Genomic DNA, 144,179 nt, shown 5'->3' with positions numbered 1-144,179 from the left:
TTCCTGATGATGACCGGAAATCCATTTTTGGCCGAACAAAATGAATATGAAATAGTAAGTCATCTACAATAGTCAGAATCTCTGTATGCTGTCCACGTGCCTTGCTAGGTTACCTATGAAAAGTGGTGTTTATTTTCATTTTAAAATGAAGGGGACCACGTCCTTTGTTCGGACAGATGAAAAGGTTCTAAATGTACCTTGAGGATGACAAAGGAAACAATATGATGTTTAGTGGTGTAAAGAATTTTGTATATTAGCTATTATGCTAATAATAATATTATTATTATTGCGTATCTTGATTTCATGTTGTGCTTTATCTACAGCTACAGTGCATTTCTGAAGTTCTGGGTCAGCCGGCAGACCATCTTCTTAATGATGGCCAGACGACAGAACTTTATTTCAAAAGGTTTAAGTTCGACAGCTGGAGGCTCAAGGTACCACAATAAACCTTCTGTGACTGTGAAGTTTTTTCACCTTTCCCAGACTCTCCTCTAATTAGGACGACATGCTTACATTTCTCAACATTTAAAAGTTAATCAGGTAGATTTATTGAGAGAAACATACACAAAAATACATTAAACCTTCTTTTATTTAGAGACCTCTGGAGTTTTGGGGAAAGCCACCGACTACATACTACATGGGCCACAAATTCCGAACTCTAGATGATCTGAAACCAGTAAGTGTTACGTATCATTGTCACTATGATTGATTGTCTTTTTATGAATCATGAGGATGACTTGACTGATGGTGGATTTGACCATTGTTTCCTAAACTAGCAATTAGTGAGTAAGAAGATAAGATCTGACAATGCTGAGCTAGATCAGTGGTTCGATCTCCTGAAGGCCATGTTGAAAGTGGATGCGAATGAGAGGATCACTCCCGGTGAAGTCCTCTTTCATCCCTTCATTGTCGACGTTCCACACAGTTCTTGGTAAGTTGTGTGTGTGTATGTGTGGTAAGATGTCCCTTTGTTACTGCTTTGTGCATGTTGTCATAGAACAGTGGGCAGTAACAATTCATCATTTAAACTGACTTGTATTCTTTGCTTAATTGTGGTGGTATGTCTTATTTCTTGGACATCAATCTAACACTGAGAATTTGTCTTTTGGTAGCAATGAACCTGCACCTGCAGCTGTTACATTCTGTCCAGTGTTAGAAGCCTGGTTCAAAAAGGACATCGCATCGCAGAAGACAGACGAAAGCGAAAATGAAAGCATCGCTTCAACATCCACACAGCCACCATCCAGGCTGATGAATGTTTGTCCTGCAGCACCAGGGAACAACCTGCAGATGGACAGCGATGTGGAGAGTGGTCCCAGGTGAGTTTGTTGCTTCTGGTCATAAAACCCATCCCTAAGGTAGAAGGGAACTATTTATTTTAGAAGTCAAAAACAGGAATATTACCCTGACTGTGTGTGTGTGTGTGTGTTTAGTTTGCAGGCTCTTGTCAAAAAGACATCAGGGCATTCAACCTTGCTTTCTGTAAGTGAGGACTCTGACTGTGAGCCTCCTGCCACTACTCCAATGGATGAGGACACTGCGGACATCCAACCAGACCTCCTCAGTCTATCTTCCGCACTCCCACCATCATGTGTGATCATGGTTCGGCCTGCCACAGCCGAGAACACGCTGCGGCTGGACGATGAGGAGAGTCCAGTTAGGTGAGATGACCTCCTCTGCTTATGACACTAATTTCTCAAACAGGAGAGAAAATGTTGTTGTTGTTGGGAGGGAGCAGATTGAGAGTGTGTTTACCTCTGTGCAAAGTTTACATGATTCTTATAAGATGTCACGATGTTAACAAGAACAATATTCTAAATGTGTGTGTGTATTTAGTTTGCAGGCTGAGCTATCTTCAGTGACAGTCGCCGGAAGGGTGACAATGGATTGGACATCTGAGGACTCCTCCACATTGGGTTAGAATCTGTCACCTCCTCTCATGTCTGAATTGTTGTTTATTTGTAGATCAGTTGATATATAACATTTAATGTCCTTTACATTTTTTAGACGACATTGGCATCGAGATGAAGACAACATCGCCGAAGAAGAAGAAGAACGCCTTCCGACGCATCTTCTCTTGGATGAAGAAGACCTTCTGCTCCTGCTTGACCAGTGTTGTCGACAAATAAGAGGATCACTCCCAGTGAAGTCCTCCCTCATCCATTCATCTGCTCCACCTGGACCTGTGTCGACATGGATAAGGATGACTAAAAATGAAGCTCTGTGAAGGTTTTTTAGCATGATTTTTGAGCCCCTTAGGAGTTGTGCTATAAAAACCCTTACAGGTCAACACTCATCGGGCAGCACGGTGGCTCAGTGGTTAGCACTGTAGCCTCACAGCAGAAAGTCCTGGCTTTGAACCTTGGCCCTCTGTCTGTGTGGAGTTTGTATGTTCTCCCCGTGTCTGCGTGGGTTTCCTCCAGGTGCTCTGGTTTCCTCCCACACTCCAAAGACATGCAACTCAGGTTAATGTGACATTCTATATTGTCACCCAGTGAAGTCTTCACTCATCCATTCATCTGCTCCACCTGGACCCATGTCGACAAGGATAAGGATGACTAAAAATTAAGATCTGTGAAGGTTTTTTTAGCATGATTTCTGAGCCTCTCAGGACTTGTGCTATAAAAACCCTCACAGATTGACATTAATCAGGCAGCACGGTGGCTCAGTGGTTAGCACTGTAGCCTCACAGCAGAAAGTCCTGGCTTTGAACCTTGGCCCTCTGTTTGTGTGGAGTTTGTATGTTCTCTCCGTGTCTGTGTGGGTTTCCTCCAGGTGCTCTGGTTTCCTCCCACACTCCAAAGACATGCAGCTTAGGTTAATTGGACATTCTAAATTGTCACCCAGTGAAGTCTTCACTCATCCACTCATTGTCAACGTTCTCCACAGTTCCCAGTAAGTTGTGTGTGTGTGTGTGTGTGTGTGTGTGTGTGTGTGTGGGTAAGATGTCCTTTTGTTATCAGTTTGTACACATGTTGTCAGACAACAGTGGGCCAGTTAGTGACAATTTATGATTTTATCATGACTGACTTGCATACTTTGCTTACTGTGGTGGTAAGCAGATTTGAGAGTGTGTTTACCTCTATGTGATGTTTACATGATTCTTTTAAGACGTCACAATGTTAACAGGAACAATATTCTAAATGTGTGTATGTATTTACTTTGCAGGCTGCGCTGAGCAAGACGCTAGAGTCTTCAGTGACAGATCCTGGAATGGATACAACGGATTGGACATCTGAGGACTCCTCCACTTTGGGTAAGAATCTGTCACCTCCTCTTGTGTCTGAATTGTTTCTCATTTGAAGGACAGTTGATATATAACATTTAATGTCCTTTGATCTTCAGATGACATCGGCACCGAGATGAAGACAATGACTGCTACAACGAAGAAGAGCGGCTTCTGACGCATCTTCCCTTGGATGAAGAAGACCTTCTGCTCCAGCTGGACCGGTGCTGACGAGGATGAGGATAGCTAAAAGTGAAGCTCTGTGAAGGTTTTTTTAGCATAATTTCTGAGCCTCTCAGGAGTGGTGCTATAAAAACCCTCACAGTTCGACACTCATCGGGCAGCACGGTGGCTCAGTGGTTAGCACTGTAGCCTCACAGCAGAAGGTCCTGGCTTTGAACCTTGGCCCTCTGTCTGTGTGGAGTTTGTATGTTCTCTCCGTGTCTGCGTGGGTTTCCTCCAGGTGTTCTGGTTTCCTCCCACACTCCAAAGACATGCAGCTTAGGTTAATTGGACATTCTAAATTGCCACCAATCTGGTTCAAGGAAAAAATTTATTAACAATAAACATTGAAACTATGAAATTGAATTTTAGAAAACTGATTATTGACTTTTATTAAGTAATACCAACAATAATTTGTATTTCTATATCCTCAGTGTTGGTCTCAGGTTCAGCATGTAAAGCTGAACCAATCAATAACTTGGTATTAATGATGCATCAGATGACTGTGTAACATGAAATGTGTCACTCCTAAAGACAAACCCACAGAGAATTATCACCCTCTCAGGGCTTTCAACAACCTCACCTAAAGCAGCAACAGGCAGCTGTTTTTGTATCCGTACACTGGTACGATTTGTCATTCTGAAGTACGCAAAAAGCTGCTGATGCCTTGTGAGTCTGACCAGTTTTGTCCAAGGCATGTATGAGGTATATGACCAAAAGTTATTAATGCTCCCGACCACCAGTGGACATCAACAGCTAGCACTCCTACCTTTAAGCAACACTTGTCTTTGTGAGTAGACAGCAGAGATGCTCCCGAGTCATTTCTTGTAAGTCTGAGTCAAGTCTCAACTCGGTTATAATGAGCATTCTATCATCTGGTGCATATGTGGTATGCTTAGATCAACTCATAGCTATATCTTAGGAATTCTAGGCATATATATATATCTGTTATACGTATAAGGGACAGAGCTTCTGGGTCTGTGAAGTAAAGCAAACGCCGAAGTGTCTTAAACCTGCATTCTATGTAATGGCCAGCAGGGGGCAGCTTATTGGCCGCAACCGACAGCATGCAGTCTTATGTAGAAATGACCCGACTTCTCACTTGATTTATTACCATGCTAAACGGTATCCTAATGAGTTTACCATTGTCAGTGAGTCTGTCGAGTACAACGCACCAAACTCAGACTAAACTGTCAAACTAGGCAGTGCTGATTAAATATTAATTTTATATAGTTAGTGTGTTGCCTATTTCTCACTCAAATATTTCCACAAACATATTTTAGTGTACTGTTTAGCTGTAACATGGGGGAGCCATTATTGTTTCCTGCTACGGACTATTGTACTACTACTGTTACTGAGCAACCAAAGAGCGCAGCTCAACTCGCAGTACCTCACCTCCGAAAAACTGGCGATGACCCAACTTGAGGCTTCAAAACGGCACTCAGCAATGATCATTTGTTTGGTATATGATTAAAGTAATCAGGCTAGTACAATTCAAAATGAAAACAAAATACACGAAAATGGTTATAAACTATATAATCATTATTAAGGGTAACAGGAAAACATTGCTGGGCATGCTTAAATAATTTTTCAATAACAGTACAAGTGTATTGTATAATTACATTAGTTTCCACCTAATGACATCTTATATTCTACTGTAAATTAACACATCTTTCTAGCCTCTAAAAATCAGGGTAACAGTGATTAACCTCAATAAAGCTGTGACGTGGTCAACAATAAACATGTAGCCTTCCTGTAGCCAAATGATAATGATGGTCTTTCTATTTGGGTGCAACTAAGATTGTCAGCCCACAACTTCCTAAATATGTTTTTATGATGTTTTCTGAAGCCTAGAAGGTATGAAAATAACACAAAAGATTTCTGAATATTTATATCTCTGACCCCCACCACGGTCATATAGACCACAGTCAGTGTTCAAAGTTACAAAGTAAAGTTGACAGCGACACTGCCTCAGCTGAGTGCTTGCGCAATAGTCACGGGCTCTCATTCCACACTGAGGCTGGTACTAGCAATAGCATGCAGAGAGCAGTCAGTCATCATGGCAAGCGCGGCGGAGCAATCACAAGAATTTGAGTGTCGAGCGCCGTAACAATGCTCAAGGTAAGATTTTAGCAAGAAAAGCTAGCAAACAAGATGGTCTTTGGTTGAGTTAGGGCCCGGCAGGCAAGCCTCAGTGATTGTTTTTTTGACTGACGTTACAGTTACAGTAGGTTATAAAGTTCACAGTAACCATTTATCTGTTTAAACAACTAACCTAAACGTCAACAACAGCAGGTCTGACATCAGTGTGGTACGTTAAATTAAGCATTGACGCCGAGTTCCATTAGCATCACCAGAGCTGCCAACTCTCACGCTTTCGCCGTGCGACGCACGGTTTTGCCTGTTTTCACACGCACTCACGCCACACATCCAATTTCTCACGCAAAAAAATCCGATCTTGGGCCGTTTCGGTCCCCTGCAGTTTGTACCGTCCAAAAACAATGTTACGCTATAGTAAACAGAGACTCGTCAAGCACTAGGACCAAGCGGAAAACAGCCGCTCAAGCTGAAGCCTGTTTCCCTTAGTTTAGACCCGCCCACAAGCTCCTCGATTGGCTCTGCCGTTTCTTGTGTGATTGGCCGTCCCCGCTGTCACTCCATCTTTCTTGCACACCGTTCTGCTGGAGTTGCCCCCCCACAAGTAATTTCCCCACTGGGATTATTAAAGTATTTCTGATTCTGATTCTGAATATCAGAGGTTTCATTTACATTAACGTTTGAATCAGTGTCAATGTATGTGTGCGTGTGTGTGTCCAGAATGTTTTTTCTATATTTACATTTACATGCTTTACAACCAGTCAAACCAAAAAGGGAACAGTAAACGTAAAAGCAGCAATAGAAAACTAGAAGAAGTATTATTGTGTAATGGGGCGCCCGCCAGTTAGCTCAGTTGGTAGAGTTGGCGACCCATATACGGAGTTGCTGCAGCGGCGCGGGTTCCAATCCGACCTGCTGCTCTTTGCTGCGTGTCATCCCCTTTCTCTCCACCCACCATCACTGTCTCCCTACAGCTGTATCTATAAATAAAGTTATCAAAAGGCCAAAAAAGTAACTTCTTAATGAACAATGAAATGTCGTTCAATTGAGTACTCACTCTTTTAAACTTTAAATCTTGTTTTTTAACCTTGTGGTATACTGCATGCTCAAAATATCAGCTCATTGCATTGTGTATTTACTCACAGTTTAATACCATTCTAATCAAAATATCAATCAACCTACAGATACCTAGGTCCAATCTTAAACACTGGTCTATGAATAAGGCTTTATTGTGATACAGGCAGTCATTTAGGCACAACAATAGTTTTCTGGTTGAATGTTCAGCTCAAGTCTAGAAGGCCCTACAAGTCATGATGCCGAACATGATTCAGAATAAGTTCAGGTATTGCACATCTTTAGCAGACCACCCAAAAATCCACTAGAATGCAGGAAATCTACTTAATCCCAAATTTCCTGGGGGTGGACCTTCAGCTATGTCTGCTTCTGAGATTGTAACCAATATTGTCCATCTCCAGTAGGCTGCCCCTATCAGCAGCTTTGGGCCTCCCCACAAACCACCAGAATGCAGGGTACAACATGAGTACAACATCACATGAATTCCAATTCTCTGATATCTGAGCCACCAACTTGTGTGGCTGTGTGCGCGGCATAATTTTGGTCACCCCCGACAAAATCTCACTCCAAGGTTTTTTGAAAAGTTGGCAGGTATGCATCACCGAAGTGACAATAACCACGGCAAAGCACACTCCCGAGTGTAATAATGCAATTATACAACAAGAACCAATAAAAATACAATACATAATCAAAATGTATCCATAATGTGGAGCAATACGCTCTCAAAATATAAAATATTTTTGCTAGTGTTCTCTCTGTTTCAATGGAAATACATGAGGTCTGACGTTAACTAGTCCTGGGGGGTATTCCAGAAAGCGGGTTATGTGGAAAACTCAAAGTAAGTTAACCCTGAGATGAGGGAAACTCCATGTTATCTGTTCCAGAAATAGAGGTAACTGAAACTCTGAGTCAGTCACCATGGTAACTGACTCTGTGAACATAACCTGCTCGCTGGCAGGTTTTCTAGAAGAAACTCTGAGTTTCTACTAGGACTGGGCGATATATCGATGTAAAAAATATATCGATATAGAATTAGACCATATCGCATATATTGATATAGTTCAAATCTGCGCTGTGTTCCTTGCTCCAAGCAAGCTGCTGACCCAGAGCTCTCTGCAAGGTTCAATAACCTAACGTAATGTTTGTGTTCATATCCATAATTTAGACTGTAACGTTGTCAGACTGTTAGGTAAGCTAACTGCAGAGTAATTCACTGATGTTACAGGTAACTTAACGTGCTAACGTTAGCTAACGTAACATTGGCTAACATTACGTTACGCTTGTTAAGCTCGGCATGATTCATGTTAGCAAAACACAACGTTAATATTGAGTGTGGTTTTAGTCGGGATGGGTTGCTTGGTCTGTTTACAGGCAGCAAATCTCTATCATACCATTAACGTTATGTTACTAACGTTACAGACACTTGTTGCTAAGTCAACCTAATGTACAGCTCAGTAATAGCGTTGTTATAACGTAATTGTACTTGCTTGTGTAATAACAGTAGCAGTTTTGGTGAGTGGTAACAGCCTTCTGCCTGCCTTCTGAAAATTTTAATTTAAAAGTTATAATGCAGCCTAACTTCTGGTCACAACTGTGTGTGTAGGTGTGTCGTGAGAGAGAGAAAGAGACAGAGAGAGAGAGAGAGAGACTGAACATTTGCTTTCACTTTGCGGAAAAAATATTGGGATATATATCGTATATCGATATTCAGCCTAAATATATCGGGATATGACTTTTGGTCCATATCGCCCAGCCCTAGTTTCTACCTGTCTCTTCCTACCTGAAGCAAGCTGCCAGACATGGGCTGTCGGTTTCTTCGCAATCTGATAGATATCGAGGCAGAAATAATTAGCAATAAATTATGCACAGCTAAGATTAACTGATATGATATGGAGTACCTACTGACATCAGTGTGTAATAAGCCTGGAGGCCATGGCTCACAAGCTGCAGTCAACAAAGACCCTTGTAAACTTGTATACGTTTCATAGATATATTAAAACTACTATTAATTCAGCATGATCTTGATCATGATAGAAATTAATTGCATCATGCCATCTTGCTGTTCTGCATTAAAATTTTAAGCAAAAAAATATCCATTGATCAAAGGAATTGTAGGGCTGTATGTTTATCTCACCATTTATTTTTGTATGTTTATGTATAACTACACTTTATCCTATTTTATTTTTTCATTCTGTTTCTTCTTTTTAACATATTCAAAATAAAGTTCAGTTCAGTTCAATTTATCTTCTGCTTTTTTCCCCATATTTCTTCCAGCAGAGGTTTTGAGGCTGTTCAGTCCTTACCCTGCACGAGGTGTACAATGGAAGTCAACCTCACCAGTCATCATGACCCAAAAATTAAAAAGACCACATACACTCATGTTTTCTTCTGCCTGGCTAAAAGAAAGGACAGTGATGTCCCAACCCCAGCAGCAAAAAGAGCACTTGAAAGGGCAGGTTTAGGGGAAAGGAAAATCACATTCCCAGGTAGGTCTACAAGTATATATTTCATAATGTCAAGTGTAAGGGACCGAGCCGGCAAGCATGACGAACACAGGTGGTTTTTCAGAAAAAAGGGGTTTTATTTACCAAAAAAATGCAAAAGAAAAATGTTTTACAAAAGATATAAAGGTTTGGGCACATAAAAGAGGTCAACCTAACAGAATGTAACTCAAGAAATACAAACTCAATATAAAGTGAGTTAACTGAACAAACAAACTAACAGAGTAACTGCCCAACAAAAGACAAAACAGACCCACTGAACTGGACACAACAGGAAATATATATAGTGGCTGATCAGACCATCTAAACAAAAAGGGGGATAACATACAAACACCAAACACAACTAACTAAATTACAAACAATACAAAACACGGCAATTAGATTGTCAGTATTCAACTACTAACCAAACGAAATGAATCAATAAACTAATACAAATTAAAGCAATAATAAACTATTTAAACTCCCCAAATCCCCCCATGATGTGGCAGGCACTTGGTTTGGCCCAATTGGCCACTGCCTCCATAAAATGGCTGCAGCAGCAGCAACCTCTGCACTGGTAACTCAAAGAAATATAAATTAGAAAAAGCCATTTAACTAAAGAACAAAATATTGACTGTACAAAAGTTAACTAAATGTGGGTGCTACAATTAGTACTGTGAAAATGCTAAATAAAATGTGTGTATGTTGTATAAAACAAAACCCATGTGTATTGCCTTCTGTCTGTAATGTGCCATGTGCCTGAAACAAAGTAAACTAAATTAGGACAAAATGAACTAAATGTACAAAGAAATTAAAGTGTAAGTGCCAGAGGGTTACTGACATTTAGACCAGTAGTGTGGCCACAGGTGTGGCGATCACAGTCAGTAAGACCAATTTTACCTTTTACGTTTTAGAAAAATGTCACCTGGGGTAAATCTCCCCCTGCTACCCTGATTTGCATTTGTATAGCTCACAGCATTTTCATTTACATGTTAAGGCCTCCCCTAGAATTAGGGGGAAGGGGGTCATGGGGGGGACAACTGCCAAGCAAGGCCCACGTCAATTTCCGACAATTCATGGCAGTTTTTCGTATTGCCTGCAAATTGCCACGTGCAGCCGTAAACCTGAAGTTCCATGACAATCTACAGTGCCGCTTACTGAAGAAAATCCCACTCTTCATGCAGTGATTATCAGAACCAAATATTTTCTTGAAATGCGATTAAAAAAACTCAGGATAATGCTACTGTCTCACCAGAAATCAGCTTTTATTTGTATCTTTTGTTTTTTTTTGACTCTCAGAGAACACTTGCAGAACTCTTCTGTTCAATGGGACAGACGATCACAAGGTCCCATCCACTTCCAGAGCCCTGATAGATGGAGACCTTTTCCGAGTAGCTGGACGTGCCATAGGACATTCTTTTATTCATGGAGGTCCTCGATTCACTGGACTGAGGAGTCTGCTGCACTTGAGCTTTCTGACTGCCCTGATACAGATGTTGTTGATGTGATGTCTATAGTAAGTGTCACTTGAAGTTTTATTTTGTCATGACACTACTTTTTTAAAATATTTCTAGGCTATCATGCAAATATGTTTACTTTGTATTTAACATAAAAAGCATAGAACATAAAAGTGATATACCATTGCCTTACTTTATTAATTGCAGCTTGATAGTCAGAGGGAACTGACCCCACAGGAACGATCCGATGTGAACAACTTGGCCTTCAGCTGGAATCTTCCTCCCATCAATAATAACAACAGGAGGTAGCTGGCAGAGAAAATCCTACATCTCCGCACTTTTATTGGGTAAAAAACATTAAAAGTAGTCCAACCAAAAATAATTATGCTAAGTATATTGTACAACAAACAGATTCCTTAGTGTAATGTTGTCTTATAATTTTTTCACCAACTGTATCTAAATCATACTTAACAAACTCTTTGATCATTTATTTTTGTAGGTCATTGAACTGAGAAGAACATAAATGAAGCAGCTCGTAGGGGGCTGAAAGACAGCGGTGTTGTCACCATAATTAAAGAGCGTCCGGCCCTAGCCCAGGTCCTTTTTCCCAAGATCGGCAGAACAAGTGATGGACTCACAGGTAATTAGCTTCTCATGAAACTGCAGACTGTTTACATAAATGTCATTATGGTTATTATTGTCATTGTAATTATTAAACTGGAATAAGGCTTTAAGTGTAACATCTTGGAGTTCTATCATTCAGATAACAAGTCTCCATTTTTATATACAATTAAGGTTGCCTTTTCTACCTGTACTTTTCTAAATGTGATAGTTCTTTGCAAAGTAGCTCTACTCTGTTAATATACCCTTTTAATTGATAGTCTTTGAAAATGTTTTTACTTCTTAGACCATCTTGAAAAGGATCATCTGGCCAATGCCAGATAATGAGGATGAGGATGACCACAGCAGCGTGGAGGAGACATGCCTGGTCACAGGCTTTTTGAGAGACTACATTGAAAAAGGTCAGATTATAAATGTTATATCAGAAACAGAAACATCGGATTCAGAACAATGTTCATATCCTAGAGCTGTTGCTAATTATATTTGTAAACTGTTTTATTTTACGGTAGAAAGTCCAAGTTTTTAAATCACTTTTCAGTGAAGCAGTGACTAATGATGCTCGGGTAAACTTCAAAAAGGTATAATGTAGCTTGTTCTTGGGTTTTAAAATACTTATGACTGTCTTTGTAGGGTCTTCTCAGGAACTACAACTCCTCCTGAAGTTCTGGACAGGTTGGAGTATATACCTCCCAGCACCTTTATGTTGAAGTATCTCCGGAAATTATTCTGCCAGTCACCTCAACCTGCCTCACAACGCTGAAACTCCCACTGAAGTGCCAAAGTTACCAGGCATTCAAAGAAAACCTGGAAGCATCTGTGAGATCTACAGAGTTCGGGTTTGGGATGATCTGATTAGAGTGAGCTGAGAAACTGTGTCTTTTAAAGCAGAGGTAGGCAATAGGAGAAACCGCATTCCCACATTTCCACGCCTGGTTTGTAGTTTTTGTCAATTTTGGTGATGCTTATCTTTATTTTTCAACAGTCTGTAAAAAGATAGTTCTGCTCTCATGTTGAATATTTGTATAGTCAATTGCACAACAGCTCTTTACAATTTTACATGTGGTTTTTGTGTACTGTATGGCATGTGCGCCCACAATGGCACACAAGGTCATTAACATGGGCACGCAGGGCAATTCAATAAATATTTTTTAATATACTTTTTGGGATGGCAAAACATTTTTAATATAAAATATAATGTAATGGTGAATTAAACAAACAATTCGATTCAAAATAATCTGAGATAATTAACTCGGCTCAAAATACACCATTGTTTTTGACAGCAAGAGACACAAAAGACCAGTCTATTACCAGTCTATGCATTGACTTTGTGTGTAATATAGACACCTTTTCATTCAAACTTTTGCGAAATTTCAGGACTTCTATTTTTACTAAATGTTATGCCTTTTTAATTTGCGAAGAAATCACCACTTTCTTCTCAGATTTTTATGATTTTACTTTTGAGAGTTTTGGACTTTTTGTTAAATTTTAAAACCTGACACAAGACATCCAAAAGGTTGCTGACCCCTGGTTTAAAGTTTCAATGGTATTTGTTTGAAATTCATTTCAAATCCCCAGCTACAAGAACCAGCATGTAACACAAGTTGTGTGCTGAAGTCTTGGGTTGGTTACAAAAAGCAATTTATCCACCAAAAAAGGCCAAGCTAAAAAAAAACCAACATATTGTTTTAAATGTACATTATGTGATATTTCCACTGCTTAACTTTGCCATCAGACAGAGCTGTCTTTTGGCACTATATTTTCTCTACTGCTAATAGGGAAGTTAAGCTGTTCAGAATATATTGTGCCAAAAGATAGAGCTTTCAGTTTATGGCCCACGTTACATGCTGGTTCTTGTGGCTGCTTCAGAAAACCTGGAGTGCTCAGAAGTACCTCCATAAGGAACTATCCCCTTAAACCAGTTCCCCTTTTAAATGTTGACTTAATAATGCCATACAGTTAAGGAGTGTAATATTGTATTGACAAATGTTTTAAGGTTGTGGAATAAAGACAACTTTAAAAAAGAAAAAAAAAATGTTGTTCTTCCTGCTTCTTACCCAAAAGTTGAATATCCCTAACTTATTTTAAGTAGTGTGTATGAATGCACCTCTTGGTCCTGCAGCCTCAGTGCTATTTATCCAGTCCTGGATAGGAGAAGGGGAGGGGGAACCAAAAAGTAAATTTTCAGCCCTGCCATCTTCATTGCTTAAGGAAATTGGAAATTGCTGTATAAAGTTAACTTAAAGTTCTCAGACATCATGCATGATTTCAGGCATAGGGTATTTATACAATACTTCATTTAATATATTGTACTCCTTTCCTCCTGGACAACTTTTCAGGCTCACAAACCTTTTCTTACTTTAACCCATTAATTTGATTACTTTCCCACTGTCCAAAATAATGAAGGAGGAAGTGGCCAGAGGAAACTTGCGTTGATCCCGCCTGAGTCTGAAGGCTACACTGCAAAACTGCTTAAGAAGAAACACGATTTTCATTGTTCCACTTCAGGATGAAATAGACACTACGCCACTTCCTTTTGATGGCCCTGAGTTCAGAAAAATTTCAAAATCGCAATGCAAGACCTGTGGAGAAATTTTACTGTTACAAGTTTTGGCTCTTTTAGCAAGTCTACAACTGAAGATGTATGTTTTTCTTAACATGACACTTAGTTCTTGAAAGCTTTTTCATTTTCAGCGAATGCATATCAAAACAGCAATTGCTTTACAACTAGAGTGATGTCATTGATAATGTTAACCTGATCCACGTAACAGGAAAACGATGAGAATGCTGATGAAAAACAAGGTCAGGATGTATCGTTTGTATCAAGGTTCATCTTTTTTCTCTCTTTTAGTTCATTTTAGCATTTGTTATGTGCAGTTAGGGCTGGGCGATATGGACCAAAAGTCATATCCCGATATATTTAGGCTGAATATTGATATATATCGCAATATTTTTTCTGCAAAGTGAGAGCAAATGTTCAGTCTCTCTTTCTCTCTCACACACACACACACACATACACAGACACACCTACACACACAGTTGTGACCAGAAGTTAGGCGGCATTATAACTTTTAAATTAATATTTTCAGAAGGCAGGCAGAAGGCTGTTACCACTCACCAAAACTGCTACTGTTATTACACAAGCAAGTACAATTACGTTATAACAACGCTATTACTGAGCTGTACATTAGGTTGACTCAGCAACAAGTGTCTGTAACGTTAGTAACATAACGTTAATGGTATGATAGAGATTTGCTGCCTGTAAACTACAGTGGCCCAGAGGTGTCAGGCTGAAAAAAAAAAAAAAAAAACCAAAAAAAAAACAAAAAAAAAAAAAAAAAAACAAAACAAAAAAAAAAACTTACAACGGAGGGGAGCCACAACACAAAAAAAAAAACCACAAAGGAAGTGAGCCAACGGTAACAGATTTTTTATTTTTTAAAACTTTATTTGTGAACGGTAACTACGGAGCCCCTAAAGGGACATGGGCGAAAAAAATCATGAGATAGCCAACACTCATTTATCCTCCTTTTGAGAAAATAACAAAAAATTCGCCTTTTGACACATTACCTTGTTAGTTTAATACTTATTGGCTAAAAATGTGTGTCAAAATAAGTAATAAGTAATTAGTTACATTTTCCTGTGTGACCTATCAACACATGGCCAATTTTAATATTCAAATGAGCCATGTGTTGATTCCCACAACACCTCCACCAGGCTGTCAATCAAGCTCTCAGCTACAGAGAAGTGTTAGCTAAGGTTGGTTGTACAAATATGGACTTTTATTGTTGAATTTCTACAAATTGGTACCGTAAAAATGCTTGATATTAAGTATGTTTTTTATTCATCATGATCGCATGAAACACTTAATGTAACATATTTTATTTTAAATGTAGGTTCGAATTATAGCTTACTGTTCTTAATACCTTTATTGTGAAATCCAGAAGTGAATACACTGTTAACAATTACCATAATGCTGAGAATAGATTACATTTAATAATTATTATATTCTATAATTTGTAGAAATTCAACAATAAAAGTCCATATTTGTACAACCAACAACTGACGTTAGCTTACCTTCTCTGTAGCTGAGAGCTTGATTGACAGCGAATCAACACATGGCTCATTCGAATATTTGATATTTTATCAAAGATTAGCCATAAATTGGTAGGTCACACACGAAAATGTAACCAATGAAATTACTTATTTTGACACACATTTTTAGCCAATAAGTATTAAACTAACAAGGTAATGTGTCAAAAGGCAGATTTTTTGTTATTTTCTCAAAAGGAGGACAAATGAGTGTTGGCTTAAGGCTGCGCCTGTAGAAACAGAACAAGCAACCCATCCCGACTAAAACCACACTCAATATTAACGTTGTGTTTTGCTAACATGAATCATGCCGAGCTTAACAAGCTAACGTTAGCCAACGTTACGTTAGCTAACGTTAGCACGTTAAGTTACCTGTAACATCAGTGAATTACTCTGCAGTTAGCTTACCTAACAGTCTGACAACGTTACAGTCTAAATTATGGATATGAACACAAACATTACGTTAGGTTATTGAAAGAGGAGGGGTGGTGGCGGGGGCGCGGGGAGCAGTGCAGAGAGCGCCAGGTCAGCAGCTTGCTTGGAGCAAGGACCACAGCACAAATTTGAACTATATCGAAATATGCGATATGGTTTAATTCCATATCACATTTAAAAATATATGTGATATGGATATCGCCCAGCCCTATGTGCAGTCTGTTTTTTTTCACAAATAACCCAGAATCTTTACATTTCTTATAATTAATAGGTGATCCTGCAATCAGAGAGGGAGTGAACCGCTTCTTGTGCTCCAGAATCATTGAGAAGCTGAAAGATGGTTTTAAGTTGAACTTTGGTAGTCTCTTCAATTACCTTTCCATATATTGTAGAGTGTTTTAGCTGCAATATTCTTAATGCCATAATTTCTCCAATCAATACGTGCTAAAAGGCCTTGTGAAACGGAAGTTAGAGCCAATGATGTGACTTATTTCTCAGTGAAAAAGAATTTTGGGGACTAACAGCCCTAAATTGGATTTGATTCAAATCCTCTGCATTTGATTGGGCTGTTTAAAAGTGGGTGGGGTTTAGTGTTTAGTAACAAAAAGCTGTTTGCTGCTGACTTCAGTCTGAGTCACATTTGATTGGATTAACTTTTGTAAGCACCTGTGTTCAAGCTGTCATCAGACATTTGATACTGTTTTACAGGAAAGACAGGGATTTTATGGGATTTTGAAGTAAAAATATTCTGATACTGTTTATTTGAAATGTCATATGAAGAGCCAACTGAACAATTAACACAGGAACACTAAATTAAAACTGGGAACATTTATTTTTCACTTAATGAGACATTTAAGATGTATTTAGGATTATACCTACTGTACATACCTATTGATGTCTCTTGTTCTATACAACCACAGAATCACTAAAAATTTGAGTATATGATAATTGGTCAAGGAATTTCTTCTGTTTGCACAGGAAATTCTGGTGACACAAAGCTGTTTGATGGAGAGCCAGACCATCTTGTACCTTCGTGCTCTGCATTCCTTGTTGAGAGTGACCTGTTTCTAATGGCAGGCTGCATGATTGGTCATTGTTTTTTGCATGGAGGTCCTGCACTGACAGGCCTAAGCCCTGCGATTGTTCACATCCTGTGTGGGGGCACAGTTGAAACCGCCATCATAGAAATCAATGACTGTCCAGTCATTGATCTGTGGGAGAAAATGATACTGGTGTGTATTTGCCAAACTGCACGATTTTTTTTTCAAACTGTCTTCTTAAATTTTTTTTTTTTACGTGAATTACACCTTTCTAGAAAAGCCATCCACTGCACCAAAAATGACAGTGTTGTACCTGGTTAGACAAAAGACACTATAATACTACAACCTGCAACATATGTAAGTGAAATCCATTTAATTTATATGGCATCAAATCAAAACAGAAGTGATGTCATGACAGTTTTCATACACAGCTGGTCAAGACAATACTCTTTAACTCTTAGTAACAAGTAGAATTATACAGACTGTATTAGCTTGTGATTGTGAGTTAGCAATACACGGCACAGGAAGACCTTGTTTGATGAGATGTAACAGAGAATCCGGAGAAATATTAAATCTTGGACGTCCAGTTGCTCCATGACGAACCTGCACAAATACTATGGGATCCTGATTTTCTCTTTCTCCAACAACCAACTTGTGCAGCTCTCTGAGTGCATCTACAATGGCTTTTGGGATGAGAACCTGGTCAGAGGCAATACTAAAAAGAACAGCCTCCTGAGAACACACAAATTCAAGGTAATCCAGGTTAAGTGGCAGCTGACTGACAATATGCTGGAGCCGTGTGTGGGGCCTCTCTAACATTGTTTGTGCAAGCAGTTCCTAGAGAGAGGGGATTAGAGGAAAAATGTACGAGAGGTCAAAAATACTGGTATACTTGAACATGACCAGTAAAATGACCAAAAATTGCTATTACACTTTGCTTTATTCTTAGCCCCTTATTTCCAAATTTAATTTACAGTTATATAACATTTTTTTTTGTGTGTGTTTTTGCATTCAAGCAGATGCTAAATTAAGTGGAGATTGTTAATTTGAATATAGCACATACAATAGATATAAATTTAGCTATGATGCAAATTAGCGACATTAGGCATAATTGGGCATAATATTAAGTAAACAAATTTCCAGTCTCAGGTATGTAGATTATTTTATTGATGCTGCTAATGCTGCAACAAGGCTTTGACATTGAATAACAACATAGTTTAACAACATAGCACAGGTGAACATTGCACTTTGAACATTTTAATACATTCTGGCCCTTACAATAATTTAATAATAATTAATAATTTTGGACATAATTCAATGTTGCACACTTACTCTGCACATACAGTTGTACATAGTCTATATTTCTATTTCTGCATAGTTATATTTTATATTATATTTTTACATAGTGCTGTTACTTATTATTTATCTAGTTTATACCTTTTATACTGCTACTTGTACTCGACATTCATTGTGGACAGCAAATAAAGAATTTGATTGTACAGGGAAACATGTTTTCCTTACTGTGCACATGACAATAAACACTTTGAATCTTACAATAATTATAGAAGTTAATTAGGAGCTAAATTTATCAAACCATTTGAAATATATGCACAGGAAAAAGAATTTCTACTAAATTCAATATTCATTAGCAGCCATTAGCTACATTAGCTATAATGCCTAATGTAGCAAAAATGCGACAAACCTAAATTTGCAAATAACTTCCACAATTTTTGTCACATGTAGTCTATTCCAATATATCAGCAGTAGAAGCAACCAATACGCTGGTATGTATTTTTATTTTAGCACAACTTACCTCAAATTTGGAAAATTTTCTGAATTTAACTGCCAAAAATTCATGTGCTCTGCCGAGCCGACACTTCCTGTTTCATCAACCGGATGTAGTTCACATTCGACCACTAGATGGCGACAAAGTGATTCCAATACAATCCTTGGTATGTGTGGGATATGCATCAACAGGCATTAGTGGGATACATATGCCACCTTGGCTACATCAAGACCAGAAGCGGTTTGAGGCGAATTTGCGACAATAGTCTACAAGGGGTTATCTTCATGACCATTAGTGATAGAGACCTCAAATATTGGCACATGACTAATACAAGATTGTGCTTAAAGAAAAAGTAATGATTGATATCATATGGATGCAGAAAATGAGTTTATAGTACCCTCAACATCAGGAGTTTAGCTATTTACCCAAATCTAGGGCCTTGTAGAAAATCAATAGGCATGCTGTACAAACTTTGGTTCAGTTATACTAAGAACATGTTTGTCTTCCATCCTGCAAAGTTTGGTGAGGCTAGGAATAACATTTTTCAAGATATTAATGCCCAAACATGGTTCCCTGATAAAGTGCTATAAAAATGACATAATCTCAAGGACTGAAAAAAATATTAAACATAGGATTTGAACAGAAATATTTTTACAGGCCTTGGTTTTGGGCCATAATATAGAAAAACTCTTCATCTGAGACGTTGCTGCAACCACTTTCCTGGATTCTGACTGATTTGACATGGAATGAACCCTCTATATGTCTATGAGACACTGGCAGAAGACCAGGGTTGATTTTGAGGTCCTACTCTACAAGCTCAGATCTCTTAACATCTGAAGTAAGGTGCTGCAGATGTTTTATCAGTCTGTGGTGGCAAGTTTATTATTTATTATTTTATGCTGCAGTCTGCTTCATAACACCCTGGTGGACAAAAGAAACAACGGTGGTGGACGGCTCCTCTCTCTTCGTTGCAGGACAGAAAGATATAGAAGATCTTTCTTACCCACAGCCATCTAAATGTATAACTCTTTGATAAATAGATGAGCTCAATGACTAATTGAACTTCCCTTTGGGGTGAATAAAATTCGCCTTATCCTTATTCTATGCAAAAGCCTTTTAGGTGGTTGGTGACAATGTGTATGTGCCTTGTTGAAAAATAAGTTCATCAGCTCTCCTCACAGTTTAATGCATCATTTGTGTATTCTTGTGGAGTATTCGGCCATATACATCTTAAACTCAAACCACATGAAATTATAAATAACAGGTGATTGTCATTAAATGACAACTGTGGCCAATGAGCTGTGGGAAAAAATGTTATTCGAATACTATGAATTTGCGGTTTGTAATTAACTAGCTAAACTACATGACCCAAAGTAGTTAACTACTGAAAAAGCTACAGAGATTTGAAATGCATTGCAGTTTAACAACCACCAACTACTACAAACTCTAGATAAAGTGGTAATTGAACTATATGCATCATAAACAAATAAAACGGCCAGACATATTTTTTACCAGTCCAAAAATAATAAATTGCTTTTTATATTGTTATCATCATCATCTCATAACTTCGCCACTTCACATCAACTTGGAAAGGTAATAAAAAAAAACATAAACTTAAGCAGTCTTTCTTCAAATGATTCACAATAATTCCCCATTATTTTTGATGTTAGTGTTTTTTCACCACACCACACGGCATGTAAAAGCTTTGATATACCATAGTTTACCTGTTGGAGGTAAAGTGATCGAGGTGCACAAAGCCGGTTTGTTTGCATACAACACCCCACTGTGGCTGTTTCTGCTTACACTTTAACCTCCTAAAATATTTATAACTGATCCATGAACATATTAGCTCTAAATATCTCCACATCTTTTCACGTGAATTAGCCCGAGCAGCACCGCTAAAAAAATTTGCGCTAATGACATTTCACCTCCTATAAACTCTTCACAATAAAAGCCTCCCGTTACTTTGTTATTTCAGTGACTGAACACGACTCCTCAGATGGTGCTCAAACAAATGTGTGTGGCCTGAGGTCGTCTTCACTTCAAAATTTCGTCTGAAGACCAAGACTTATCAAGTGTAACGTTATATGTGGCCATAGTTTAATTTAGTTAAGTTAGAAACAGAATGAAAAGTTAAGTTAGTCTAATCGGTGTAAGCTAGGTTAGCTCCTGCGGTACCATAAGCTACATACAGTGGGTACGGAAAGTATTCAGACCCCTTTAAAATTTTCACTCTTTGTTTCATTGCACCCATTTTCTAAAATCAAAAAAGTTCATTTTATTTCTCATTAATGCACGCAGCACCCCATCTTGACAGAAAAAAACAGAAATGTAGACATTTTTGCAAATTTATTAAAAAAGAAAAACTGAAATATCACATGGTCATTAGTATTCAGACCCTTTGCTGTGACACTCATATTTAACTCACATGCTGTCCATTTCTTCTGATCTTCCTTGAGATGGTTCTGCTCCTTCATTGGAGTCTAGCTGTGTTTAATTAAACTGATTGGACTTGATTAGGAAAGGCACACACCTGTCTATATAAGACCTTACAGCTCACAGTGCATGTCAGAGCAAATGAGAATCATGAGGTCGAAGGAACTGCCCATGAGCTCAGAGACAGAATTGTGGCAAGGCACAGATCTGGCCAAGGTTACAAAAGAATTTCTGCAGCACTCAAGGTTCCTAAGAGCACAGTGGCCTCCATAATCCTTAAAGGGAAGAAGTTTGGGACGACCAGAACTCTTCCTAGACCTGGCCGTCCAGCCAAACTGAGCAATCGTGGGAGAAGAGCCTTGGTGAGAGAGGTAAAGAAGAACCCAAAGATCACTGTGGCTGAGCTCCAGAGATGCAGTAGGGACATGGGAGAAAGTTCCACAAAGTCAACTATCACTGCAGCCCTCCACCAGTCTGGGCTTTATGGCAGAGTGGCCCGACGGAAGCCTCTCCTCAGTGCAAGACATATGAAAGCCTGCATAGAGTTTGCCAAAAAACACATGAAGGACTCCCAGACTATGAGAAATAAGATTCTCTGGTCTGATGAGACCAAGATTGAACTTTTTGGCGTTAATTCTAAGCGGTATGTGTGGAGAAAACCAGGCACTGCTCATCACCTGCCCAATACAATCCCAACAGTGAAACATGGTGGTGGCAGCATCAGGCTATGGGGATGTTTTTCAGCTGCAGGGACAGGACAACTGGTTTGCAATTGAAGGAAAGATGAATGCGGCCAAGTACAGAGATATCCTGGAAGAAAACCTCTTCCAGAGTGCTCAGGACCTCAGACTGGGCCGAAGGTTCACCTTCCAACAAGACAATAACCCTAAGCACACAGCTAAAATAACAAAGGAGTGGCTTCGAAGAACTCTGTGACCATTCTTGACTGGCCCAGCCAGAGCCCTGACCTAAACCTAATTGAGCATCTCTGGAGAGATCTGAAAATGGCTGTCCACCAACGTTCACCATCCAACCTGACAGAACTGGAGAGGATCTGCAAGGAAGAATGGCAGAGGATCCCCAAATCCAGGTGTGAAAAACTTGTTGCATCATTCCCAAGAAGACTCATGGCTGTAGTAGCTCAAAAGGGTGCTTCTACTCAATACTGAGCAAAGGGTCTGAATACTAAGTTACTAAGTTTTTCTTTTTTAATAAATTTGCAAAAAATTCTACATTTCTGTTTTTTTCTGTCAAGATGGGGTGCTGAGTGTACATTAATGAGAAATAAAATGAACTTTTTAGATTTTAGCAAATGGCTGCAATGAAACAAAGAGTGAAAAATGTAAAGGGGTCTGAATACTTTCCGTACCCACTGTATATATCATCCTACCCACGACAGACATTTCTGGAGTTTAGTTAACATTAGATTTTTCACCAGCAATGACCGCAAACTCACCTGTTGGCTGCTCATCGTGTTAAATTTGACACTCCCACACTAGCGTTTCTCTTCTCTTCTCTTTCCGTGTCCGTGTGATACCATGTCAAAGGCGGCGGCAAGTCAGTAGCTCCTGTTGGCGGTCTTAAATAAAGATTGGGGTGGGGGGGGTCGTTCTGGCGGGCTTAAATTGACTCAACAGCGCCACCTGCTATTGTGCGGTGCAAATTACAGGACATTTGTTAGAAAGTTTACCGGCATTTGTGTGTAGATCAGCAAGGCAGAAACTTAGTGCCAAAAGTCACGTGACAGTTTTTCGTACTTGTAGAATTGTTTTTTGTTCTTGAAGGATTTTAGTTTGTACTTGGAGGATATTTTTTTGTCATTGAAGAAATACGTTTCTTTGTATTTGAAAACCACACTGAGTTTGTTTGTGAATCGTTGGGCGTGAGTAAAACACGTTTTGTGTGTGTGTGAGGTTGAATGCTGATCTTTCAGATAATATTATTTGACTAGTTGTAATTGTTGTTTAATTAATTAATAATGTATTAATTAATTGTGTTATCATTTCACAAACTATTAATGCTTTAAATACAACATTCCTAATTTTGCACATGAATACATCATACCTCTGGACAGAAAGGGCAGTGTGTCCCATCTGTTGTATCAGGTCCAAGATGGCGCAGTGTAGACATCTGGTATCTGAAGTGTCTGTATTCCTCAAAGGACTCATTGATGAGTATTCCATAAAGGTCTTGGCACTATAAGGCAAATGATCATAATCACAATAGGACAGTTATTAAAAGGTGTTTTTCAAATTGGAACCTTGCATGTAGGTGATCGTGAAAGAGGAATATATTGACAGAAGCTACTAATAAACAAACCTTGGAGGGACCTGAGGAACACTGAATTGCAGCACATATACCCTTCAGTGATGCACCACATTCCAGCTGTAAGCGGCAGATCATGTCCATCAGCTTCAGGGAAATGGCACTTTGAGGTTGCTTCACTGTGGCTGGCCAAAGGCCATAACGTACAAGTGTCGCAACTTCCATCTCACAATGGCAGAACTGCATCCAAACATCATGAGTCCTTCCTATGATTCATGACAGAATAGCTGTTAAATGCTGTTGTTTTTAACAACATTCCTTTTTGTGCAGGGTGGATATGACTGTTTCTGATGTACTGTATTATTTACCTTGCTGATCAAACAGTTTTATTTGACGTGCATATGACATGTCACATTGATGGCCATCCTTCCTTGTCCAATGCCACCTAAAGCCTACAGGAACAGTCTGTTGAAATTCACCTTCCTTTAATATAAAGATCACAATACAAACTTTTTAGTGCACAGTACATTATGAAACAAGAATAAGTATCCGCTTCACACAGAGTGAAGACATTAAAGTTCATTTTGGCATCATTATGATAAGGTAAGCATTATATACACACTATATTCTGTACTACTCTAGGACTATTTTTTTGAGAAAACTGAAAATACACTGTGGGAGGGACAAAAATGCCTTTTGTTTAGACATTTGCAAAATGGAGTAAAGTATTTAATAGCACAAACCTCCCACTTTTCAAGCATATGCACTGCAGCAGAGGCTTCATGAACAGTCTGGACACAGACAGCACAGAAGAATGTTTCACTGCCACAGTCACTGCATCGCCAGATTTCAACATCCTCACTGTTGAGGGAAACTTGACAGACTGTGCAGGCTGCAGTGTCAGGAGGACAGAAGAGCTCTGCACTCACACCGAGAAGTGTCTCTCTTGTCCTCTTCCAGGCCTCCACGGTATCCAGCTTATTCTGGCTGCTGCTGCTGCTGGTACCACCTTCATGCTCCTCATGTAAGTCACTGCCAGTAGCTGGTGGTGCAAACGGGCAGCAACCAACCTCAGTGGGCTTTGCGGGCAAAGGGGTCCTCCCTTTCAAAAACCTCCTCGACGCCGTTGACTTTCCTTTTGATAGGTTACTTTTCACATTGACGAAAGGTCTGATTTTTTTTATTTTCACCTATTCAAATATAAACGTAATTAAATAAATAAATAAACAGGATTCACATTGCAACATTACAAAATTACACTGAAACAGTATTCTGATTGTAAAATGAGTTGCTGTCTCAGCCATGATGAGCCTAAATCAATACAGAACAATGAAAATTCAGCACCATGGCGTCATGTTATGTACTTTATTAATTAATTCATTCATCCATCCATCCATCCATCCATTCATTCATTCATTCAGGGAAATGGGCAGTTTCATTTCAGATATCTATCACAAATAACGAGCATACTAATGTCGCTTTTGTTCATGATCATTATTGTTTTATCACGTAGATAATTCACAAACACTGTAACAAACCTGCTATCCATGGGTCTCCTTCTCCTTCTTCTTCTTCTTCTTCTTCGTTCCGTGTCTTTTCGGTGCGCGCCTTAACGAGTTGCTTAGCCACCACTATAAACAATTGCCAGATAAAAAGGAAATAATCTGACTCTTGTTGAAAGAGAAGGCATACATACTAATATTTATTATTTTCTATCAACTGTGGATTCATGGGGATTGACAAATACAAAGAAAATTCATAGATGAATTTGATGAATGAATTATTACAAACAAAAACTACTTTATTTCTCATAATTACGTTTTTTATTTTTAAGATCGTTATTGAGCAGTTACATAAAATAACACGAATAACATTACAGCTCAGATGCAATTATTAAAACAATAATTTCAGCGATAAGACGCCCATAGCAACTGCATAGCAACCATAAACATAGAACAGACACCATAGAAGCCTGAAAAAACAAAACATCATAGGCATTCATTCAACCGAGATTATGAAAATAATGTACACATTTCCCGCTAGAAATGTTATCACAACAAATTCTAATGCAAAAAATATCTTAAAATGTTGTTTTTCCACTGAAAATAAAAGAAAATGCAGCCATTTTGAATTTTTCCACAGACAGAAAACTGACAGTCACGTGACTGCTCTGCTCGATAACAAACCTTCTGTACCTACTGGGCTTGAATAGCATTGGATCAGCCAGATGAATGGGTGATAACTGCCTCCTGCACCTACTAGTAGGTAGAGTAGGCCTCTATTGGCCCATATCTGTGGGATGATTGTATCAGGATTACGCTTACTCAATGGTATGATAACAGTCAAATCAGGTGTTCATTCAGTCTGGCTGGCTTTTCTTGGTGCTCATCAGAATTGGTCTGTCTCTGCTGCTCTACTATAGTGACACCACACTTGTCCCTTTTCCTGTCCACTTCTGTGTCAGATGAGTCTACGAAGCATGTTGTGTTTAGATAGAACCGTAAAATCCCAAATTTTGACACTGTGTACAACTCACCAACAGTACTGCTCTCATCAAGGTGTGATTCCTTAAAGTCATAAATATCGTGTAGGAAGTCTTCCTACACGTCTGGAAAAGAGCAAGAGGCAGTGTGTTTGAGATATGTTGACAAGGATTTAGTCCCTTGTGAAGAATTTATTGGTCTTTACGAGGTTTCTTTGACAACAGGAGAAAACCAAGCAAAAGTAGTCATGGATGTTTTGCAGCGCCTAAACTTGCCTATCACTGGGTTGCGTGGCCAAGCATATGATGGGGCCGCAAATATGGCTGGCAAATACAATGGAGCACAGGCCATTGTAAGAAAAACACAACCTCTGGCTCCCTATGTTCATTGTGCTGCCCACTGTGTTAACCTAATTACACAGAGGTTGGGTGGATTGGGTCAATGAGTTGGGAGTGTTGTTTGGGCAGTCAGGGAAACTGAAGGACATATTTAAAGGAATTGCAAGGTCTGAAGAGGACCTCTGTGTCCAACAAGGTGGATGGTCCGCACTAGTGCCATCCGCGCTGTGCTAAACCAGTACGAGTGCATAATCAAGGCTTTGGCTGAGATGGCAATGAGTCAGTCTGATGTGGCTAGTAAGGCACAGGGGCTGTATGAGACATTTCAGCAGGGAATTGTTGTCCTTGGTCTTGTGTGTGCTTTGGAGGTCACAGGGGAGTTGGAGGTTTTGAATATGTCCCTCCAGAGCAGAACACAGACCCTGGATGGTATGCTTTCAGCTGTTGACTGTGTTAAGGAAAGTTTCAGCAAAAAGAGAAACACAGAGAGTTTTCAGGCTCTTTACACGAAAGCAACAAGGATGTGTGAGACACTCCATCTCACTCCTATTGCCTCTCCTCGTGTCCGTATCCCACCTCAGCGCTTCACAGGTAGTGCTCCTGCACATGTACATGTGTCCCCTTCTGACTACTACAGGACTGAATTCTACAAAGTTCTGGATGTTGTTGACATGCAGTTTAGAGAAAGATTTGAGCAGGAGGGAATGCAAATGTTAAGGCACCTGGAACAAGTTCTCTTAACTGGAAAGATACATGGTGTTGTCCAACAGTACCCAGAAATCAACCCAGAGATCCTCAAAGTTCAGCTTGCATTGTTCAGAATGAAGTACAGCTTCCAGTCTAGTACTGAAATTGTTGCTGTTCTTCAAGGGATGACCCCAGAGGTCCGTGGTCTCTTTGACCAAGTCGAAACAGTTGCCTGACTCCTCCTAGTTGTGCCTGTGTCATCAGCAGAGTCAGAAAGGAGTTTCAGCAGCCTCCTGAAGGCTGAAAACATGGCTACACAGCACCATGAACCAAACCCACCTCAACAGTGTTGCTGTGTACCATGTACATAAAGACAAGCTGGACAGGGTAAATAGAAAAAAGATTGCTGAACAGTTTGTCTCCTGTAAGGAGGGCAGAAAGAGCACTTTTGGTTCTTTTAAATGAGAGGTACTTGATCATATGTTCATTGGTCAGTTGGTTGTTGTTGTTGGTTGAAATTTTATAGTTATATATATATATTTATATTTTGTTCTTAATATATGTTGTTTGTATATCAGGAGTTTGTAACAAAAATAATTTCCCCCTGGGATTATTAAAGTATTTCTGATTCTGATTCTTTAGCAAGTCTACTGTTGTGTATTTTCACAACAGAGTTTTGACTTATTTTCCATTACTGTCAGTCACTTTTGGACATATGGAAGCCCGAATTTGTCAATATGGATAATAAAATATAAGACATTATTTAATTATCTTGTCAACAAGCTGTGTTAAATATCTAATTGAGAAAATGGTTCAAAGCCAATTAGGAATTCATTTTCACAGATGCAATTTTTATTTTATTAGTCATGTTTGTTCCAATTTTTTTAAGTCTGTTTTTTGTAGATGTGTTTATTATTTTATACCGAGTGTGTTTTTATACTTTTCTAGTATCACTCATTTAAATGGGAAGCTTTTTATATCTTGTATTTTATACCTTTTGTACCCTTCTGTCATTATATTCATAATTTTTATTGTTAATGAACAAACCACATCCATCCCCCGCACTTTTGAAAAGCTTGCTACGCCACTGCACTTGCGAGTTCTACATGTATTTATCCATACATTAACCATTAGAGAAAGCTCTGCAGAATTGTCTTTTCCATTTTTCCATGTCATGTGGACAGCCTCATTTTGTTTGTAATATCATTTTTTGCCATAAATCACTTGTTTTGAGGAATAGAAATTATAAATAAATTGTGTTTACAAGCTGGAAATACTTAATAATAACAAGAAAAGGTACTTCCTGATGGAAATATTAAGCCTAGTGGGAGGGGCTACGGGTTTAAAAGCGCTGCCTTGGCCCTAGTGAAGTCAGTCCATCAGTATTGAGGAACTACTTGTTGTGATAGTTGTTGCTGAACTGTTGTATATAGCATTAGTTTTTCTTTTTCCAAGTTTTTCACTTTTGAACCACTTCCTGTAAATATTATCACCGTTGTGCACCTTGGGAGACTACACCAACCATATCTTAAGAAAATTCCTGAGTTTTTGAGGTGTAATAGAACCCTACAACAGCTTGTTAATCTAACAATGAATCAAGCGGTCTGTATGTAGTCTGTTTATGTTAGTTTGCCATGAATAAGAGGGCACGAGGAAGGACTGATATGACTAAATTTATTAATAATTTATTTACTGACATTTTAGATTTGTTTACAATAAGATGTTATTGGGTTTATATATTAACTTTGCTGTTGTTACTGTTTCTGCTCTAGAAATAATATTTAATTATGTTTAATATATAAATAAATTCTAGTCCAGTTCAGGCTTACAGCCTTCTTACATGAGTCGTGGGAAAAAAATGTCTAAAAGTGTCTGTTAGTTTAAGATAATTTATCTCTATCGGTTACATTATTTTACCTGACACTTTATCTTCACTTTATTGCATTTTCACGCGCATATATATCAGCTGGAAATTATGTAGTAAACATAATAGAAACTTTAGAAAGGTTTTGGGAAAATTCCCTCAAAAATTAATTTCATTTAGTGCTGGTCAATAATACACTAAGATACACAACCACACTCATTCAACTTATTATTCACTTCCTTATGCATTGAACCTGTCAGAGCATAATGTCTGCAGCGGAGCTGCTTCACAGCTGACTGCAGAGGCCTCAGTATCTCAGAGACTGATGGGGAATCTAAAGATACAGATTAATAGATACAGGGGCATATCTAGAGAAATATTCATGGGGAGACAAAAGGGTGGCATGGAGATTTTAATGTCTGGCAGAAATATACAACCTATTACTTCATCTAAAATATTTCCATAACAGATCATTAAATTATTTTCCAGTTTTAACATATTATTTTTAAAATTACTCTAAATTAATGGGTTAAATTTGACAGCATTTCACACCAAACTGGGATAGCAACTGGGGTGGCCAGGCTTTTTTAGGGGTGAAAGCCCACCCCATGACACCCCTCTAGATCTTCCCCTGAATGAATGTATACTTGTGTTCGGATAAGCATCTGTGCATTAGATCACAATCCTATTCAAACTGAACACTGGTTATTGCTGAATGTATGTCAGAGTGCATGCTTCAGTGTATTGTGTTTACATTTAAACTGATATTGTGAGAGAATGTTCTCTTCAGAACAGAATTTATCTGAGCAGTTCCTTCTGACACATTAAAGAGGTAAAGAACTGATATCTGGCAAAAAGGACTCCGGAGTGGAATCTGTTACTGTGAGCAGTTTTGATACAGACAACCCTCGAGTTATAAAACTATATCGACTAAGCAATCCAAAGACGTGGACTGTTACTCAACCACTGTGATACTGGTAAGTCACTCTTTCTTTCTCTTTAATGTCGTAGCATTTCTGAGCTCCAGTTCTTCTTTCATTTACAACCAGAGTTGGAAAGAAGAAGAAATGAACAATATTAAGTTCTGATTAGTCATTTACAGGAACCACCTACTATTTCTTCTACATTTTACTGCAGTCAAAGCTCTGAGAGACAATGCACTTTATGTACACGTTCATGTGAAGTGAAGCTTATAGTCGACAACATGATACTGAACATTAACACCTAGAGGATATGCACTCAAGACCTCAGACAGTCTGCTGATTTGTGTACAGAACATGAGTTAAATACATAATATCTGTAAAGACTAAAGCACTGATTTTACATGATCTGTGTGTCAGTCTGTTGTTGAGTATCTGAAACACTGGTATGGTCCTTTCACAGGAATGAAAGTAACTTTTTCCTCTTGTTTTCTGCCATTTGGTTTCAGATTTCTGAGAAAAGAAATGGTTTACAATAAATTCAACTCATCCGTGGTCCGGAAAAAGGACCCCTTCCATCTCCCCAGAAAATTTAAGTTCCTGAAAGTTATGGGAGAGGGAGGCTTTGGAACTGTGGTGAAATGTCGGGAAAAGGACACAAAACAAATTGTGGCTATAAAGATCCTCAAATACCACGATGAAACCAAGGAGGTGGGACGCTTTGTTGATTTTGATGTTCATAGCTGTAAGAGAGATTGTATAGTCAGAGGTACAGTAAGTACCTAGTATGTATGAAGTTATATTAAGTAATTACGAATGCAAACAGGCAATTTCCTTCAGTTAGTGCTAAAAGATACATTAATAAGTACACCTATTGACAAATGACAAACTTCAGTGTTGTTTCCCCTGACTTTCATGAACTTACCTGTAAACTACCTGTAAACAACTAACCATGTCAAACTCTCTGTGTGTCTCCAGATTGCTATCTTGAACAAGTTAATGAGCTTGGACTTCGACAAACGCAATATTGTCGAGTTTCTGGGTTGGTTCCCGATGACATGTGGAAGGGCGCTGGTGTTTGAGATGTTGGATATCAGTTTGGATGACTACCTAATAAAGACCCGGTATGCCCCTATGATTTCAAGTGACATCAGAACCATCATCCGACAGGTATGAATACTCTACCATCAGATAGAAAGCAACACTGTCAGTTTTAAACAGTTTGAGGTTCTAATACCAGCCAATACGTAATTACATTGTTACGAAAATAATGGGCAAGTGAGGAGCTTTAAATTATTTATCACAACCAATAAAATATAAATATAGTAATACACAAACCTGATCTGTGGGGCTGGAGGTCCAGCTAATCACAGCTGTTTTCTATTCACCAGTCCAACACTAATTAATGCATCACACATCAAACCCAATAAAGCCAAATGGAAAACAGACATGCAATTACAAGAAGTTACGAAAAGTCCTTATATAAAATAAAGCTCTCCCACTCAGGTACATTAACTGAATTGTATGACTGACTTTGTATTTGCAGGTGGCCACAGCATTCGACGCCCTGAAGAGCATCGGTGTGATTCATACTGATGTAAAGCCGGACAACATCATGCTGGCAAAGGAGAGACGACCCTTCAGAGTCAAGCTCATAGACTTCGGCTTGGCCATTCCCAAAGCCGAAGCCAGCCAGGAAATGTCTCTGCAAACAACTTGTTTCAAGTAAGGTCTAAAAATCAGAAACACTGATTATTATTATACTGGAGTGAGTGAGTAGTTTACCAGTTTTATCATAAAAAAAATAGGTGTGTCTATACTAGCTGCTCGTTTTTTACAAAATGGTTAACCTTTAAATACGACAGTGTCTCTCATTCAGTGTTATGCTTTTCTTCCACATTCAGGTCTCCAGAAGTCATGTTGGGCCTACCAATTACAGAGGCCATTGATATGTGGTCACTGGGCTGTGTAATGTTTCTTATGATATCCGGATTTCTATTTCTCCGAGAAGAAAATGAATATGAAACAGTAAGTCATCTACTATAGTCAGAATCTCTGTTTTCTGTCCACTTGCCTGGTCAGGTTACCAATAAAAAGTTGTGTTTGGATAACAGCTGTTCAGCAGGGTTAGCCAACAGTTTTTTGGGAATTCAAAATTATAAAATGAAGGGGAAAAATGACATACACAGACTTTGTGCTCTTTGTACTTCAGCTATTACTGGAGTTATTAGCATCTTGACAAAAAAATTATTGCATTGCATATCTTGATTTCATGTTGTGCTTTATCTACAGCTACAGTGCATTTCTGAAGTTCTGGGTCAGCCGGCGGACCATCTTCTTAATGATGGCCAAAAGACAGCGCTCTATTTCAAAAGGACTAAGTTCGACAGCTGGAGGCTCAAGGTACCACAATAAACCTTTAGTGACTTAATTTTAAAGGTTTTTTCAGCTTTCCCAGACTCTCCTCTAATTAAGATGACATGTTTACATTTCTCAACATTTAACAGTTAATCAGGTAGATTTAAACATGCACAAAAATACAATAAACCTTCTTTTATTTAGACACCTCTGGAGTTTTGGGGAAAGTACCCTACTACCTACTGCATTAGCCACAGCTTCCGATCTCTAGATGAGCTGAAAAAAGTAAGTGTTACATATCATTGTCACTAGGATTGATTGTCTTTTTATGAATCATGAGGACGACTTGACTGATGGTGGATTTGATCATTGTTTTAAAAACTAGAGATTAGTGACGAGGAAGATCAGATGCAAGAGTGATGAGCTAGATCAATGTTTTGATCTCCTGAAAGGCATGTTGAAAGTGGACACGAATGAGAGGATCACTCCCAATGAAGTCCTCACTCATTCATTTGTTGTCAGCGGCCTCTACGGTTCACGGTAAGTTGTTTGTGTGTGTGTGTGTATGTGTGTGTGTGTGGTAAGATGTCCTTCTGTTACTGCTTTGTGCACGTCATAGAACAGTGGGCACAGTAACAATGTATAATTTTAACTGGCTTGCATACTTTGCTTAATTGTGGTGGTAAGTCTTGTTTCTTGGACATCAATGTAACACTGATAATTTGTCTTTTGGTAGCAATGAATGTGCACCTGCAACTGCTAAATGCTGGCTAAAGTACAAGACCTGGTTCAAAAATAAGACCACACCGGAGAAGACCGACCAAAACCTAAATGAAAGCCTCAGTCCAACAACCACACAGCCTCCATCCAGGCTGATTACGGTTTGTCCTGCAGCACCAGGGAACATCCTGCAGATGGACAGTGATCTGGAGAGTGATACCAGGTACGTTTGTTAACTCTGATCACAACACTCATCCCTAAGGTAGAAGGGAAATGTTTATTTAAGGTGTCATGACAAAAACAGGAATATTACCCTGATTGTGTATGTGTGTGTGTGTATTTAGTGTGCAGACTTATGTGATAAGGACATCAGGACATTTATCCTTGGGTTCTAAAAGTGAGGACTCTGACTGTGAGCCTCCTGCCACTACTGCAGTGGATGATGACACCACGGACATCCAGCTAAGTCCATTTTCCGCACTCCCACCATCATGTGTGATCATGGTTCGGCCTGCCACAGCCGAGAACACACTGGAGCTTGAGGATGAGGAGAGTCTAGATAGGTGAGATGACCTCCTCTTATTATGACACTAATTTCTCAAACAGGAAAAATGGTTGTTTGGCTGAAATGGGAGCAGATTGAGAGTGTGTTTATCTCTGTGTGATGTTTACATGATTCTTTTAAGATGTCACGATGTTAACAAGAACAATATTCTAAATATGTGTGTGTATTTAGTTCGCAGGCTGAGCTATCTTCAGTGACAGTCGCCAGAAGGGTGACAATGGATTGGACATCTGAGGACTCCTCCACATTGGGTAAGAATCTGTCACCTCCTCTCGTGTCTGAATTGTTGTTTATTTGTAGATCGGTTGATGTATAACATTTAATGTCCTTTAAAACTTCAGACGACATTGGCATCGAGACAAAGACGACGTCGAAGAAGAAAGGCGCCTTCCGACGCATCTTCTCTTGGATGAAGAAGACCTTCGGCTCCTGCTTAATCAGTGTTGTCGACGAATGAAAGGATCACTCCCAGTGACGTCCTCACCCATCCATTGATCTGCTATAGCTGGACCTGTGTCGACATGGATGAGGAAGGCTAAAAATGAAGCTCTGAGAAAGGTTTTTTTAGCATGATTTCTGAGCCTCTTAGGAGTGGTGCTATAAAAACCCTCACAGATCGTCACTCATCGGGCAGCACGGTGGCTCAGTGGTTAGCACTGTAGCCTCACAGCAGAAGGTCCTGGCTTTGAACCTTGGCCCTCTGTCTGTGTGGAGTTTGTATGTTCTCCCCGTGTCTGCGTGGGTTTCCTCCAGGTGCTCTGGTTTCCTCCCACACTCCAAAGACATGCAGCTCAGGTTAATTGGACATTCTAAATTGCCACCCAGTGAAACCCTCCCTCATCCGTTCATTGTATACAAATGAAGAAGATCTCTGCAAGTGACATCCTCACTCATCCATTCATCTGCTCCAGCTGGACCTCTGCTGACAAGGACGAGGATGGCAAAAGTGAAGCTCTGTGAAGGTTTTTTTAGCATGATTTCTGAGCCTCTCAGGAGTTGTGCTATAAAAACCCTCACAGATCGACACTCATCGGGCAGCACGGTGGCTCAGTGGTTAGCACTGTAGCCTCACAGAGCTTTGAACCTTGGCCCTCTGTCTGTGTGGAGTTTGTATGTTCTCTCCGTGTCTGCGTGGGTTTCCTCCAGGTGTTCTGGTTTCCTCCCACACTCCAAAGACATGCAGCTTAGGTTAATTGGACATTCTAAATTGCCACCAATCTGGTTTAAGGAAAACATTTATTAACAATAAACCATGAAATTAAATTACAGAAAATGTATTAATGACTTTTATTAAGTAATACCAACAATATTTAATATTTTCCTCAGTGTTGGTCTCAGGTTCAGTGTGTAAAGCAACACCTTTATAGTAATGATTCATCAAATCACTGTAATATGAAATGTGTAATATGAAATGTGTCACTCATAGAGACAAATGCACAGAGAATTATCACTCTCTCAGGGCTTTCAACAACCTCATTTGAAGCCGGAACAGGGAGTGAAAAAGCTCTAAAAACAGACTGTACACTACCCGCTCAGCACCAAATACCAGACAATGTTGGAGACTACCGGGTAACAGTGCAGACCTACCAACATGTACACCTTTTGCTACACTGGTGCGACTTAAAGTACGTAAAAAGCTACTGATGCCTTGTGAGTCTGACCAGTTTTGCAGTACTGAAGTGTAACAGCAAGAGGCAGAGTAGGGGTGGGTCATGACTTAAAAATATTCCGTCCTGTGAGGACCAGTGTTGGGCAAGTTACTGAAAATTAGTTGAAGTTTTTTTTTTTTTTTTTTTTTGGATGTTTTCTGAAGCCTAGAAGGTATTAAAATAAAATAAGATATCTGAGCCTTTATACTTCTGACCCTCACCATGGTCATATAGACCATATTCATTATTATTCAAACACAGAGCACAGAGACAGCTGTGTAACTGGACAGCAAAGGGGATGAAACAGACATCAGGATATATTTTACTGCAGTCAAGTATCACATTTTTTTTTTCAACTGTGTCTATTTTTAAATAAAACCAGGAAGCCTTGTTTAGTCAGGTGACTGTACAATGCCTGTATTGGGCAGATACTTACCTAACCAGCCAGGTGTGTGTTCAGTGTCCAACGGTGATAATTTAATTTAAGATCCAGATGTTCTATAGGATTTTACTGGGTGCCAAATTATCCAAAGAGGTATGTATGCTCCTCTCCTAAACAACAGATCCATTAAAACTGGTAAAAACACAGAATAAAGCAGTTTCATGTTAAGAAGCAATGTTTCTCCGATGCTGTTAGGCAGAAAATGGACAAAGGAGGGCCTACCAGTCGAGCTGCTTTTTCTCTGATAAAGATCCAGGTGTTCTGGAGCTTTTTACCAGGAAGTGTTAAATATTATAGCTTCAAACCGGTGAGTTATAAAATAATTCTAGGTCTTAGCCCCCGAGTCATGACCTATTCTGGATTCTAAATGATGAATTAGGACCAGAGGTGAGTTTGAATGCTTGAAAAAACCCTTAATCTATATTAATCTATATTCATAGAAGTAAAAAAATAATGTAGAAATAGAAATGAATGCAATGCTGAAAATGCAACCATTGATGTTTCCCTTATTAATAATGTTCATCCTTCACATCGCCACTGCGGTCAAATAATGTCACTGAGGGTGAACAATGCTCAGAATGCTAACAAGAGGGATCCACAGTGTTTAGAAAACCTTGTTAAATATTGATGCTGAGGATGATTAAAATTTCATATTGACAGGGATGGGCTGTGCTAAAACAGACCAGTGGGTGGCTGCTGAAGGTGTGACTGTTGACTTAGCATTACTTATTGATCGTCACCGACTGACTGTGATTTATATTTTATATAAATAACACTAATAATGAAATAACAATGTATGTCTCTATATATCTAGATTATATAATTTTGTCATCTGTCATTTTTTTTTTTATTGTGAACCTATTTATGATGATGTGAAGTACTTAAATTTATCAGATACTTATGTTACATGAATGTTAGTATATAAACATTTTCTTTGCACATTTTGTTAATTAGAACCCTCTCTCTCTAATAAGTAACAGTCCAGTGACTGAAGCTCTCATCACACCTCCTTTAACTAGAAGGAAGGAAATAAATTGGTGCTTGTTAAGAGTAGTGTGACCGACTGAAGAGACACAGCAGACAGATGTTTTCCCTTGAGATCTGTCTGTCTCTATGTCTGTCTGTCTGTCTCTCTCTCTCTCTGTAACCCATTCTCTGCCCCCATTACCCTCCCTCACTACCCTTTCACTGACAATTAGCACAGGGCCATGACTTCATCTACTAATGGTTATGAGAGGAGCTGACAGGACAGCAGACTGAGGCGTATGCAATATGGATGGAAGCCTTCTGCCTGTCTGACTGTGTTTCTGTCTCTTTGTCTGAATTGTCTTACTCAGTCCTTTTGTCAGGTCACAGTTGTGGCACATAAGCATTTTTCAGAAGAAAGACGGCCTCTAACTCTGAAGGCATAATAAAAGGTGAGTTTAAGGTCAGAGTCAGGAACCTAAGACTGTGGGTCTATAGGGAGCCAAAGTCCTCATACATAATAAATCCCATCTAGCTGCTAGCTACTGGGCCGGCACGTGCGAATATATCGGCAGTCGACGGTTGTTGGACTGGTGCTGCCCAATAGCCCAACCCTGACACATAAAAGACAAAGTTAGTGAGAGAGAGAAAGATGGGGGAGCATTTAGCAGCTGCAGTTGGTGGATATTGGACTAAAATTTGCCAGCTGGGGGTCTAGCTCCAAATGGATGCTAATGTTGCTCCATGTGTGCGGGTTGTGTTAGTAATCAAATGTTTGCTATCACATTCACCATATCAACCTTTACAAGGATATAGTGTCTGTGTTGTTTTCACAGTCTGTGGGATACATCAATTAATGCAGGTCTAAGTCATTTTTTCATTATAACGTCAATGTGAATTCAGAATACCTCTAAAGCAATACAGCTGTGATGTCTGGAATTAATGTGGTAATTATTTCATTTTACTTCTACTACTAAAAATGGTACCGTTGATACATAAAAATGGAAATGCTTTTAGAACCTTTAGCATATGGAAAGCCCTACAATCCTTTTTGAGTTCCTGGTTTCATTTCAGATAATGTAACAAAGTCCAAGAGCCCTCTGTCTCAGCCAATAAAGGAGCTGGGGCCATGCAATCAAAACTAATTAGATTCTATTTGTGGCCACATTGCTTTGCCTCTACAATACTGCAATCTTGTTTCATTCATTCTGCCTGCCTGTGTGTGTTTGGTTGATTGACATACAAGAGAGACCGGGGGGGGGAGCGACTGATGGAATGGCTGAGGAAAAAAGCAGGGGGGAACAAACAGACAGCACTTGTATGTGTGTGCATGTGTGTGAATTGATTTTCAATAGCACTGACAGTGCTCGTGTGTATGGGAGTGGTGCCCAAAGAGCATTAGACTGTTCAGCTGTAACAGACCTCCAGCTCTAGCTGCACACTAGTAAACCAAGCTGTGATCAACCATGAAAATACCCAAACAGATATAAATACAACCATGGCTTTAACTTGAGGTTTGTTGAGAGAGAATGAATATTTTGACATACCAAGTTTTATCACTGCTTTAAGGTAGGGGACAAAAAGTAAACGTAAGACAAGAATAGATAGATCATATATTTCAAACAGGATAAAGCAGCTGTAATGTGGTGTAAACATTAATTTAACAGAAACAGACAAATCAGAAAAAAAATCCATAAAATGGTTACAGCTATAAATACAGTAGTGGTCAATACCTTAAATCTGCCTCGAGCAGCATTTTTTAATTTGTTTGAAATGGTGGAGTTTTTCAACCATTATAAAGGATCATAGGTATATAGGTACCTCTGTCTTTCCTTTACGTCTCACAATATGAGTCAATACCAGGGAGCTTGCTTCCTAATGAACCTATCGGCTGAGATCTTAATCCAGTCTCCTCAGCACTCTTCAGCTCAGCGATGTGGTGAAAAGTGGGTGACACGGCCTCTGAGGTTATTTGCCATTTTCAGATTGTATTGATTGTTTGTGTGGACGCAGTAAGGACGATGAGAAGAGGTTGTGAAAGAGAATTGATCTTTATCAGGAGAGGAAGAAACAGGGCAGAAGCTATGGTCTTCATCCCTTCGAAACAATGTTTTCTAAGACAGCGGCTGAATAAATTATGCTTACTCTTTAAACGTAGATTCACACTGCTGTGACTCAGTTAATTTTACTTTATTTCCTACAGTGAAGATTGCATATGATGTGCAGCCCTGCCTTTTTTCAAGACCTTTCAAATAAACACATTAGTTTCCTTGACAGTGCTAACGCTGTATTGACACAATACTTTTAATGTAATGAAAGTCATAATTTATTGCTTGTGAAACATTCGGAATCAATGACAGAAAGCTGCTACTGGTACTCAGTGGGTATTTGTGGCCTCTAGTGGTCTTTGCTGCCCTCTAGGCCAAATTGTCAACACCTGCAGTACAGTACAAAGTATTTACAGAACATTTTCCTTTGTTCATTTTCATTGAGTTAAAACTTGCTTGAGAATTGTATTTTAACACTACGTCCTACTATAAACCATAGGTAATCACAAAAGTGAAACCGGATTAGGTTTCTGTCATCAAGGAGGCCCACTGGAAATGAAGCTAATTTCTTTTAACAATGTGAAACCTTAGAAGGGTGAGATGGTCTGTTGGTTAAAATTGGAGCTGAACGAGAAATGTGAGTTAAAAAATGATGTGTTCAGAAGCATCCACATCCCTGAAAAACACTCAATCGACCTTTTCCACAGCCATTTTGACATAAAATAGTAGGATAAACACAGGCGCTACCAATGATTTATTTAGTGTGATTGGTAACCTGTGTTTACCCTACACTTTAATGTAAAAATGGCTGCTGTAAAAAAGGTCTATTGATACCAGCTGTACAAAAGTCAGTTTGTAACAATGTTAGTGCATCATGTAATCTAGTGGATGTTTAATTAGGCTTGTTACTGTTAAAACTGCAGATGGTGCTGTAGTGCATGTTAAAACTTTACAATTAGGGTACAGTACAGCGTGAAATCAGCTCATGTGCTTGGGTTTTAAACTGGTAATAAATAATGATTTGAAATTGAAATGTGTTTTTAAACTGAAACCAATCTCTACATCTCTCTGTCTTCCTGGGTCACAAAAGTTGGGTATACTCAGTAATTAGGGCTCATATTTTCTTTCTTCCACATCCTCCAGCTTCTTCCTCTCAGTTTGGCACTTATTCAGGCAGTCCCCACACAGGAAGCTCTCCTTGACCAGGTAAAGCCTCTCTGTTATCGCGATTGACTCATGGCTGGGTGACTGCTCAGAGATGATGGGGTTCCTGTCCAGGTTGACCTTCTCCAGCTTGTCCAGCCTCGTGAGGCAGCCGGGGACGCGGGTGAATCGGTTGTCAGAGAGGCCGATGTGGCGGAGCTCCTTCAGTGCACCAATGGAGGCAGGGAGAGCGTCCAGATGGTTGAGACCGAGGTTGAGCGTGTGGAGTTTCTTCAGCAGGCCGATCTCACTGGGAAGGCTCGTCAGACGGTTGTTACACAGGTTCAAGAGCATCAGGTTCTGGAGACGGCCGATAGTCGCAGGGATCTGCTCCAGCTGCAATAAAAACATATTCTGTAATATAACATATGATACATACTACAATTTCAAATTAAATTTTGTCCTGGAATTGTAATCTCCTTTTTCTTATATTTTTCTTAATGCTCTTTTTTTTATGTATTGTAAGAGAACAGAAAATGCCCTGTATAAAAAGAAATGTTTGACACAGTGGCAACCAACCAGACACTTATCCATTAAAAAACTGAATTTTGGCAGCTAAACTCGCATCAAACACCTTATCATCCAATCCAATCCAATCCAACTTTATTTGTTAAGCACTCTAAAACAACCAAAGTTGACCAAAGTGCTGTACAGGAGAATAAATAAGACATCATAAATAAAAGACATAACAGCTCATGGACACGGTAACACAACAAAGCTCCATTACCAACTGCACAACTGCCCCCGGGGCACCAGACCCTCAGTGGGCCCGAAGGCCCCTCCAGGTTCACCGTGTGTTGTTTGGGTTAATTTATTGTGTACACCACAAATAGCACAATACGAACAGAAATCACAGGGCCCTTAAAGTGACTCCGGCATTATTAGAGATTTTGAGGCCCCATCTTGTACAGAGGCCATGAGTTACATTTTTATTTATTTACTATATTATTTCAGTTTATCTTGTTCTTATATGGACACACAGTATAGTCAATATTTATAACTGACTATATGTCCATAAAACACACACACTACAAAGAAGAAACATGGTCAATATAGCCAACAGTTTGCCCTGCAGCCCTCTAGAGGATTAATCCAGCCCTGCTTAAAACATACAGTGCCACAAACAGTGAACATACAAATATAAAAAGATAAATCACAGGACCAGCAAAGGGCTCAAGAAGCCAGTTCCAGTGCACTAGACTGAGTAAAAAAATCATTTTTGAAACATATGGTACAAAGTAAAACAGTGTCTGAAAAATGAAACCACATTAGAAAGTTTGTCACTACTGAAAGTGAAGATAAAACACAATAAGGCATTTAAGAGTCATCAACATGCATGGTAAAAACACATGTTTTTCAAACTCACAACCTCAGTAAAGCTTTTGGGGCTGAGCAGAGATAACCCTGATGACATCCTTTGAGTCATTTTCTCAGATCTGCCAAAGCTCTTTCAGAGCCTCAGAATATGTAGAGAGAGAATATCTCTAAGCTAACAAAGACATTAGGTCAAATAAACCAAAGGCGCTTGTTGAAGAATCTTTTCCTCAATTTTCCATCATACTCACATAGTTGCTGTGCAGATCCAAAACACAGATGCTGATGAATTGTTCAATAAAGTCCGGGACCTTTCTGATCATGTTCCTGCTCAGGTCCAGTTCATCCATGTCACACAGCTTCTGGATGCACTTTGGCACGGTGGAGATCTCCTTGAAACTGAGGTCCAGACTGCGTTTCCCATCCAGCGCCAACTGCACGCAGTTCTGAGCCATTTTCAAGGTGATTGTCTTACCTTTAGCCTGTTTGGTTTTCTTTCCCTTGGCCATTCTGCTGCAGGGAGATACAGGACAGTGACGAGGTCTGTAGTTAACAGTAATCAATAATGCGCCGTGACCGAGGAGTTGACAGTAGAACCGGCCAGCAAGATTATGTTACCCAACACAGTCCAGCCAGCTGAGTCAAGTTTTACCTTTCTCCCGAGATAAAATATCCGTAACATTATCACCATTGTTCCATGACAAAGCACATCAGCTAACACTTTGCCGGTGCTTTATTCTAGTGTGTTTACAATTTGTAATCAGTGTACAGAACTGTAGAAAAACAACACTGTGCTAATTTAAGGACACATAGTGTTGTACCTACTGCATCCTAACAACATTCTTACCAGCATTAATGAGTCCACGTCCTTTGATCCGACACACTGAATACCAGGAAAGGAGAGGAGACTGAAGGGAATAAGACTCCACAGACACGTTGTGCTGTTTCAGTGTCACTTGACTCCCTCTTTCTCCAGGATAATAATTATACAAGATGTCAGAGTAGAGAGTTGTAAATAACGCTAAGCCTGCCAAATCCGATTTCTGTAGTTAGACAAGAAAAGAGTTGACAAGTTGTGCAGTGGCTGTTTGTCAGACAGATTGCAGCGCCAGCCTGGACTCAGACATGGGATTTGTTTTCTTTTGTTCCCAGGCAACTGCTGTTTGCTCTCAGTGGACTTTATGGCTGTGAGCAGCTACAGTGGGACACTTTGTTATTGGGTGGAAGAAATTTTAAAAGATTACAGTAACTGTTTCTAGGATTATTCTGTTTCAAATAAAAATCACATATGACAGGGTATATATGTTGTACACGGATTGTATGAGGAAGTGAAGGATGTGATTTTCCTCAATGGCCACTGAAAAAGAGCAGAGTGACTGATCTGTTCATCACATATGGGATTTTGATGAGCTTCACTGGAAAAAATATCTGTGGAAAACACCAACATAGTCCAAAAGACTGATAAGAGTAAAATTTGGCAGTGGATTTTGTATCCTGGTTATTTATTTATTTACTTTTTCTTCTTCCAAACCTCACTGCAAAACATTAACTATTCCAGCTCCGCTCCAATATTCAAATCTCCATGTTAACGTTAAAGGTCCAAAGAAGGCTGAGCTGTATTAAAATTCATTGCCAAATGCCACTGAAGTCAGCTGTTCGTATTAGGCGGACCAATTTTAAAATGTTATTATTAAAATAAAATTCTATAAAATTATAATTACTTTTATTACTTTGATGATTAATTGAAAGAGATATTGCAGTATACATTCTAGTGGTTCATTTATTGTAACAGTAATGTGCTATAAACATCTCTAAAACCATTTTCCAAACAAGGATTTATTTAATATTTTTTATTTTATTATATACCTTAAATGTAAATTGGCTGTCTTTGCTGCAGCCAGTGCAGTCTTCATAGATTGGTTCTATATATGCTTCCTATTAGAAATGCATTTCAATAAAAAAAAACTCACACTACAGCTACTACTGCACAGGCCATTCCTTGTTTTATGTGTAAGATTTTATGTATTATTGTGCTCTGATAATATCCCAAATATCCTACATGAATTATCATGAAATGTCAAAAAAAAATTGCGAAATGCACATTGAAAAAAAATACATGGTATATAAATATAATTAAACTAAACAGTGCTGAACCTTTTACCCAAGCTGTGATATGATACAGCAGTCACATGGCTACATTGATCTCTCTCTCTCTCTCTCTCTCTCTCTCTCTCTCTCCTACACACACACACACACACACACTCACATGCATGCACTCACACAGACTTCTGTCAGTAGTAATGTATCACATACTGGAGTTGCACCTCAGACATTACACAGCTGTGACCTAGTCTACACTTACCCTGATGCATTTCATATGATGCACTTTCCCCTGATGTGAATGCCACGCAGTATCTCCTTTCAGCCAGTAGGTGGTGCTGTCCTAGTATAAATCAAAGTTAGTTATGACATTCACTCTACCTTGAAGTCAGTTCAGTTCCCAGTCAGACACTGCAAGGTGAAACATCTCTGAAATTAGGTTTCTTACTGTTGTTTAGGAAAATTAGAAACCCACTGTGTGGATTATAAATTAAACCGATGAATTGGGATGTTTGTGATGTGAAACAGTGCTGGCAGTCATATAACCAAGTAATTCAAGTTATGCTGCTCTTGTGAACGTTTTAAACTGTCACCTTTGAGTGTTTCCAGACTTACCAGGAAGTGGTATCAGGTGCATGATGTCAAGATAAAAAGACGCAGACTGTTTGATAAAGACCTAAAGAGATGTTGAGTTTAAAAGATGAAATAAATTGAAAGAAGATTAGATAAATGTCAATATTTCATTTAAAGGTCAACACCGACTTTGTAACTGTATTGTAGCTTGAAAATATTGTCAGAATAATTTCATTATCAACTAATCTGGTTGCTTTAAAGAACTACAAATAGGTATTTCTCATGAAAGACACTTAAATATGTCACAGAGTAGGAAAAGCACATGTGTAAATTCAAAAATAATTTAGCTGGCAGCTAATGCATACAGATGTGAGTACAGTACAGTACCTGATTAATTAGGTATTCTAACCAAGAATGAGGCTAACTAATTATTCAACCCTAGTCAAATGTTTTGGCCTGCATGCTAACCTATGGAGCCACAGAAAGGGATATCATATGCATGTAAACACACCATAGCAGTAAATATCAGGAATCCCACAGAGAGACAGAAATCTGCTTGGGTTAGAGGTTAGATTCCACCGTGCCTGTCAGAGCAAAAGCAGCCGTGCTATTGCAGAGTGCGGAAAAAGTAGCCACAAAATGCCATATTTTCGGTAATGTTAAACTCCAGACAAACCCAAGCCTTTTTTTTAACTTCCTTTTTCTTTTTGCCCAAGTCTTCCACCCAGACCTCCCCATCTGTTGCTGTTGGATTTCCTCTTATTTATTTATTTGTAATTATCCCGAATCAGCAGGCGACACTATAATATGGTGTGTAAGCCTGAGTAATTTCCCCTCAGCAGTGTGAAATACAGGCCAGCAGATAGGCAGGTCACACTGGAGGAAATGGTGCTGACCTAATTGAGTGAGGTAGCGCACACAGCAGTTCAGATTACATCTAATGATTCATAATGTGAGTGTGTGTGTGTGTGTGTTTGTGTGATTCAGGAGCGTGACATAGGCTGCGACAGACGGAGGCAAAGAAAGAAAGAAAAACCTTTTTAACTTTTTTTTTTACATAACATTAAACATTTGACAACAACCCACTGCTATCCATCACATACATTAACTAGCATTTTAATAATAGGTGTACTAGCAGACAAGACACAAACTAGAGTTAGCTAGGGTATGCTACTGTAGCTAACAAGCTAAGCAACACTTATACAGAGTTAACTAGGGTTTGATAGAGCTAACAAGCTAAATAACAATTACTCTGTTAGCTAGGGTATGCTACTGTAGTTACCCTACAAAATAGCACTTATACAGGGTTAGCTATTGTTTGCTATAGCTAACAAGCTAAATAACAATTACTCGGTTAGCTAGGGTTTGTTACTGTAGCTAACAAGCAAACAACACTTATACAGGGTTAGCTATCGTTTGCTATACAACAGACAAAATACCAAATACTCTGTTAGCTAGGGTTTGTTACTCATAACACTTTATTAAATGGAGATTGGCTCTAACAGGATGCGTGTTTCTGTGACTTCGCCAATTTTAAACCTCCAAAAAGGTATGCTAATGACGGAGATTCAAACATACAGCAACAAAGATATAGATGTAATAATAGATAATAATAACAAAGACAGACCGAGCACTGACGTCATGTATGTTATCATCCTTGTATTTCATTTACTAACTTGCCAGCAAGGATTTCCTTTGTTTCACTCACTCATTTCCTTCCTTCATGTCTTCTTTCATAGCTGCTTGACAGCATTTTCAAGCACTTTGCTGCTGGTCACCACCATGGTTTATACACAAACATATCATCCAAGTGTCTTGTTACTGTTACTTATTTGTACAGATACATTCATATATATTTGTATATATTATATACATATATATATATGATTTGGGAGGACTTTGTATTGCCTTTAATTGGAAGTGACAGTTAGTATAGACTTGGGTGACAGGAAAGGGGGGAGAGAAAGGGGACGACACACAGCAAAGGGCCCCAGGTCGGACTAAACCCATGGGTGCTACAGCAAGGACTCAGACCCGGCTCCAGCAGGTGGGTCACCAGGGCGCCCTATACAGTCATAATTATTGTCCCTAAGGTTTCCAGCTGTCAGTTGAGCCTGTTTTAGTTGATGTTTTATTTAATTATTTATTTATTTTGACGTTTATCTGATTTAACCTCATGACTTTGTGAATAATACTGTTTACCTGTGTACATATTACTAGATTAGATTAGATTAGATGGATACTTTATTCATCACCAAGAGGAAATTCTGTTTCTTTTAAAACTTTATGTACCTTGTAAAAGTTGACTTTGCATCAGCTCAATCCACATACAGTCTTCTTCACACGTGGGAGCTGTCCACTGTTTTTGGTCTTTTATTAGTGACTATTATTGCGCAACTCCACAATGACTCCAAACTTACTTTACCTTCCTCTGCAGTTTCTGGTTCCCTCTGTTAATAAAAAAGATTCCATCGAAGCAGTTTAAAAGGGAAATAAGAGCATGACACCAGAACAAAACTGAGAAGTGATCAGTTACAATTTAACACCATGTATGGCATGTGATCCTTTTCATGCAGGAAACCTTAGGGACATTAATAATGAATGTATAGGGCGCTCTGGTGTCTAACCTGGTGGAGCTGGCGCCCTGTATGCCGGGTCTGAGTCCTTGCTGCAGCACCCATTGGTTTAGTCTGACCTGTGGCCCTTTACTGTGTGTCGTGCCCTTTCTCTCCCCCCTTTCCTGTCACTCTATACTAACTGTTACTTCCCGTTTAGTCCTGGTGGATTCATGCAAAGGCCATTAGGAGGACTAGAACGAGGCAGAGGAGTTGGATTTTTTCACAGATTACCTGTCTCATGCTCTATTGTTGGGACACAGTGACTTGACTTTATAAAAGTTACCTACTGCAGCTTTAACCGGCAACACTGGGTTACTTTGTGATTCTTCCTTTCCATCATGCTTTCTGCATACTTTGTCTTCTTTTATGAACTATTGTTCAGGCCTTCAAAACAAATCCAAACAAGAGTAAAGCTGCTTTTGTGCAGAGATGAGTGATAGCTTGTTGGACATGTTTAGGAAAGCTGGCACCGCGGGGGCAGAGGCATTCATGTGTTTATCTAAGCTCTGAATGGATGTGGCTTTCCTTTCCTCTAACTATGTGACTTGTCTTTGCTTCAGGGCTGCAAATCCAAAGCGCTCCTTTCCTTTCTGTCAATGTTTGTCTACGTTTCTTTCAGGAAAGCTCAACATGGACTTGACATAGGCGTTTGAGAAAGTGTTTTTGGGTGCGTGAGTCAATTAGTCATGTGGTAGTTGTTTGTATATGATGGATATAATGACTGGGTCAGGATTAGTTTGTTGGCACTGTGTATACAGAAATGTCTTTGACTGTCTCAGAGCCTAAATTATAAGATATAAAGTCATCAGTCATGAATGTTCCTAATTGTTTCCGCTAACTTGCCAGAGGAAATTAGTTCAGCGCACCGTGTGAACATAAAACTAAAAACAAATTTCTATAAACCTGAATATATTATTTGCATCTACTGTTCACTCGGTTTGCAGTAGCATCTTGTTTCCTGACTTCCCATTGTATTTGCTCTAGTTATGAATTGATCTTCTCTCCCTCAGTGTAGTTTACTTTTTTAAATCATGCAAGAAAACAGTCATCCTTTTTTATTTACATTTATTTTTATTTTATTAGTAGGTTGGTGTTTTTAATTTGTGCATAAAAAAACCCTGTAAATGGCGAATATTAGAAAAATTATCAAACTCAAACTTTGCAAAAGCCTTTTAGGTGGAAAACCTGTGAAGTAAAGCCAATGTGAAGTGTCTTAAACCTGCATTCCATTTAATAGCCAGCAGGGGGCAGCTCCATGGGCTGTAATATAAACCGAAACATGGCAGTCTTATGTAAAAGTTACCCGACTTCTCACTTATTTATTAGCTCAGTAAACAGTTTCCTATGAGTTTATGGTCTCAGTTGCTAGTTTCAAGTTCTTCTGATGTTCACCTCTAAATTATGGTTATATTTATAGATAATAATAAATTGAATAAATCATGAGTACATGAAGCATGTGATTTAAACATCTACTAAGGCTGAGAGACAAAAAAGGCTGGCTAATCATCAGATCTGTTTGGAGGATAAGGAGACTGTAACGTTCCTCAAATTAACCCATGAAACATAAATACCATTTTTCCATTGTGCGTTCTACATTGTTTTCCACAGTTTTCTTACTCTAATAATCCAAACTTAAATAACAGTTTCTTTCACAGAAATAAATGACATGCTGAGATATAGGCCAACTGGATGTATATATTTTTAAAGTTTTCTTACTCCCCTTACAATCAAGAAGGCCTCTCAACCCTGTGTTAAGCTTTGGCGACCACTAGCAGGAATTGGAACACAGAAAAACACAGGGATCCCTCATCCTGACTTCATCGCTTTGCACCCACACGACTGTCCTCACTGACTGTTAACAATCTTAAAAGCCATTATAGTATGATGTCATCATTTTGGGAATCCAAAGGAGTGAAAGGCAGCCAGCCGGTGAGCCTGAGACAAGCTGTTTCTCATTAGTGCTGCTTGGCCTGCACTCCCATACAACAGCAATAGCTCTGATAGATGACAGTCGCCCTTGCTGTAGACTAATAAATCTTGTAGTTACTGTGTGTCTGTCAAACAAATCCAGTTGTGAGACAAATAGGAAAAAGCGGTTGGATTCAAAACAATAAGTGCAGATACCGTCATCCACCACTATTCTTGATAAAGGCCGAGATATTAACAGTTTAGCAGAAATGCAAAGGGGCAAACTGTCTTTTCCTTCCCCTTCCAGAACTTTTTTTTGTGTATTATCATCCAGTAACAGATAGGGGCTGTCGTCTTTGGTGACTCATACAATATACTACAAATAGTTGCACGGGCCAGATGATGGCTTCCTTTAAAGCAGCAGTTTGTTTCTCAGCAGGAGTCCTACACTCTTCCTGTGTTTTCCATTGTGTTTTGAAGAAGATCAAACAACCGCAAACCCACTAAGTTCAGAGGCTCATGGTCAACATCCAAGTGGGCCTGGTTGAAGACCTTAACTGTATGGTTTGTGTGGACATGGCCTTTGAGTAGTCGTGTATGCTTACAGAAGGGATAAAAGAGGAAGAGGTCACTCTTCCAACATGGACTGACCATTCAACACTGGACACTAGATCCGAGTTACTTACAGGACATCCAGTTCCGAGCCTTAATCGTATTCCTACTTCCTGTGTTTTCCCCTTGCTGAAGTCTTTCATTATAACTTCTTTTTTGCCTCGGGGCCAGTGTAGCTATGCATTACTGTAACCACACAGGATGTGTTGGTTGTAGACTGTGTTTACTATGCATTGTATTTCTATGGACTGAGATGATGGCATGCATGGGTTAGAAGGAGTACAGACACACGCAACGGATTCAGCTTTAACAATAGGTTTTGTTTGGCTGTTTGACTGGTGACATCAGTTGTTCAGTTGAGCCTGCAAAGGCTGCTGTTTTGTGCTCAGACAGGAAACCAGCATCAGTCTGTCCCACACCTCGAAGTCTATCTTTTCCCATACAAATGTCGAACTTCTTTTACCTCTGTCTCGCTCCCATTTAATCCCTCCTATCCTCTCTATACTTCCTTTCCTTTCTTTTTCTACAATCCCACCCACTTGGACATTTTTATTTACCTTACTGATCATATTTTATTGCTATTGAACCACTTCCCTCCAAACTAAGTCATCTACTGACTGTCTTTGTGTCAACTCTGTGTGTTTTCTTTGTGGGTGAGACATTTTTAAAAGACCTCTGGGGTCCCTTTTGTCCCACGCACACAGTGAGCTTCCTCTCTCTTTTCCTTTCGAAAATAATTTAGAGGTTGCAAGTAAACTAAACCTAACATTTAAATCTCCCCCTCTCTCATTACAGCGCCTCCACTACCACAAGAGTAGCTGACACCCATCCAGGCTGCTAACGGCTGCACCCCTCTCATGTCTCCTCTTTATGTCAACATGGAGGTGAAAAATAATTGGAGCACCGGACTCTGAGCTTTGATCACTGTATTGATATTAATGACTAACAGTGAATGCATATTAATAGCATGTGGAAGCTTGAAGATCACAGTTTTGTTGGATCTCTTCCTGTAGAGTTCAAGGCATGCTTTAATTCAGTCCATTATATCAGTCAAAATATTTTCACTAGTTGAACTAGGATCATACATCTCTCATGGAGTTAATGGCGTATGGTACAAGCAGGGTCCAAGCCATATAACAACTATAGTATATGAGTTTTCTTTGACCAAGAAAAGAGCCAAGCTGCTGCTTTTTAAACCAACAAGAGATGAAAAGAATCAGCTTGATGTCAATAAAATATATATTTTTCAAAAGCCAGAGACGTGTGCCTGACTGAGAATGAATTAACATTTGACCATTTCTGCATAGAAAAACAATCTCGTATTTGTCTTCTATTTGTCATGCTAAATCATATCCACATAATAAAATGCTAGTTTAGCCGTCAGGGAAGCTAAGCATGCTGATATATTCAGTGACAATGTTAGCATGCTTATGTGTAGCAGGTATAATAAAAATACCATCTTAATTTAGCATATTAGCATGCAAACATTTCAGAATGAACTTTGACCTGATGATGGCTCAGGATGAAAAGCCAAGTTATCTCTATTCACTCTAAGGGGAACAATGAAAAAGATGGTAGACAACCAAAGCTATTTGGACACATTGTCCAGCTATTTCATAAAAGTGACACATTTTGACCTTTTGGTGACACTAGAGGAAAAGTCAGGGGATCACCAAAGAGGCCTTCATCCTATGAATGTCTTTATAAAACATTATGGTAATCCATCCAGTTGGAGGTGTTTCAGTCTGAACCAAAGTGATGACCATCACCATCAAAAGAGCAGCGCCACTAGCATGGAAGAAAACACCTCTCTGGCAGCATACTGCATCCACTTCTATATTTATTTCACTTACTGATACACAGTTTACAGATGAAATGAACAAAAGCAGAAATGCTGGAATGTTGATGAATGCAGAGGTCAGTGGTGGGCAGAGAGAGAGAAAAGAGAGAGGGAGTGAGCAGAGAGGCACAATTCACACACATGGTTCTAGTTAGCGGACTCCCATTAAGGACAATGTGGTCTGGAACAAACTTTACATTTCACAGTTTAAGGGCATTTTTAAGACACTTCTGCCTGCCACTAAAAGGTCACTTTCAGTCATTTCATATGGATAATACACACTGTGCAAATGAAATATACGTAAGAGAACAACAATGGAAAACTGGAATGGTGACAAATGGAGGTTGATAGTGGTTTGAATTGAAATGTAATATATAGGCAAGAGAACAAAGAATGTCAAAGTCCACAACCACCAGCTTGCTTTAAAAATAGGTTATAAATTTGTGGTAACAGCTAGAAATATCTGTCTTGAATTGAACTTTGTTGGGATTTTTCAAGTGATACGGCCCCTGGCTGGCAGCCATATTGGAAGTTGTACCTTTTGTGCTACAATAGATAAATAGCTGGTTTAGCTAACATTTGACGAAAAGGGGGCAAAACAAGGACTTCAGCAGGCATGCAGCGGTTAGTGAGACTTGTATTTGTGAAGGGCTCCATCTCAGTGGTGGGAAATAACTAAGTACATTTACTCAAGTACTGTACAGTTCTGAAGTACTTTGAGTACTTGAATTGTCTGCTACAGTACTTAAAGGTGACAGCAGTCATTCAAAGCTCTGGTATTTGAAGACCTGTTTGTTTTCCATTAACCATAACCCAAAGCATCGGTATTTGACAACCTGGGGATGAGACTCAACAATCAACTATCTTTTTCCAAAATGACGGACCCCACCTTTAATACTTCTACTCAAACACATTTTAGAGGGAAATTTTATACTTGTTATCCAACTGTATGTATCCTGCAGTTATAATTATTAGTTAACAAATTAAAGATTTTACATAAGAAACATTTAATAAGCTTATGAAACACATTATAAAGAATATACCAGTGGTTCCCAAAGTTTTCTGAAATCTCTTAGAGAAAGTCTGTCCTCTTGTCATGTTTCAGATGTGAATGAGTTGTTATCATGTCTACAAATGTGACTTTTCCCCTTTAACTTTGATTTCATTAACAGTTTGAGGCCTGAAAAACTTATCCAAAGAACCCCAAAATGTATTCAAGTCCCTAAAAAAGGAAAACAGATTTTGTATGAGAGCTTTGTTTTTCCTTCCTTTGTCTCCCATGAATCAACCCAGGATCCCTTAGATTTATCTGGTGGCCCTTTGGAGGGGCCTGAGTCCTAGGTTGGAAACCACTGAACTAATCTACCAAAGTGATGCAAAAGTAAAACACTTCTTACACACTGATGCATCAGTAAAAATAACTAATAATGTAATATATAATAATATAACACGCTAAGGAGCTAATCTTCTGTGGAGCGAGTACTTTCACTTTGAGACTTTACACTGTGCTGATAATACTTCTGTACTATTACTTAAGGAAAATCATTTTATGTGTAATGAGGTACTTTAACATTGTTGTATTGGTGCTTAAGTAAAATATCTGAGTGCTTCTTCCACCACTACTCCAATCTTCATGGATAACTCCACGCAAGATAGTGGGAGTCTTGGGGGAAGGGAGGGATCCGGTGCCTTTCTGTCTGGGTTTCAAGTTCACTGTTTAAAAAACTCTCCTTTGCTTTTCCATGCCTGAATCCAGAGGATCATTAAATGGAAAAAGAGGCCTAAGCACTTTCACACTCAGATTCACGAAAAGTGAGAAAGCAAGGAGACCGTATGAAGTTATGCAGGATTACAACTGATATGGCTTCTAGCTCTTATCTCATCTCAAACAACAAAATAAACTTCATTCAAAGTAAACTATGACTTACATTAAGTTGAAATAGTCGACACAGATGTTAGTTTGCCCCTGTATGTAGATCAGGTGTCACAGTTGTTTACAGCCTTCTGGATTTATATTATGTGCCTTTGTATGTTTGAAGGGTGTTTAGCCTACATGTAACTCCACCCTTGTATGTATGTATATATGTTTGTGTGTGTGTCGCCAACAGCCTGTTAAGTTGATGTTGGCACCAGATGAAAGGGCTCGCATGGTCTCGCCTGTGGGGGGAGGTCGGAGGGCTAATCGCTACTTTAATATCACCTCTGTGGAGCTGTGGTCATTGTAAACTGCGGCCTGACACAAAAAAACAGACTGAACACAGATGTTGTGAGGCAGACAATGCTGGGAACACACTAGAGGTAAATCACATTTGAAAATGCATTGATTCAAATCCAGTAAAAGCGGATGTGTTTATTTTTTTTGTCTCACCTTTGTTAATCTGCTTCTCTAGATGGGGGTTCCCATAATTCACTGTGTAAGTGAATTTACTGGCTGATTTAAGAAATGTCAAAAGTTTTCACAGGGACCAGAATATCACATGACATTTTGTTGCTTACACATCAAGTGTCAGCATCAAGAATAGTGTGTATTTATGAATTTAAAAGTGATGATTGACATTTTGATAAACAGCTTAGATAAGAATATTGATATTCTCATTTTCATGTCTACATTATGCTAAAGTCCGGAGGCAATTAGCTTAGCTGGGGAAAGTCCCAAGCAGGGGAAAACAGCTATTCTGGTTTTCTTCATAGTTCAATAATAAACCTATCAACACCTCCAGGACTCACCAGTTAACACAATAATTAACAGGTTGCATCTTGTTTGTGGTTTTACATCGAGTTACGTGTACATACGTCTGTTTGTGGCAAAGAACCAGAAGACATTCGTCAAGGAGCAGTGATAGCACATAACTTCCCCTAGCTATGTTAGCCAGCTAGCTAGCTAGAGTCAGGCTAGCTGTTTTCCCCTGCTTTGACTCTTTATGCTAAGCTAAGCTATTCACCTCCTGTTTCTGGGTCCGTACTTAACACACAGACATTAGAGCGATACCAACTATCTATCGCACTTCAACTTGGAACCTGTTTGATATGAACTGGAAGGCTCAGATTAACCTGTAAATTCAAATCTCCAATCTCTTCTACAATTGTAATGATGGACAAATCTGGTCTAAACCAGCACCACAGTCTTCTATTGTGTTCCCAGTTTAAACTACACAGGATTCAAACATGGGTGCAAAAGAAAGATTCCTCATGAAATACTCCAGTATACAACACATTCCCTTCTGCATCTTGGTCTCATAAAAGTAAGTTATATCAAAGAATATATAAAATTATATGTACAATAATTGTGAGACATTACACATTTTGCCCTTCACAAATCATCTTAATACAAAATAATACAGACTATAAATAGACAATACTTTTTACATAAGGCAGGGTTACTAGTGGTGTGTGTGTTTCTCTCATAGCTGCTGCTCCCCAAACAGTATCTGAGCGTACACAGTGCCGCTACACGACGCTTTTGCTTCTGGAATTGGCTTCACCAGATCCAGCTCTGCGTAGGTCAGATTCTCTTCCACTATCTTGGGCTGGAGATGTGGAGAAGAGGGAAATGGCGAGGGAAGTGGTATCAGTGGTTAGAAAGACTTTTATGCCAAACTCCATCATTAAGCTTAAGATTTCTTGTCAGTCAAAAAGTATTCTAGCTCCAAAAAGTTAGATGTTTTCCTCTCTCATGTCCTTTCTCTGCTTTACAGCATTGGTTTGGTACATTTGAGCAGGCTGTGTGCAGACGTCCCTTTACAGGATTCGTGGGTTGAGGTTGCCAAAATTCAATTACCTCTTGCCGTCTTTGGTACCATTAAAATGCCAAGTTGCCACAGAGCCACTTCATTCCAGTGACAATTACCAAATTAAACCAAGGTTATGTGGCACATTTTATGACATTTTCTGGTACTTTTGTTTGCAGACATTCCTGTCACGCGTTAGTTGTTTTCCATTGAATTTGGCACAATAACAATGGTAGGATGTCACGAGGAATGCCTTGCTTGGTCTGGTAGTTTTAGGCAAAAGGTACCAATGCATCATAGAAAGGATTTCTCCAAAATGATATATGCCACACATACTGTACATATCAAGGTTACACACACAGGTGAAATTATATATTATAAATAAAATTTGGCAACAATAAGAAATGATGATTAAAGTAAACAATGTATAAAAGGGTACGTATGGTACTCACCAACACTACTTTCCTTGGTTGCGGTTTTAAAAGTTTGGGTTTCCGTGTTTTGTCTCCAATGGGAGCTGCAGGGGCAGAACTAATGTTAGTGGTTTTGCAGAGATCTATTTAGCAAATATAATGTATATATTTATGTGCACAGCAAGAACCAGACCTCTTTTTCATAACAAACATGACATGTGCTCCCGTTCACAAAGTGTTTACACAGATAGTTCTGATTATAATAAAAAAACGTCTGAAGGCCCTTACTGATTCTAATATTTAAAATTCAATCCCACTTCTAAAGCGGCTGCTCTTATGAGTGGAGCTCTGAATAATACACAAGAATCATTCACCTCTTTGGCTTAAAGCTGCACTAGTCTGTTTTTATAGGAACAATCGATGAAATAACTGTAATGTGAGTATGGGTTGCCTTTGCCTTGCAGCTAGCCTGGCTTTGTCTAACACTAACAACCACCTAACAGCACTGATTAACATGTTATGTCTTGTTTGATTTATCTGTACAAAAGCCAAAGTGTAAAAATGACTGTTCGATGCCTGGCAACAGTCAGAATAGTAACCTTCCATAAAACGGCAAATTTCTGTTTTTACACAGGTTTTTGTACTGATTAAACAAACAAGATAGAACATCTTAATGAGTAAGCTTTTAATGCTAACATTAGTTGCACAAAACAGCAACAAGCAGCTAAATAGAATCAGCACTAAAACACTTAAAAACCTCCCTACAGGAGTATTTCCTTGTCAACACAGTTCCCACTCAAATCTTTCATCCGTGAGCTGGGAGGAAATAAAGGGATTTGGGAGCTCTACCACAACATGACGACCGTGAAGACTGTGCTGAAGTTTTTTTTGCTTTCTGTGAAAAAAACAAAAACATTCCACATGCTACCCCATCACCCAATACTTTATGTGTGGAAGGGGTGGATGTTGGCCTCACATACCAGCACATAGTCGTGTTTGGAAAGCCAAGTAGAACAAAGTGAACCAAGAGTAAACCTCAGTTTGGACCGATGCTCATGCTCAGCTATTTACGTTGTACAGTTGATGAGCTACTTGTGAGTCCTGTCTTTTGTTGACAAGGTGTGGCTCGCTTGTGATTGGACAGTTTACATTTAAACAAATGTATTTTTTTCCAACATGTTTTAGACAAAACTGTGGTTGTGAACGCACCCACAGACTCTGGCTTACCTTTGGCTGGTATCTCTGGTGGTATCTCCTCCTGATAGTCTCTGCTCCTTTTCTTCCTGTACCTCCTCTCTTTCTTAGGCAGAGCAGGAGACATACTGACCACACTGGTGACTGTCTCTCCTGAGCTGGATTAAGACAAGATTATGATAACTTCAGTGCAGTTAAGAACACTTGAGTGTTTGTTAGCTTTTTGTGTGAGGCTAAGTCTTTTTAAATCTTACCTGTTCTGCTGACTTTTGACCAAGTGGTAATTATCTGCAGAGATATAACACATTTAACAAGATATGTAATATCTGGTGTGGAGATTATTGTTCTTGTGTTAGCTCTGAATCACTCTTCAGAGAAAAAAGATGAAGAACATAATGCAGAGGGCATAAAAGAGAAAACACAGACATGAGAATTAGATTGATAAAGGTCAAAGGTCAGTGGGGAGTTATCTTGATGTTGCTGCTAACCTTTTAACCTCTGCTTCCTCTGTATGTACTGGCAGGTTACCGTCACCGTGAACATGCACATACACAGCAGACCCACTGAGCAGATCAGCACTGCACACAGGTACACATCTGAAACACAAAAAACACACACACACACACACACACACACACACACACACACACACACACACACACACACATCAGTCCAACAGTGCATCAGCCTCATGCCTATTGCTTGACTCTACACAAAAATCTGAAGGAAAAAAAGTACATGTTTTTGCTGAGCTATTTAAGGCACTGTACTATATCGTTTGGGTTGGGCTATTTTTGCCTGCCAAGGACGATACAGTGCCAGTCCACCACAAACACACACGCTAAAAATATGACGACTTACCTTCAAACAAGCTCCACAGGCTTTCTTTGGCCTTGGTGACCGGTAGGACATGCACTACATGGAGAAGGAAAGAGAGAAGAGAACCATGTTAAGTCCACAGTCATCACTGTGGCCTCCCTGCCGCCTGATTACACGCTGGTTAGAGTTTAAATAAAGCTAATTGTAGGAAGACAACGAGCCGAGGTTGGCCTCCTCCCTGCCTGAACCCGTCTCTGAATCACTGTCTCAACATTAATCTTTACTGGAGGAAAAAGCTTAAATAACTTACTAACTCAGACATTAAAGCAAACAGTTAGTTTAGAGATATGCATCATGGTAAACCTTTACCTCACACCCCCAAAAGCTCTGGCAGTTACCCTCTCTTTCACCTTCACAACAAACTGCTGTGGTAAAACAAAGCAACCTGTTCCCATTTTGGTAATGCAGTGGTTGCATGTCCCACCTCAGACTTGTTTTTTTTTTTTTTTCTTTTGTGATATGAACAACATCAAAATGTTCAGATTTGATCAGGTCCAATTGATCTACAGGTATTGAAACATTTTGAATTTAAAATTGGAGTTTCCATGTTTCACATGGCGGTAAGTAAAATTCATAGCAGTTGCCTGAGACAGTTCTTGTAATTGTTAGATTACTTTTTGGCTTTTATTTTGTAGTGACAGTGTAGAGAGACATGGTTAGAGAGAGGTAGGACCTGCAACGAAGGTCCTTAGCCAGGAATCGAACTGTGGTTGTTGCATTTAAGGGGTACGCACATTAAGGCTACCCAGGAACAATGGGTCCTTGATTTTGGACAGAGAAAAATAGGCTTCTCATTTTCAGCTGTTGACCTTTGATATGGCCAGTATAGATGACTGCTGCTGGCTGTTTGTAACTAGCTGCCTAATTAACATAAACCCCCGTAAGTTTGAAACTCTTTCTATGGTTGACTTTCTAATGTCTTAGCTGGCTCAGATAAAATTAGAACCTTGCAAAAGGTCATAAATATATGCATTTTGGTTCCATACATGATACCTGATAACCAAGTTGTTATGATGCAGAACAGACTTAAGCTAAAGCTCGTATCAAAAAAGTTAGCACGCTCACCATTAATGATGATCACTGTATAAGTCCTGGACATAAAGTGTAAAGTTAATTAACCCTAGTGTTATTGTATTATTAGAAAATATGTAATGTCCAACTGCTTGACAGACCTACCATGTCTAATTACGGTGGCTAGATATGGCTTACTGGACATCCCAGCACAGACCAGATAACTGTTACACCCCAAAAATTAAATGGTGAATAAAAGCAGCCTTAATCTATGTAATGAGAATCCCAGCTATGTGCTGCTTGTGTTTAAAGTGAGTGAGAAAATGTTTCCCATACTTGAAACCTGAAATCTGGCCTCACACACTCACTCATTTCTCCACCCCATCTGACCACAGTAGTCTTAACACCGCTGTACTCTTGCTGAGCTGGTGGTAGGGAGCTTGTGAAGTGACACCCACCGGGTCATCTTGAAATACCCCAAACCACCACCAGCTGACGACAGGCAGGCCCACCACGCCGGCTGGAGACTTTCCCACAGGCAGACTGGCTGCGCTACATGCTGACTGACTGACTGACTGACTGACTGACTGATTTGCCATAAGCATGCTTCAGATAATTCCAAAACACAGTGGGAGCTATTGCATGCATTGACCCTGCATTTGTACTTCAGACAATTCAAACTAGCATATGGAAACCTAAAACTCTAAAAGCTATAAAGCAACGTTAGTAATTAAGACCGCCCTTGTGATAGCTGAAAACAAGTGAAAACATCAGTTCTTATTGAACACCTAGGACGACTGCCCAATCACAACTTTCATTGGGGAAAACTGAGATTAGATTTACAGCCAGTGCCATAAAGCTGCGTGGAACAGCCTGAGTGTGAATTAAACTGCCAAACATCACATAAAGCAGTGGGATGTTTACTGCAAAGCCTGCAGCTCTGAGAAAACGAAGATTAAATCCTAGAAAAGAGTTTCTTCAAAATGCTGCATCATCCTCATACCGCTACAGTCGAACTACTTTTTCTGTTATAGGATAACATTTATTTAAACTAAATGTCACTACGAGGCCAGCAATAACAGGGTACCTTTACACAAAAGAAAGACAGACAGCATATATTTCACTACTTCACAGAGCACTACAATGCCAACTTCGAAAATGAAATGCAATAAACAGCAGTGTTACCATTTTGCCCAACCCATATTCAACTGTTTTCTATATTCATATCAACCACAGAAGGGATGTATTTTCCTTCAAAATCCAATAAAATGCTGTTAAATGGCTGTCAGTTATCAGGTTTTTTCAAACCTTTTAAACAAAGTGATTGACATTTCAGGTTGTTTCAATACTTTCCTGAAGACTGTTGGTTGAAAGGCTTTTATCAACAGACTGTTTCTTGAACTTCCCTTTAGATTCGGTCCCCATCTGTGAAACCACTAACCTTACGCTGACCATATGTGACCTATTTCTGCTGTTTGGAAAACACTGGCCTTAAAGGACCAGAGTGTAGGATTTAGTGACATGAATTTGCAGATTTCAAGTAACTGAACGCAGCTCGTGGGAATCAGAACGGGCTGTGAAGTGTGTACGAGAAACTTGGAAGGCGACCTGCAGCATCTATAGCTAAAAATGTCTCATTCTAAGGTAACAAAAATACAACAATTCCAATATTCAGGTGATTATACACTAATAAAAACATGCTTGATATTAAAATCCATTTCTGCCAATAGATCCTCCTAAATGTTACACACTGGACCTTTAATCATTTTAAAGGGAAGATAGACACAAATAACAGTGGATTGTTATGTTTTTTGTCAAATGTTTACAGTTTTTAAGGGGTTAGGGCTGTGCTAAACAAAAGCCTGTCAAAGGTTCACTTGCCTCCTCAACTTGTTTCTTGGGTTTTTCAGACTTTCAAAAATTGCCACCAATCCAAAATATAAAGCAAAACGACATTAACAAAAGTGCCTTAATAATCACAGAGATGTCATCATCAAGCTACAAACTAACTACAAAAGACATCATATAGTTTGGAAGCTTGTGAGGCATATTTTATATGATAACACTGATGCTGTAATGTTCCCTTTCCCCATTACATCATTGTTCATGAAACTCTCAAAAAACTACAGCAACTACATCAGTACATGGCACATACACTGTCTCTCTAAAGGCTGCACAGTCTCTGGGTAAAATATAATTTACAATGTACAATATGTAATTTCTGCCACTCAGGAGGTTTTTACCAGTAGCTGAATAATCCACGGAGGTCTCCTCCTCTCCACAGCAGACGGACACAATGATGAAAACTAGTAAAAACACGGGTTCAAAAATCAGTGTCTCTCTGATGCTGTTCGGTGGACAAAGGTCAAGCCGCGGCTAATGAGCGCAGCTTGTTTCTCTGATAACTTAAGATCCAGACATCCGATGACATCATCTGGTTAAAATACATGGTTAAAATTGACCAAAATCTAAAAAATATCAATAAAATGTGCCTTAAAACTGGATAAAGAGTCAGTTTATGACAGCTTCTGGTAGACAACTACAACACTGATGCATGCACAAAGAGCCTATGGCGCCATTGACAGGCAATCGGTGAAACGCACTGTTACCTGAACATTTTTTTTTTTTCTGGGTTTGAGCATTGTTGGAAACGTTTGGGCTAAAGTAAGTACACAACAACAAATTACCATATATAAGATAGGTCTAGCATTTATAGAAATTTCATTGCGGAAACATAGAGCTTTAAAACAGAAATTCTCCCACCAAATGGCAGATGATGTAATTCAAAGACCTGCCCTTCCTTCACAGTAAATTATTCACAGCGTAAATCTTGATGACATCTATGACGTTTATGTGGTGTTTTTGCCTCAGGTTCTGTGTAGCCCTGTCAGTGTGGCAGCTGTACATGTTGGAATAATCAGACATGAGATAAATCTGTTGTACTGCATGACATAAAACTGGTTTTTATCCCCATCTAGAAAATGTCTTCTTTTCACAGCGACATTTGAATGGCTGACAACTGCATCGGACTACAGTGGAAACATTCGAACAAACTGCGTTTTGTTCAAAAGAGCCACAGGGTTGCATTCATTTGCAGACTGTATTTCAGTTTTGTGGCTCTTTTTTGTGCCCCAACAAACCCAACACTGTAAACTTCAATACACAGACGTGAACTGGAGTGAATAAAGATCCTCTGTGTCTTCACCATCTACTTGGTAAGTCACTGCTCTAATTTACTGTATTAGAAAAGACTGGAGATGAATGTAAGTACACAGCAACGTTGTTTGTCTCAACAAAGCTTTGAATAACTAACCCTTTAACTTCCTGTTGTCTCTTTGTATCTTTTCTTCCAAGAATTAGCATAGTCCTGTGTTCCCATTATGTCAATAGGTCTATTTTGTTGGCTTCTTATTCATAGTGTATGTCCCTTTTTTATGTCTACGGAGATGTTTGTGACCCCAGAACTGTGATATTTCAGATTTTTTCCTTTTGAAGCTGCCAATAGAGTTCTGTGTTCACTACACTTAAACCCACGCCTCATCCGTGTCACGCGTACCCCTTGTTAACTTGGACTCGCCCACACTTGTTATTAAAAGTACCTAAGAGTTCAGTTTGTTAATTCCAAAAGGAGGCTGTGTCCACACCGTGCACTGCCTTCAGTTTTTCTACAAAACCCTCTGACATCTCTTTTGTTTATTATAGCAGTAGTGAGCAGAGTAATGGGCGTTTTGTGTGCGAGAGAGATTGTGGAAACACCTGGTCACCTAATGTTATCCGACTACAAGAATTCCATCAGTTTGACGTCACAAACACACACATTGGTGCACATAAACTCTCAGTCATCTGCTGGTTCTCATCTGAAGTGGGGACCAGGAGCAATGGTCCCAGCGGGGTTTTAAACTTTCAGATGTGTAGCTGATGTTTATCATAGCTGTCAACTGTTGGTGTGGATACTGGGAAGAAATACCACTGCCTGCTGGTCCCCTGGGCAGAAATAATGCGATTTTCCGGTGTTGTTGGAGCTTTGGCCTGTCCATTACAATTACCCAACTTAGATCCTGGACAGTGTATTTCAAGTGTGTTTGGTGTTAACAACTCACAATTCAAATGGTGATGAAACTGATTAGTTTACCTTAGAGTTCATTTTGGTTTCACTGAATTTTAAAGGCTTAAAGGGGAAAGCCAGCATGACAAACTGGGGGTATGACATTTGTAAGATTTAAGGGTCCAATGCAGGATGGGAAATGTAGCATCCAGCATTTTTAGTGCTAAACTCACACAAAGAACAGAATATCTCAGGCTGTGCTGCTTTTGATTATTCTTTTCAGAAATCTGTCTCTTTGAACTTTGTGGAAGTACAATATTAAACTGGTAGAGTAGGCTACCCTGTACCAACTGATTTTCACCTAAATGATATGTCTCCAACCAACTAAACTTATCATGCTTCCAAGAGGACACCATTCAGTGATGTTTATTCTTTTATTTCTTACCATTTACAATAAACATTTCCGGATTCAAAACAAAATTCTTCTTTTTCACTATTTTTCTTTTTAATAATATATGAAAATAATTAGCTGTTTAGTTTCACAAATTCACCCAGAATTAGTTTTTCATTTATGGGGATTTGGAAACAAATCCCCATAAACAAACCCAGACCTAACTTTCTTCAATCTCTATTTATTCATTCAATTTTAAAGCTAAGGGATTTACAGACATTGTATATTGTATTGACAAAGAAATTGTATATGTGTATGGGAAAATACAGCCTTCATTCAGATTTGATGTTAAAAGCAGCAAATATAGAACTAAACCAAAATCAATATGTAACAAGTGCAAGTTGCAAGAGGCTGCAAAGCTGTTTTTGGAGGTAAACAAGGAATGTATTCTAGTCTTGACCAGAATTGTGCGCTTCCTCTTCCTTCTGTCGTGTAATGAAAAATGAATTATGTAGTTTTATTTTCTACACGTATTGCCATTCATGTCATAATTGCAGTATCCATTTAAAAAATGTCGCCGAGGCTTTTTTTATTAATATCTCTGAAACCACAATGGCTGGCGCTTCCTTGGATAAAAATAGCTCACCACATCCTTGACCACAAAAGGTTCAGAGCCAGACAGAGCCAGCTGCCCACTCGACTGTCACTGCAGACAAACATTAGAGCTTTACCTTCCTCAGCACAACTATCTCTTGTTCCATTTCTGCTGAGTCTCTCTGAACTCTTGTCTGGTCTACTTTTGGGAGGGAAACTCCATGTCAGGTCCAATGTCAACAGCTCTCGGTAGGGACTGCGTGTCTGCCCGGGCCCAGACTTGGCTGTGGACAACCCGAAAGTCACAGCCTGTACAACGCTTCCATGGAAAATGTGGTGAGCAACGTCTAGTGTTGTTGAACACTGACAGCACTACAGCAATGAGATTCAATTAGATCAATTGTCGTCAGATTCTTGCAAGGATGAAACTTTGTGACGCACTCATTCTTTAGATAAACTAAAGATAAATGCCTCTCCAACTGCTTACTGCTGACCTTTGATGTAACACTATCATGATTGAACGTACAGCCATTTCACAAAGGTTTCTACATTTTACCTTATCAACCATAACTAGGCGCGGCAGGTTGATACTTATCTCTACACTATTTATGGTGTCTTTCAAAAAAACAAAAAACAAGGATGGATTAAACTGTGTGTTTATCTGCTCTAACATGAGCTGCAAATGTTGGCATGCCCAGTCAACTACCCTCTATTTAGCCACCAAGCGTTATTTCCAAGGCTATCATTGATTAATTACATGAAGTTGCACTCAAGCTATCTCCGCCAATGTTACCCCAGATAGTGTTAGGTTAGACCTCATCTTGAAAGCCCTTTCTCGTCTTCATATTCTCAGACATGTTTTCAACTTGAACTAAAGTATGTAAGCTGAAAAACCAAACTGATATGTAATTATGAATTAGAGATGCACTGATTCACTTTTTTTTTGTTCCAATCTGATTCTGAATTTGGATATGTGCCGATATCTGATACCGCTTCATTAAATTAGTAGTACTGTACGATGCAGCACTGCCATCCTTAGGAATGTCGGCTTTTTCACACATTACAAGTTGCTGCATTGCTTTTCTGTGTTTCGGGACTAAAACATCTCCAACCTAAGGACACATTGAGTTAGCCGACACACTCAGTGGCAGACTGTCTCATGTTAGGTTCCAGCAGGTTTGTGGTCCAAAAGCTCCGTCTGTACGTCTAATTAATACAATTCTGGGAGACAACAACTAGCGGATATCTCTGTAGAAATGTTTAATTACTGATTAATTAATTTGGGGTACAACATTTTGGCTATGGGCTGAAAATTGCATGACATAATTAATAAAACCATCAGAGTATAGATTCAGTATATGGATCAGACAAATATCTGATACATGAATTGAGTCAATTTCGGTGTCCGATACTGATATTTGATTGGGCCGATCCCAGTTCTAAAGTTAGAATTATACAATGTCTCTTGACTGCGTAGATGGCATAGATTGTAAGTCCCAGTGTCATAATACTAGGACTGATTACCTACCTTACTGCAGTAGGCTAAAAGAACAATGCTTATTTACTTCCATGTCTTTTACACAAATTATCAACTGGTTAAGATACTGACTTATGCCCGACATAATCTTTTAGCAGGATATCATGTATGGAACCACTGAGTGCATATTGAGGCCCTTTTACAAGACTCTTGAAAAGAAAGAAAGAAAGTCAGCAGGAGATGTCACTTTCATCTCACTCAGGAAGCTAACGGGGGGAGGGGCATTCAATTCACATTCACAATCTTCAAACAAACAAACAAGTGAAAAGTTGGGAGGAAAAAAATGCTTTCTTTAGAGTGTTGCTGGTTTCGTGAAAGTGAAGGCATTTCTGGGCAATATCTGGTACCAGTCGGATTTGTCATCCATTCCGTTGTGTGAACGTCTCTTGTGCCAGCGGTGGCATTGAAACCTTGCACTCTCTCTGCTCTTTCTCCAAGATCATCTACTCAGTCAAAGCCGCAACTTATTGCAATGGAGAATCCTTTTATCTCCAGACTTGCCCCTAACCAATGACATTTCCCCTCCGCTAATCAAAAGCAGGACAGTGTTTTTGCTCAGTGAATCAATTTCACTGCCTCTTCAGCCAGATGAATTACATCATCCAGTTGTGGTCAGAGAAAATGCTACTACTGGAGACACAAAATTGCTTCCCTAGGACAAATAGTTTATCTGCTATCTTCAATGTACTGCTGTTATGATGTTAATTTAACTGGGGCGCCTCTTTGGGTCTGTAAGCCTTGAATCATCTTCCCGTTTGTTTTAAACCGTCATTTGGAGACAGAATTATTAACACAACTGCGGTGGCACAAAGAGCTGTTAACGCCCCTTCCCTCTCCTTCAGATCCAGTCATATTTTTGAGGTCTAAATTACTGAGAGAGAGTTAAGACTGCATCTATGCTCTTTTTCCATGCTCATCTTGCTAAAGCCTCAAACAGTTTCATGTGTTCACAGCTGGGAGCTGCTCAATAGCAGTCACAGTTTTTCTGCTGCTGGCCCTGGAAGGTCTCTGCAGACAAACCTGGCATCTGCGTAAAACTTTTTTGCGGTCTTACTATTATCAAAACAGCATTTGTCATTGCTTCTGTTGTGGTTGCAGAAATAGTTAAGAGTTCGCCCTGCACCATCAAAAGCAGTGATGTCATTCTGTGAGAAACTGGGCTACAGCTACTGGTTTCTCCTACCAAGAATAAACTGGAACAGCCTAATGCAGAGGTTCCCCACCTTTTTTGGCTCAATTTTAAGTCTGACAATTTCCACACAGATTCACACATTCCTGAGTATAGCACCCAAACGGTTTGGAACAAATCAGGAGCGAATTGCTAATTAGCAAATAGTTAATAGCTAAAGCCTGAAGAACTTTGGATCAAATAGTAGATAGATAACAGACAGCTAGAAGTTATGTTAATGAGCCAGTATCTAATGATTAGTTCAGAGTTATTCTGTGAATCTGTACTAACTCATTTTCCTGATTAGCGGCTCATAAGACTTTATTATAAGGTGTTTGTATTTACAAATTTTGTGTTTGCTCAAGTAAAGTGGTACATGCAAGTTGTTAATTGCCATTTTAGTCTAGTTTGATTTAGCTCAGGCTTGAATTATATTTTCTATATATTTTGCCTAAATTTGGCTAGATACGCTGTCAAACTAATGAGTAGATGTGGTTGGTTTGGAGGGGAGTATGTTCCCACAGCCCTATGTTCCCACATTTCTAAGATTTTTTCAAAATCAGGCCCTATGTTCCCACATTTCCTTTTTCATAAATTTGTATCAGATTTTGTCCCCCTTTCTCCCAATTTGGTAGCCAATTAACCCTAACCCTAACATAGGGCTGTGGGGACATAGGGCCTAATTTTTTGTGAAAAAAAAATTCTTAGAATTGTGGGAACATAGGGCTGACCCCATTTGGAGAACCAATGTCCTGTTCTTCCATTGGTGTCAACCGTTCTATCCAGGATTACTGTATGAGTGTACTTAGTGTTAACATACTGAACATACTGAACATACTGAACATACTGAACAAATGCGTGGACAGTGGAAAACTGGGTTTCTTTAAAATATTTGATATTTTTGTCTGACATAAAAGCCTGAGTTCAGGCTAACCTGTGAAGCAGCAAAATGCAAAGAGTTTAAAGCCATCAAAGCCTGTGTGTGTGTGTGTGTGTGTGTGTGTGTGTGTGTGTGTGTGTGTTTTCGTACTAAAAAGAATAAGTGGAGCAACCTTTTAGAAACTCTATAAGCACTACAAGATGTGTCCACTCTTTCTTGCCTGGCTTCATATTGAGTTCACTGAGGTATTCTTGGCCTTTATCGTCTTATCTTCATCTCGACAAATGTGAAGCAGAGTGCTTGCTTGGCAAATCATTCCAGTGATAAGAAAAAGACAGGATAAAATAACACAATAAATCCAGCCCTCACCTCTGAGCTCAGTAGCGGCGGTGCAGTTCGATGAGGCCTTCCAGCGGTCCTGGTGCTTTTTAAACTCCTGCACCCGGCACATGTAGAGCCCCCGGTCCCCCTCAGACACATTCAAGATCAGCAGGTCAAAGATCTTCCCCTGCTTCACCACCGTCAGCTTCAGTTTGGGCCAAGGGAAACTCTTTGTGTAGTTGCCATAAAAACGGGCCTTCCTCATGTTGACGCGGGCGATGAGGAGTTCGTCCTCTGGCCGGTCTGTGCCTGCTGGCAGGAAGGTCCATTTCACTACTGGCAGAGCAGCATTGCGGCGCCGCTGGGACACGACACAGGAGAGTGTGATATTTTGACCCTCCTGAGCCACTGTGAAGGGGGAAGGGGTGATGGTGACGTTGACGGCCAAACACAATTCTGGAGAAGAAAGATTTATTTATTTAAGTTATTTTAGAATCTGTATTTGGTGCATTAAGTATGTTATGTATTATGTAGGGATGACTGATTATCTCTATTATTTACTATTTGATCACATCCAATCCTTCATAAGCTGAAAAAGATGTCAGGAAGTGGATGCTGGTTATGTCCTAACAAAACACATGTGACTTTGAAGACATGCTCCTATCATGTTTCAGCTGCATGTTAGTTACAGCGACCCTTTGATTGTGACAGAGTTGAGGCATCTTTCTAAACACATTCAGCTGTCTTCCTGTCCCTCCATTGTTTTGTCCATGCTGCAGATAGATAGCTGACTACACTGGAAAACATGCAAAATTATGTGAATCTACAGTATACATTTATTTGCTCTGTTTGATTGTTAGTTTGTTGTTCTAATGTAAAACTGAGTTAAGAAAAGTTGAACAAATTTTTAGTGACCTTTCTTTCGGCAGTGAGGGAGTTTAACAGTTAGTTCCTCATATGATGCGTTTTTCTGTAATGTTAGCAGCCACAGTATCATTGGTTCATTTTTATAAGAGAAATTACAGAAGAAAAGACGTAAGAAAACATCCTTTTCTTCTTCATTTCGTTCTCCTGTTCAGGTTCAACAACGGTATCCTGATAAACTGAGACTATCGACTTTATGTATACCATTTCACTGCCAAAGAACAAAGCTGTTTTCCTAGTCATGTATTTTAATCTTTTTTTAAAAAAAAACACTAGTCTGGGACATATTAATAGTAAATGGTAAATTCAGATTTACCTGCCTTAGGCTGTAGTCTGACAAACCCTAAATTAGAGGGAATGTGATTAGTTGGAATTTTAAATTGATTCAACTTAAAACCAAATCTAATAAAGGGTAAATGAATAAGTATTAAAGTTTTATTAAACTACAATATTTGTCTGAGGTAAATAGCAGGTTTTAGGGGATTTCATAGCAATACTGAAATCACAGTTTGAACAGGTCAGTGATAAGCTTGACAGTTTATTCTTGACCTTGAAAACAGCAGTTGGCCAAACAATTGCCCCTTAAGGTCAGTTTACTTGAGCTTTTGACTGTATCACAATGTTTCTTCAGCGTCAGATGACTTTACTCAGTTGTCATAAAACTGAAGATGTTAAAACTTGACATTATTTTCATTATCTCGATTTTATCAAAATATTTTTCCCAGGGTCAAGAACTCATAAAAAGTGCTCTGTATAATTTGAAATCATAGTAAGATTCAGTCTGCATGCTTTTAGATCAGTTTAAAAGTTATTGTCAGATCTGTGTCAGATTGGAGGAAAACAATTTAATTCATATACTCAAAGTGTGAGTGTGTTTATGACAAATTATTGAACAATTACCAAGAATGTAGGGAAATGTTTCTTCTAAAATATTTCCCTAAAATAACAAGTACTTGGGTAAAGGAAGCCCTTTTAATTCCACTTCCAAACTTAAAGTAAAATTGACTGCAGCTCTAAGGGTTTAAAAATAATTTACAATTGAGTTTTCTGGATCAGCAGAGCAGCATGAAAATATATCAGCGTAACAAATATAGTGAAAATTTGTTCCAGGAACGTAAGCTAGACGTCATGTCTGAAATCCATACAGTCCCCATCTCCTGTGGGTTTGTTGTTGCTCAACGGTCCTCTTTCCTGTCACGCTGACAGCTGCGTTGTTTTTGGCAGCGTGACGACATACGTTAGGTGAATATTGAGGAAGAAACTTTACTGCTGCAAGCGTTGCATGACAATATATCACACATCGGTTTTTCCAATCCTGGGCAATTTCATATAGCACACTTTCCGTGACACGCAAGCATTTTACTGTCACACAGCTAAGATGCTTTCAGCTTAGTGCATAATTAAAATCTGTGGCACTTTTACAGTTTTGTCTTTCATTTAGTTTTCAGTGACAGAACAAAACAAAGGAAATATAGTCGAGTGGATGGAAAGCGTTGTTTTTGTGTTGCATGAATAAACTGCTGTGAAAGATGAAACTGAAATCAACGTAAATGAATGTAGAAGTGAGACTGCAAGCTCTGTTTTACTTTCAAACACTCTCAGTAAAACCACCCATTTTCACTTTGGAATCCCCTCTCATCTCTGCAAACACATGCAACTTTGATAAACTTGTTATTTTCTTGCCAACATACCCTGCAATCTTACTTGGATCTTTATTTATTTCAGCAGAAACTGGACTGGCCAGAGATCGTGTGAAAGAAGTTACATTTGACTGACCATCTTATATCATCTATAGATTTCTCTTAATCTCCTCAACCATCACCCCAACATCCTCTCTGATTCTGTTTTCTGTGAAGCTTCTCTGAAAAATAGTGGGAAACACTTTGTCTCCACCACATCCACTCTGGTATGAAACAAAATAAACTTTTCTTACCTCCAAGCAGTGCTCGAGTCAGGAGAGCGAAGATCACAGAGGAGATCTTCATTTTCCACGGCTGCAGCCTCCATAAACTCCCAGTTAAATGCCTCTGAAGAAAAGAAGCCCCAGGTTTCCTCCTCCTCCTCTTCTTCTTCTACTCTTTTTTTTCTCCCCCAGCCGAGGAGTGTAATATGAAACATTGGACGCTCTGTTTCTACTCAGAACCTCCCTCTGCCCCTCCCTCCCCTCCTGTCACACACAGTGAAAACACATTTGGCAGGCTTACGTGCCCCCACACACAAACATATGCACATGCACAGAGCAGACGGAAACAGACAGGTGAGCATGTGCGAGGACATGCACACACACACACACACACACACACACACACACACACACCTCTGCTTCTGGCGAGTGAGTGGGAAATGTAATTTCCTGTGCAGGATGGAGGGGAGGGGAGGGGCTTGTGCTGTTGAGATTGACGCCGAGCAAATCACACTTCCAGCTGTGGAGGACAGCGGGCGCAGACCAAAGTCAGGGCTTTTATTTGGGAACACACACAGATGCTGACAAAGACGGAGGAGGGCGGGTTGCAGTCTGGGTTTGTGTGTGGGCGTCTCTGTTGCCAGTGAAATGATGGAGAAGAACATTTAACATAATTCTGCATTTAAAGTTAATTATTTATCCCAGAGTTTCTTCTAGTGTTAAACCAGCGTGGTTGCTCCCAAAATTGCTCCTCAAACACCATATTGGTTAAATTGTTGCATCTGTGTGCATGTCTACATTCATCTCCCCTCATGTCTTGTCTGGGGTAACAGGATCCCACAGTGAATCTTTGTCAGCTCAGGGTTTTTGGGACACTTTTCTGGCTTTTATCAAACCCCAGAGAGCAGCTCTGTGAAGATCTGGGACACTTTTGATTTACAGATAATGGAAGAGACGGCCTGCAGGGCCTCATAAGTGCTTCTAGCCTGGCGACAGTTTTGACAAACATGGCTGTTCCCTTGACAAAGAAGTCCCCACTTTACTAAAGCTCTATAACCTTCTGGGATTCATCAAATTAGGGCTCTAAACACAGCAAGTCCTTCTAATGCAGTTTTTTTCACCCTTATTATCAATTCTGCTCACAGATCTTTCCTTAATGTTGTACATCAGAAAAAATAAAATTCTGGTATTCCTTCACTTGCTAGAGTGTACGTCCAGTATTCACTCTCTTTTAGCTCCACCAATGCCTAAGAAAAATATCTGGCTCTATAGCTGCTGAATTCTGAACTATGGCCACCAGCTAGTTGCAAACTTTGTCTGCCATTTGGTGCAGGACACGTAATGTACAATGGGATTGTTTTTTCTTAAAACAGCTACCTATTACGGCTGGAAACCAGTTTAATGAGAGCCAAAACAGTAAAGTTGGGGGTCCGTAAAACCAAAACAATGAGCTGAAAGATGCTAAAATGTCCAGTATAGCTGAGAGAAACTGCAGAATTGGGTAATAAGTCCCTGATTCATCACTACAATACACAGTAATTTGATCCATTGCTAATATAAAATATTGATTACAGCAGCTTTAACAATTTTTCTTTCAGGCAGTAAACATGACTTTTACAGCTGCAGCTCTGTCTGTGTGAACTGTACAGTACAGTGCAATGATAAATAAATAGGTGAAGTAACAGCTGGAGTCAGTCATTGTATATATTTCTGTGCAATGTCTTATAGCTACAAATAGATTCCGCGCAGGAATAGGGCAGCAGTTGTCCATCGACAGTGCAGTAAACAGTGAGACTTCGAAATGACTACATCTGTTAGTTATTATTCTGTGTTTGCGTTTAGGGTTACCAGGATATTAGAGACGTTTCTTATATTGGTTCTTCTTCATCCATCTCTGGGCTCGAGGAAGCAGTCTCACAAACTTGGCAGTAGACCCAGACTCCTAATTAGGATGATATAGATCATATGGTACGGAGTGGAAACTGTGCCAAAACACTATAGCCTGCACAAAACGTGCTTACAGTAAGTGGAACAGTAGATGAACAAAATTAGAAGAGAACAACTTGTCTTGTAATGCAGCAGACATTTTGACATTGAAAATGTGTTTGTGAAGATATATTTAAATTAATATATATTTCTATTAAACTTTGGTTTCCAAAGGTTGAACCTCAGCTTTTAAGCCAACATGGAAAAGAAGTCCTTTGAGTGCGGGAAATTTAAAATTCTGTGACAACTGCAAATTCGCTAGTTAAAATCACGTGAAGTGATTGAAATCTCTGGAACAGCTACAAAACAAGACTCATCTTGTGGTGTTTATAAGTGTTTTTACATGAATGAGTTCCTTTGGCTCTCAGATCATCTTCAAAATAAGTTGTTTTGGGTATAAAGTGCCTTTTAGCATTTTAGCAATACATCTATAAGAAGTTACTGAAAAACATTGCCATAATATGATGTGCTGTGCTTGTCTGGGTTGAATTTGGGTACATTTCCTTCTGTACTGTATGTATCCATAAAATTCCTAGTGGAAGTAACATTGAGCCACCCACAGTGCCATGCTAATGGAGGCAACAAGCTAATTCTCTGAATACAGGAAGACCGTGTAAGTGGAAAAAGGGCTACAAAAAGTAACGAGCAGAGATGAAGGCACAATAACAGAAAGGATTTTTTGATGTCTGATATACAGGACTTGAGAATGTTGCTTAATGAACGGAAACATCAGTAATTTTTGTTCAAATCAAAGTACAAAGAATTGTTTTACAAGGCTCCTCTGGTGCTCAGATGTGAAACTGGACTGGTTCATCTGGGGTTGTTTTTTTCTTGGAGGTAAATACTGCCCCCTTGTGGAAAAAGTATGAAACGCTTATACTGCAAAGGCTTTCTGCTGAGTGGTGTTAAATAATCTCTGTGCTGTATGTGTGTCAGTAGAACAGTTGGGTTTTCCTCAGGAGCAGTGAGACGAAACACAAATATAACGACATATCCAGGCTCACAAATGGCTGACTTTTCAAACAACACAATTCTCCACAACCAAATACAATTATTAAAAAATTATCTGCAGACATTTATTATGAAAATGATAATGATACAAGTTACTGATGAACAATAATGAGGTAAACCAGATCTGTATTGATGTGTGTTCAACAAAATGTGAGGGGACGGCCGACCGCCTGGTTGACCTTCTACCCAGATGCCACTTTTGCAGGGTTCGCATCATCCTGCAAATCACTCTGCCTGACCTTTAACATCACATGTCATCGGACACCGCCGCCACGGGATGGTCTGATTGGCTGAGATGGCTCAAAGTGATCAGGTGAGGCTGTGGTTGAAAGTAAATAAAGGTAATAGGAACCTATGGGCTAACCCTAAATTAAATTGTTTGTGTCATTACAAAATATTTAGGGTCCATCTTCATGTCTTTCATGATGAAAATATACAAAGAATTTAGTAACATCTTACCTCTGAATGTCTCTTTGTTCTATCAACTGTAGGGACAAAGAGATTCCATGATATTTATATTTCATACAAAGCAAGTCATTTTCTTCAATTTCCTAACTTTCATGTGATTTAGAATTAGATTTGAGAACCAGAAATTCAGATCACACATCTGAGAAGACACATTTAAGAGGAAGAATTGAGAAATGTAAGTTGTTCAATAGTAAATGGCTGTAATGTGATCACACAGTCCATAACCTCACCTGTGACGTTATCGTGGACCTGCTTCCTGATGCTGCAGACCTTCAAAATAATGAATCCAGCCACCAAGAACAGGCCGATCCCAACTCCGATCAAAACATACTTAATGTCTGGAGGGAAAACAACCAGCATGCGGCCATTAACAAACAAGATGCAACAGAACACGAGTTTGGGAAATGCCAGCTCCTGTTCAACCCTCCTGACACGTTCAACAGCGAAAGGGGGGAAGAAGAGAAGATGTTTGATTTCACAACTTGTTTACTGTGTGGAAGATTCAGTCATGGTATCATGCTCCTTTCCACAAATTTCATTGCGTAATCAGTGTTTGCAATGTGAATCCTGGACGTCTGAGAATCACTGATGGGGGTTACTGCTGGTCAGTCTGTGGGCCGACACTCTTAATGAGAGTTTGACTTCTTCAGAAAAATACTAGAAGTCGATTATACAAAATGCGCCACTGCAGAAGTCCTTTTTAAGAAGCATTTTCACTTAAACAAGAGTGATTGGAAAATTCAGTTCAGTCCAGCTGTTGTTGTTTACCATACAACAATGCCACAGTGTGACATTATGAAACATTCACAATAAAATATATTGACAGGTGTTCTGATATTAGAACTGCCAGTTGTACCTAATTCTTTGGGTGTATTTTAGCCAATTTAACGGCTGTTTTCTCAGCATTACTCTAGCTAGTTTTAACTTTTTCCACCTCTATTCCGTCCATACTCTGCCTGTGATCAGCTCTGACCCTGACATTAACTCTAGTTCTCGTGCCTAACCCTAACCAACCAGCTAGTGGGGAAACAAATCAAGTGTGTGTGGGTAGCAAAAAGAAGTTAGGGTACTCATATCATATGATACTCATCGACACCCCGATTTTGAATGATTCGTAGATTCACAAAAAAGTCAAATTATCCAGTTATTTACCAAAAAAGAGCAGATTAGAAGAAAGTGAAAGAGAAAGTGTAACTTTGTGCTTTCCTCTCCTGTAATCTTGCAACCCATTGTGGTGGTTTGGCTCCAAAGTTTGGAACAACTCAACATCAATATTCCTTAGGTTTGTCAGACATCACATTGATTAAGAGACCTCAAAACAAGACTGTTCATCTAAATGGCTAGATAATTAAGCTGAAATGACTCTAAAATGTAAAAAGACACAGAATTAAACAACAAACACAAGGTAATTTAAGTATTGTTGCTGAATGAATCTTTTAACAGGAGCTTCTACAGAAGCTGCCGCTGTATTATATGGCTCATACTCATTGACCAATTGGAAATTACATCAGATCTATCAATCCAACTGTTCTTCAGTGTAAACTGTTGACTCACCTGGCTTTTCTTCAGAGTCTGCACCATCTCCTCTCACACCCGTCAGCAGACACTCTGAAACACATTGTTTTCAGTGAATCATTATTCAGGTCACAAACAGGAAGAAGGTAAGACCACAGTGTATCAGATAAGGCCCAGGTCAGTGTGCAGCATCGGCACAATTCAGTGCACAAAAACAAAAGCACTCAGAAATCATGAAGCGCTCTCATGGACCTCCAGTATTCTTGTGTACTTTTTAAACATTGCTGGAGCTGAAGGGCACCTTGGCAGTAGTTGTTGTTCCCAGGTTTTTACCACTGGAGCTATGAACCAGCCTGTAATGAGCACTATGGCGGTTAGGTAGGTTAACCTCTGTTCTCTGGCTTCTGCCTCAGATAACATACAGTAAAGATGTGCTGTTAGAGACTTCAAACCAGTTCACACCTTGATTTACAGAAACACATGAAGACAGAATTAACATTTAATCAACTTAAGAGTATAAATACCTTATGTGTCAGCTTATAGTGAGTGGAAATTCATGGTCAGGAAATGTCACTTTGACAAAAAATCTGACATGCTGAATGGTTTTAGATGATTCATGTTTTCTCCTCTGCTTCATCTGTATGACGATAATTGGAACTCAATAGCCATTCTTGCTGAACTTTTATGGCAATTGAAAATTTATTTAGAGTGGGATGTCAAATTCAAGTTTAAGTTTAACTGTAACATATAATCATTCAATCACAGTGAAGCTCCTGCAATTTGTTATTTACGGTATAAATAGTGTGAAATAGAATAGCAATAAAGGATAGTAACGTAATAAATAACAATGGTTACTGTGGAAGTAACCTGAGGAAATAAGAAAGTAAAAGTATTCTACATAGTGAGGGGGAACAGAGTTTTGCCAGAATACCCTTGAACCAGACATTCAGTGCTCAGCTGTTGCTGTTCAGAGGCCAGAAGACAGTGGAGTAGAACTGTGGGCGGTGAGGTATGACTGTAACTGAGACTGGAGGAGGGTTTTGGTGAAACAGAGCATGCTCAGCAAGTGACTTTCTTACACTTTAAAAAACACCAGTCACATTCCTCCGGCAGCTCTGGGACCTGGCCTGTTGTTACTGTATCATATATAGGTATAATGCAACTGCTCATTAAAGAAGGAAATTGAACAACCTGGTCATTTATTAGTCAGCGTATTGTATTTCATTTTATTTACATGTGGCAGAAACATTGCTGAAGGTCACAGGAGGTTACAGAGTTGGACCTGTCATGGCTCAGTCTATGTGTAATGTATCAGTCTATGGTAATTTGAAAGCATCCTGAGTGTGGGAGAGATAAAGTTTCCAGTGACCAGAGTGCGACCTCTTACATAATGTGTCAAGCAGAACACGGACAGTCTGAAAGCTCGCTGCAGCTTCAATTCACAGCCCAAGTACAAAACATGTCTTGCAAGAGAGACAATAACAACTTGTACCACAAACATCACATCAACATTGTTGTTCTTTGCTCCAATGCCTACAACTTGCTGCAATGCAAAAAGTAAATATAATGCATTGATTGGTTGATGTGTTGATTATTCAAAGATGCTCAAAATGAAATAAAATGAAAAAATAAAGATTAATATGTAATCATAATTATAGCAATCCATTAATGTTTCCATCAGTTGTTGATCAGTATAATAACACTTCCATTCACTTCAGCCAGGACATTCATGAAAAGGCAAAGTTAAAGTCAATACATCATGTTGGGCTGAAATATGATTTGTTTTATCTAATGCTTCATTTTGTTATGTAAAATCACTGAATTACCAAGATGTCAGTTCATCAGAAGTGGCTATATTTAACAGCTGGGGAGAAATAAAGCAGTTTTACCTTTGGCTTTAGTTCAGGCTAGCCTTGGCTATCTCACTAACTAGCTTGTTTTAGCTTCTTGCATGTCAAGTGCAGATAACAAATAGAGTAGTTCTTAAAGTTGTCCACAGGAATTTAACATTTCCATGGAATAAACATTTTTAAAACATAAAACAGATGTGATAATGATAAATATTGATATTATGAATAACTGTCAAGGTGAGCCTGCTGCCATATAATGATATTTGCCATCATCTTTGTGAACAATCAAAAAGCTTACCGATCATTTATGGACTCCTACAGTAACTCTACACAGCAGGCTGCACTGTGTGTGTTGTTATTAAATCTGTACGAGGTTTCATATTTTTTACTACAACATACAGAAGTCCATTGTACTCACCAGTGATGAGGACTGCCCTGATAACAGCTGACAAACAACCAGACGTCTGAAATGCTCTCATCTCTCCTGTTTCTGGACAATTTACTGACTTCCTGTGAGTGCTGTGCGTCTTTTCTCATATAATGACGAGCGATTTCCTGAGCTTGTGGGTTTCAAAGCTTTGCTGATTTAAAGATTATATCTCTATCTGACTTGTAAGCTACTATAATGCAGTACTATAATGAGTATTACCCGTAGTATTGCTTGCTGTATGGTCACACTTTTCCTAGAAAGGAAACTGTGTGTTTCATGGTTCTTAAACTAACTTAAATGTCATCAAAAGTGAAAATGTGCTCCAAGAACTTCACAAACTGTTGCATTACATTTTAACATGTGTTTCTCTTATACATTCATATTTTCAATTATTTTTAAAATATATATATTTGGGCTTTTATTGCCTTTGATCGATAGAGACAGCTAAAGAGTGCCAGGAAAGGGGGAGAGAGGGGATAACACGCAGCATAGGGCCACAGGTCGGATTCAAACCCTGGGCCACCGCTGCCAGGACTCAGCCTTGGTACACGGGGGTGCCAGCTCTACCTTACCTGGTGAGCTGTACAAGGTGTTTATACTTGATGCCATTTGTGAATTTATTAATGTATTTTCAGCTTGCATCTACTGACTGACGAGTAGCATTAAGTGGTTGGAACTGATACTTGTTGACAGATTGCTAAACACGGGTTACTGAAATTGTTGTTTGGGTGGAAAGATTTGTGGGCCAGATGTTGCCACAGCAGACATGGCGTTCCTCAGACTGACAATAAAATATCATACGTCAAGGTCTCTGCTCAAACCAGACTGGATCCTGCCCTGTGGGTCCGGACTTGGCGAGATATCTCGGGCATACGATGAGGTTGATAGTGTGTTTTGCGGTTGGTTTTCGACCGCGTTTAACATCTTGACTTTTTCATGCGATGATGATGTAACTGCATTTGCAGCACATTAATGCTCTCTGCCGACCGCTGTATGAGCCCTCAGGGGTATCAGTTATTACAGTCCTGTCATCACTCCCTTCACACAAGGCAAATAACGATAAAGTGATGTTGCATTGGAGCTGCAGTCTTCGTATTTTATATCTATGTAATAAGAAAAACACATTTCTTCCAAACGGCTAGAAACACATTTACTACCTGTGCATCACTGCTGAAAACAAAATCTGCTTCTACAGTGACTTATTTGACACTTAGGAAAGGATAATGAAATGAGTTTATGCTGCCAAGTGAAACAGTAATAGAGGTGGTCGATAACACAAAAGATCTACATGACAATGTGATAATACCCACTAATTAGGATGCATTGACATGAAGAAGAGAATTTTAAATACAAAATGCATGTGGTAAGTTAGTGTTTTAGTTTTTACAATGTCACTAGATCTTTATATTTTCTGTGTATCATCCGCCTCAGCTGTAGTCAAGTTACCATACCTGAGTTTACGAGCCTGTCAGTCCTGAAGGCCAGTTACTGCCTCTGCCCGTCTGCCCCAGTTCTCAGCGGGCATGAACCAGCATGAGCCAGGCTGCTCGCTAGCTCCTGCGGTTTCACAGCCAACAAGAACACATGTGGGTGTCAGTCATAATGATATCAACAAAGACTGAAGCCTGGGTGTCTGTTGTCCAACTAGCCTCTATCTGCTCTCTGCTATCAAAGCAGTTTTTTCCATTGTATCATGGGTAATGAGCCAAAACATTCTGATCTGTTGGTCAAACCTTTTATGAACGTGATAGACTATAAAATAATCTATACTCCAGTAGTTTGTAGTCCCTGTGTGTGCAGATGTTTAAACGTTTAGCTTTTTACATTAGCATCAAACCTAGCCCTCTTGAAAAAGACATTAAATGGATAAAGGTAGAAAAGATAATACAGGGTGTCCAAATGTTCCTTATCTTCATAACGGTATATTGTATTGCACTGTATTTAATGTGTAGAAATGAAAAACAACACAGTACAGTTTAACAAGTAAGCAGACAGCCGACAGGAATTATTTGCTGAGCAGAGACAGCTAGCTTAGCCGTCTTCACAGTGAAACGCTCTAAACAAAACCCAGGTGAATGCAGGCTAACCAGCTGCTAGCTAGCTATAAAGACACAACATATAAATAAAAGAGCTCGACGGTAGACGTATTCATCTTCTCTTGGTGGAGCCCAGTTTCACCCTTGCGCCAAGCTAACACACCATGGATCAGTTTCTCCACTCCTTACAGCAAACCAATGAAACCCCTCATGAACGGCAGTGATTCCGAAATTTAGAGAATTTCAAATTGTAATCTCTTACATTATTCACAAATAATTACAAAACTACAAACTGTTCCCAGCCACCTTTCAAGCTGATTTTGCTCTGAATTTAGCTTCAACTCCCATTATAGCATTGGTTAGCGTTTTGGCTATGACATAGGGAATAACTGGGTCGCTGGCAGAAGCACTGGGTCTAATTTGCTATCGGAGGGTTGGAGGCAAACAGAGAAAGGTGAGAAATATGCTAGAGGAGGAGGTTTGGTGCGAGAAGGAGGGAGCAGGCCCATGTGAGGCCTTATTCTGGGCAAGACATGACTGCAGACAGTAAAAGGGAAATGCTCTCACATACAGTATCTCTGCCCGCAGCATGCTATTCTCACATTGCTCAGTAAGTAAGTCTATCGCCCCAAAACAATACAGGGACTTTTCCCAGTTAAAAATGAACATGTCACATTATCTGCAAGTGCAATACTTATATGCTTTGCAATACAAAAAACTGATCAAATATGATTTGTATAATATTTATATCCACTGCATTTCAAGGGAGACCAAATATGATTTGTATAATATTTATATCCACTGCATTTCAAGGGAGACCTTTAACCTGATTTGTGTACTCTTACATTGTGTATGCACAGTATTTGTGCATCCAACATACATTTGTGTAATATTAGGACCAGTTTTGCATGTGTTGCTGCCTAAGTTCAGTCAACTAACACGTAGAGGGTTAGTGATTAGCTGAAGTGTGGAAGGTGCAGTTGGCAGAGAGGCATGCTGTTACCTTATGAAATACAACGTGACAGAAATAGACTGGCTTAAATATGGCACCTTGATGGAGCCCTGTGGATGCTGGGGTCATGGATTCATGGAGTTGTTGTTGGAGCCAAGGAAGGCTCAACAGAAGTTGCGATTTTATTCTTTCATAAATCCTCTTCTGGCCTATACTCTTAAAACAGAATCAACAGATGAAGGTGATAGTGTTGCTGCATGAACATGCTAGCAAAAAGCAGAACGGCAAATCTTAACATTAAGTGTAAATGCATTGGCAGTATGCATATTGTTCTCTTGTGACATAAAACTAAACTGAGCCATACAGTATTTCTTAAACACCCCACTTTCTCCATTTAGGGAATGCACAGGGTCAACCTTCACATGTGACCTAATCCATTGACTTCCTCTGACTCACAAAGGGTAACAAGTCAACAAAATGCCCCCTCCATTTCAGCTTAATCGCACAGCAACAACAGCTGCATTGGTCCTAAAACTAGACTATCCGTTCACACACACAGTCATGTCCACAACACAGCCTTGTAAACACAGCTTGAAAAACAAGAATTAGCCCATCCCCACCATACTCATGTCAGTCAGCAGACATATGCCTCTAGATAGCGATCAATCTCCACTTCAGGGACTGTCATGGTAATTTGTAGTCTATATCAGAAAGCTTGTTTTCCCTCTGTGACGAGGCAAAATTAGTAAAAAAAATAAAAATAAAATACATATTAGCCAATGGTGTTGGCAACCAGGTAAGTACACCCCACACCTCTGCATTGTCTTCACCAATACCCAAATGATTGATAAGAGGTATCAATCATCACTGGCATGAAGGCCCTGTCATCTTTTTAAAGGTGCCTGTAAAGAGAAGGTCCTTAAGGGAGCCTATCAGCCCTCACTGCTTAGTTACAAAAATAACCAATGACAGTGTCCATTTCATCCTGCTGGCCTGTCTCGCCCTGCCACTCGACACCCACTGGTTTTTCCAATGTGAGCTAGCTAGCCGCGTTCTGTGTTGCTGCTCAGTTTGGCCACACCAACTTGTGCATCTATTTTGGTATTTTCTGAGCTCGCTATCAGGACCCTGGCCGCACCAGTGCATTTGAACATGGATCTGAGGGCTTGACTCACTTTGGTGAGTTTCCTTTGTTTCTTCATCTTCAAGAGAAAAAGTTGGTTTACCATGAATGATAACGGCTAACCATAATTTATTTTCAGCAGGTGATTCTGCACTGGATTCTTGGATTCTACATTGAGGATTTGTGTTTTTGATACCACTGTCTAGATTGAACGGTTACACACAGCATGAAAGACCCATCACACAGGTGAGGGAGAAGTGTGATTGTATGGATGTTTACAAAGACATGAAAAATACTAAGGGGCCAGCGGACAAAATATAAGATAATTCAAGTTTTTGATTCGGCTAAACATTACTGTCCAAAAAGACCTACAGCACAAGGGCCCCTCAGAATGTCTGCATACATTGCTATATAATCATTTTACATTTGTATTGTCATATAATTTTCACTGATATATATAAATATATGAGGGAATTATATTCCAATGCTTTTGCCTTTATACAGTATAGTTAACTGGGCTACCTCATTCCTTGGGTATAAATACACAAGCAGATGCTGGGAAAGTACCGTGGTTGCTAACTGATCTCTGGTTATGAGAGCTGGAAGACTGTTGGCAACCGAAGTCTCCTGGAAAGCCAAAACATTCTGTAAGTCAGACTCAAGATACAGTAAAGTCACTTAGTGACAGTCTTATAATAATTAACATAAACATGAATGTCTTGTGACAACTGAGATTGCTTTCAAACTATACAGTTTTAATATACAAACACAATCTAACATATCATTGAATTATTGAATGTTATATTTGTCTCAATCAATCTCATCTGCTTATAAGGAGAGTCATGGTTTTGTGGATTGTTAAAGAGTTGAGTTATCTGCCAGTGGCTATGCTCCCAGGTCAGGACATATAAATGGGTTAATGAGCTATTCTAAGACCTCACCCAGATAGCTAAAGTAAGCTACAGTAGAGCAGCTGCTGTTGAGGCGCTCTGTGACTGATGTGATGATTTACTTGCGTTTCCTGCACTCTGTGGTGTAAACCTGCTGGAACGAATATTGTTGTAGAGCTTTGCATGGGAATCATCTACGTATTAACCAAACAAATTCATTAAAGGTGAAAAATAAGATGATTGCATTTGAAAGGGACCGATGTGAATGGCCCTAGCATTGGTCCTAGTTTGACATGCATACACATGAACACTGGAAATGTTTATCTTTTCTAACAATGTTCCTATAAATGGACTAGGAGCTGTTCTCATAGCCTCGAACAGTATGCTTAGTGATCACAGCATAAGACACCATACAGTGCTTAAAATAGCCAAGCGCATGGTATGAAGTGTTTGTCTGCTGCCTGCATAGTGACAGCATGGCCGAAGCAGACACATGTCGTGTACATAAAGGTCATCAAAGCAACTACACAGTTCACAACCTTTTACAGTAATCATATGCTAAAATAGTAACTGTTTACCATTTGTGAGTAAGTATAACAGTATTAAACTAAAATCTTTAAACACTGACTGATTTCACTGTCTGTTTTTAGGAAGTTTACACATCCCACCACTTCCCAAATGTCCATCTGAGCTGGAAGACAACCAAAGGATCCGCAGAGCTGCAACAGAGCTAGAGGAGGCAAAGCAGGTGATGCACGAAACAGAAGGAAAATTGGTGACATCATGAGCTGTGTGGAAAAGCGACACATGAGCCATCGGGTGGGGAGCATGCTCCACCATCGCTTTCCCAACGGCTTCACCGACTTGTTCATGGACGAGACTGACCGCGAGGTCAGCACTCTCACCGATCGAGCCTTCCGAAGTCTCTGCGTTGGAGATGACGCAGTTTATAATGACGAATTGTTGTATGGATACTCACCTTTCAGCTGCCATAAACCTTTGGTGGGGGAGCCGCTTAAAAAGACTCATAATAAGGAATCTAAAAAGCAAGGGCAAAACAAAAATGACAAAAATTATGCCCAGCCATGGAAACAGCAGCAACAGAAAAATATATCCCACATGTCGTCTTTCCTCAAGGCATTAAGTGCCACAGAGGAAAGCTGTGAGGGGATGTTCATCAAAAATGGAGGTATGACAGACTCTAAGGGGGAATCATGGGATAAGTCCGCACTTCGCAGCATCCAAAGAGAGCTCTCGGAATTTTCCTCGGATTATCACACCAATCTCACAGAGGGACATTACAAGAATCATCATCGACATCACTCTGGTGATGGTTCATCAAACAAAACAGGCAAAGATGTTGCCCTTCCATCAGGGAAATCCTCAAAGATCAAAAATGGGAAGTCCACTGTCAAACTAAGGAAACTTAACATCAAAAACTTTTTTCTCCACAGTGAGTTTAGCCCTTTCCAGTCGTGGAGAGATTTGAATCAGTTCCCCTTTGGCCAAGAGGACACAGTTCTCCCAACAGATAATATCCCTAAATGGTACGACTTGCCTTTTTACAAGGAGCTGACAGAGGCACACAGAAAAGAGACTCTGCATACAGAGGAGGCACAGTCATGCCAGAAACCGGCAGTTAAGCCCCCTCCTCCCACTGCTCCTAAACCCATCCCTCCCCCTCCTCCACCAAAGGTCCTGCCAAAGCCCTCAGCTACTCCAGCTGAGAAGAGGTGCTCATCAGATGGAGTGGATGGGAGTGCTGCCCCCTGGAGGCGCAACAGGTCCAGGGCAAAAAGTGTGATTCCAGTCAACCAGCCTGGTATACCACCTAAGGAAAACAGTTCAAAAACAGTGGATGAAAGTATGTTTTTGATTAAAAAGGAAGCTAGATCTGTTGAGGTAAAAGCAGTCGAGGAAGTCAGCTCTTTGGCATCTACTCCGTTCAGCATCTGCCAGCTGATGACTCCCCTCATTCCCTCCAGACAACCGACAGAAACATCAGAAATCCTCCAAGGTGTCCTTTCTGCCCTTGACCTTCCACTAAGACCACACTCTGAGGCCAAACTGACCCCTGAACCTCCAGTCAAGCGGGACAGCTACAAATCACTCGCCTCTAGCATCCTCTTTAATCTGAAAGACAACAGAAAACGGGTGAAAAGCCGTTACAGCCCACCTAAATTCAAAACTTTAGAAGTGCCTGAGAGTGGCACACAATCTCCACAGTCAGATTATCTGAAATATACACAAGCTGGCTCAGAGGGCAATGCATCTGGCCTAAGCACTCCAGCAATTTTTAAAGATGGACAGACAGTTTTCAGTCCTATTTTGGAATCTAACAGCTCTCCAATAGGTGATCTTACTAAGCATGATACTGAAAGACCTCTTTCAGATGATTATTTATTATCAAATCTCCTGCAAACCAAAAGAGAGGCTGCAGGTAGCACTAGTCTTGGTGAGGAAAATCCCATATCCCCCTTTATACACTCAAAAAAGACCAAGAGTCCCCGGGCTAAAAAGCAAAACTACCCTTCTCTGAATTTGTACAAGAAAGCCAGCCCTAATGACAGTGATATGAAATATCTTCAAGTCCCAATGAGCAATGGTGCTCCTATACACATAGACCAACCTACTGAGACAAATGAACTTTCACCACTCACACTAAACAAAGAACTCTCTCCAAAAGAACTGCCAACAAACACAGGGCTTTCACCAAATGCTTTAAATATCAACAAAGATCGTTCACCCATAATTTCACCCCAGGCACTTGAGAAAGAAGGGTTGTCATCAAATGTATCAGTAGGGAAAAGACCACCAAATGTACCGGACAAAGTAAAACAACCTGCAAAAGACATAAAAGAAAAATACTTGGGAGCACAACCTGTTAGTTCTAAGGAAAAGGATACAGGTGGCCAACCAATAAGTACAATGGATGTGATCAGAGCAGCAAGGGAAGCAATTATTGCAGCTAAAAATAAAGCTCTATCTGCAGCTCAGTCAGATAGCATCAATAAGCCCATCTCAGAGGAACTGAGGGAGAAAGGAATGGACACAAAGGTTGCCTATTCAAAAGAAATCTTTAAGAGCAAGAGGGACAGTTCAGTAACAGAAAACAACAATGTTTCATCTGAAAGTAGAAGTGAAGCAACTGGTGCAACCCTGGTTGGCAAAAAAGGTAATGTCAAGAAAGATCCCCCACCAGTTCCAAAGAGAAATTTTGTTAAGTCTGATATTCAACTTGTACTTGACAAACAGCAAACACATAGTGTTGACAAATTCACTAATGGTGATTCGGGAGATGTGAAATTAGATTTACCACCAAATGAAAATGAATCCGTCCAACAACAGGGCAAATTCAAACATATATTTTCATCCAGACAGAACAATTATATAAAAAGTCAGAGATATTCAGTCACGGATGAGGAACAAGGACAGGAGTTTGAGGAAGGGAATCTGAAAGTGAATAGAATGGAGACAGATGAGGAGAAGATATCACCCAGAGAAATGAGAGATAGTGAGCATATAATTAATGACTTGCATGCTTTGAAAGAGCTTGAGAGAGCCAGACTTGGCGATGGAATTCTCGATAACGCGAAGAACAAATTAGGGGTTATTAACATAGATGAGGAGACAAGGGCTAAGAATGATTTGATCTCAAGGGAGCTACGGAATATTAAGAAAGGTATGCTGTCTATGAGAGGGAACACATCGGCTAAGAGAGAACTATTTGTAAATAAAGAGAAGGAGCAGAACAAGCAAGAGGTTTTCACAAAGATAGACAGTAATGTCATAGTAAACAAAACACTATTAAATGACAATTATGACAAAGCTAAAATGGCCCTTGAAGAGATAATCTCAGAGAGGCAAAAGAGAAAGAATAAAGTCACAGAGCAGGATGCAGATCCAATATTTGATGAGAACTCTAGTGATGAAGGTTATGCAACAAGGGTACAGCAACGTAAAAAAGCTATGAAAGATTCTATGACAGAGGCCAAGAAAAAAACAAATGACAGCACTCTTAGACTAAAAGAGAAAGATTTAAAAGAGAGGTTAGGTGACCTGAGAGACCACAATCACATGAGACAGATCCTGTCGCAAACAGAACCTAGACTTGGTGAGACTCTCATATCAGGTGGTAGGACAGTGCTACCTGGTATTGAAAAGACTGGCAATGAGTTAAGCCCACTCATAAAACCTAAAGCTAAACATGTTAATGATAAACTAACTGATAATCCAAGCTATGAACCAGAAGAGGTGAATTTGAGACACATGGTGAGACAGATGTCTGAAGAGAGTGGAGAAAATCTGATGAACCAAGATGAAGGCAAAATGAGAGATGTTCCTCCTGTTCCTCCTAGGATCAAAAAGGGAGGGAACAGAAGAGATGGAAGTGTTACTGTGGAGACAGATAGTTTGAAAGATGTAATAGAAGAGGATATCTTTAACAATGATGGAAAATGTGAAAATGGTGACTTAAACTTGAAAGATATGAGAGGAGAGAGGAGTACAGGTTCAGAAAAACATGAGGTAGGTAGTGACCTGTCTACAAAACAAGTTGTACAAGGTCAAACCGAAACCAGTTCTGATAAAAAGAGGGGGGATGTAGTAAATAATACAAGTTCAAAATTCATTATTGAAACCGATGCTGTTATGTATGAGTCTAAAGAAAATGAAAATAAGGCAAATAACTTGCAAGCAGATATTAGCCCCACTCGGGAAGCCACATTTGAAAACAGCAATGCAAAGGCACAGGAAACATACAAGCTAAAGCGGAAGGCTCCTTTAAAACCAGACCATTTAAACACACCAGATGACAACTTAACAAACAGTTTAGTGGTAGAAGAACCTGACAAAATAAACAGAGCTAGTGAGGAAATAAATGTGGATGCAGAAGCGCTTTATGAAATCCCTAGGAATATAATATCACCTTTGTTGTTGGTAAATGGTGTTAGCATCAATCAGAGCCCACCTGATCAAGCCAGCTTGTCCTCAAAATCATCCTACTTCTCTGCGGAGAGTGCACTGCACAGAAACACTGAGACCGAGTCAAACGTTTACCACTCTCTGGAGAACTTGATTGGTGAGGTGGAGGAGGCTGATGAGGTGATGCAGAATATTTCAGAAAGCATAAAACAGGATACGGACAGGACAGAAGTGGAATATTATTCTTTAAGTGATCATGAAAGTGAGCCGGGGGTTGTAAGGCGACCAATAAAATCTCCTCAAAAAGAGACTGAAGTACCGTACAAGGACAACAAAGAAAGAGAAAATGCCACTGCAGATCAAAGTTCAACTCATGATGAAAATAATCAGACACCAATGTCACCCTCCAACATTTTCTCTCCAACTTTGGGGATCCCAGCCTTATTTAAGGTCAAAGACAACACTTTCAGCAATAAGTTGAAGAAGACTGTACATCCCTGGTCACCAAGAAGTAGTCTGAGTGGTTCAGAGAGGGGAGATGAGGAGTTACATCAAGTAAAGGAAAATCCAGAACTTCCTCCGCCAAATGAACCTGCCTCTCATGGTAGCACACCAATCCCAGATGAAATCAAACCTAAAGAGATTGCATCAAACAGTTCACCTCCCCTGCTGCTGTCTCTTTCAAATCTGCCAAGTGAAAATCCAAAGAAACCACAGGTTGGAGTGTTCCTCACTGTCCCACAGGAGGAAGACAGATTTTCTGGCGTGAGCCCGTCATCTGAAGGCGTGGAGAGTTTAACAACCAGCACAGCTGACACAGCGGATGAGTTGGGAATGAATGTGCGGGAAGTATCAAAGGTTCCCAGTGAATGGTCTGGGTCCACTTGCAGTGGTAATGAAAGCCAAACAGGGCTGCCCAAACCCCCAGCTGTCTTGCCCAAATCTGAAAAGGCTGTTCTCAAAGCCATTAAGCTGGCAAATAGAAGGATGAAGAAGGAGGAGGCCCAGAAGTCCTCCCACAAGTCATCTCAAAGCAGCAAACACAGAGTGGATAGAAACAAAAGTGACAAATCTGAGCACAAAAGCAGTAGAAATAGTAAAAGCAGTGAGAGGGAACACAGAGAAAAGATTGAAAATGGTCACCATCACAGTAAAAGCCATGGTAAAAATGACGATCGGAGTGAGCAACTACTCTACGAAAGAAGAGGCCACAAGAGTGAAAACCACCATCAAGACAAAACAGACAGGGGCCACAAGACTAGGAGACAGAGCCATGATTTGGTGGAAAGCAATAACCTGAACAATGAAGCACTACCCAGTGTTGCAACAGAAAGGCAAGGCCGCAGCAGCAACAAACATATTCGAGATAAGCCAGAGCAAAGACACTACAGCAGCGATAGGATCATCAGTAATGTACCTGTATACAAAGCTCACGTCACCGAGAGACCCACATCGGACAGGCCATTGCACCGATCACAAAGCATTGACAGGTACTTAGGAGATAAAGTGGAGCGCAGGCTCAGTGCCGATATGTCAGTCAACGAGAAGCTTGATCCAAGGACCCAGCGCATTGAGAAATCCATCATGGACGAACTTCAGCAGAGAGGCCGTACCAGAGACAAGGTGAGCAGAGAGAACCCATTGAGAAGGAGTCACAGTATTGATACGTACAGCACAGACGTGCCGCACCCTTCAACTCTGTCCCGCCAGTCAAGCCACACCAGCCACACCAGCCACACCAGCCAGCTTTCTCGCCAGTCTAGCATTGAACATGCCATTGTTACGCAGTCCTTTCCTATGACCCAACGTAAGCTCCTCCAGGATCCAGACTCTGGGCAGTACTTCTTTGTTGACATGCCCGTACAAGTCAAGACGAAAACTTTCTTTGATCCTGAAACAGGAAGTTATGTGCAGCTGCCAGTCCAGCCGCCAGAGGGTGCCGTTCCTCAGGCATCCCCCTTGGAGGTTTTGACCCCACCTATGGTTGTGTACCACAGCTTTGTCCCGGTGCCTCTGTCTCCCATGGCTCAGAAAGCTACTATCCAAGCCTCTCATATGACACCAGAGGAGTTTGAGCAGAGACAACTAGAGAGGTCAAGGCAAAGGCACTGTAAGGAAAGACATCAATATTTAGAGCCTGTCTGTGGTCAACATGACCACATGTTAGGGGAGTTTCTAGGCACTGAGGAGCTGGACTGTGCGAGCTGATAGGCCATGAGCTTTGAAAGGAAAAATCCCCCCTCTGCTTAAGCTGTTTTGTGTCATCAAATTGTGGTGTTCATTGCATTCCAGGGATTATTTTGTGTTCAAGTGTTCTAAGTTTTTGTTTCCACCTTCACGTTACCTAGTCTACTTTTACTCTAGTTAGTGATTTCCTACATTTGCTACAAGCAACGTTTCATTGATGAATTTCTCCCTGTTTGAATGCTGGTACAAGATGACTACTCCAGCAAGAAGCCATTTTTTAAACATCTTTTGTTTTTAATACCCTTGTAGCCATGATGGAGATATTTCAGTGTGATGTTTTGGTCTGTTATATACAGAATAAAAACACACCATGAGCAGAAAGATGGATCCAGAAATGCAAGGCACACACTGTTTTGAACAGTGTTAAAGTATTTCAGGGTGGATTTTTCCTTCAAGGCTTTTCATTTAAGTGTCTGATCCTTGTATTGCTTTTGTTGGCTTAACTTACACAAGACACAGATGCTATGCAGGCTTTGTGAGGCCTCGATCGCTTTTATGAAGAGACACGAGTTTGACTTGAGTGAACTGACGGGATAATGAATTTGTGAATGAATGAATTTTTGTCGAATGCTGGTTTGACAAATCTGTGTAAGATATTTTTGAGAAAGACGAAAGGAACATGGACAATCCATGTACATATTGTATTTAAGTGTAAACAGAGAGAGGTAAGTTTGAATGTAAATGTGGAATATTTATTGTAAATGCTGTTTGTTATACACATCTACAGTGGTATTGGGGTCTCCACTGCATTTCAGGTATTGTGTGGTGTTTGTTTTATTAACTGCAGTTTGTTGCCTTGAGATTTCTTTTTTCACCAGACCGTGTGCAGTCACTTAAGTTATCCTTCAAGGTACTTGAAACAAATTGAATTCATTGAAACATTTTCTTTGATTTGTAGGTTACAGATTTCAACTGATCCACACAACTAAAATTTTAAAAATTTGCATGCTAACCTATTGAATGTCTTTGAGACGACACATTTCATTTATACTGTCTAAAAGCTTTAACTGGCATTATGCCAATTCATATTTTTTTTAATATGCAGAGAAGAGGAGGAGAGGACAATTGGTTTTGCAAGTTTGTTGCATTGGAATTTTTTCTAAAGTAGAATAAAGCAGGGCTGTATTGTGTCTGTGATCCATTCCAATAAAAAGAACAACTGTTGTTACAGACTTTTATTGTGCTAGTATTATTAATTTAACTGCAGGGTCATTCTTCATGTGAAGTATATGCCTAAAAAAAGGAAAACTGCTAAACCGGCTTTTATAAATGTATAATGATTGAACTGTTTTGATTGTTATTATTATGAGAAAGTGAAAAACGGCCTGTGTATGCTTTTATTTACTAATTGGCGCAACTACACAAGTAAGAACTTTAAATGCTTAAAAATTAAGCAAATTGTGAATTATAGTGGTTCACAATGGCCTATTTAACACCTATTTTACCTATTTTACATTAACACCCAGTTTTGAGTGTTAATGTAATAAGATTTGACCATTTAACCTATGTTTCTAACCTATGTAAAAAATCGGTACTAGTATTTGTATTTATATTCACATTGACTGTTTGCATTTCAAATCATTTCATGTTTTTTTTTTCATTTTGCCTTTCACCACTCTTTAATTTATGGCATTCCAGTTAAAGACTGGCTTAAAGTTGAAAAAAAAAAATACATTAGGATTTGATCAAAAGGGAAGGCTGGCTAATTACCATAGACAGTGTCACCAAATCAGGGTCCAGGATCCTTCAAAAGACCTTAATATTGGTCTACAGTGCCCCCAGTACAATATGTTATAATTAAATTTCAGTTTAAACTTAAGTAACAAATAGTGCATTACTAATCAATGACTAAAAACTAATTTCAACTAAGAATCATTAAAACAACGTGTTTTCAACTGTATTTAGGTCTATGGTAAATCTATTTGGGCATCCTTTTGTTAAAAGGGTTTAGAATCCCAGCACTAAACTATAGACTAAAGATCACTGAACAGGAATAGTTGTTTTATTTCTCCTCCTTTCAAAATAATACAATATTTAAACATATGCACAGAAATACAGTGTTTTAATTCAACTCAAGCGAACCATCATCTCCCCATCCCTCATAGTCCCAGTGTTAAAAAGTGCAGGAGGTGCACAGACAGTCAGTGACAGCCACAGCTTAATGCCACCATGTCATCATACTGCTTCAAAACCACGTTCTCCTCATCATCAAAGTATAACAAACTTATGGACTGGAGTCTGTCGGGAACACAGCAGGGTGCTCCTACATCATCGGTAGAGAGCTTGAGCGCATGCATGATGGAGCGCACCGTGGCGTGGTTGGTTGCTCTGAGGTTTCCCCCCAGGGGGAACGGGCAGGAGCCTTTGCAGTGGTAGGCGTTGTACCCCCGGGGAGAGATGATCCAGCCAGACCAGCCGATCTCCTCAAAGTCAACGAAGAGGGGAACGCGCTGGCAGGACTGCGTGCGCCCGTGGGGAAATAACCCTGGAGATGAACGCCGTCTCCTGTTGTGGTGGTCATGGGGCTCAGGTGCTGCTGCTGCAGGTTGGGCTTGTCCTACGGAAAGAGGAAGATGATCACATTAGGTTAGAATGGCATCATAAATAAAAAAGTATTTCATATGTGGCCCTTTTTGGCACTGGTAATATTCAATTTCAATTTGCTAAATTCAAACAAAATGGCATCTTTTACACTTTTACATTTTAGACTTGCCAACGGTTATAAGTCTGTTGGCTGGTGTATAAACAGAAAATGATTGAAATGTAAACCATTTATTAAATGCTTATATACAACTTATAGTTGCTGAATAGCTCTAAATGGGTGTGTTGATAAGCAGCAGGGGCTAACTGGCTAAAGTTGGTAGCAGTTGTTGAGCTTGCTAGCGTAAGAGAAGGAGGGGTATAAGATTGGCCCAAGCTGAGGGGGCAGTGACACTCACGCAAAGTGGAAATATAAAAAGGGTATTGTGTGCACAATAAGTGTATTATGAAATAAAAAGTGGCATTATGGAATTAAATTAGCCATGAAATGAGTTATAAAGAAAAAGAAAAAAAAAAAATGCTTTTGTAAATGAAAATGCTTCCCAGTAAAATAATAAATAATAATGAGTTTGACTAATTACAAATTACTGGTTTATTATATGTTTTACACAATTTATTCTTTATTTCATACTGTCTTTTTTATTACTTAATATTGAATATTTAGTGGTTCCATACATGATGGATACTGAAAAATGCAAAGCAGATACAGATAAACAATCCTCTATGTAACACACTCAGACCACTAACATCACCTTACCCAGGTATGACTGGTTTGATGCTCCTGTCCTCCCATCGTCTGAGAATATAACCAGGTAGGCATTCATGTCCGTCACTGACTCCATCCAGTTACCAGAAGGAAGTGTGGTCACCACAAGGATGCCGTTATTCTCCTGGCTGTTGCGGATCCACTTTGACACCTGACATTCAGAGCAAGATTGAACATGTTAAATACATAAGTTGAGAAACACTTAACACACAAATGAAACACAGCTCAAATACATTTATGCACAAAGGCAATGACACACACAGCCTGTGTGAAGACAATTGTTTTTTACAAATGAATATATATAGAATAAATAATAGGGAGCGTGTTACTGTTTGAGTGACATTGAAGACTTCCCATCCCTGTGTGTAAAGGGGCACCAGTCTGGAGGTGATGAGGTTTCCTCTCCATGGCTTCACTCGGCTGTCGAGCACCTCATACAGATCCACCTGAACAGACACAACATGAAGCTGTTAAATCACTGTGTCCATGAAAGGCATTTTTCTCATCCAAACCTCAGTCAAAGTCTTACATCTACTAAACTTCTGCATACACTGAAGCATGATGACTGCTGTTATTTGGTCAGTGTGGTAACCTACTCACCAAAACACTGCTCAGAATAACAACTCATATTCATAGTGCTCTCTGGTGCACTTTGCACAAGTTATGAATTAACGAAAATGACATATCTGCATGAGAACAGATTAAGTAATGTCACACAGAAGGAATTGTACCTTATAGAAATGAGGCCCATAAGACTTTCCGAGGTAAAACTTCTGTTTCTTTCTGAACCAGCGGAACTCCGCTTTGATCATTCTCTCGTCTCTGCCGAAAGACGACAGATTGAAGAAGTGAAACCTCTCTCCAGCGTGACCTGCAAACGGGAATATATGAAACACATCTTTAGTGAAATGTTTAAAAAACATTTGTTAAAGAACTGTAACAAAGTTTTTAAAATTATCTGTTTAACAGGAACGTGCGTAACCGTGCGTAATGGTACGTTTGGATAACAATTACGCGCTCTAATGCATACTATTTAATGATGCTGTGAGGTAAAAATGTTGACCTAAATCAAGCTTATATATTGTCCAACATACATTCTCACAAAACAATCGTAGTTCGTGCGTAAATGTCAGTTTGATATTCACCTTTGTCCTCGAAACTCCGCACTATGTTTCCTTCCAAAATCTCCTTCTGGCTTTTCGGGGTCCCATCTGAGACTGACACCGCGTTAAAAAGATCCAACATAAACTGAGGCGCCTTCTTGTGAGGAGCCACCGCTGGACCCCGAGGTAAATCCTTCAGGTGGACCAGCGCGTCCAGCTTGTCCTTCGTCGTATGCGTCGCATCCAAAGCGTCCTTCCGCCCTGTTGTCCCCCTGTCCTGCGGGATGGCGAGCGGGGTGACGCATCTCAGCTGGAGAGCGAGGACTAGCCAGAGAGCTCCTGTTGTCATTTTTAGTGAGAGTGGACTGAGCTCTACACCTGTGGGACGGCGGGTGATAAGGGCGACCCTCTGCCTTTGATGACAGGCTGCCCCTGTATTCAGCTAACACCAGGAGATGATTGGGCCGTGATTGATGATGGTGGAAAAGAAAACACAAAGGAAAGGTGAAAATGACCCGAGAGTCAGCTATAAAGATAAAAATAAATAAATGACTAATTTGCCTTAATTTGTATGTCCAGGTTACAGTAGGTTAGAGGCCATCTGGCTCACATTTGACCCGCTCAACCAAACAGACTTTTATCAGGGAGAGAGAGTTTGTAGGGATATGGAGGGTTTAGTCTTTAATGCAGGCTGTTTAAAGATCACTTAAAAACGTGATAAATCCTCCTGATAAGAGTCACCATAGAAACGACTAGCCTATAAAATAGTGTGTCGAAATGATACTGAATATGGATGATGCCTGCATTATTGGAGAGATAAAAAAAAAAAAATACATAATTAAATGTACAAATGTGGTAAAAATTTATTTTAATTCACTAATTTAATAATAAATATGACGGATTCACCCTCATTACGGATAGGAAGCGTGTTTTATGTATGACTCTGCATGATTACAGTGGTTTTTAATAATAGGGACCAATTAGCGGGCCAACCAAATAAAGTTATCCCCATTATGATGTTTTGTCACCGGTGCTCCACGTCATGTGTTTCTCGGCCCAGTTGTCCGTTATCAGTATGAGGCCAGTTGCAAGAGAGCAAACGAACAGCCGAGCCGTGACGCAAATGAAGCGCGTTTTCAAAAGCTGCTTGTTAATGCGCACATTTCCCCTAAACGCAGTCGGTCATCGTGTCCCCCCCCCGACCCTTCTCCCCCCCTCCCCTCCTCCGTTACTGTTTGGATAGTGACTCAGAGAGTTAACACCGAAATCAGCATGACATGTTTATTCTTCCCTTAAGATGAATCCGAGATGATCTCCAATTAATCAGGTCGAACAAAAGGGATCAAATTCCCAAGATCATCGTGCTGATCAATAGCCCGCTCTCTGCCCTATTGTTAATCAAATTCATGCCGATTACACAGGAATGATGATCCCCTCACTTAGGGGCCATTACTCACGTTTTAAGGCCCCTTAGCGAATGAGCCTTTTTCTGATCTCTCTTGTATCAGGCAGTAGCCACGCTGTCAGATAAACCACAGGATAGATTATAGCTATAAACACTGTAAACAACAAGATACCAGCAGATCAAATGATGATTGGATTTGCTAAAACAGGACTTTTTTTCTACATTTCATGCAGGACAATGTCCTTTATTGTTAAAATTTGAGGCCACACTTTAAACTTTAACTAGGAAAAAAAAAGTTAAGTAAAGATAAACTTCAGGGTAATATATATCAAGAAGAAAACAACGTGTAATATGTTGAGTGCCTTCTTTTGGGGTGGTGTAACTTTGTGCAAATTTAAATGTCCTGCTAAGGAAATGAGATGCTGAGGAAGCCATTACTTAAGGTACAGTAAAGAACAGCACATTGGCTGTAGTGCAGAGTGTATGCAGGTATAAAGAGTATACCTACTTATCTTTCAGCCAGCATTGGGCTGGATTTGACAGTTGTCAAATTTACCTGGATAGAGTAAGGAGGAAGCAACACTTATGCATAATTATGCAGTTGTGTGGGCCAATATTGATGCAAAATCTGCACCTCTCCTGTGGCTAATATTAATGTCATAGTGATCCTTATACTGCCTGACTGCCTGAAGTAAAGTGGCAGAAGTGACAACGTGCAAATACTACTGGGTGAGCCAAATATGCAAGAGTAGTCTTACATGTCACTTTTAAAAACACAAGGCGTTTATCCTTTGCTGGACAGGCAAATTGGGGGCGTAAATGAAGAGTATACCCCCTTCTCCAGGCGGGCACTGCTACACTACTGGCTGTGCGTCCTCCTGTGATGTATGTGATCCGTGTTCCTCTGTACATGTGTGTTTGTGCGTGACATCTGGCACGTGATCATATATGAGACAGCTGGTGGGTGTGGGATGTCCTCAGTTGTTTACACTGACCATGTGCTGATCACAGATAGACTCACAGGGAAGCCCTCTGACGTAGATTGGTGCAGAGCTTTACCTAATGGCTAAGGACAGACGACAGCAGACTGTGCATATGGCTGAAGATGAACAGTGACCTCTATAATGGAGCTCAGAGCCAATAGAGGTTTTTCTACGAAGGTTTTTAGAAAAGATACAGTATCAGGTTATTGTCAAATTAAGTGCTTATTTGCTTTCTTAAACGAGAAGCTGATTATATATATATTATATAATTCTTATATTTGTCTATGAAATATGAAGCTACAGCCTTGAGACAGTTAGTATCATTTAGCATAAAAACTGGTGTGACTGAAGACTGGTGGGAGCTAGCCTGGTTTTGTCTAAAGATGAAAAAAATCTGCCTGCCAGCATCTCTAAATCTCTGAACAAAAACCAAAGTGTAAAAATGACAGGTTGTAGTTTTACAGTGGCACACAATACACTGTAAAACCTCAAGTTGACATTTTTTGTACAGAGGAAGCAAATGAGATATCACATGTTGATCAGTGACAGTGAATAGAACTCCCTGTGCACAGCTAACAGTGGCAATCAGGTGCTGATAGGTCATAGGAACATCTTATGTGAGGATCAAAATGAACCACAGCACACTGAAATGATCTTACTGTGATTTGTAGGCATGGACAATGTGTTTCGCCTGTAGCAACATTACATGAGCACTCATAGGTGTGATAAATACACCGGGGTCACATGACTAATTATCACAGTCTTCATTTAAGTGTTTTCATATATCTTATATTATTATGTTTATAGGCGGTAAATGGTAGGCTGTGACGAGGGTCGAAAACCGGGGGACCTGTGTCTGTATTGCAGTTCTTGAAAGTCTCACTCAGTTAGATCCTGTGAGAACTAGCAAGTAAATATTGATGGACTGGCGTGACTAGTATGGAATCCCATTTCCACCAGTAAAATAAAAAATATGATAATGATTGCCTTGATAATATTTTGTTTATTTTAAGTGAAAATTATGAGAACACATTAATTCTAAGATAAACAGTCATAATTATGAGATAAAAAGTAAAAAATTATAAAATGAAAAGTCATAATTATCCTGACATGACAACATGAACATTTTTATTATCAAGGTTTCATCTTATTTTTTTTATTTTACTGGCTGTAATGATAGTCCATAGGTTCAGGCTGGAAGGCAGAGCACAGCACTATTTGAGCTTGTTTATCATATTAACTCGGTTTCTGAACAAAGGTAAGTTCTCATATTTTAAATCAATTTATCTACTATTGTGCTGAAGTGCTGCCTGAATCTAGAGTGTGGGTAGTTCAGGATAATTTCAGCCATCATTAACTTTATTATTCACACCTGTGCCACCTGTGACATTTCAGTGGAAAAAACTCAAGGCTAAGGTCTTATCCCTCTTATTACTGGACATCACTGAGTCTGTTTTCATGGATGGATGCAGTGCTGTCAGTTAAACAGCAGATGGAGCCATTGACTTAGGCATGGAGAAAACAGGAAGAGCTGGTCCTTGTTTACAGTGATAATAAGTATGATCATACTTAAGTATATGGTTTCATATGCCTATACTGTTTATCAAGTGTAGGTGTTTTAAATACATGTTGCTTAAGCTAAACTGCAAGGTTTGTTTTGAGAGTGGCATAAGGGTTTTATGTGAAAGATACCCCAAAGTTATTCTATATCATGTCTAAAGTAACATTTTAACAAATAAAAAATGTATTCGTAAATGTATACATGAATTCATATTTATTTTAAAGCTGAATATTTGTCATCCAGTGCTTCAGCTCACTGAAGCACTGGAGCCATACTTAGCATAACGGTATAAAACTATGAAGACTTTTACACTGTCTGTAGATGTTGAAATTACGGTATTTTTGCCTGAGAATTGATGCACAGCATGCTGGCGACGAACCCCTCAGATTTCCTCATTGGGTACGATGGATGGTGCATTAGCTTTAGTGTGCTGTTGTCTACTCTTTCACCCAGGGCCGCCTGGCTCCACATCTGACAATGTGTCCATGTGTTAATGACTTCACCTTGTGTTAAATATCTCTACTGAGGCAATTAGAGACACATGGAAGGCATTTGCTACAAGTGCTGGCCACTGCTGCAACTCTGTTTGAATGAATAATGAAGAGGAATACAATCACAGCAAAAGTGGAAACATATGACAAGGGTGTTGAAGTCAGCCACAATGTAACGTGATTTTTTTAAAAGAAATGCATCTCTATCGCTCTGATGACAAATAAGCAGGGTCAGCAGTCATTTCAGTGCGTGAAATGTCCACTTTAAACAAGAGGGTCTGTCATCTCTCTGTTGTTGCTGAGGTTACTACTAGAACTAATAATGTCATTGATAGATGGTTGGTGACTATTCAGAAATGCAACAGCATCTGTCTCATGTCATTTCATTACATACAATACATTATTACTGTATGCTTAAAGGAATACAACAACATTTTGGAAAAAGAGAGTTAGATGACAAGATCAATAGGCTGCCATGCTTCCATATTTATGCTAAATGTGAAGAGAGAGACTACAGGTGGTTAGCTTAGCATAAAGACTGGAAACAAAGGAAAACAGCTACCCTGGGTCTGTCCAAAGGTAAAACAAACCCATCTACCATCACCGGTAAAGCGAAACTAATTAACAGGAAGTAACTGAGCCTGGCCAAGACATAGTTCTAGCACGTAACTCCTCATAAAACCACAAATTACATTTCAGTCTTTGTATGGATTAAACAAACAAGACATAATGTGTTAATTAGTACGCTTCAGAGGCAGCTGGTATGTGGATTTTCTCACCTAATGACAGAAAAGGGCTAGTTGTTTCCCCCTGTTTCCAGTCTTCATGCTAAGCTAAGCGTTTGCTGGCTCTTGTTTTTAAAAATGTTTTTTGGGACTTTCATTCCCTTTAATGGATAATGACAGCTGTAGAGTGACAGGAAATGGGGGAAACAGAGACAGGGGATAACATACAGAAAAGGGCCACAGGTCTGAGTAGAACCCATGGCCTTAGTAGAGGCCAGCTCTACTAGGTGAGCAACCAGGGCATTCCCTTGCAGGCTCTTACATCATAGTGATAACCATCTTCTCGATAACCTTTGGCAAGAAGTTCATATTGTAATAGCTGCAGGTATAAGATCAATTTTATAATTTCAAAATTGCACGGATGAAACCTGCAGGCTGTATGTTGGGGCAGAATTAGCTATAATATACCCCGCCCTGCCTTTGTCAGGCTCATTACAGCATACAATGTGAAGATTATTATTATTATTATAATAACCTTATTTATAGCTCCTTCCATGCAAAGACGAACCCCAAAGTGCTTTACAAAATAGGTTAAAACAAGGTTAAGCAAAAAGTGAATAAACAACAACGATACCTTAAACTTTTGATAACAATACTAATACCAATAAAACCAAAAGGAATATTGGTCCATATGTGTAAAACTGGCTGTCAGGAGAAACAAACAATGTTTCAATGTGTTTCATCTGTGAAACAGTGATAAATGATATTATGCTCAACAATGTTTCCTAGAGGGCACATGTATAAAGACAAAAGAACAGGGCCCAGAATGCTTCCTTGGGGAACACCATAATCATTCTCAAATGTGTGTGACGTAAAATCACCCAAACAAAAAACAATGAAACTAGCACTACATTAGAGAGACAAACCCATTTCTGAAGTCTATTAATTAAAATGCCACAATCAGTTGTATCAGCGCTCAAATAAAAAAGAATAAGGACGACCACATTGTCGTAAAACTCTCAGGTCACTGCTGTCTTTAATATAGCTATCAGTGGTTAGTCCAATAACAAGGGAATTATTCATGACACCGTTATAAAAGTATCTGTAATAAAACTTAATGACATCTTTAAGACTAGTCCAAATGGTACCAATTTAGTTGAGATCAAGGGAATAAATCATGACACAATTATACTGGTCTCATGACAGCCATATGCAATATGTTATTATGTTATGTTAATATGTTATGACAGGTTAAGCTGTCTTGGTTTATGTCAAGTTAACATAACAAAAACATATCTTAAACAATGTCAACTTTGCATTCAGTCACATAACTGACTGAATTACAATTAATGACAACAGTCAACCAAACATTCATAGACTCCTTGTTCATGACAAGTGTCATGTCAGTCTAATGCACACCTCTTCAAATAAAGTGTTATCAAATGATATTAAAGAAATAGGTGTTTCTCTCATTTCTAACAGCAGTATAGCAAATTCTTATTGGCTCATTTAAACCTATATAGGCAAATGGGTGATCTGGTAGAGCTGGCGCCCCATGTACCAAGGCAGAGTCATTGCTGCAGCAGCCATGGGTTCCGGTCCCAACTGTGGCCCTTGGCCATGTCATCCTCTCTCTCTCCCTCTCCTTTCAATTTCTGGCTGTCCTATCCAATAAAGGCAAAAGGATCAGTGGATTAGTTGGTTAATTAATCAACAGCAATCCAAAACTTCACCTGACAAACTCTCTCATCATGTGAGACAAAACAAATTACCAGTCTACAAATGTAACAGAAAAAACAGATATTTCCAATTGTTAGCTACACATTTATTGATCATTTAATAGCAGGAGGGTTGTAACAGTGTACTGTATATTTAAAAAGTTAATCTACAGTATGTCAAATGTGACATTACAGCAATAAATTATTAGTGTTTCTCCAAAGCAAATCCATGCCGGATTCAGATGTTCCCATAGTACAGTACATTATCGCTCACAGCACAGTGCAGCTACTGCAGTGGTGTTTTCAGGATAAATGCAATAAATGGAAAATATCAGTATGCTCATCATTAAATATCATATATGAAAGATTCAAGAGTGAAGAAGAATACAAAAATTACATTTTGTATAGTTTCTTCAAATGAACAGGAAAGTTTTCTTGTATTTTTTTTTAGCAAATGTGAATTGAAGGTCATGGTAAGACACTACATAAGAAGTTGAGAAAGACGACTCATCTGAATGCAGTAAGATGTTGCTCACTGAGGAACAGCATTTCTCCGGTTGTGGACAGGTCAAACTGGTTTTACACACTGAGCTGAGTTATTATGCACTCTTATAAGATCTTGTGAGCATTGTTCCATTCTTGTGGGTGTCCCTGTGTGTAATAATCAGCTGACTAATGCATTAACGCCCATGACAGCTATTTATATTCAGTAAACAAAGGTTATGAAACAGTAGGTTGTGAAACAGGAAATCATACAGTATGTTATCGTAAAATAAGTAAAATGTTATCTATGTAGCACTCAAACAAGGACAGAAGAAAAACCCTTGCATCATTTTTATTTGAACTCTATAGATGGGGAAACAAGTTTAAACCTCAATATCTTAAAGGAAAGAAAAACAAAATCAAAAAACAAACCCCCAAAACACTGAACACTCCCCATCAGCATTCCATAGCTTCTTTTTATTATTATTTTTTTGGTTTCATGCAACAATTTTGCATTAATTTCAAAATAAGTGGTTCTCTGTCTGCTTAGATGGAGGACTTCTCTCCATACAGCCAATCAAATCTCTGCATTAACCAATAACATCATATTTCTATCATGACACTGAGCCAGACAGCAGTCTGCTACACAACACTAGAGCCTTTATATTTCCCCAAAGATCAACAATACATTTAAAAAACATGATTTTTGACAGCAAAATGGATGAATATGATTTGAGTTGTCATCCTTTGCGGGCAGTTGTGCTAAAACCAGCCTGTTCCCATTGCCAGGTCATCAAATACCGATGTTTTATCACATCCTCAGCAGCGTTTAATAAGGCTGGACAAGGTACCCGTCAGCAACTGTATGAGATGTACCTAAACCTAACCAAACAGTGCCCATTTCATACAGAGACTGAAGGGTACCCTGTGCGTCTGCATGAGCAGTGTCGGTATTTGACAACCTGAACGTGTTGTTCTTTCCTATTCTGTTTGTATTTCTTCAAAGTCCACGAGCATTTTCCTTATCATTACAAACTCGTCAACAACTTTCTTACATTGCAAGGCTGAATCTGTGATACAGTTTCTAAACTTTGCATCCCTCTTAGAGGTTGGAATGATTTGGGTACTGTTTGCCAGTTTAGCTGTTTGCTTGAGAAGCTCCTGAAGTTGATTTGTATTTGACAGACCTCTTCTTGCCTGTTCTCCAGTTTTTGTCATTAATGAGGAGGATTTTTCCTCTAACTCATCAGACACCTGCTTAATTATTTTTAGGACATCTTTTGGAAATTCAATGATTTCCATGAACTCTTTTCCTAACTTTCCCACACTTTCTATACTTTGTCTCTTTCTCTTCCTTCGCCTTGTTTAGATTTAATCCAATAACACTTGCACCTCCAGTCAATGCTGTGACGCATCCTAGTACTGCCATGGTTGCAGCTCTTCCCCCACCTGCTAAAAAGGCTGCAGCTATTATGTTTACTCCTGTCTGCATCTGCTTTACTTTATCAGATATCTCCACAAGCTCGCTGGCAATGGCTTGCATTCTTTCTTCCTTAATGTCATACAGCTCAATAAATAGTCTCCCAGCTCCACATAGTCTTTGTAGTACATCAGATAAATGAGGAGGGAGTTCTGTCCTTACGCTTCTTCTTATTAAGGCCATTTTTTAAAAGACAGGCAGTTAAGTCTAAAAAATGTTTGAGTGCAAAGTCTTAAAAGGGCTGAACTCTATGACCAACAGGTGCCAGATGCCAGTGTTTCAGTCCATGTGGTGTGTTGTATTGATTGTTGTTCAGAGTCTTGGCAGTACCTGCCTGTAATTTGAAAAGAGATTAATTACTTAGACTTTCACAAGAGTACAACTACCATATATAGCCATATATATCATTTTACACACATACAAACACTGTTTAATACAGTACACATTACAAATAAAACTTTCCATTATAGGATTAATCGTGAAATGGGATAATTGTGAATATCCTCATGAGTGACTTATAAAAGCTGTCTAGCTTGCTGATGTATAGTAACAGCCACAAGGAGGAACGGACATGACTGAAAGCTCAGTTATCCAAATGTTTCCACCACAAAAAAAGTTCAACCAGATGTGTGGAAATACTATGGATATCAAACTAAAGACTGACATAGAGAGGAGGTGCCGTCTGAAGAGTCTATCTGTGATGCAATGAAAATATTGGTTTCCTAAAATCCAGGTGAAATGGAAATCAGAGTGCTATTTGCTTCTGCACATTTATGTATTTTCTGTCAAAACAGGCAGCTAGGGAGGGGATTGTCACAGTAGCCAATAGCATTGTGTGCTATGTCCCCCCAGTCCAGCAACTATACCCGACCCATAAGCTGACTCTGCTGGGACTGGGAGCTCCCAGAAAAAAGCACGGCCAGACCGGGGCCGAATATGGCCTTCAACGCCAACATAGGACAGTTTAAGAACAGGGAATAAAGTACCAAGGTGCTTTGGTTGTTGGGTTTGGCTCCTGCCACCCAGGGGCTAAGTTGGCTAACGTTAACTGCACCAGTTAACAGCATCTAACATTAAGGTTGGCAATAAGTCCATCTGGAATCAACATAAATCTCCTTGGTACCACTGTCATCAAACTCTCTGTCTGGAGGTTATGTTCACTGGGAGGCTGCTGAACCCCGTTCAGTTGCACGCCAATGGTAGATACATTAGCAGTTAGCTGAGTTGAGACGGGGGCAGCTGGACGACATCTAGGGAAAACCAGACAATATTTTCTACAGTAAATATCTTCCAGTTTCACGCAAATCACTGATAAAGTTGTGTTTTTGCAGAGTTATCAGAGAGACCCGGCCCCCCAGAAACACTACGCCCCGGTAGCTAGCCATGCTGTTGCTAGCATACTAACTAATAAATCTTCGGTGTCACTAAAAGTTGAAGATTGATTGACAGGTGAACGACATGTTGTTATGGGTTGAAATTAGTAAGTTCATGCTTACACAAGCGTGTCAAACATTGTTAAATAGAAGTACAATATAACTGAGGATGCAATCTTAAAGGGTAAAAATTACATTTTTAATTTCACCTGGATTTTAACAAAATGTGATCCTAATTTAAGAATATTTTGATGATTATGAGGATAATATTGTGAATTTCTATTATTTTAGCCATCATAATCGAGACCTGAAATGTTCATATCTCCCATGCCTACATACATACAATTCAAAAAGAACACAAAGAACAGACAACAACAGAACTTGTGTAACTGGTATTGTGTGTTGCCTTCTAGGCCCAGACTTACAAAGAAAAGTTATGTTGCAGTAGATAATTACACTACCGCTTCAGATGTTCTTTTTATCTGCAGCCGTGAAATGCTAAAAGATCAAATACAGACAACACAATAGACATGGACATAGACATTAATATTTAATTTAAATGTGCTACTGTACATGTGCTGTACATACTATGTGGCAAGGGCAAAGTAGAGGAAACATTCAGCAGGAAATATTACCTTGTTTTCACATTCAGATTGTTATAGTGCTGTCATATTTCCTCTCAGGAGGACATGGAAGCAGTTAGAAATAAATCCCATCAGTGCAGCAGTCCATCATCTTCAAAAGTCTTGATGACCCAAGGACAACAAATATACCACACAGCTGTTATCTGGATGTCAAACATACTGTACACTGTAAAGTGCTTGATTGTCCAACTTGCTCTGATTCCTGTCATCCAATAACTTACCTACTTTTTCATTCTCTAACTCAAATGTATTATAAAACAACAGCATATATCCCAGACCAGACTTACTTCATTTCAGCCAGTTAGAAATTTAAAGAAAATAAAATTTTGCTATATTTTAACTGGATTTAAATGGCTGTTCAGCCCTCTATTGATCACTAAATCCAAACAGATCTCTCTTCCTTCAACTCCTCTGAATTTCCTGGTTCTTTGGGGAACATTGTGCTCTTAATGAAGATGACTTAGAAATCTATGAACAGTCTTTTGAAAGATGTGGCTACAAAATGTTAGAAATATGAGAAACAGAAACAAATGATAAATGTCTGAACTCTGTGAACTGATGCATCAATGCATTTACAGGCAACTCAATCAAACAGGAAAAGCTAGCCAATAATTTAGGTCATAAAAATAATAATGTATATTGAATTGAATTTAAATGGCTTACATGATGGTTCGTCCTCCCCCTTGTCTGTGCCTTTTCATAATACTTTTACTGAACTTTACAAGGCTCTCCCTCTGTCAGCAGTCCACACATTGTTGCTTATATAAAACACACAGTCACATGATATGCAAATAATGATCCGCCAAACCCACTTTCAATATAAAACAGAAAGTAAAAAACACAAGTCATTATAGTTTCATCTGGCAGCCAGCTTTGTTCACTCAATACAAAACCTAACAGACAAATTTAGGAGGATCTATTGTCGGAAATGGAATATAATATCTAAGTATGTTTTCATGATCAATCAACTGAAAATAACAATTGTTGTGTTTTCATTACCATAGAATTAGCTTTAGCTTAGTTTTTATCTACAGGCCCTGCAGGTCACCTTCAATGGAGAGAGAGGGGATGACTAACAGCAAAGGGCCACAGGTCAGACTCATGACGTCAACGCCATGGTGAACTACCGTTTTTATTTGCAGACGCTACAGTATCACAGAATGGACAAACCAAACACTGGCTCTAGATATGGCCTGTCATGTATTTGTGAGTTTCGCTGCCACTGTAGTTTCTACTACATACCTGAGAGTTAATCAAGAAAGGAAGTAGCTCAGAAAACTCAACTGAAAATAAAATGAGAGCTTGAAACAGTAAGTAAAATGAAAAAGTGAAACTAAAATGCATAGTAAGAAACAACACTGTGTAATTACAGATTCTGTGTTTGCTTACATTGCCTTGTTAGCTTATAAACACTGACTGACTGTTGATTGATTGATCGATTGATTGCTTTCACTACAGCTAAATTGTTCTGTTTCAGGCCAGACCGAACATCAACATTTTTCCTATAACCAGTAACACATGCGTATGAAAGAAAAAAAAAACATGATGATACACATAACAGATTAATAACCATAGCATATCAGAACTAAACAATCCAGAGAAATCAACATGAACGTGTACATTGTGTTGAAATACAGTGACATCTGCTGCTGTGGCAGAGCCTCATGTGCATTATTACAAGTTTATTCAGCGGGATATCCCTCCGCTTTTATTATACATTTTATTCCACAATCTCTAATGTAGCTGTATTTACAAACAGAGACACCCCATCAAGAAGACGGCGGTGCACACTGCCCTCATGTGTTGTGTCTGAGCCCTGCTCATTTCAGCACATTGCCCAAAGAATCTGCCATGTGTCCCAAAGACCTAGCTGAAGAAACACTTCCTTCAAAACAACAAATACCATTTTTTCTTGATGGAAATGTCTCTAAAGTTTATAAAAGTGTTGAATAAAGTAAAATTAGTATAGTATAACTAAAATTCCTGTAATATCAATAGCCCTGCTTTCACAAATAACCAGTTTATAGAAAAAATGAAGGAACTTCTTAAGACAAGGAAACTGATAAATTGACTGTCTGTGGAGTCTGTAGCACCGTCTGACCAAAGAAAGATGGCCTGTGACTGCAGTAACATGAGTTGGAGCTTTATGTTGTACAATTGGGTTAGTTGGAAGGAATTATGAAACAATAATAATAATAAAGCTGGAGCCTGCCATAGATGACACAGCAAAGAGGCAGGACTTTGGACAAGTCCTTGGTGGCTCCACCTCTGGGTCCCAACGTCCCAAACAATACTCATCTACTTATTAAAAGTTACTTGAAGCCTGCCATGGCTCAAGCATTAGCCCAAGTCAGGGGACACAAAAGGGGCCTGAAGATGGTTGCTCATATGGGAGCATTGGATCTTTTAGTGAGCCACATGGGCAGACACACATTACAAATGTGTTAAATGTGAACAAATGTTTTTGTTTCTCTTTTGAGTTTTCCCAAATCAGTGTTAATGATGTGGAGAAACTATGTTCTTTCGTCAAGTGAGCAGTACTACAGGACAATGTGCTGTAAGACTTGTCATTTCTTTGTCTGCCCTTTCATCCAACGCGTTTTCCTTTCCCCCTTTCACTCTATTTACTACCTTTAAGGTCAATCTAGACATATTAGCCTCTCCTAAATCTGTGCTTCATAAAAATGTCAAAATATAGTTTAAGTACTTTCTGCAGTAAGGTGAGCTGAAAATGAGAGTGTTTAGAGAAAGACACACCGTAGAAGGACTGATGAGAGGAATGAAAGACATCAATAGGGCATGACAGAAAAGAGACTGAGACAGAGAGAAAAGACAGACCGAGACACAGAAAACTAAGATTTAGACTAAAGCAGCCAGGTTTCTGTAAGCCTCCATTGCCATACTTGAGACAGCAGTATTAGATTAATACTCACTGGAGCCATTAGGATGACTAGAGGATATCCTCCTCAGCTCCAATAATGCTGATGAGAGTAGGAGTGTATGTGCTGGTCAGGTAGAGACTAGAGGACTTCCTGCTTCATCTTTTCACAAATGAGGAATTGGCTTGCCTTTAAATATATAATTTTCATGATGGAAGAATGCCCACAAGTTTTGACTGTGTGCAAATGCACAGTTTGTGTGCAAGCAGGCTTGAGTATGTGTGCACGAGTACTGTATATGGATACATATCTGTACACATTAGGATTATTATTAGAATAAACAAAACAACACAAAGAGAAAAAAATGACATTATAGCTACATATTTTTCATGGGTATTTTCAACCAAAAATGTAAATTTATCACCACAGTAGTAGCAACAGTCTCAATGGCAGAGACCACCAAACCTGGACAAATACCATTAATGGAACAAGAACATTTTGTGAAAGAGCATTTCCTAAAATGTCAAACTACAAGATGTGTTGACGATATTGGTAAAGATGATAGTGGATAACATCTCACTCTTGGCTCATTCCACTTTTAACAGTTTTTAGCCTTCTGTTGCCAATTCTGTGCTTACCCAGTATCTGAATTCAATCTGTCGTCTCATTCAAATAGCACATTTAATTTGGAGCAACAGAGAGAACATTTAGTCTTGGCTGGAGCTCCAGAGGCAGTGGTATTGTTTGTGGACCAGTTTTCTTTTTCTCTCTTTTTTTACTCCTACATCCCATTTCCTCCATGCTCGGCGTGGCGACCTCACCTTTCTGTCATTAAGTCAGCCAGACGCTACTTCATCTAGCAAATTGTTGCGGTTTAGATGATATTCCTGATCGCTGAAACATACTTGTTTCCCTCATTGCTGTGTGTTCATTTGTCCAATATTTGCAGTAGAAAGTGCCTCATAACATTCACCTGTTCCTAATTATACTGTTTGTTATCATGGTCGGCCACCTGTATGGTCTGCGTATGTGTGTGTGTGAGAGTTTCCTTGTAGAAATACATTCATATTTGATTGCATAAGTGTGTCTACTTCTGTGACTGTGTAATGAACGTGTGAGTATGCGCTTATTAAACTAGTTATCCTGGAGTTCTTTCTGTTATTTATTTAGTCTCCATTTTTGTTGCTATGCTCTTATTGTTGGAGTTTTCTTTTACATTGTAAGATTCCCCTTTGGTCAAGGTAGGACTATGGTTTCATAGTTTCACCAGGCGTCGCTCATGTTAACTCCTCTTCTTCCTCTGTTTTCAGACTATAAATGCAATACTTCCTGTTTGTCAGAGTTTTTTTTTTCCCCAGAAAGACAAAGAGCATTGACAACAGCAAATAATCCAGTGCCAATGTGTTCAGCCAGCTTGGTGCCAGTGATGGAGGCCAACAGTGAGTAAATTGGTGGCAGAAGGATGAAAGGAGGGAGCGAGGGAGTAGCTTAAAGGCAGAATGCAGTGGTTAAAACCTGGCTGGGCTATCAGTGTCCAAATGTCAAGAGTCTGCAGGTTTTTATTTTACCAATCACAACAGCAGCAGATTCTATGCACGTAGCCAGAGAAAAATGAATCACAAAAAGAGTAAAGCAAACACACTAAATGAATAACAAACAAATGTGACAATTATAAAAAACAGAAGAAGGAGATAAATAGTAAACATTTTAATGCAAATAAATGTAATAGCTAACATTATTTAGTCTGCACTATGATTGCATAATATTTTTTTTGTTGTTGTTGTTTCTTTATGCCTTAAAAGGGCCAGTGTGTAGGATGTAGTGCCATCTAGTGGTGAAGTTGCAGGTTGCAACCAACTGAATACCGCTGGGCTGTAAAGTGTGTAGGAGAAAGTACGGTGGCTGCAAAACTCACAAAAATTGAATTGGCCCTATCCACCATCAGTGTTTGGTTTGTCCAGTCTGAGCTAGACACATGGCAGTTCAACATGCCAGACTCCATAGAAGGCAGCCCGCAGCGTCTGCGGATAAAAATGGCTCATTCTAAGGTAACGAAAAAAACAGTTCCTATATTCAAGTGATTATAAATAATATATATTCTAATACTAATGAAAACATACCTATGAATATTATATTCAAATTCTGCCAATAGATCCTCCTAAATGTTACACACTGGACCTTTAAAGCTGCAGTAATAAGTCTTTTTAATATTAACAATGGATCAAATGACTGTGTGTAATGTGAATGTAGAGCTGAGGGGAACTGCAAAGTTAAGATAATTCTCTGTGGATTTGTCTCCTTTAGCTCACTGTTTTGGTCTTTGGGCAAGCCAACTGTGCTCTCATCAATGTAAGTTTCTAACATTAGGCAGTTGTTTTCATCGAAACAGCTCTCAAACCCACTGCATGCTACCTGCCTAGCACCAAACCCCAGACAGACAAAGTTAATGACTATGTGGTGAAAACAGTGGAGCATCTCGCTAGCTAGCTAGAGAGCTTAAATGACAATAATATCAGACTTATTTTAGTCAAGTGGCCTAAAACATGAATCTAAAGGAGTGCTAATGTTGCTTCATGTCTGCTGAGTTTGTGTTTGCCACAACAGCTTTAGATATATCACTGTTGTGTTTCCAGCTATTCCTGGTGCCCTTAATGAATTCAGCTTTCAATGTGAATAGAGTCATATTTCTTCACAATGAGACAGATAAAGAAGTTACATGTTAAACAAAGAAATGGAGGAATGGTGACGTGTTGAAAGGACGGTTAGCAGGAGGGACATTTCTGCATTTCCCTCTCTGTCTTTTTCATTGTGTGCCAACATCCTTTGGCTCCAGCAGCTCGACTGATGTAGATTAAGGTGGACTGGCCAAATAGACTGAAGTAGCCCAGTTGTTGTAGCTATGGCTCCAGTGGCTCCAGGGAAACAGGCACGTGGAGTGCAGATGTGCGGTACCACTGTGTGCACAGACATGGATATGTGTATGTATGTGTGTATATGCATTGTGTGTGTCAAGTTTCCAGATGAAGTGAAGGTTTATGTTATTTAAATTGGCTCATACATCATGCTACCAGCCCCATTATTACGGAGGTCTGCTATCTGAACCACACATCTCCTGCTCCCCTTTTTGTGTTCTCTATTTGCATAAACTGGTCACTGGTTTGAAAAATGTTGATCACAAATGGTGCAAGGAAAACCTGGAGCTCTGCCTATCTGCTTCAATTTGTTCTTTCCATTTTCTTTACCACAATACTGCATTATCTTAGACTTCAGTCTGAGGAAAAACACAGGAAAAAAGTTACTCCATGTCTGTCTTTCAGCAGCCTGATTGCTACAGCCTAAAAGCTGACCAAACCTGCACTGGACCAAACCCTCAGGCTGGGATATAGTGAAGATTACAGGACCTAGTGGAGTACGGTCACAGTACAGAGTGTTTTCAGTCATACTACAAATCTAGAACCTTCATGCAGGTCCAGCCGAAAAAGTTTTGGCACACTCTTTATCTTTAGATGCCAGGGAGTTAGGGCAAGAGTTATAACTAATGGACTTCTGTTCATCAATAGAGAACAGAAGTCCCTCTCCATGCTTAGTTTCTGCCCCTCCTGCCTCCATTCCTAAATGTATTTTCATTAGACTTCAGGAAATCTGAAACATATCACTGGGGTTTTCTGTTGATATTCAAAACTCAATGGCTACTGCACTTGCTACAGAAAGATTTTGTTACCATCCAAAAACTATACCTTATGGCCAGTGGCAGACTGTCTGTGGCAGGGGGAAAAAAATAGAAAGGGCATGTAGTCCAGACTATGTATGGCACTGCATTGTGTATTCTCCCCTAGAAGGGCACCCTAGAGCAGTGGTTACCAACCTGGGGTCAGGGGCCCCACTAGGGGTCACCAAGGCTTCACAGGGTGTTGTGGGGCCTTCTTGATTTTAAGGCGTGTAAGAAAACTCTAAAATATACACAGTAGGCCTATATCTCAGCATTTTGTTCATTTCTGTAAAGACCTATTTGGGTTAATTGTCACTTAGGAGATTGTCAGTTTACTCAATGATTAAAAAGGGGTCCCTGAAGGAAAGAAGTTGGGAACCACTGCCCTAGAGAGCACTTCATCATCTTTTCTTGCCACGGTAGATGGCACTTTTCCATGTTTTATCTACCAATGGGGGCATCCAAGAGAGAGCTTTTGCTGCATTCTGAAACATTCCCAGACGATTTTTGGGTTGGGTCCTGTGGTCACAAGGCATTATATTAGCTATGACAGTGCAATTTTCCTCAGATACGTAAGAAGTTTCCATATCAGTTTTAAAGCTTTTTAAAGTCTGTAATCTTTCAAATTTAGCTCTGAAGTTTTCTCAGGTTTTATAGATACTAACCCAGAGTGTACACGGTGGGTAGTCCAGGGAGCTCAGCCTGTTCCCAAACCTGATATCCATCCATGAGGTATTAGGAGTGACTAGTGTTGATTAACAACACTTGCAATCCCCAATCCTATTACAAAATAAATCTGTAAAGAAAGTTAAGCAAAGAAAAAATTAAAGTACAAGTCAAGATACGGTACATGCTGATACATATACATATATGTTCTGTTAAAGAAGCACACAAGGGACTAAATGGCTACCAAAAAGCGAACGCTTGGTGCACTAAGACTCTTTGTATGTCATCTTGAATAAAAAAAATATAAAGTCTATGCAAAAATGTAATACATAAAAGCTTGATGGCAGAGGATAAAGAAACCCTAGACACTGATTTGTGGTCAGTTTTCCTGCTTTTCTCACTGATGGTCTAGGATTGGGATTTGGGATCATGGGGAACCTGATCCAGGCCTGTTGCTCCCGTCTGAGAGGAGAGCGGCATATGGAACGCATCCACCACATACATCCATTTTTCATCATCACCCTCCTCTCCTTTCTCCATTGTTGTGCTGAGTTCCTAATGGGACTTTGGTTGACTGGTGGGCCATTTTTAGGCCAAATGCTCTGTACTCTTTCATCCTCATGGCTCCAGGAATGGCTCCTGTCTTATAAAGTGTCTGCTAACTACACAAGGCTGTAGCATTTAGAGGTAACTTCTTGAAAATCAAGTTTCAATAGCCAGAAATATTGTATGGTTATGTCAGTTAAGCCCTTTACCTAGCCCTTAGGTGTATGTGTGGGTCAAAATCTGTTTTCTATTTTTGTGAAAATATTTCGGCATCAAAATCTTGTGTCATACCCCCCATTGGATTTTTTAAACAACCTCTCTTTTACTTTAAGAAAGTAAAGTTTCTCTTTAATTACACCAACTTTTTGATCCACTTCCATTTGTGGGTCAAAAATAACCAGTATGCATTTCCTATGAAATGTGTAAAAACCATACATCATTAAGTTATTTCTGTCATATATATACACTAATAATCGTGAACTACAGCTCATCTGTTCTTAACATCACTGCTCAGCTACATTATTAGCTACTAAGACAATTTTGCACTTGATATAAGAAAGTATTATTTGTATTTTGTATCAAAAACTTTCTATCACTAAAACTATCACCTATCATCTGATAGCTGTTTCACAGAATATTTACACAGCACAATTGTGTGAAAGCTGCTAGTATGATGACATTGCATACTTAGAAGCTAGCTATCATCACTGTAGTTGTGGATGTATTGTTGTCTTAAACAGTGTTGGGCAGTTACTCATTACTAGTAATAATATTACTTCCCCAGTAACTAGTAGTGCAACTAATTACTAATACATTTCAGTCATAATTTTACAGTTACCCCCACAAAAAATGTGCTAATTAGTTACTACATTATTTTTACTACTGATTTGAAATCCAACAATCCAATCACATCCCTGGATTAATTTTGTTTTTTACTGTGGAGGAAATTAATTTGGAAGATGGAAACGCTTACATTCAGCGGCTGCAAATATTCACATTACTTTGATTTTAACAAACAAAACTGGAGTTTAATCGTTGTAAGTCTGAATTTTGAGGAGAAGGGACACAATGACCAATTTTGTGGGGAGTAGTAGAAAAGTAATATAACTAATAGTGTAACTAATTACTGTTGGCAGGCAGTAACAAGTAAAGTAATAATATTACTTTTGAAAAGAGTAATGAGCAATAAATAAAAAAAATTGAGTAATTAGTCTGACAAGGAGCTAAAGTACTTTAAATACTGAGGTTATTAGAAGTGCCACATTTTAGGTAGACGGACTGCACTTTGATAATTTGATGAAAGGTATACAAATAGATTTCTGCCACAACTTCACCTACTTTCCAGCTGAATAGAAAAAGGGCTTTTAAAAAGTCTAAAGAAATCAAAGCTTGCAGAAACCTCTCACAATAAATGTGTTCTTCATCCTACAAGTGTGTGAGTTTTGCACTCTTCATGGTAGTCTTTTGACTGGAAGATTATGCACTGTTGATAGCTTTACAGTCGTATGCATATTGATGCTTTATTTCGTATGCAGCGTTGACATGGCCGCTACATAGCTGAACAGCTGAGTAGTGTCAGAGACAATGGATGAGGACTCAGTGACTTTAGGATCAGACATCTGATATGAAGACAACCCAGTTTACTAAAGAATACAGAAAGAAAAGATTAAATTGCTGATATTATTTACCTGAAATTTACTGGTTCACTTTTTCAAAATAGACTGTGGTCAGTCAGTTGAAACATTAAAAGAAAAGAAGATGTGAAACAAAATATTTCTTTTATGTAAGTTTTCCTCTGTTTAGACAAAATCTAAAAGAAAGAAAAATCATGGCCAAGCCTCTTTACCTCTTTGGCTTTTCGCTTTAGGCAGATTGTGGTTTTGTTGCAAAGCCTCCGTGAACAATCTGAGACAGGCCTCATTTATAAATAAGTGCCTCGATTGCTTGGAAGTAGAAGATACTGTATGTGTATGTGTGTGTGTGCGTGTGTATGTGTAGACTCTCATTGTTGGAAGGATTTATAAAGTGTTTATATAAAGTGTGAGTGGGACAGCCGAAGCCAAATGTACCAAAGGATCTTGAGTTTCAACCAACATGCTTGTTTGAGGAGAAGCCGATAACAGTTCGGTTTGACTGCAATTACATTTAATTAATGACCAAAAAAGTCTTTTGCCAGTGCCAACCCCAATTTTTATAGAAACACACACATGCACATGCGTAGACATACATACGGGTGAAGTGTGAGGCCTGGATTTGGAACAGCTACTGCTATTTGAATTCTTCTTTAATGGATAGTTAAATTGTAGGAATGTTTATCACCACTCAGATTGCTGAGCGGTGTAAATCAAGTTTCCCCTCTGTCAAAACTCCAATGAGTGACGATCATTGAGCTTATTTAAACAAGAGAAAATGTGTTCTAACTCTTGCATGATAGCTTAATCTTCGCAATCGCTTTATGACAAACAGTGGCTAAAAAATGAACTTGGGTGCTCAGATTGATGTTTTTACACTTTTTTTCAAACAGCAACGTTTTAGTAGCAAGAGGCAACAGGGGAAGGCAAAAACACACCGAATTTGACCTTGTTTTGATGTCTTATTTAAATACATTATGCAGTATAAATGAATAAATTATTAAGGCAACAATTGGAACATTTTAAGCTTCAATATCAAGAAACCCAGTGCTTAATACCAGTGGGTCCTAACCTAGGGGTCAGGATCCCCACTAGGGGTCGCCAAAGCTTCATAGGAGGTCAAAAGGCTTTCTTGATTTTAAGGGGTGTTAAAAAAACTTAGAAACTATACACAGTAGGCCTATATCTCAGCATTTGGTTCACTTTTGTGAAGAAAAGTAAATGTAAAGTAAACTGTCTAATAGAACAATGTTCAAGTGTCAGGGACAACAAAACAGACAAAAAGAAGCCTATTAAGTATGTTTGATTATTAAAAATGATAAGAAATACACAATACAGACAGAGAATTATATAAAAAGTTCCATAAACAGGAAATAATCTGCTCAAAATTCATCCAAATCACTTGTTTTATACAAGCTCCTTGCATTTACTGAGTTCATTATTTGGGTTAATTATACAGTTTTCAATATAATATGAAATATCCAGAAATATGTCAATTAGTCAGGGGTAGTCAGTTAACTAAATGATAGAAAAGAGGTCCCTTAAGGAAAAAGGTTGGAAAAAACACTGCTTTATACTAAGTGGATGGTTCTGTGTAATAAACCATCTGGCACAGTCAGGTTACCAGAGACCAATGCTATGAGAAAAACAATATAGAGCGATATCTCACTGGAACCGTTTTCCATATACAATACAGCTCAAGAACAACAAAAGAATCAGCTAAAGAGGTTCTTCAAGACAGGTCTGCAAAATAAATAAGTAAAATAGGCTTCCTTTGATGTTCTTTGCAATATGATATAGAGATATAAACAAGAACTACTCTCCTGTGGCTTGTTCCTGCCAAATCAGTGGCATTTAGGGTATGCAAGTCAGGAGCCTGTAGTCAACACTGTCGGCCAGTGTAACACTAAGGTCAATGTGTAGGATTGTGGGAACAACTTATCAGATGAGATAATTTATTCAATTGAAGTTTGGCTGGCTTGGTACAAGTTGGCCGCACACCAGCAAAAAAAAGAAAATAAAGAATAATGGTCTACTGCGTCAGTGAGCTGTTTATTTTATTTATTTAAATGAACATAAAAATAATAGCATGGACTATATTTCTGTCCAACTAAAGATGGTTCATTCATCTGTGCTGATTTTTTTCCCCAACAAAATAGCACGTGGGTGTATTGAAACTGTTGCGCAACTGAGTCGGTAGTCCCAGATGTTGGACTCCCATGAGCACATACTTACAACAAAAAATATAAATCTTCTGATCAACACTATAAATTAATCCTCAAACCAAAAGGGATCCGTCTGCTAAAATTCTGCCAAATCTTTTTCTGAGAAATCTGACAAACACACAAACAGAGGTCAGGAACTGTAACCTACTTCCACATTTATGCACACAAAAACAGAAAATGAGAATGATACACCGATTTGCTACCGCCAAATCAAATCTGAAAAGTTCCCAAAAAGACAGTCGAATGATTCCAGCTGTCATCTCATTCTCACAGCATCCCAAGAGCAACCCACACTGCGCCCAGGGGGGACGAGAAGCTCATTTTATGCTCAGACCAAAGAATGGTTTTAAGATGGAATGACTTTGTGTTTTTGATTCCTCAAAGGGAATCTGAGGTTCGAAGTAGGATAAACGACAAATACCTCTGATGATGGAAGGGACAGAGTGAAAGGCGCAGAAATACACACAGAGACAGACAAAAGGAGAGACAGATGGATAGAAGGTGAAAGTCTATGACGAATATCTGTTGAATTTCTTTCCCTGACAGCACTGTCTATAATTGATGCCAAAACTGAATACTGAGAGAACGCTCATATACAGGTTGAGAGACAGAGGCTGACTTCTGAGTTACATCATTGTTTTATCGATTTAACAGACCTCATTGACGGCTGATGACTGTTGGATTGCATGGGAGAGATGTGGATAGTTTTTAAATGAAAATACTATAAGTTTCTGTTTTCTAATGAAGTGTACGTTACATGTGACAACAACATGAATTTCGAATTTTCTATATTTTAAAATATTACCAACAAGACATGAGTCGAAAACAAAAGTTGCTTAAAATTCTAATGCTTTTTACTTTATTTTGTGCTTCAGAAATCTCACATGTTTCCTCTTTCTAGAGCCCCTGTCACACATGCAGCTTGTTGGAAATTTCCCGTCTGTCTCGTGTCTTATGAATCATACTAGGTAGGATCTAGTAACATTTCCATAATATCCAACATGGAACAAGTCTGAATTGAATGTAATCAGGTTGGGGGCATGCCATTGTTCCGACGGCCCATTATTCCAAAATTCCGAAAAATTTACCATTGGACTGAAAACCCATTTGTCCGACAGCCTGACAAACGTCCATTATTTTCAAGGCCCGTTGTTCTGAAAATACTGTACACTCTGGTATCATCAACAGAACTTAACTCATGTAACTAACATACTTGTTTTAACCCAAGCCGTTTCACAACTTTAACCACGTGTTTATTATTGCTGGCATGACAATGAAGGTCAGCAAATGGGTTTTCTTCCAATGGGGACATTTTTCAGACTATTGTGGCTTTCGGAATAATGGGCAGTCGGAGCCATTGCAGTCCCCATCAGGTTAATGTGAAGGCCACAGCGGCACAAGGTCAAATATGAACAGGGATATTAAATGCACATTGTGTTTGCCTCCTTAAGAACAGTGCCGTACGCATTATGTCTAATTAAAGCTTCAAGGAGCCTTTATGTAATGGATGCCTCTGTCTGAATGACTCAAATCCATCACTTTAACAGATACTGTTAGACAAATCCAGCAATGTTACATATTCCATGTCTGAGAAAGGCATTAGCAAGATGATGGTTGTTGGTAAAAACCTGACATTTAAAGTAACCTGAAGTGTTGAGATCTCTTGGATTGTAGCATGATAAGAAAGTGGAAGAGAATGACTGTATGTATGAAAAGAGTGAGACAAAGGGTTTTGAAGGTAACGTAAGAGGTGAAGCAAAGGAGAGGGATGAGAAAATGCGGGAGAGAGTGAAATATCTCAGATCTGTGCTAGCCAAGACAAACTAAACACAAAACCTTCTAAATGAACTCTCAATGTGTTTCCCTTAATGGAGACAGCAGAGCGCAAAAGTGATAATGAACAAGATGTTATTCCTCTCATGTAAAAGATATTTAGCTCTGTCCATTTCTTACACAGCCATTCGTCAGGTATAAAAGTGTGGTTTGGGATAAATTGTGTGAGAAGTTAATGTTCACACAAACACATGGGCATGCACGCACACCACATCATTAACTGTAGAGTTTCCTGGGGTCATCGGCGTGTTTCTGTAGCTGGTCCAAGACAAACAGAGGAGTCCGGGGCCCTACAGTGTGGACGTCACGTAGCAGGACAGCAGTCTTGTTATTTTAACGTCTACTTTCCTTGTGTTTATGGCTGTACTTCTGTATTTATGGTATGGAGCTCTGCTTATGTTGGTTCCTCAGAGTGCTGCTCGATCCAGTGATACACAATGGTTGCAGCTTCTGTTATTTGTTCCTAAAATGCAGACTGAAGCCAGTTTTCATCACTAGTCCTGTGTGTTCTTGCAGATATTCTACTCTAGCACAGTTCTGCCAAATCAGTGGGTTTTTGGGGAGTCCAAAAAAATCTGCATCCAGCTCCACCAGTCAGCCAACTGTATGCAAGTTAATTATAGTGTGCTGCCTTACTTTGAAACACATAAATATACATATGGAAGCTAGCTGTGCTAATCAATATTTTCCTAATTACTAGTAATGATAAATCTACAAAGAGTTATTCAGAGTTTTTAAGCCTCTTTTAGCTACCTGTTTTGGTTTTGAGACCCACAAACTCTGCTCTCATTAACCTCATGTCCAGCAGCAGTAGGCAGCTGTGTTCAACATAGAAGGTCTAATAAACCCACGATGCACAACTTGCCCAGCACCAAACAGCAGACAGACAAAGTTAGAGACTGGCTCGTGAACATATAGGAGCATTCAGCGGCTAAATAACCAAATATTTAAGACACAAGACTAAAACAGTTAAAAGGATAGCGAATATCATGTGGCCACAAATAAGACTCTATTCTAATGTTAATCTGTGTGTGGATTTAAAATGTGCAATTGTTTGCTAACATGTCAGCCTTAACATGTTGATACTTTGTAAGTAGTTTTAGTTTTTAAGCCAGTATTGCTGACTGTAAGGGGCCAAAAATCGGTGAATGTAGCTCTTAGAATTTACAATAATTTAATGATTAAGTGTTTAATATTCACAAAAAGGCTTAGTCCCGTCATCTTCCTCCTCAGGTTCAGGTTCAAAACCCCAAAAAACATTTAAGTTAATTTGACGAACTGTCTGCATTAATGAACTCTATCGCCAGACAAGAATGTCGAAATTGGACAATTGGGCAAAACCCACACTTTTGATTATGGTTAGATGAGGTTAGGTTAAGGCAGGTAAAGATACTGTCGAGGGAAAGATTATGACTTATTATGTATGTGTGAACTAACTTCCTCAAACCTTGATCACTAACAATTAACATAAAGAAAGAGGAAAAAGAAAGAAAAAATAGGGAAAATGGCAAAAAATGCTATCAAACATAACATAAAATAGTTTTGCATCCTCCCTGACCCATGGGAACAATTAGTGTCTCGATCCAGTCCAGCTGTAACACACTTTAGGGGATCACTATGCAGCTACTACAGAAAGGAGAGATGATGTGAGACTTCACATTGTGCATTTATTGCTCAGTCCTCCTAAAAGGCTGAGTTCTGACAGTAAACAACCACTGGCTGTGAGCACAGCTACAGCTGCTGTGGCTGAGCTGGGTTAAGCTGTGGCTGTGGATATGGTTAATGCTTGGACTACAGCTGCCTTTGTGGCTATGACTAGCTGTACTGTGACTACTCTTTAAGGCTCCTATCAACATTAGCCAAGAAAGCATCGTCACATTTTGAGATTTGAACCGCGGGTGCTTATATCAGATATGACAGATGTGTTATACAACATGGGCATAGTAGCTTCACTACAATGTCAGTCCACTGCACACACAGAACCCCTGCATGTAGTTTGTGTTATACCCTTTATAAACTAATGCGTCACAGCCATAATCATAACAACCATACTGAGGCCATGGGTACGGCCACAATCACAGCAATGCCTAGTCATCCTGTGGCTATAGACATAATCACATCTACAGAATCATCCACAGCAGCAGCAGGTTGTAGTAACACAGTGTAGCGAGCTGGGTTAACTAACTCCATTAGTAATCTATCCAGCTGCAATGATACAGACCTGAGCCAGCAACAGCTGAGGGCGTACCCACTCCTGCTGCAGTCACAACCAGCTGTGGTCTAGTACATAATACATAAAACAATATCATAGTAAAGCTCAGGCTTATAGATCAGAGGGAATGCAAAAGTTAATGCAAGGTAATGTAAAAATTATCGCAAGGGAACAAAAAAGTAGTTCAGAGAAAAAATTCCCACCATGACCCCTTGGGGGCTCTGCAGATTTTAGCTTTCACTATCAATGAGAGGACCAGCTGTGTGTGTGTGTGTGTGTGTGTGTGTGTGTGTGTGTGTGTGTGTGTGTGTGTGTGTGTGTGTGTGTGTGTGTGTGTGTGTGTGTGTGTGTGTGTGTGTGTGTTTAAAGCTTGGGGACGATTCATTCCCCTTAAAACAACCAACATTTGATTTCTGTCCAAATGTTCTAAATGGCAGGATTTATCCAAACGATATCCTATTACGCTGTTGGCTTTAACATCCAAGCTTGGCTGGAAGTACAGAGTGCCTGCCCACCGCGTATTCTTGGTTTTGTTAAAAGGCCAAAAGAGCCAAGAACAATATAAACAAACTATACAAGTTTCTTGAATTCATTTTTAAAATCACATAGCTCAGGAACAGTTGATTAAATATTGCTGCACTAATGCAATCCTTAAAGAAATATCATTCTCTTCGTATCTCCTCAAAAAAAGGGAATAATACGTGTTTAACAGGCTTTCTATAGCAAATTCTATGATACAGTAACTGTAGCAAGAACTTATCTCAGTTGATTGTGTAAAAGTGAATAGTATTGAATTCATAAGTAAGAGAACGTTCAGTTCAGGGGTTTTGTCACTACAGCCTTACTGGCATGACCAGTAACTAATTGTGGCTAATGTTAGCACACATTAAAGCGGCAATTATTTATATTTTGTATAATATTAATGTATTAAATGACAAAATCCAAAAACAATGCAGCAATGTGATTGTGATGTGTCTGGCCTCAACTACTGGTCCACTCTTATGGCTCATAGTGTTGTTTTCTGCTGCATCAGGCAGCTGTATTCAGGGAAAAAGCTCTGTACTCTACCTGCTCTGCTGCAAACAGCAAATAAAGTTAGCGACTAGCTGTTGAACAGAGCATTTAACAGCTAAACAGACATATTTCTCTCAGGAGAGACCCAAAACAGAACTAAAAGGAGAGTGAATATTGGACTGGATTCATCAGGTGGCCAGAAACACGACTCTAAAGAAATGTTAATGTTCCTCTGTAACTTCTGGATGTGTTAATAAGCAACTGTTTATTAACAGCATCCTGCTTATGGTGACAACCCACTCACTCAGGTCACATAATGATGGTGTCTTTCAAGCAACTGTCTCAAAATAAGGTTCAGTAATTAATAACCTATAATTACTCAATTAGTTTCCCAAAACCAATAAGAGTAGCTCATTTCTACCCATTACATAACATTGTATCCATGATATCTTCCAGGTCTCTTATTTCACAGATACATAAAAATACTTTTTGACTAAATGTAGCTATTGTGTGATGAACTTGACATCATTACTTTAGCTATAGCTTCATTATGTCTCCACAGTGGCTATTGGTTACCACAAGCTCTACTCAGTGATAACAGCACCTTTAATACATGACAATATCAGACTCAACTCCACTCCTGTTGGTGCAGTTTCTATCACATCTCCCTCTCTGTTTCTCATTTCTGCCATCTCTTGTCTTCTGTCAGGGTAATATTCCCTGAAGGTTTGGCAGAATTCGTGAAATTTCTCCCATCAGACATCTGCTCCGGCTTTCCTCCGCAGTTTCATCTGGCAGGAGATTTGAGCATTGTTGGTGTTGCTTTGTTCCAACAACTGGGAGAGAAAACTCGAGCAGTTCAGGCAGTTTTGTGATTGCTCTTATCCAGAACGATTTACAATGAGTGTAATGGCACAAAACGCTTCTATTTATTGTTTGAATACTGTTCCCTGCAAAGCTGCCGTACGCCACGAGGCGTGTGTGGATTGAAAAGCAAGTGCCTTTTTCATCTCTGAATAATATAAATTATGTTTTCCTGTTACAGTGATTAGAGAAAAAATGTTTACGTTTCTAGCCAATGGCAGTAAAGAGAGAAAGCTTTAGTTCAGAGTGCAAGACAGACAATTACAGAGCCATGTAATATTTACATTAGAGTGGGAGGACATGGCGGAGGTGGATTTGATTCAGAGAGGAAAAGTTGCTGTTTGCTACGTGTTGCAGAGAGTGTCAGGTATGACATTTTCCAATAGCAGTGGAAAACTCATGAATAATTAATGATCTAATGTGGCTTCATGTTGGCAGTCATGAATCACAAACAAGCACAATGTGTGAAGTTAGTTTTCATTTTGATTTTAATGGCAGATGAAGTTGCTGACCGAAGTCATGACCACTGTAGTTATTAGTTATTCACAAGTCTTCCGTAACCATCCAACCAAATATAAAAAAATAAAATCTGCAACGAGAGGGTGTCTTCCAGTAAACCTTCTCTGCAGTACAGGAAGTGATACATGCTTCTAGTTTGTTTGGATGGAACAGAAGAAGAAGTAACTGTGAGCTGTTGCAGCTTCTTAAAGGAGCAACAGAAGCCCTTTTATAACTTTAAGGATATTTTGGATGTGTTATAAACTAGTCAGCAGGCAGTGAATCATTACAAACTGTGTGGGTTTTGGGCTCCGATTAGCTTACTGACTAAATAAGCACTGTTACACTGATGATAAATCACATGTTGCTGGTGCGGGCCAACATGAACAACAAAGTAATTGTATCAAAATGAAAGAATTAGTAATATGATATGTGTGTAACTAATGTATCTCAATTTTTAAATGAAGTTTGGTCTGTGATACCAGTGACAGAATACACAAACTCCACTTTATAGGGCATTTTCAAGATAACTGAACACTTTCAGGGCACTTTAACACCCACTGTAAGTCGGGATTACTCTCAAGAGACTTGAGAGAGTACTTGAGAGACTACATAGAGTCATAAAACCAATGAGAACAACACACTGTATTATGTAAAACCCAAGGATGAGTGAGTACACAGCTATCTGCATCTGTTCAACCAACTTAATGATCTGTTTTCATCTACTTCATTTTAGTATGAAACTGATATGGGTTGATCAGAAGTTGCCTCAGGATGGAACTTCAGAGCAATGTTTTTCATCAGAAGAGTAAGAAAACAATTTACAGAGCAAGTATTTTTTATAAAAGTTAAAGCTAAAGGAGAACTAGTCCAACCCTAGTCACCACCATATGAAAAACCCTCAGTCTTAGAAGGTGACTTGAAAATCCTCCTAATGTAGAAATCCTAAATCCTAATGAGACTCCAACCATTCTCCCTTAACCACATGAAAGTTCCAACATGTTGGAATAGCAGCAACACTGAGGACAATTATTCCTCCTGCTGTTTAATGTATAATATGCAGACACAATCACAGAGTAAGAATAAATATTTTCCCTTTTCTCTACTCCAGTACAGTTGCACGATCCATGTAAACATTGGTTTACAGAATGTACTTTTGTGGAAAAGTGACAAACTTCCCACTTTAAATACGTTTGATTTCTTTCGACTAAATATGAATCTTGATCACCAAAAATGGTTTTACCAGCTGAGACTCTCTGAGGCTGAGTGTTTGCACCGTGACTGAGCTGAAATTCCTTTCTATTATTAAGAGGCCTTTATTGCCACATTCCTTTACAGCTACAGAGAAATACAGAGCTACACTCAATCAGGGAGGACTCTGATCACCACAGGCTTCACTCTAACTGCCATCAGCAACCTGCAGAAGCCAATTCAGACGCACATGTACACAGACACACTCCGCAAACATGCACTCTTACATACCTATCAGCCCAGACACAAACACATATTCCCGCCTGCAGCCATTTATCCTGGTGAGTCATGACTGCTGTGTAGGTCTGCAGGCAGGTTCTGCTGTTAGTAACCTCATCCACTAGAGAATCTTAGTCCCATGATGACCAAATGGGGAGACAGACAAAAGCTGAATCACTGCTGTAATTTACATGTTGCAAAATGTTGCATAATGATTTAAGCGGCAGGCTTTTGAATCGATAGGTATGCTAGGATAGGTAATCCATCACGGGGAAGATTTATTTTACATTTTCCAGAGCTTTCCTGGTGTCATAATGCTACTGAAAGTGCACTGATTTAAAAAACATGGCCAGGTAACCGTGAGGTGGGGTGTTCAAGTGTTGATGAAAAGCACTGACAACCAAGGAGAGGAGCTACAGCTTTACGTAATGCAAGAATGTTCAGATCCATGTGATCCTTTTTCATGATGTCTGTGTTTACTTATTGGTCGTTGTCAAGGTTTCATTTTCTGACAGCACAGTCGGGCTTTTGAACGCAGCGTTGTTCAGAAAAACAATCGGTAGATGTTAACATAAAGTACTTCCCCCCAGCTGCCTATAAGTTCTCATTCTTGTAACCCTCTTTTATTTTCCCCTCTATCTATCTGTCGTCTGTCGGGTGGATGAGTCTACTTGCTGATACGTATAATGAATGTTATGGGCCTTCAGGACCTAGAGTCTGTAATCTGTTAGAGTGTCCAGCTGGCTCGTACAGCTAGCCGTACAGGGGAAGGGAGAGATAATGCATTTTCCATCACTAAAATCCTCATGATTGTGGTCAAACGCTTTCCCTTCTCTCAACATATGAGTCTTTCTGTCAGCAGTCATACAGGTAGAAATGCATAACAGAAAAAGACACAGAGAACTATTAGCACACAGAAAGTAATCCTTAAAGGACTAGAATGCAACGCAATGGCAGTGTATATTTGTTTTGGAAAGGTGGGCAGCACAGCCAAAATGCTCTTTCATGCATTTCTGTACATTTATACATCATATTTCCATTTAATGTTGAAATTGGCTGTCATGCATTTCATAATAATTGCAGTATAGCCTGACTGATAATGGATTTTTGAGGCTATGATATAGCAGTATGTTTTATAAACACATAGCATAACAATCTTGATACCGATCTCATAGATTGTGACCAAGATACATCCTGAGTGGGACATTTTACTGTATAAAAACTTGTCAGTGCTCTCTGGAGGAGAGACTGTAATAGAGACACTGACCTTCGTTGGCATTTCTGTACTGCTACTGTTATAAATCAACTGACATATACAAAGATACCAATCAGTCTGCAATAAGCTAATATTGGCAGATGCAGTGTATCGGCCTGGCTGGTTTATAGGTCTCGCTCTAAACAGTAGTCTAAAAAAAGAACAAAATTCGATCTCTTTATTATCAGTGCAGTAATCTACTCAAAGCTGTGTTTCCTTGAAAGATACTGCCTTATCTTTGATGTAAAATTCCAGCTTTAACTCTGAATAAGATTATAGAATATGTGCATTTTTTTAAACCTAGAAAAACATGCAGAAGAGGAGGAAGACCTTTTTTTAGTCCTGACTAGCGTCGTCCTCTCAGGCCTCTACGGCCCCAGCAACCTCCACCAATAAGGCAGAGCTACCTGGGAGGCAAAGCTCAGGGCAAAACTGAGTGCAAAAAGTTGTATTTTGAAAACTGTGGAGAACATGTCCCTGTTCCCAGTGGAAATTTGGCCCTTGGTTAAGCTCCAGTTGTAGCTCCAATGTAAGAACGCCAAACAGGGAATCATTGCAGCTTTTTCTATTCTACTTGATAGTCTGATCTCTTTGTTCCCTGCCATCCTGATTCCTTGTGGTTAGTCAACATTTCTGCTGAAAAATAAGATGTCCATGGCTGTCTTTTTCAATAACCGATTTGTGGCCAAACTGTGATGGTACTGTAGGCTGGGATGTGTTTTACAGTTTTCCTGATATGAATACAACTGATCTGTAAAGGTGAGGGTGACGATGATCCTCTTAAATTCCACATGGAATAGGCAGAGCTGGTGTGTACTGGTAGATGTTAGCAGGTGATTGGTGGTAATTCTCCAAGTGACTAGGTTTCCCATCACAAGGGAGGAACACACCCAGATATAAAAATACAGCAATTATTTCCAAAACTCTCCAAAATCAATAAAATGATTCCTAAAGTAAAGTCCCACCCTGTCTGGTGGTGACCTGCTGCATTTGTGAAGTACTTTAGAAAAAAAAAGAAATATTAGTCATGAGTCTATGTGTGGACAATTACTTGATATAAATGTTACATCTTCCTCTAAAAAGCTGCAGTTTCTTTTCAGGCCTGATGGGGGTAGTAAAGGACCATGTAATAGCCAGGTTCGCTCTTCAGCAACAAACGATGTGTGCCTCAGCACGTCTGTTACAGGAAGGAGATAATTAGAGGCAATAAATAAAAAGGTATTGACACCATATGCTCTCTATTTCTTTACTGCTCTTTTTCACAGTGTTACACATTTTGCAGAAGCTCATGTCCTCAGAAATGTGCAACAGGTTGAGGTGTTCACTGTCTGGGAACTGAATCCTACAGCTGCGAAACAAGGCCACCCTTTCCCTTCTGTAAAACTCTGTCCTCACATTCACAGTCGGATGGGTCGCTTTTGTTTCTTCCCGGCCCATCATGCAGCTCATCTAGTGTACCAGCCGATAGCTTCTAGAGAAGATAGACTACCCGTCTCACCACACACACATAAAGACACGTGCCATCTGAGTGGGAAGCATGTTTTGAAATAAACGTGTTCTGAGGAGAAACTCAGGCGGAGCTGCCATATGTTCAGACACTATAAAGATAGTAAAAAATACTTTTTTTTTTTTTACTTTTTACAAGTAAGAACTTTATAAAGAAGTTGTGAACCATTCTCTATGAAGGAAACAGATGTGAGTAAGTTAATAAAAAAAGCTCAGTGTCATCATGTCCAAATTGTGGAGAAGTAGTTTCTGGACTTTTTCTGCTCCAGAAAGTGAGAACCAGCTTTTCTGGAGAAAACCTGCATGCCACTATGCTGGCTTAGAGGCATATGCACTGACATAATATCTGCCTTACTCCATGGTATTGCTTTGCATGTAGTGAAAGATCCTTTTCATGACATTACACAAATCAATTAAGACACTCAGCTGTATCTTGTCCTATCATCCTCCAGCAGCTCTGCGCAGTAACATAGATTATGATGCTGTTTAGATACGATGTATCATTCTTTCAGTCTGTCCTGGAGCTTGCCATTCAATCTTGCCAGGGAAGTCATAGTCCAGTGAACCTTAGACTAGTGAGGGATGCTGTTTGCTATTAGCATAGTTCTTCTGCTTTGCGTTCTTCTTTGCTCTCTGATCTGATCTCAAAAGCAACTGGATGGCTGGCAATGACATTTTGTACAGTCATGGTGCCACGACCCAGAGGATAAATTAGAAGAACTTTGGTGATCCCCTGACTTCTATTCTAGTGCCACCATGAGGTTTAGATTTGTGGTTTTGAGTGAAATTACTTACTAAATAAAGCTAACATCAGCCCCAGTGGTACTGCTTAGTGCCAATTAGAAAATGTTAGCATGCAAATATGCTTAACATCAGCATGTTAACATTGTCATTTTTAATAAGTTTGCAAGTTAAGTTTTGCATCTAGCAAGGGAAGTACAGCCCCGAGCCTACCTCACAGAGCTGCTGGCATGGCTGTACAGTCAGTATGTGGATCAATGGATCATTATGAAATCTTACTAACCTACTTTAATGAATGTCTGTGCTTAATAATGGTATTATAGCACATAGAATATTGGGAGTTTGTTTAATAAAAGCTAAAACCATCACTAAAGACACAGTTGATTGCTCACTGTCAATAGTTTTCATAGGGCTGTGGTAATGAAAAATGTTCAGAGACAGATCTGTGAATTATCCAAAGTAACAAGAACACTATTTCTGGAAAGAGATATTGCTGTTAATTTGTGACAATATCATGTCCATGTCCTTTTGGGAACAAAAATGAAATTCCATCCAACTCTATTGTATTGGGGTTGCAGCAGAAATCTCAAAAAAATCAAAAAGTATTTGCATGGCTGGTCGCCAACAGAAATGTCTTTCTTCTTTTGTTTTGTAGTTTGGGTGAACTAAACCTTTAAGCTTCTCTTTTGGTAGAGTTGTTGCCTCCCTGTCTTGTTCTCTCACACCCACCATTAGGATCTGCCCTCGTCAGTTACAGTACATGATCTCAGGGATTATCAACCAGCAATACTTGGCGCTTGTTAATGATGTCATCATTAGGTCCCTATGGGGATGTTGAGGTCAGCCGAGGAATGATAAAGGGCCTTTAGTTAAACACCAGAATCGTGTTGTTAACCCCCAAATTGGCAGTACAAACAAGATTACTGTGTTTTTGGAGGAAGTCGGTCTTTGGAGACTTGGCTGTGGTAGCGTGTGCTGTTCCAAGAGTCTGGGTTTCTGTGGGTGGGAATCGGAAGATGGGCACGATGTGGGAGGCTAAAACAAAATACTGTCTGGGAAGAAACGAGACTGTGGCTGTGACAGCTTCCTTAAATTGTCAATTGCAGTTGCTGTAGGTTCTTCTCTTTGTCTTGTTCGCCATGGTGGCAATCGCTGCTAATGCTAAGTAGTCATGGTTGGAATAAAGGCTAGTGCAAAAATATTTAGTCAAAAGCTGCTTGCAGCATCGACTATTGCATGTACGATTCAACTTTGACGTCCCAGCATATGACATTTCACAACATCCAACTTAGTTGCTGTCCAGTTAAACTGTTTCAGTATGAAAACATTTGATTTAACAACTTTAGCTGCACTCTCTGCAAAATGTGCTGTCCCTCTATAATACGCTTTTTGGCAAGATTTAGATGAGACGATCTATACCCCACTCCGAGTGCATTAAGTATGGAGCCACAAGGGGATTATCTTAGCTTAGCATAAACACTGCAAGCAGGGGGAAACAGCTAGCCAAGCTCTGTCCAAAGTAAAAAAAAAAAAAGCTCACTGACATGCTGTAGCCTATTTGATCTGTAAAATCCACACACACTGTGGACAGAGCCAGGCTAGCTGTTTCTCATCGCTTATAGTCTTTATGCTATGCTAAGTCAATTGCCTTCTGGCGTAATGCACAAACACAATCAAACAACCAAGCTTTCATATCACTGGGGGAACTTGAAAATGTCACTGACTCATGTATCCTTGAGTGTTACGTGATCACCTTTCCCTAACTTGCAGCTGATTGAAGCAGTCTAAATATAGTGTACAGGTGTATTGCAGTCCAAGTAGCTAGCGAGTGGGGAAGCCCCGGTCTGAGCTAATGACTGCTGTCGATCAGCTGTTTGCCTGAGTCAGCACGTAATCTCCCCATACTACAACAGATGACTGACACTTCAGCACCCTCCCTCTAAGCGCCTGCACCTCACACCCTCTTCCAGGTGTATAACAGAGGTGGGTTTAATACTGTGTGTGTGTGTGTGTGTGTGTGTGTGGACATGGATGACCCTCGCAGCTGCAGTGTCACTGACATCACCGCTGCAGCTTTTGGAAGACCTCTCTAATTAGACCTGGCTGCCCTGTCATCACATGCTGCTGTTATCCCCCAAGCAGCTGTCTCACACACTCACACACTCACATATTAGTGCTCACGCCCCTCACAGGTGTCCTAAGCTGAGGCGAATATCATAGCAACTTTCTGGGAAGCAGGACGAGACCAAACACAGGCCAACAAATGTAACAAGAAAGAAAGAGGCAGATACAATTTTGCAAGCTGACAGAAGTTGCATACATTTTGAGTTCTCTAATATCAATGTTTACCTGTTTTTATTTTTTTGTTTACATTTATTTCCTCAAAAAACTATTTGCTAATTTGACTTCATGGATCTGGCAAGTATAGAATTAAGATTCAAAGGCACAGACAGAATAACACAAAATGCTAAGAGGCAGAATGGCCTTACACTGTAAAATATGAATAGTAAATGGGAGTTTCATTTACTATTCATGACAGGTCGCAGGACTATGAAATCAAAATGAACCAACACACAACGCATTTTGCCTGTAGCTTCTACACGTTTGCTCAGTGAAATTACATGAGCACTAACAGGACAAAAATATTAAAGTTGAGGTTTTCCTGGCTCGACTTCTTCTGATCTCCATTCACACAATACTAACGAGTTTTTAATATAAAATGCTAAAAGTAAAATGTATATCATTGCTTAAAACTGCAGCCCCATAGGAAACTGTTGTGAAAACAGCAATTGCAAACCCAGTAAGCAGCTGTTTGTGAACACATTCACCATGTTAACTTCACAAAGGAATAGTAACTTCGATTATGACTTTAAATTACAGAGATAGAAATGTATTTAGGCTACATGTTGCAGTAATTTGTTGATTTATTTTTCCAAACAGAAAACTGGGATCCATTGATTCTCCCATACCAAAGATTGTGAAAGAAGTGTTTTTTCTACCCACATATTTGTGAATGGCAACTACAGTCTGTTTAAGATAGGGATACATAAAGCACATTCTAATTCCTGCATTGAAACTGAGCTGCCCTTCTTGAATTTTTACTTTTTCTTGTTCCATTTTCAATGCCATTACTGGCAGATTGGAATCTTGAATCAAGTTTTTCTTTCTTCTGTTCTATACCAATGTGTGATGCTGTTTATTTTGATTTCCCTATCATTTCTGCATCTAAACCAACCTAACCCCTGTGCAGCAGCAGTTTGGGTAACAGCCAGCTGCTAACACATCAGTGGGTGACTAACCTGGCAGGATGCTGACTGTGGCAGCTGGTAGTGATTCAGCAACACGGAGCATTTAAAAAATGGTTTGAGCTTTCGAAACCACACGGACCGAATGTGTTTTAACTGCGTTCTGGGCAATGGACTCTCTTCTGGGGCAAATGGCTTCAAGATTACAAGCGTCACAGCACAACTCTTGGTGCATCTAAAGAGAGAATTTGGCTTTTTTTTCCAAGTACTCAACAAAGGCGTTTTTACTGAACAATGTTTTACACAGTCACATGATGTAATTTGGTAGGAAGTGAGAAAAGAAAGCGACGCAGGAATGGAGTTCTAAATTAATTCTGTCTTTGTAATCATTCTCTGCTAACCTGGATTATATCTCAGATTAATATCTTAATATAAACTGTAATACAAAATACTCAGCTCTGCTATAATGAATGGGGAACTACATTTTTAAGGATTATTACAGAGCACATTCAGCATCCTTGCCAATCTTCCCTTGCAACTTGCTCACTTTTGTGAAAAAGGTTACCAATGAGCCCGCCCTCCCTGTCAAAAGCCCGGCTGTATATAGACACAAATTACTGCCTATTGCTAATTTCCCTTGTAATTACAGGTTCGGCTCGGCTCTAGAATTCACTGATTATCCTGAACAACACAAACCAGAGCTGTCAGAGTGTCAAAGGAGGGAATTTCCCAGGTTGAATTCCATTGAAAAAGCTTAAACTTTGGAGCAAACGGGGAGAGACAGACAGAAAAAAATGGCCAAATTTGGATTTTCTTTCCCCTTAATGAATGTTCATATGTATTCTAGGACGTAACATGAGCACTCAACCAACGTGAGCTGACAGGGATGTGAAAAAGGTGTCACGTCCATTTTGTTGTACCTGCATTACATTTCGGCAAACTTTGGTGGAGTGTAAAAAGTGCAGCCAAAGTACGAGAGAAGAGGTAAACAATAAGAAAATAGGGAGTTTCCTCGACACTCACTGACACTTTTGCCCTTCCTCTTGCTGCTGTGTTGACTTATCTTAGAGGTGAGTTGTGAAATTGAGAGGTGTCCTTTGACATCCATCTGGAGCTGCTTGCCCCGACAGGCAGCCACCTGTGACCTGTGTGAACCTGCAGTAGCCTGGCCTAGATACAGAGGGCTGGCTAACACAGGGGCCACTGAGGAAGTGCTCTTTAGATAATGTTTGTCTTAATACAATACTCCAATGCCATATGTAGCCCTACGTTGTGTGACTTACTTGCAGCTATAATCATTCCTGGTATCAATACCTGCCCTAAATTGATTCCTTTGTATGCTAGTTTATTGCTGATGTGTCCCGACAGGGAAGTTTTAATACATAAGAGTACTAGGTGTTAAAGTAGGGACGGTGATCAACAGTTTGTTTCAATTTTTGGTGTTTCACAATCAGGTTATGATCCGATGGACCTGTCCAAAAGACTCCATCAGAGTGCAAGGACTTTGTAGTAATTTATACAACACAAAGTCACCGTCTTTTCTCTTTCCTAGCAAGCTTTGCAATCTATACAGCATACAACAACCTCTATCCTTGAGAAAAAACTCCCATTTATTATTACAAAGACTGTGACTTTGGAACACAACCACTTGATTTGGCTAACTCATACAGCCGAAGCCACATATAAGCTTTGGCAGGACTTCAAAATGCATTTTATGGCCAACATGTCGAGCCAACGTAAAACTGGAACATCCGGGTTGTGTTCCAGAAGTAGGAAAACCTCATTCAAAATCAGGTTGGCATTTGTAAGAACATAAATCACTAGAAATCCAGCCTCAGAACTACCCGTCAGTCATGTGTTTCACCCCATATGTCCAGATAAGGACTTTTCCCAAAACATTTTAATATTGTAACATTTTTAGTATCCTTTAACGAACACAGTTTCCCATGAGCCACACACCATCTGGGTTATAGGGCTGGGTGAGTCCATTTGAGAGTTGAGGAGCTGCGGGCACTGGATATGGCTGAAATTATAGCAGGACCGAACACCAAATAATGTTTCTGGACAGCAGAGATTACAGCTAAAAAGCTGTAAGTATGCACACTGCTAGGAACTTTCATGGGAGCTGCAGTTTGTTGCATGCTCACAAATTAATCTTTCCCTTTATTAAATATACTAAAAGGAGGTTTTAACTGGTTAGGAAACAGTCTCAGTTTAATACTGATGCCTCTACCCACATAAACAAACAAGACCATCAGCAAAAAAAGATTGGTCATTTCTGTGTTGTTATTCTTAATGCCTGCCTGCCACTGGGTCGGATCCGGTCAGTTTCCCTTTGAAATAAATGAAACGAGGCAGGAGAAACACTACCACTCTTGTCCACAGGGGCCGCCAGAATCAACACAACATGAAAATTCCTCGTAGGGGCTTTACGATTGTGAAACTCCTAACAGGAAATGTTGTAGCAGAGGCTTATTTGTGTCAGAATATGGAAAGCAATCCCAGGCATATGTCTAATGTTTCAGAAAGACTAATAAAACTAAACAATGCTTGATGTGAGACAGCAGCTCTGACATATGACTGACTATGACATAAGGACTTCCATTAGACCTGAAAAATCATTTAATGCTTTTATTTCATTATTGTAATAATACTGCAGACAGTTTTTTTTTATCTTTTTACAGTAAAATAAAACTATAACATTTTAATGGCAGACTCCAGTGTGTGTTGTTGACGTTTTTGATTCTTTTTGTGGATTGAGTTATTAGCCATAATAGAAAATGTTAATCTTGCATTACACTGTTTTCCTTGACCTACTTTTAAAAGAATTGCATCATGCTGCCTTTATTTTAATTTGTTTGCCCTGAAACGAAGAAGTTTTCACCGTGCATTTGTGCAAAGAGGAATGACAGTGGATTTCAACTGAATTGCACTGTGTTACTTCTCCAGTGACTGAATTTTTAATGTGGCACATATCAACCAGTTGTAAATCTGCAATTAGATCGAAAACCACAAAGAGATCCAAAATGTAATCTCTGCCTTTTTTCTCTCTCGCTTAACCATTTATGAAGAAATTAGTCTAATTATGCATAAATAGAAAATGGCTTTGGTGAATTTACCTCATTTCGTTTGTCTAAATGGGCCTTGTTACGGCTTTACGTAAGCAGCACAGACCGGGGCCTGATCCGTAACTCAAATGATGTTATCAAACATGTGCTGCCCAGGTTTCACTGTGCCTCCACCAGCCTGAACGGAGGAAGGGAGGTGAAGGGAAAAAAGGAAAGCCACAGAGAGAGGAAGGTAAGGGAATAGTAAAAATGTGAAAGAAGATAGTTAGATCCATAACCCTACAGATGGCAACCGACTGCATTAATTTATCAGAAATAATTAGCTGTGCTTCATGGGAATTATTACCATAACTTGACCACACCATTGTCCAATCAGATTGCTTGGCTGAAACTACCCACTGTATAATTACATTTACATTATGACCAGTCGCGGGTCAGTCTTGCCCAGCCAGGTCTGCATATTCTACCTCCACGCCTTCCCTCTTCATGCTCTGCGGGCAGACATGTAGATAGCCCAGATAGAAGGATATGACATTTATACAGCCCTCGGTCTCAAGCCATTACAAATAGAATTATGTCACGGTCAACTGTGCGCTATCTGATTCTGAGTAATGGTAAAAAATCCCCTCCCACGTATGCTAATGCTGTTTTTGCAGCCCCTGTTGGGAGAGACGCAGCAGACGGGCCAAGAAGTTCAGAGCTTGAGAAAAGTGAGTGGGTGAGGCAAGTGGTTGATGCTTTTCCAGTAAGATATTAGAGAATTAGCTGAGAGGGCATTTAAAATGCACACAGACAACACATTTTAATGTTTCCGTTTAATTGACTTGATTTCGGTATTCTGCTTCATCCAAAAGGGGAATATTCTCTGACCATCAGTGCAGGACTCAAACCACCTTGAAACATTTTGGCATTGTGGCACTGGAGCCACATTATACAAAGATGTATTTCTGTTAATTAGCCTACCCAAATTGATATAAATGGGATGAAAAAAATACTAGAAACACCTGTTGATAGAATGCAACACAATTCAGCAGCACCACAAACTGCACTCTCCAAAATGACAATAAAGCTAAATCAAGCTAGGTAGGCCTATAATATACTGGCAACTGAGTGTATAAATGCAGCCCATTAGAGAGTAATTTAACAGCAGGCAGAAAAACAATATTTCACTGTCCTCTCTGGTTAAAAGTTTCAAGTCAGTTTCACCTCTGACCAGGTTTGGTTGGGTGTGGTCAGATGTGATGTCACATGCTACTGGAGTACAACTGTACATCACTGCAGTTGCACAAGTTCTTCTCTCAAAACGGATAAGAATGAAGCTCCTTACACTGACAGATGAATCTTTATGGAATCTTTTCCATGTCAAAGGGTAATGTCTAGATATTTTCATTTTGGGGCATGCATCAAAGCATCAGTGTAGTTATTTGTATTCAATTATTTCACAAGTTTTATTGTATATGGCTTGGAAAAAATACTCTGGGTACAGTTATGCTCAGGTGCCAGTCCTCATTTCAGGCACTGGTCCAGCAAATTTCAGCATGTTAACACGCTAAATTAAGAAGGACACAGGAAGCATTACGCTCAAGGCCTAACCATGTTAGCATGCCAGCACTATCAGTTAGCTCAAAGCAGCTTTAAAACCGCTAACATGGCTGCAAACTCTTATCTTGTTATATTTCTATGGGGAAATGTCTCCTCTATTTTCAACCTCCTAACTTTTTAAGGAGCTATAGCTAGCCAAAACGCAATTAACGCCCGGGGAGCAGCTTCAGGTCTGAGGCCAGAGGTATACTAAAGAGCCATAGCAGGAGCATTTTGAAGTATTACATCAAAATAAGAAATAAATTACTTTTTTTCTACAGCGTCACTATTGCTTTTCCCAGCTGCACGTTTAAGTTCTTACTTCATTTCTGGGGGTTGTAAAAAGACATTCCGGGAATTGTATGGAACTAGATTAAATAGATGAGCCAGAGGCAAGTAAATTACAACTCTTTATGAAAAATAACCCTGTCTAACAGTGTAAGAGTATCCGAAGGGGAGTTTTCCTCGGAGAGGCTGACTTAAGCAAACGATCATAAGAGGACAAGAGTTAGACAAAAAGCTGAGGTGGATGATGCAACGGCATCTTTGTTTTTAAGCCTAGAAGTCAGACAGTTGGCCTCGGACTCTTGTAGCCAACATTTGAAAGGTACCGCAAGAGATTCAGACATTCTATTACCAAGTCTGAGCAAATAGGCCCGCAAGACAACAATATTTGTCTTCCAGCTGCAGATATCAATAAAATAACAGAGTCAACATCCCTCTGGCCTTAGTGCTGGCCAAAGGATGGCTCATTCTGGTACACACACACACATACACACACGCACGGAGGTGAACCAACCTGCCAACATGCACACACAGAAACGGGACAACAGGAGATGTGACTTGTCTTTTCTAAACAGAGATCGAGACAGATGTTCCAGGTTTATGAGTCACTGCCGGGAGGTGATGAAGTTAAAATGGTTTAACAGGGACTATAAATCCAAAATATTTCTCATCTTCTATTTTAGGCAGGCAAACTGAACAGTCTAACCACCAGAGATGAAAATATTTCTCTTAGTGTGGCACAGATCCTGAGTAAGAGGGCAGTCAGCTGTCTCAGGATGTGCCAGACTCAAGACATCACTATGAAGTCTGAACTACAATAGCGGATCATGAGTGGACATTTGTTTGGAGGTCAAAAAGGTTCATAAATGTCACTTTTATATATTTTTTTTACAATGCTCTCTTATATGTAATCATAGCAAGGATTACATTCATACACTAAGCTTTCCCACACAAGACAAGTCAGGAAGACGATGAAGCCAGCAACAAGAAAACAGGATGTCTGTTTTATGTTTTACACCATGGCACATTGGTAATTACATATGAGTTTTACTGAAAAACTGAATCATTAGTGGCCAAGTGCCGTGAACACAAGCTCACTTGAGACCCATTTTTCATCACAAAAGGACACAATTACCATGTTGATTCCATAATATTTAAAAGAAGATTTATTCAATGATGTACCATGCTTAATCAATGACAAAGTAGCATAAAAGAACGCTCCCTCAGAGTGTGGGTTGTTTTTTTTTAATACTGGGACGCACATTATTTCTGGAGCCTATCATGTCTGTTCTTTTAAGCATTATCCTCTTCTTCTGGAGGGTCAAATGTCTCTAGAGCCTATGCCTCATCAGTCACTGATCACTTGGTCTTGTGAAAGTAAATTTCTTTTCTATTTTCATCCAACAGTCTCCTCATCCAAGTTGGCTACACACTGTAGTGGGTAATGTACTCACTCTGCGACCAGGGAAGTCTTGTTGGTCCAAATCAGATGCCCGTAAAATCTCAAATCAGTAAATTAGTCATTTTCAACATTTGTCTGTAATAAACTGAAGTGATTTATTTGGGTGACTTTATGTTTTACTTTAATAATTACATACTGTAATGATTCACAAAGTGATTCGGGCAGTAGAACATGTTTCACTGGCGTGCTGCCATCTTGGATTGAAGCATCAGATCCGGGACTGACTCTCCTGTCACTGGGTCACCCCTGATTGGTGGAGCTGACCGCAGGCTTGGCACTGGTATCTCATTATTTCTGAATGGTGGAGCCAGCTACATACTCAAGCCACAGCGGAGGAACAATTAAAGGTCTGCAAAAGCACAGAAGGAGAGGCGAAAATTTGCTTTGGGCAGAACTTTACTGCTGCACGGAGCAAAGAACTTGGTTGTAGCTACAATCTTTTGACCAAGAAAAATAATCTGTCCATTCATGCTTTGGTATTTCCTCTCATGATTTTTCATGGTTTTGATAACAAGAAAGCTTTAATCAAAGTAGACATAAGCTCAACAAAATGACATAGCATCTCCATGGTTGGATGCAGCAGTTTTCCATGCAGCAACTGCTCCTCAGGTGAAAATTGCAATAAAAGTGATGTTTTAAAAAGGCTGAAAACTGATTTTTTTTCATTTTACACTTTCCTGTTTTCATCACAGAAAATTAAGTCTGTAAAAAAAACAAGGAAGTGTATTAATGTAGGGACCAAGAGGATGCGAGTTTGATCCCAAATGGATCCAGAATCCAAACGTTAATCGTGCTAAATGCATGCATCTGTTTCATGCCTCATGTGATTGGTTGTTTCTTACACAAATGCTCCATGGGAGTTGTAGTTAAATTCTCTACTTGTACTTTTATATACACTGGCTTGTATCTTTGGATTTTATAATTTGATTTATTATAATATTTTGGAATTGGACATGCTCCGACTGTACTTAACTTCTGGAGCCAAAGGCACAGATGTCTTCTGGGAGCTCCCTTTTCCCTGAGGCCTTGCATTTTTTACAACTCCGACAAAATATAAAAAGTTTTCCCCTCTTTTATCTCTGTTGTGTCTCCATTATTCAAGGTACTCACTGACTGTAGCCCTGAATGAGATACATTTTCAAAAGTAGGTCGTTTGGTTGAAAGGTTGACAATCAGAGTGCGTCAGTTAGACTTTAATTTCCTCTGAAAGCACTTCAGCACCACAAAGCTGCAACTATAATTCAGCTCATCATCTGAAGAAAGAAGACATAAAAGTGGAGCAATCTAGATGCAGTGAGAAAGGGAAACTTTTCAAAAAGGATTGGCTCTTTGTGTTTCTGTGCCCTCTGACTCTGAAATCCAAGATCTCCCGAGATTCACTGAACACACTGAATCTGCAAATCCCACATGAGTCTTCACGGTGGTGTAAATTAGAGTTCAAAGTGAAAAAAAAAGAAACAAGCCACTCCACCCCTGGAGCACCGTGGCTGCGTGGCTCTCATTAAATCCACACACACTCAAATCCACATACACGCAGAGAATTTACATTTCCCTAAAGCTGAATCTGAGTTTGGGTTTTTACATGTTTGTAACAAAAAGACAAACAGTAATGCCAGAATATGTACTTGTCCTTAAGGGAAGTGTGTGTATGTGTGTGTCCTACTGGATTCCCTGGTTAATGAAGAGCCAGTGTTGCAGAGGAACCATGACGGGACCCTCAGAGTAGTAGAAATCCCAGAAGAACAATCTTGGCTGGGATTCAACACTCTTATAAAACACCACAGAGGCCTTATGGCTGAGTGAGCAGGAACACTAAGTCTATGTTATGGTGCGTCGCAGTGATACTAAACCTGATGGAAAGTGAGAAAAATAAATTCTGCTATAAAAACTTGTTTTTGTTTTGGTAATTTTGTGAAAATCATTAAAGCTGCAAAGGAAAAATTACAACTGTCCTTTTAACTAAATCTGAGGGGAGGGACTGCAACTAAAAAGAGTGCCTTATTTTTTTATGGTATTGTAGCTGTAATATATTATATAATTAGGTAAAAATTATAATTGAAGCTAAACTAATCAATATTTTTTATATTAACAATGGATCAAATAGCAATGTCTGACAATGTCAACAGTGTGCAGAATTATAACTCAGTTCTGCAGTTCTTGGTTTTGCAGAGCAGCGGTCACCAACATTTTTTACTTGTGACCCCTGAGATTAAACTTTTTTGAGGTTTTGCAAATGCATGGTAACCAGTTAAACCAAAGAGTCAAAATTGTTATTTGAATTCTTTCTCAGGCCACATTATATAAATTATCGAGTAATTCATAAGCAAAAAGAAAGGTGAGAAATAACAAATAGAAAAATAGACAGAATTAATAGAAGTTTAATAGTAGTTGAACATTTTACGTGAGTGGTCTAAAAGGCAACATATTTCTCCCAGGAGCAAAAACAAAGCAAAAAGCAGAGTGAATGTTGGACCTAACATTTATCAGTTGGCCAAGTCAAAAGAAAGTCAAAATGGATGCTAATGTTGATCCATGTATGCTGGATGTGTAAATAGGAAACACTTTCTGTCAGTATAACAACTGTATGAGAAAATAATATCATAATCAGTGTTGTGTTTACAGCTTGTTTCTGCCTCCAAGTGGGCAAAAAATCAGTTCCTGCAGCTTTAAAATCCAACTTTGGTGCCATCAATTTCAAGCTTACAAGGCTGATAAGAACTAATGCAACAACTTAATTTTAAAATTTTAAAGAATTTTCATCAGTGTTAGTGCGGCAGCAGAAAAGTGCACATTGGTACACAATACAAGTACCAAAGAGTATGTAGGGAGATAGATTTTATTTTTTTCATAACATGTATTGAACATCCCTTTTGCATTTCAGTGATGATGAGAGAAACAATCAAGAATGGAGAGAGAAAGTTCATGTTTTAAGAAGCAAATTAGGGGAAGTTTTATACATTGTGGAATCATGCTACAACTTTCATGACAAAATCTTGCATTTATCAGAAAAGAAAGCTGAAGAGAAAATAGCTGCGTCTGACATATCGATTATCATTGTCTAAAGCCTTGCATGTGGAGGGACTGTGGTCCCTATAAGCAGTGCATATATGCTGTCAGTCTGGCTCAGAAGTCTCCAGAGAATAGTTATCTTTTTATAGGAACATGTGTAAGTGCTTTGGTCAGGCTGAGTATGAGCTCATCCTGCAGATCTGAGTGTCTGGGAGGAGATGGCCTGGACACACAGCGAATGTGCTTAGACTGGGGAACTGAGAGGCCATGACAGCAGTGATGTATGTGTGTGGCCCTCCATTCATACTGTAAGAGACACATCATCGGAAGATGGTTCATTTCCTACAGAAGCTAAGCATCCAGGGAAACTGGCCAACAGGTTTATTGGATTTAAAAAGGTCAAAAACAGTCTTACAAAACCAAAATCAAAAATAAGTCTTATAACATGCAGAGAAACTTCTCAAGCCACTCCTGCTTCCCAGATATCCAGCGCCCAGAGGATGCATGGTAATGACTTTCCTGATCCTCAGATTTTTTAATCCACCACCATCATCAGGACAAAATATAAATGTTTCTGTATGTTATTAATAACTTACTCAGAACGCTGCTTTGTCAGTTGTCCCGCCGGCCCAACCCTTTGATATTTCTCAGTGAACCGAACCTGCCAATCCTGCACGTAGACCAGTGCATCAATAGTACACACACTCTCTGTGAAGGTGCAGAGAAGGATTTTCTGTCTCTGTTCACATTCCTACTTTACGGATGTTGTGCAGCAGCCAGGTCAGATCTTAGCCTGGGCGGGCAAAGTGAAAAATTTAAAATGTCATCATTTTAAAACATGAAGTCATCAAGCTTTGCTTTTCCGGTAAGTCGGCACCAATGAGTGTACCATATATGTGACAAGGCTTAAAGAAAAGTCTGGAGGTCGGGGTGGTGGATTGGAGTGTGGAGTCTGACTCTCACACATAAGATTGGAGTTGCTTAACTTAAGCAGAGGTGGAAAAGATTTATAAGGATGATGCCGTGGGCTTAAAAACATTGTCAATGAGTTCAATTGTCCAATATCAGTGTTTTTGTCTGATGATAGGGCTGTTTTGAAAAGTTCCCTTGAAATAAAGTTCATTGTTGGTAGCCTATAATTTTCAGTCATCAGATTTCAGGAAAGTACAAGCAACAAACTGCTTGAGAATACAATGGCTATTTATGCTACATTATACTCATGTTTCATCTCCTGTATGTAGCAATAATCCTGGATGGATGCATGATTAATGCATGAACTGTGGCTGTTACAATGGCTACCACTGTACAGTATGTGTGCGGTGTAGATGTGGTTTAAGAGAGACAGATATATATCCCTGGCAAGCCCAGCGCTTCCTCTTAATGCCAAGACCTTACAAGCACATAAAACAAAAGCTTCCATGCTTGGCCTCAGCACAGTGGGTCAGCAGGGGAATATCACAGGGAGCAGCGGGGCCTTTTAATTATTTCCTTGGGAAAAGAGGGGAGGTGAGATGGAAAGAGGATCAGGGAGGAAGCATAGTTATTTAGTGAGGGATGTATGTGAAAGTGAGCGCAATGAAATACATCAGTGTGGCGCACAGCGGGAGCGCCCAGCAGCCGCACATAGATGGTTCAAGACAGCGCTTTTATACCTCATTGTGTGTGTGTGTGTGTGTGTGTGTGATGTGTGAAAGTGAAACAAAGTCGACATTTTCTCATTGTTAGCAAATGCTGTTATGTCATAATGTGCATATATAGTATTTAACAATGATTACAAAACACTTAAATGGCCTTACTTTTTTAAGAGTTGTATGTTTTGAGCATTTTCATTAAATAAAGATACCTAGATAAATTATCTGTCATTATATTATTATATGATATTATTTCTCTTTTTTTTATATATAAACCTACATTAATTACAGTTTTTTGGTTACTTAGAGGTGGTGCAGTGAGCTGTAACAAGGGGCTGAATGTGGGTTTGTTGGAAGGTGACCCCTTCCACATTATGGTCATTCATTTAACCCATTATGGATATAAGACTAGTGGTCATAGCAGCTTCAGTTACAACATTTAAAATGATGTTGGATATAGAAGAAAGTGGCACTGTAGCTGATATTACTTGATAACGGCCAACATGCATTCAGATCCAACCAAGTTTCTAAAATTAAATAAACTCACTTGCACACTAAGGGCATGCAGCAGTTATATGACCTGGTGGCTAATAGTGCACTGTTTATTAGTAGTTATGCTAATACCTGAAATAACATAAAATGCTTCACGTTGCATCTTTAACTGTGTTTACACACTAATAAAAGTGTGTTTACTCTTGTAGATTATGTATGCTTATATGTGTGTGTGCGTTCCTTTATGTGCCCGTGCTGAAAGTGTTTCCTGAGCTCAGACTCCTGGGGCTGCAACCGTGCCATGGTATGGAAGATAGTGTTAAATCACACACAGGCAATACATCAACCTCTGGAGAGACTGAAGGGTGGAAGTCAGGCAGAAGCACTGACGTCTGCTGCAGCAACTTGCACGAAACAGAACTGGAAGATGTTGAAAAGAAAGATGACAAGAGCGGTGCAGGTGAAGGGAACCAACCAGATAAAACTAGTAGAAAATATGCATGTATTCAGATGCACCTGTGAATAGTTTCAAACTGACACACACCACAAACTTATAGCATATTTATGCACGAAGGCAGTCGCTTTCTAACAGATGCAGCTCTTGTAGAAGTTTTTGCAGTATGTGTGCTGAATTATAATTTTTCCATCTCTCTTGAAATGCATGAAAAGGGAATTGTATTTACCAGAAACTTTTATTGTTTTTATGCTACAGTAATTTGGATATACATTCAATTAGATGCAGGATATATGCATCTCCTTATACCTTCTTTAATGGCTACCACTGTATGCCCTTAAACACACTAGCTCACACACCGAAACCATTTATTTGTAACCACAATTGAAACTAAGTTCCGTGAAAGGTCAAGAAAGAGAAAAAAGCAGAAAGCGAATTCACCCTGGAGATTTAAATTCAATCGCAGATTCACAAGCGTGCATGGCCGATAAGTCCAAAGCCACACACAAACACTGAAACACATTAAAACTTTGAGAGATTAGCCACTTTAACTCCAGCGACAGTCACAGAGCAACAAGCCTATTTGGGATCATTTGTCACTGCAGTTGCTCCCTAAAGGCTGCCACATTGTTTTCAGGCGTGTTGGGGCCACGTAAAGTTTGAATTAGACCAGGCGCCCGACTAAAACCACTGGGGTAAAATTAGGCATGAGGGCCGGCTTTCTCTCACAGCCTCTTTTAGGGGATTAGATGACGTTTAAAGTTATTGGAGGACTAATATGCATGATTAAAAACAGCAGATTATTGTGCAAAATGGAGGTGTGTTTTATTGGGTCACCTAAAGGCATGGGGCTGGGGTTAGAGGGAAGGGTGGTCAGAAGGGTTTAGGGTAGTTTAAGAGGCTCACTAAAGGTCTGGGGTGAGATTATAATGCCTTATTTAACACTCGATCTGTGGATAGCAGGCAGTGAACTGCTAGTGAACCTTCATGGCAGGCATTAGAACAGTGTGTGTGAGTGGTGGCTCACCATTTAGTTGCTTTTTGTAGTTTCAGTGCCGTGTTTTCTTAGAGTAACCTCCAGGGCAGTAAAAGGGGGTCTTTTAAAGTTAAGTTAGCCTAGGTATCAAATGACACAGACGGGTGCCCAAATTAAATGGGGACAGTCCCAGACTGTGAACCAGACTCTATCAGTGTCAGTGGGGATTCCTCTGCAGGGATGATAGCGCGGACTGTTTTTTCTTCCCTTTTCGCTGGAATTCCCACAATAGGTTTTCATGTCAGTTTGATTAAAAGCAGCCAGAGGGAGGTGAAAGTTGCTGCTGCTAGCCATCAAAAACATCTGCTAAAGAAAATACAGGAGCAGCAAAAACCAGAAAGTCTTGTTGGTGGCCCTCAATAAAAAAAAAAAAAAAACAGGCTAGGAAACACTTCTGTTTACTAATTGCACCAGTAGCCGTGGTAACAGAGTGACATCATGTCACCATTAACAGGTGCCTCATCCGGTTGGCTGTTCATGGGAAAGTTTTAATTAGAGCTTCCCGGTCTCCCGTCCGCACCGGCGCAGGCCAGCGATTAGTTGCTAGTTATGGGCTGTTGTCAATGTTTATGAGGTGGCAGGGGGACAGGAGGCAGGCCTGTTGTTATTCTGAGGGGTCAAAGTCAGAGGTCAGAGAGAGAAGGAGCGGGAGCTGACCGCAGTAGAGCTCAATAAAGTAGAGGAAATGATGCTGACCATTGTAACTGCTGCCAAAGAGGTCATGTTTGTCTGTTAGTTA

At 39.5% G+C, this 144,179-nt stretch overlaps 4 protein-coding genes and 1 long non-coding RNA gene across 11 annotated transcripts; 1 reads left to right on the top strand and 4 right to left on the bottom strand.

The window, feature by feature from the left end:
• Nucleotides 1–37,820: 37,820 nt before the first annotated feature.
• lrrc18b (leucine rich repeat containing 18b) lies at nucleotides 37,821–41,939 on the bottom strand. 2 transcript variants are annotated; one of them, XM_051417906.1, is made up of 3 exons: nucleotides 41,633–41,939; nucleotides 41,037–41,298; nucleotides 37,821–39,807 (listed from the first exon to the last, which is right to left on the bottom strand). In XM_051417906.1, exons 2-3 carry the CDS (start codon nucleotides 41,292–41,294, stop codon nucleotides 39,376–39,378), a joined length of 690 nt encoding a protein of 229 aa, XP_051273866.1. In that variant the 5' UTR covers nucleotides 41,295–41,298; nucleotides 41,633–41,939; the 3' UTR covers nucleotides 37,821–39,375. The 2 variants fall into 2 exon arrangements, with proteins under 2 accessions (XP_051273866.1, XP_051273867.1); XM_051417907.1 differs by having other exon boundaries at nucleotides 41,037–41,295.
• An 8,469-nt stretch (nucleotides 41,940–50,408) lies between these two features.
• On the bottom strand, nucleotides 50,409–69,671 carry vstm4b (V-set and transmembrane domain containing 4b). The gene is made up of 8 exons (XM_051417905.1): nucleotides 69,455–69,671; nucleotides 66,646–67,053; nucleotides 56,633–56,686; nucleotides 56,260–56,367; nucleotides 56,026–56,059; nucleotides 55,805–55,929; nucleotides 54,617–54,681; nucleotides 50,409–53,963 (listed from the first exon to the last, which is right to left on the bottom strand). Exons 1-8 carry the CDS (start codon nucleotides 69,504–69,506, stop codon nucleotides 53,838–53,840), a joined length of 972 nt encoding a protein of 323 aa, XP_051273865.1. The 5' UTR covers nucleotides 69,507–69,671; the 3' UTR covers nucleotides 50,409–53,837.
• Nucleotides 69,672–80,727: 11,056 nt separating this feature from the next.
• On the top strand, nucleotides 80,728–90,027 carry LOC127373438 (uncharacterized). Of its 6 annotated transcripts, none has more exons than XM_051417901.1 (4): nucleotides 80,728–80,851; nucleotides 80,938–81,041; nucleotides 81,348–81,442; nucleotides 82,336–90,027. In XM_051417901.1, exon 4 carries the CDS (start codon nucleotides 82,469–82,471, stop codon nucleotides 88,814–88,816), a length of 6,348 nt encoding a protein of 2,115 aa, XP_051273861.1. In that variant the 5' UTR covers nucleotides 80,728–80,851; nucleotides 80,938–81,041; nucleotides 81,348–81,442; nucleotides 82,336–82,468; the 3' UTR covers nucleotides 88,817–90,027. The 6 variants fall into 6 exon arrangements, with proteins under 6 accessions (XP_051273861.1, XP_051273859.1, XP_051273858.1 ...); XM_051417899.1 differs by having other exon boundaries at nucleotides 80,935–81,041; XM_051417898.1 differs by lacking the exon at nucleotides 81,348–81,442.
• Nucleotides 90,028–90,843: 816 nt separating this feature from the next.
• Nucleotides 90,844–93,724, bottom strand: LOC127373439 (bone morphogenetic protein 2-like). The gene is made up of 5 exons (XM_051417904.1): nucleotides 93,308–93,724; nucleotides 92,894–93,033; nucleotides 92,492–92,608; nucleotides 92,154–92,313; nucleotides 90,844–91,412 (listed from the first exon to the last, which is right to left on the bottom strand). The coding sequence occupies exons 1-5, from the start codon at nucleotides 93,612–93,614 to the stop codon at nucleotides 90,997–90,999; spliced, it is 1,140 nt and encodes a 379-aa protein (XP_051273864.1). The 5' UTR covers nucleotides 93,615–93,724; the 3' UTR covers nucleotides 90,844–90,996.
• An 8,383-nt stretch (nucleotides 93,725–102,107) lies between these two features.
• On the bottom strand, nucleotides 102,108–104,875 carry LOC127373442 (uncharacterized). The gene is made up of 4 exons (XR_007886909.1): nucleotides 104,792–104,875; nucleotides 104,120–104,229; nucleotides 103,910–103,982; nucleotides 102,108–102,445 (listed from the first exon to the last, which is right to left on the bottom strand). It is a non-coding gene; the product is annotated as an uncharacterized LOC127373442 (long non-coding RNA).
• Between the last annotated feature and the right edge of the window lie 39,304 nt (nucleotides 104,876–144,179).

Source organism: Dicentrarchus labrax, unplaced genomic scaffold (assembly GCF_905237075.1).
Source record: "Dicentrarchus labrax unplaced genomic scaffold, dlabrax2021, whole genome shotgun sequence".
Taxonomy (NCBI): Eukaryota; Metazoa; Chordata; class Actinopteri; family Moronidae; genus Dicentrarchus; species Dicentrarchus labrax.
Note: the sequence above shows the minus strand (reverse complement) of the source record. Positions and strands in the feature narration are given on the sequence as shown.

Excerpts from the sequence above, each read along its gene's own strand:
- lrrc18b (XM_051417906.1), bottom strand. The coding sequence starts at position 41,294 with ATGGCCAAGGGAAAGAAAACCAAACAGGCTAAAGGTAAGACAATCACC. Across the intron at positions 39,808-41,036 it reads TGGATCTGCACAGCAACTAT|CTGGAGCAGATCCCTGCGAC; the intron begins GTGAGTATGATG and ends TTTTTATTGCAG.
- vstm4b (XM_051417905.1), bottom strand. The coding sequence starts at position 69,506 with ATGAAGATCTCCTCTGTGATCTTCGCTCTCCTGACTCGAGCACTGCTT. Across the intron at positions 67,054-69,454 it reads GACTCGAGCACTGCTTGGAG|AATTGTGTTTGGCCGTCAAC; the intron begins GTAAGAAAAGTT and ends TTTCTTCTCCAG. Across the intron at positions 55,930-56,025 it reads GTCAAAAGTCAGCAGAACAG|CTCAGGAGAGACAGTCACCA; the intron begins GTAAGATTTAAA and ends GTCTTAATCCAG.
- LOC127373438 (XM_051417902.1), top strand. The coding sequence starts at position 82,469 with ATGAGCTGTGTGGAAAAGCGACACATGAGCCATCGGGTGGGGAGCATG.
- LOC127373439 (XM_051417904.1), bottom strand. The coding sequence starts at position 93,614 with ATGACAACAGGAGCTCTCTGGCTAGTCCTCGCTCTCCAGCTGAGATGC. Across the intron at positions 93,034-93,307 it reads GCGGAGTTTCGAGGACAAAG|GTCACGCTGGAGAGAGGTTT; the intron begins GTGAATATCAAA and ends TCCCGTTTGCAG. Across the intron at positions 92,314-92,491 it reads TCTTCAATGTCACTCAAACA|GTGTCAAAGTGGATCCGCAA; the intron begins GTAACACGCTCC and ends TCTGAATGTCAG.